Genomic DNA, 139073 nt, shown 5'->3' with positions numbered 1-139073 from the left:
ACCTGTTGTGAGGTGGGAAGCATAAGGGCCAGCTCCACCAGAGCACACAGCCACAAAACAGCCACATGGATAAACACCATGACCAAAAGCCTCAAGCAGAACGGAGGTGAAAGTGAGGACCAGCAGCTAAGTTGTCCTCTGACCTCCACATACATGCCATGATACACACAAACACACACACACACACACACACACACACACACACACACACACACACACAGAGATTTTTTTTTAAAGCACCCTGTGTCTCTGGAACTCACCATGTAGACCAGGCTATCCTGACACCTGCTGTATCTGCCACCCGAGTGCTGGAATTGAAATTGTGCACTACCACGCCCAGCACAAAAGATTTTTGTAAAAGGAGTGAAGAGACAAAATGGGAAGAGATGTTTGGAAACATCTGGTCTCTTGCACGGCAATAACGATAACTACTACAAAGAAATATCAAGGACTTGAAGAGATGGCTCAGCAGTTAAGAGCACTGACTGCTCTTCCAGAGGTCCTGAGTTCAATTCCAGCAACTACATGGTGGCTCACAACTGTCCCTAATGAAATGCGATGCCCTCTTCTGGTGTGTCTGAAGACAGCTACAGTGTACTCATATACATAAAATAAATAAATAAATCTTTTAAAAAAAAAAAAAGGAAGGAAGAAACAAAGAAAGAAACAAAGAAAAGAAACAAAGAAACAAAGAAATAGCAAATGACCCTAGCTTGCCTGGACCAGAAAGAAGGAAGAAAGGAGAAAGGAAACAGGATGTTAAAGAGTCTTGAGCACCCCTCCAGCACATCCCAAGTGAGAAGCTTTAGGTCTGTCTGTCCCTGTGTCACCTACATTCCCCACTGCAGGAGGAGGCAGGCATGTCGCAAGGAGGAGGACACCAGTGGGAGACTCTAAACTAAGAATGGGGAGTCATGACTTTGGGGTTGCAGCTTCTCTGTGGGACTGGGGCAAGGGCCAGGAGTTTTAGCACCCAGCCTTAGATGCCATCCAAGGGTCATAGGAGCCTTTTTTTTTTTTTTTTTGGACCGGGCACAGGGAAGGTGAGGCTGTTTTCTTTTGTATTACCTTGTGAGTTCCGCTCATTCAGTGCAGCAGCTGCAGGCAACAGCTTTAAAAATGTCTGCCAGGGTTCCTTCCACCGCTGCCATCAGCACAGTTAGCACTAGGTTATGAAAGCTGAGGATGGACCCCAAGGCTTCCAGCAAGCGCAGCCAATTGAGCCTCACTTGTGCTCAAGGCCCTAGATTTGAATTGCACATGCCCTGTTTGTGTTAAGGTGGACTGTCAACATCCTTACTGAGCTTGGGACCAAGGTGAGGTACTTGGCTAATACTAGCTTTCATTACTTTCTGCATGAAAATTGCAATGGATTAGGAGCTGAAGAAATGGCTCAGCAGTTAAGAGAACTGGATGGGTCTTCCAGAGGACCAGGGTTCAAGTCCCAACACCCATATGTAGGCTCATAACCATTTGTAACTACAGTTTAAGGGGTTCCCATAGGTTTTTTCTGGCCTCTGTGGACCCTAAAAACACAAATGGTTCATAGGCCCACATGCAGGCAACCCCCCCCATACGTATAAAATATTTATTTGTTTATTTGTGGCCTGTTCAATCCACTCCACGCAAGTGCAGCCACGAGACTGCTCAACCCAGAGGGAGAAAAGCCTGCCTTTTGTGATGCTGTACCTATCCAGGGTCTCCTGGCTTCTAACTCATGGGGTACAGCTCCTTATGTGCTATCTTTTTCTCCCTCCCGTTTTCAGTCATTAAAATCATAAACTCAGGGCCGGGCAGTGGTGGCGCACGCCTTTAATCCCAGCACTTGGGAGGCAGAGGCAGGTGGATTTCTGAGTTCGAGGCCAGCCTGGTCTACAGAGTGAGTTCCAGGACAGCCAGGACTATACAGAGAAACCCTGTCTCGAAAAAACAAAAACAAACAAAAAAACAAAAAAAAAAAACAAAAAAAAACACACAAAAAAACCCCCCATAAACTCTATCGATAATTGTGCTCACAGTAAGTTCCTGTTTGGTAAGTACCGAGCCTTCCCTCCAAAATGTTTTCATCTCCCCCAACAAAACCATCCCTGTTAAACACCAACTCACAGTAGCTAGCGATTGGGTGACTGGCTTTGTGTGGAAGCAACATGATTGGATTTTTATGACTGTATAATGTTCCACTGTACAGACATACCATATTTTTGTTGATCCACTCCTTTATTTGCAGACACTGGGGCTGTTTGCACATTTTGGTTACTGTAAATGATGCTGCTGTAAACACTGATGTTCAAGTATCTAAGCTCCAGCTTTCTCTCTCTCTCTCTCTCTCTCTCTCTCTCTCTCTCTCTCTCTCTGTTTCTCTTTCTCTCCCTCCCCCCTCCCCTCTCTCTTAGATCTTTAGGAAGAACTGAAGCTGCCAGGTTAACTAGCAAATCTGTATTTAGCTTTAAAGCTTACGTGTTGTTTATTAATGTCTATGTGTGTATGCTTGCATGAATTTATGTGCACTGTATATTGCTGGTGTTTATGAAGGACTGAAGACAGTGTGTGGTCCCCTGGAACTGGAGCTACAGACAGTTGTAAACTGGGTGCTGGGAACTGAACCTGGATCCTCTGCAAAAGCACAAAGTGCTCTTAAGCACATATACTTAACTTTTTAAAGCCCCCATAACTGGTCTCTACATACTATATCTACCTTATTGTCGATGCCCCATGCTCACAACCCGTCTTTTACATATCCTTGCCAACACTTGTCAGTCTCCTGTGGTGCTAGGGGTCAAACCGAACACCTTGCATGTGCTAGGTGAGCCCCCTGACACTGAGATGCATCCCTAGAGTTCAGGAGTTTAGAGCTGGGCTCAGTGGTGCACACCTGTGATTCCAGCCCTCAGTAGGCTGAGGCGGGAGGAATGCAAGTTCCAGGCTAGCCTGGACTACATAGCAAGACCCTGTTTCAAAGAAGAAAAAAAAAAACAAAAAACCAGATCTGGGTGTTTTGGGTGTGCATTTCAGTGGCAAAGTACTGCTTGGCTGCACCAAACCTTATAGTTAATTCTAACACCAAATAATAATAATAATAATAATAATAATAATAATAATACTGTGACTATACATTATATAATACCTATAATAAATAATTAAAACTATAATAAATTAAAATAAAATTATTATTATTAATAGTTTTGAGTCATGTGAAATCTAAAAGGTGAAGTTTGCCCTGCTGTCTTCCTTCCTCTCAACTCCACAGTATGGGTGTGGCCCTCAACTGTCCTAATTAAGAAGGCAAGGCTGGTCACACACCCATCCTCTGGGTAAGCAGATGCAGCACTGAAGTCCTGTCTGTCACCTTAGTCCCGCCCTCATGCCAGTCATCTCCTAGGCTCAGGCTGAAGTCGGTGGTACACAAGCCCTGGAAGTTAACTACTCAAGGAGTTCTGTCTTCTCTTTAAAATCAGCCTTTTAATTAGATCCTAGTTATAAAAAGATCCAATCTTCTTTCTTTCATTACTCTTTTGTTGTTTGAGATTGTGCCCTTGGTGCCTGAGAACAGCGGGGAGCAGAAGTCAGCAGACAAAAGCAGGTGTTGGGATACCTTACCTTTGGTAGTCCCCGGAGGCCACTCCCCACCCAATGCTGGCTGTCCCCTCTCCTAGTGACAGCCCCTTGGTTTTATTCTGTGTGGCCATGTTAAGAGTTCTACTGTTGTGTATGATGGGGTGACTAAGTTCAGTCCACCAAAGTGCAAACAAAGTGGATCAGGTGAAGGCTTTGGCTTTCGGGCAGGTTTTCCTTTTTGTTTGTTTGTTTGTTTGTTTGTCTCTTCTTGTTTGAGATGCTGACATGCCAGTCTCTCTTTTGCCTCAGGTTAAGGATGGCAGATGAGAAAGGTAGACGGGCAGCCATAAGTACCAAAGACAGTTGTAATATTGTTGACCTCTACAGTATTTTTTTTTTAATTTAAAAAGAAAAAGGCAAATGTGTGTGTGTTTATTTGGGGACCAGGAATCAGGGCCTGCACACGTGCCAATCATATATGTCTGGAGGTCGGAGGTCAACTTGCAGGAGTGGGTTCTCTCCTTTCACCATGTGAGTCCTGGGGGTGACATTGGGTGGTTATCTGCGAGCTCCTTTACCTGCTGAGCCATCTCACTGGCCCCTCTATGGTGTTTTTAAATGAAAGAGAAATGATCTAGTTTTTCTGAAAACTTCATTCATCCACCAGGGCCCTAACCCCAAGTGCCTATGCAGGTGCCCAACCTGCAGAGCAGCTTCCGGCAGGTATCTTTGTTCAAATGAGGTCCTTAGCATAAGCATCACTACTCCTGTACAAAGAGACAGAGGAACATCCACAGAGCACTTAGCAAGAAGATGCCCCTTCAGACAAGCAGAATAACCTCAGGAGGAAGCATCTGCACCAACACTCTCCTCTTGTGCTCCCAACCCCCAGAACTGTGAAACAGATAGCTTCAGCCGTCCAGCCCCGGCTGCTCTGATATAGCAGCAGACACAGGCAAACACAGGCGTGAGGTAAAAGACAATAGCACTACAGCAGCTGGCCAACCAGGAAGTGGTCATGGTACGTCTACGACTGTCATTATTGACTGCTGAGGGCCATCTCTCGGAGTAGATGGTTTCTCGTGAAGAGTCTGCACAGTGATCTACACAGGGCTCTATCCTCTGTCTACACAGGATAACATCCCATTGAGAAGCCTCTGTCTACACATGGCTCCATCCTCTGTCTACACATGGCTCCATCCTCTGTCTACACAGGACTCCATCCTCTGTCTACACAGGACTCCATTCTCTGCTTACACAGGGTACCATCCTCTGTCTACACAGGGTACCATCCTCTGCCTACACAGGGTATCATCCTCTGCCTACCATTCTCTGTCTACACAGCGTACCATCCCATTGAGAAGCCTCTGTCTACACATGGCTCCATCCTCTGTCTACACAGGGCTCCATCTTCTGTCTACACAGGACTCCATCCTCTGCCTACACAGGGTACCATCCTCTGCCTACACAGGGCTCCATCCTCTGTCTACACAGGGTACCATCCTCTTGTCTACACAGCTTACCATCCCATTGAGAAGCCTCTGTCTACACAGGGTATCATCCTACTAGAAGAGTCAGAGCCATGCATGAACCAGAGAGCCAGGAAACCGCAGACAGCAGCAGGTGCCAGGAGGCAGACTATGGCGCTGCAGAGATATGGAAAGAAGCCCCTTCGGGGAGAGGTAGAACTGTCAGCTGAGAGTGTGAAGGCTGGGTCTTGCAGCCTTTGGTCTTGCTGAGGCCTTCCTTTTATCCTAAGAGGGGGGCCTATTTTGAAAGAATGAGGGTTGCTTAGGTGGGGATTGTAGGAGCCAACATTCCCAGCCCGTGCATGAGGACACAGCAGGGGACACTTCTGTGTCCCTGTCCAACAGCTGTGACATGGAGTTGTAAGAAGCAGCTTCCTCTCACCCATGAGAATTTTGCAAGCAGTCTGAGACACAGATTTGCTGGAAATGAACAGTTTGAGCCAGCCTCATACTAAAGACGAGAAGGCTTCTTCTCCATTGATTTCCAAGTGCTGTGGGGCCCTACTTTGCTCCTAGCTGATGCTGGGGGCTCAGTAGGAATGAAACAGTTGTCCCATGACAGGGAGACAACCTGCCAGCAAAAGGCAGGTTCGCGGAACATTTTGGTGCAGATGAAGAAATGCAGGCACATGCGCAAGGAGGCACTCAAGGGCCCTGGAAGGCTGCCCTGTGATAAAAATAGCTTCCATTTGGCTACTGGGGCCTGAAGATGCACCCACCATTCCTTTTGTTGTTAAAGTGTCTTTGTTCTTCTGTTAAAAAAAAAAAAAAAACACAGACCCCCTTGGGAAGAATGTTCCCAGAAGCCTGAAACTCCCAACCTCTTAACAGTTTTAACCAGCAAGGAAATGCCAGCTACACTTTAGTTGGGTTGGAGACAAGAGAGACAGCAGCAAGGACTCTGTGGGCAGAACAGTTTTCTCCTCTGCTCTGTACATGGCATCTGCTTAATACAAACAATGAGCAAATGGGGAACCCCAAAGATGCAGGTGCAAGCTGGCCTATCTGCTCCTTGGACATGCATGATTCTGCTTGGGCATGTCAAGAGTAGTCCAGAGCGGGATATGAACACTTGGTTATGGTGGAAGGAGTCTCACCAAGCAGACGTACATTTGGCTTTGTCACCCCCAAAGCCTCAAAGCAGAGGGAGCTCTGACTGTGGTCACCAACATCAAAGTCCTAAGAGATCCTGAGGGAGAAGAAGACCTTCATCGTCTGCTGGCCACCACGATCTTGTTCCCCTTTCTGGTGACAGTCATTTTGTGTTGACGGAGGAAAGGCTGAGGCTTTCCTCAGCAGAAAGGGAAAGCCATGAACCATGTTACTTTTTCCACTACCAATCCAGACACATGGTAAGCCGCAGGCCAGGGGACGTTTTATGATTTACTGCAGAGAATCTTCCAAATCCAATGGCAATCCTGACTTCCGATGACACTGGCCCCAGGCTCCAGGATACTGAGAGTCTGCTTTATCCTCAAAAGGGACCCCCCTCCCCATTGACCCTGGAGGTGTATTTGAGAGTGACCTCCAGCCAGAACATCACCTGGCTTTAACCTAATTTTCTTTCAATGTTACAGAAAACAAAAACAAAAAACAAAACAAAAACAAAACACGGTGGCATCAGTGCCTGCCGGCACCACCTGTGCAGACAACTTGGCCATGGCTGCCTCGGACCCCTGTATGCACATCCCTCCTCTCTCGCTGCCCTAGACCCCCCTCCTTTTGTACAGTTTGTGTTCACATCAAGGTGTAAGCTGATCGAGTCATTTTTGTGGCAAAACTCAAAGATTTGGGGGCTAAGGAGAAATCTGGTATGGCTAACTACTGTCCAGAAGACTGCCCATTGCCCCTCCGTGTCTGCTTTCATTTTTATTTCAAAGTGAATGGCTGGGACTGGAGACACTGCGGTGGTGGTAGATGGCTTGCTTAGACTGTGAGAAGCCCCAGTTCCAACATCTGCATTGTAAAGGGCGAGGGGCAGAGGAGGAGGAAGATGAGGGCCGGAGGAAGAAGAGAAGGAAGAGAAAGGGAAGATAAGGAACAGAAGGGGGAAGAGACAGAGGAATAAGACGGGGAAGAAGAAGGAGGACTAGGCAGAAAAGGAGATGGTGCTTGTTGAATCTGGTTCAGAACCACCTAGCCAGAGTTTTGTTAGCACATACGGATGGGATTCTGGGTTTTGCTAATCCCAGCTGATCAAGTTCAGTGTGCAGTGACAGTTTTCCTCCATTCCCAGGCTTAGCGCGACCTTGGACACTGTGCAATGACCTATCTGTAAAACAGCCATGGCCAGTGAGGACAGCAGAGGAAGAAACCGTAAGTGAGACCAGCACAGAGCACACATCCAAAATGCCCAGTGAAAGATGCATGTCAGAGGCAGCTGAAAACCACCACCAGAAAGTTGAGTCGGGGGCATTCGCAGCTCGGGCATGGTGGAGCAGAAGTGTGGGTAAGAGCCAGATGACCTCAAGCCTGCCATTGTAACCTATGTGACCCAAACCTCGCTGTGCCTTAGTTTCCCTTAGTATGAAGATGGCAGGGACTGTGTTGTAGAAGTCAATACCAAAAGCACAAAAAAGGCCAATGTGTGGTTTCGCCAATAGGGTCACCATCACTACCCTAGTGAAGATGATAACGGGATAGGGCAGATCCATTTCACTGCCATTGTTTTGAGAGGAAAAAAAAATCATTGCAAGGTGCAGAGAAATTAATTCTGGCCAAGCAAAGAGAGGTCTAGCTAGAATCTGTGAGTGTCTCTTGGCTTGGGAAAAAGGTCTTTGCAGATATAATTAAATTAAGGACCTGGGGCTGGAGAGGCAGGAGAGATGGCTCAGTGGTTAAAAGTACTTAACGATCTTGCAGAGGAACTGGGTTCTGTTCCCAGATCCTCATTGGTGGCTCTAGTCTGCCTGTAACCCAAGATCCAGGGGGATTCTGACCTCTGGGAGTTCCTTGTGCACCTGGTGCACATGAACTCATCCAAGGATGCACACATACACATAAAAATAATATTTTGAACGAGGGAACTAGAGAAGAGATCATCTTGGATTAGGGTAGCCTTGAACCCATATTATAAAAGGAAAGCGGTGGGGCCCAGAAAGGAGAATACTACCCTGATATAGATAAGGCAGGAGGGCCCCAATGTCAGAGAGAGGCTGGGCCCACCTCAGTCTGCTCACAGCCCCTGAGGCGAGCTTCCCTGCTCACTCCTCCGTTTAGACTTCGACCCCTTGGAATGGCGGATCATACATTTGTGTTGTTGTACACCTGTATGTTTGTGGTCAATTTTAGGGAAGCCTTAGGAAACCACTGTAGGCAATGATGTGGGTTTCACCTGTGGTGGAAAGTGCTGGAAGAAAGTGCTGCTTAGACCAGCTTGTGTCTGGACTCTTTCGTCATAGCACAGATGTGTGAATCTTTCCTGCTTTCAGAGGGTTGGCATTCTTGGCTTGGGTTTGCATGTAATCAATCCTATCTTTTACTGGAGTAATCTGTGTGGCAGAGAAAGGGTGAATGTCAAGGTCATCTGAGGTCACAGCCAGATCACTCACTCACAATGGTCTGAAAACAGGAACAGCAAGAGTCTTACAGGACCAAGAACCCCAAAGCCCAGGGTCTAATTCAGGTTGCAACTCATTGGCCAAGTGACCTTGAGGGAGCCCTGGTAATTCTCAGGTCTTGGTTTTCCCACCCACCTAGGGGAAAGATTTAGCTATATACTTTCTGGGGTCTCTTCTGCTATGGCATCTCAGGGGTCTCTGCAGCTCCCCTCTCCTCAGACAAGGAAGGAGAGCTATGAGGAAGAGGAGGGTGTATCTGTCTGATTGTGGGTGATCCTGGGCTGTGTCCTCCAGCAGAGTGCATGCTGTACAAGAGCTGCAAGCTAGGAAGGAGGGCAAGGGTGCCCATCGGCCGTGGTGCACTGCAGTAGCATGGCTGAATCCCAGGCAGGACGCAAACTGCAGGCTGCAGAGGCGCCCCTCCTGGTCTCTTCCCTCTGTACTGAAGCAGACTCAGAGTTGGTGCAAAGGTTTCTACTGAGCAGGCTTTTAAAAGGGGGGGGGGGAGTTTTACTTTTCCTCCCCAAATGTATGCATGTGTGCACATGCATGTATGCAGACATCCACACATAAGCACTTTCTCCTTCCCTGTCCTTTCTCATACTCTTGAGTGTATAATAAATTTAAAACTTGAGAATACCTACTTCCCCCTCACCCTCTGCCATCTCTCCGTGTGTCTGTTCTGAGCATTCCCCTGGGGATTATACCAGAATGAGCTATTTAACCATATCTGCATTTAAAGTGCATTCTCTCCTGGAACTTTCTCAATTAAATCCCCACCTCAATCTTAGATGATATTGACTCACTCGGAGGCAGGAGCACAAACTTCAGGAGCCAAAGACACCTCAGGGTAAAAGTGGCGCTTAGTGGCCCTCCTTCTACATCTCCTGTGCACACGAGGTTTGAAATGTTTCTTTTTAGTGAGAATGCAAAAGCAGGTGTTTCCCCCCCCCCCCCCCCCGAACTGTTGGGAATTTGCTGGTGGGCAGAGAGGAGCCTGCTTCTTTCCCCTCGGGAAGGGCCACCTGTCCCTGTCACCTTTGCCTCAGCTCTGAACACGAAGCTTCAGGATTCCAGAGTCTTCCACCCTCCCTCCTCTTCATCTTCATCGTCTCCAGGTGAGCAGAACAAAACCCCAGTGGCTCTGGAGACGTGCCACCAGGAGTGGGCATCCTGCAGTATCAGGGGTTTAAATTAAACTGGGGAGGGATGAGGGGGATGGGGAGAGACCAGCTCCGCCTGCAGCACTTTGTTCCCTGCACCCAGCTGACACTTTGATTTTGGGTCCTGCCTCTCCAGCAGCAGTCTGCACCTTGCCAGGCATCCCAACGGTTCAGTCGCTGAGCAGGAGAGAGAGGTAACTTTCGGGCATGGGTGTGCTGTTGCTGGGTGCTAGTGACGCGTCCTGCTTAGGTAGTTACCTCTCTTTCGGTTTTCAAAAAAGCCTTCTTCCCCGAGGAGCTGAGAGTCCTCTCTCCCTGCACTTTGCAGAAACTCTGATTTCAATGAACTCCATCTAGGCTCTTCCCTGCATGGCTTGCCAGCCTAGCAGCATAGCGAGAGCTGAGTCAGTTGCTTGCGGGAGTCAATTTAAAAATAATTTAAAATGCTATTTAAATTCTTTGGGGTGAAAAAGCGGGGGGTGTTCTTTCTCGTGTGGGTTTCACGTGTGTGCATCTTGTGTTTTAATTAGCTGTAGAAAATTTAAGTTTGTGGAGGAAATCATGATGGGGGTTTATGATTTAAATAAAATTAAAAAAAAAAAAAAAAAAAAAAAAAAACTACTCCATTGCAGTCTCCGCTGCAGTCCCAGCAACCTGGTTTAACTGCGGAGGCTCTCGGTACAGTCTCCTCTCTCTTTACCCTTGCCAGAGTCTGGGCGTCTGATCCCCACCTGCAAGGCTGCTCCAAGCTTCCCCTCCACGGCCTTATCTCCTTGCCCACCCATCCTCTGCAGAGGACCCTGGTAAGTAAGCTATGTCAGGGACAGCTGGGGTTTGAAGGAGAATCTGGACACTGCAGCTTTAAGAATGCCAATGCCGTACTGCGAAATCTTTCTCCTTCAAGTGACTGCAGAACCTCGGCAGTGGATGCAGAGGGAGGAGGTGGCTGGAGGTGGGGTGGAGGGAGAAAAGGGGTATCCACTCCCGGGTGGGTCAGCTCGTCGGGTACCTTGACCTGGGATGCACTCAGCCCTAGCCGAACCCGAAACACAATTGGGGCGCACTTTCTCCGCTAGTTTCTTTCTCACGCGCTGGGGGGCGGAGACCCTGCGGACTTCCTGATGAGTTTGGGCTCAGTCCTGCCTGTCATCTGCTGCCTCGCACATGTGGCTCCTGGCTCTTTAAGCCATGTGCATTGAAGCTGGAGAAGGCTAGTCTGAGCTGTTGTGATCTTCAGCAGGGCTTACACCCTGGGGACGCAGAGGCAGGCGTCATGGCCTTGCCCCTGGGCCATGCCCAGGGTGCAGCTTTTATTTTTCCTGGATTTACTGAGAGGAGCGCTGGAGGGAAACTCAAACAGGATGACTTGCTCTTTCTGGGGCAGAGGCTTCCGTGTGAAAGAAAGGATGAAACCCCTTTGGTCCGCAAAAAGTGCTGACTGGCCGGTGCTGGGGAGTGGGGGAGGGGACCCATGAAGAGTTCCCCTGGATGGAATCACCAGCACAGAAAATAGGTAGAAATGCACTCAGGTTACAGATTCTTTCTGGGAAAGGTTCAAGCACCCTGAGGCACCCGAGCTGTGTCTCTGGTACACAGACTTCTGTGTGCCCAGCCAGAGCGCCACCCCAAAGCTGAAGTGCCAGCTGGCAAAGTTCCAGGCTGGTACTGCTGGCGTGGCATCCCAGACGCACAGTACTTGGGTCCAGGTCTGCATTGGGGGTGATGTCACAAAGTGCCAACCGGGGTAACATCTGTCTGGCACTGGAAGGCTCGGTTCCTTGTGATTTCTCTTTCGACCAGAGGGGGGAAAATCGTAGGTCTCATAAAACTTCAGTTCAAAAGCTATGCAGCAAACCTTTCAGATATAAATTACCCGGGCAGCCTCTGAAACAGCAATCCGCGTTAACTGCTGAGCTGGTGGAGGGAGGGAAGTGACCTCCGTGGGTGCCTGCAGGGTGTTCTGGGTCCGCAGGGGGCTGCTGCCGGGCACCAAGCTCACAGCGCACACTGCGGTCTTCAGGGAAATGTGCACCTCTAGACAAATATTTTATGGGGTGTTGGACCGCATACTTATCTTGCCTGGAAAAGCACTAGGGTTTGAACGTAACTCCCTATGGGCTTTGCGCACACGCCTCTTGCAGACCATCCTAGCTCATTTTTTCAAAATGCATTCCCTGTATATCCAAAACTGTCTTTGATTAATCAATATAAACTTTTTGGGGGGGCTTTTTTTGTTTGTTTGTTTGTTTGTTTGGCTTTTTTTTTTTTTTTTTTTTTTTTTTGGTTTTTTGAGACAGGGTTTCTCTGTGTAGCCCTGGCTGTCTTGGAACTCACTCTGTAGACCAGGCTGGCCTCGAACTCAGAAATCCACCTGTCTCTGCATCCCAAGTGCTGGGATTCAAGGCCTGCACCACCACTGTCTGGCAATTAATCAACATTAATCCTTAATCAATCAACAACTTTAATTTTGGGGTGCAATTGTTTTTGAGTCAGGCCAGTGCATCTGAACATGTCATTAGAGTCCCCAACACATTTTTAAAAGATCATTGTCCCATGGTGCCTAAGATGGATCTTACTTGTATACCACTAGGCCCGATTCTAGCTTGTCCTGGCTCCACCCCATGTTGCTGGGTCATGTCTTTTGGCTCTGGACTGATCTCCTCCATCCCTGAGACAGACATCTCTGTGACCTCCCCAACCTGGGGGAGGGCAAGAGAATGAGGCAGGTGAGCCTAGGCAAACAGTTCTCCAGCCTGTGCCTCCCTGAGGCAGGGATGACAAGTGGGTACCCTTTCTGTGGGTAATTAGCCAAAGGAGAAGTCTGCAGGTATCAGCTGCAGAGCAAATGCCATCAGGGGGTCCACTGGCCTCCTAAAGGGACATCAGATGGTACAGGAGATTCTGAGTGGAAGAAAGTGACCCCAGGTCCCAGTATTCTAATACTGCTAAGGCTTGCAAAAGTAACAGTACATACCGTCAGTGTAAAATGAACAAGGGGCAGCCACCTAGCTTCTCTGAGCATCTCACTGCAAAAGATTCTTGCCTTAGACGGGCACTGTCAGGTCCAACGTGATCACACCAACCTGCTCTGAGGGGAAGGATGCAGGCTAGCTGGCACAGAGGCTTCAGAGATAGACAAGGATGAGGCCTGATGGAACTCTGCGTCCTTAGACACATTTATCTCTCTCAGTAGCAGGACAGGGAGCCACTGCTGAGAGGGGAGATGGGTTGGGAGAGCCCGTGTCTCCAAGGTGTCTCAGACAGAAAATCCAGGGCTAACCCCCACATCTCCCAGTGACCCCTAGAAGAGATAGCCGGACTTGGGGGTGGGGGTTGCCTCAGATCTCATGGCCTTGTGCTTCACCCCGTGTTCCAGGCAGAAACTTAACATGGCTGAGTAGACCTAGAAAGGACCCTCTCTTTCTCTGCATCATCTAGAGTGCTCAGAGTCGTGAATTATAGTACAGCGACGTTAATGAGGGGAAATGAGGCTAGCACAGTTTCCCTGAATCAGGTGGGGGGTGCAGCAAGACGCTGAAGCCTGTACACTCTGGTCCCAGGGCAGAGGGAGCCATCCATCCTAGGCACTGGCTCCTGGGACACCTCAACTGCACCAGCGCTGACTCAGAGTTCTTTTCTCCAGCTCTTCTACCCTAGCCTTGGCCAGCCAAGCCCTTCAAGCTAGAGTCTCCCAGGCTCCTTGCGCAGGGGCAGTTGGAGCCCAGACTGCTGCAGGCCCTCCTCCCCCCACCCCCGCCCTCCCCTCCTGGGCCAAGTCAGCAGTGCTGACGGCTGCGGGGCTGCAGCAGCGGCGGCGATGCAGAGACCCTGCACCACTGCTCAGGGCGGGCGCAGTGTTCTGCCCGCACCCGCGTCCCGACGGCCACCTCCTGGCGGCTGCGCGTAGCCCGCGCCGGGTAGACCCGACCGGACGGCGGCGCTGATTGGTGCAGCGAGTGAGTCCCTGGCTTTATTTAGCCCACCTTTTCTGGAAGACAATACTTCACTAGAGTCGAGGGCTGGGGGCAGGAGGCAACCCTCCCGGCGACGGGAGGATGATAAATGAGCAGTTCTGCGCCTGGTGGCTGTTAACTCCCCAACTCCCCGTGGCTTTGCGCATCCTCGGACCGACCATTTCCACAGCTGCTTTGAGACTGCACACTCAAGTGTGGGTCATGCTTTGAGGAAACTCCAGTGGAGAACAAGACAGACTCTCAGAAGGGTTAGGAAGGTTTGGGACCAGACCGGGGAACCTGTGTTCAGGCACCGGCTTTGGATCTTCTGCTCTGAGACTCCCCAGCTTGGAAGACAAGGCTGCCTTCTTATTCAAGGGGGTAAGCATGGGGTTACCAACTTAGGCATCTGATAGGTGAGGAGAATGGGACCTACTGGGATCCTATTCTTGAGTGTTTTCCTTTGGCATTTCTGGGACAGTTTGTGGTAAGAAAGGCTTGGAAATGGTGGGGAGAGGTTTTCGCGCCCCACGGCATGTAGTCCATTGGCAGAAGGTTGAAGTTGGATGTGAAGTCCATCTTCCTCTGCAGAGGTAAAACAATCCAGTGAATGTGGGTGGGGTCCAAAGTGCTGGCCCTCTTGGGGGAGGAAATGGGCTTTAGTGGCAGGAAGCAAGGCCTGTAAACAGAGAGGGAAGCCTCAGGGGTCCAGGAAGCATCTACCCAGTAGATGGTGAGAAAAAGTCTTCATTCAGGCAAATAGCTTAAAATTGTCACCCAGGAGCCCATTCCTGGTCTCCCAGGCAAAGTGGGAAGTGACAGCATGCTGCACACCCTCGAGCTGACTGTGGGGTTGCTCACGGTTGTGAGACACTTCAGAGGCTGGGGCCTCTCACGGTTCTGTACTCTGACCTTCATGCTGGAAGACACATTGACCCGTGGCTGCATTTACCTGCTTTGGGTTGAGGGTCTCCTCCTCCCAGCTTGCCCTTGAGGCCTGCATTGTGCTGGGGGGCAGGGAGGAGGAAAGTTGGGAGAAGGTACTAAGATAGCCAAAGTAGTAGGGCCAGCAGACCCTGGTGTTTCTGTGCTGATGTAGGGACTGCTTAGGCCTGTGGCTGTCCCAGAACGGACACCAGGAACCCTCTTGTTCAGCCCAGGATAGGACAGCATTGCGGTTGTATCTCCCTGCCAAGGACGCAGGGTGAGATGGCTCTTCAGAGGAGCTTCAGGCAGAACCAAGTGGTCACTTCAGGGACTGGGGTATAAGAGAGTTGACAGCTACGAGAGGTTGGCTTCCACCTGGTAATGCTATGCTGGTGGAGACTACCCTGTGAAGAGGCAGGGCCCAGACTCTGGGAGTCAGGCCGAGGCAGGGGTCACAGGGAAAGATACTAAGTTGCTTATGGGATCCAAGGCCTGCAGCTTGGTCGGCAGCTTCCCCACTGTCTGTGTTCTGCAGATCTGACAAAGGATCAAGCTTTGTCATTCCTTTTACGGACGGTAAACTTTAACCCTGAGGCCCAAAGCACAGTAACTGCAGACACTCTAGACTAAGCCAGGTCTCTGAAAATTAGCCACCCAAACCCTGAGCTGAGCTTGGAGCTGAAGAGTGTGAGATCCAGAGAAGAGCTGACTTTCCCAAGGACACGGAAGGCTCAGGGCTGACCTGGGATCCCCTAGGACAGGTTTCAGCCTGGCATATGGAGTAAAGATGAGATCACCAGCGCTGGACCCACCAGGTGCCCTGATGGTGATATAGGACAAGGTAAAGAAACTGGGGATCTGAAGGGGACACAGGCCTGGGATCCGAGGGACCATGAGCAAAGCCGGGTGAATACGAGACAATTCTGCTTCACTCCCTTTAAGCGCCTCTGCAGCGCCCCTGGTTTACAACTGTCACTGGGCAATGTGCCAAGGGGAGAAGCCATTCTGCTGCTTTTATAGTTCCTCCTCTGCAATTCTGGAAAATCAGGGCCACTTGGGTCTGGCGGCTCGCTGTCTGGTTATTGGTGCTGTAATTCAGACTTTGTCCAGCAGGTGGCTCCCAAGGACACGGTAAGGAAATGGAGCCAGCTCTCAGCCTGGCAAGCAGGTTTCCAAGAAAGGGGTTTTCAGTTTTCCATGGTCCAGTGGATTGAGGCAGACAATAGTTTTCAATTCTTTTTTCTTTCAACTAATAACAAAAAGTTTGCTTGGAGGTGTCTGGAGCAGTTTGGTATCTGTGTCACCTCCTGAACCCACCCTCATTTTATTTTTCGGATGCAGTGTGGTGTATTTGTGGGAATTTCAGTGCAGTTGTCATTTCTTAGAGCCAATCTGACATGTCATTTGCACATCAGCAATTACTGGAAATTTAGCAATATTCCCAAGAAAGGTCTATCATTCTATAGGGTTGCCAAAGCAAGCAGGTCCTGAACTCAGCCTGCGCTGATCCCCCTCCAGGGACTCTGTCCACCTCTTGCTTGCAGAGTATCACCAAAAGACAAATACAGACACAGACAGAAATCATCCATGGCTTTGGTGCCATTCTTAAACTGTCAACCTCTCCCTCAAGGACTGAAAGATATTTCCATCTGTGGCAGCATCTGTTGGGAATCTCAGCTCACTTTTGTATCCAGAGAGGTCCCTGGTTCTTCTCAAATGGCTCCCTGTCAATGTGCTGAACGACCTTCAGCTGTACAGAGGTGAATCACTGCCATCCTCTAGAAACCAGCCCATTTGCTTAAATCAGATTGTCTTGCTTCTCTGTGATAAAACACTCTTTATAGACTCCAGTGTCTGTGTTGGATGGTCATGTCTTGGTCACTTCCAGTTTAGGTCAAAGTGGGAGTCGGTATTCTAGCAGCCTGAGTGTACTGCAGATCGGGAGAGCTGCCAGACCCCTGCTGAGATCCAGGTGACCTTGACAGGGTTACAGAGAAGTAACCAAGAAACTTGGTGAGAGCCACCTTAAATGCGACCAATAAGCAAACCAGTTTTTTTTTTATTTTGACTTGCTTTAAAAATTATTTTCATTCATTGAGTGATGTGTGTGTGTGTGTGTGTGTGTGTGTGTGTGTGTGTGTATGTGTGTGTCTGGTTCAGAAACCAGAAGGTGAATGGCAGGAGTCAGTTCTGATTTTCTATCCAGTGGGTTCTGGGAATTAAACTCAAGTCTTTAGGTTTGGTGGCACACACTTTAGGCCAGCTCCCTGGCCCTGTTTGACTCACTAATGGTGCAAAATCATTACGTCTTCCACAGAGAAGAACTCCCCCCCCCCCATATCATGCCCCCCAAACCCATTCCTTTGAGACAGGGTTTCATACTATAACACCGGCTGCCTGGCTTTGAACTCAAAGCAATCCTGATGATTTAGAAGGCATGCCTCCTGTGTGCTGGGATTACAGGTTTGAGCCACTAACACTCAGCTGTACCCTCTTAACAACTCAGTTTAACACAAAGAATTTCTTGGGAGCTGAGGCTACATTTCTGCAGTAGAACACTTACTTGCCCAGCATGTACAAGGCCTTGGGTTCAATCCCTAGGACTAAATAACTAAGGGAACAAAAAAAGAGTAACTGATTGAATATCCACTGTTGAGAGATTCATGGGAGGCAGTATGGAAAGCAAGGTCTCCATGCCTTTAGAAGTCAACAGGAAGAGCGTCTGAGTCTCTGTAGGCAAAGATGCTTGCCACCAAGCCTGATGACCTGTGTTTAATCCTCAAGATCCACAGAGTGGAAGGGAATGCATTCCCACAAACTGTCCTCTCACCCCAACACTCACAGCATAAGTGCCCCACACTCGCACTAAATAAATTACCAGTAAATAAATGTCTGAAAATACTTAAGTCAACGTAGGCGGAAGGACAGATATGTAGCTCAGTCGATACAATGTTTCTCTGGTAGGCACAAGCTCCCAGGTCAACCCAGGTGTACAGAGGATGGTGAGCCGGTTCCCGTGGTCCTAACATTTGAGAGACAGATACAGGGGGATGATGGAAGGTCTTTTCTTACCTCCACACACTAGGCTGAGCAGCTGGGATTACAGGCCTGAACTATCATGCCTGGCGGGAGTCTGAGACCAACCTGATCTTATAGAGAAGTTCAAGGCCATCATGAGCTGCATAGTGAGACTCTTGCAAAAGAGAAACAGGTCAAAAGCGAGCACCTTGGACTACTGCTTGCCTAGCTAGCACAAGGCGGGGGGGGGGGGGGGGCGATCCAGCTCAAGGAGGGAAGAATCCATAGTGTTGCCCTTCCTGGCAAGAGAGGAGCAAAAGACCAGGTCACAGGAGTCTCTCTTGGTCCTAGGTAGGAAGAGTTACCGGCCGACAGCAATTCCAAGGCTCAGCTTCTCCTTTGCACATTTCCTGTGCCCATCTCTGTGGTTTGTGTTCTTGGCATCTTGCTATGGGGCTGCCTGCTATGGATGGAGTGGTTCTCCTGGGCTTGGGGTGTTTATAGAACTCTGAGTAAATAGCCCAATTACACCACGCTTCGGCAGTGTGTGAGAAAAGCATTCCATTTCAATGTTTAAATCATGAATTTTTTTCCTAACACTGTTTTGACATTTCTTTGTAGCTAGCATCTCAAGTCCCCTAAGATGTGACTGCAGCCTCAATGCCTCATGTCATCTGAAATATGGTCCCCACCCCCACCCCCAATCTCCTGTTTGTGATCCAAAGGTCAGCTCGTCCTGCAATCCAAATCTTGTAAATAGCCCATTCAAAGTCTCTGGAGAGTCTACACTGCCCCTGTATGATAGGATGTTTGTTTGTTTGTTTGTTTGTTTAAGACAGGGTCACAGTATTCAGCCCTGTCTGACCTGGAACTCACTGTGTAGACCAGGCTGGTCTTGCACTCACAGAGATCTGCCTGCCTCTACCTCCGAAGTCCTGAGATTAAAGGTGTGTAATACCATGCCAGGCAAATCTGGTTATTTCACATCAACAACTGGAGTAAGCAGCTTCTCCTAAACATACAAACTTGGCTTTTCTTCCAAAGAGGAGTCAGATGGGCTAACTCATGATAAAATTATATAACGGAGCTGGGTGTGGTAGACTTTTGCCTGTGATTCTAGCTACTCAGGAGGCTGAAGCAGGAGGACCAAAAGTTCAAGGTCACCTGGGCAACTTAGTGAGTTCCTATCTCAAATTAATAAAAAAAAAAAAAAAAAAAAAAAAAAAAAAAAAAAAACTTTAAAGGGCTAGAGCTGTGACTCAGTCCAGAGAGTGTTTGGCTCCCATGTGGGAGACCTGGGTTTAATCTGCAGGAAAAAAAAAAATGTGAAAAGCATGGCCCTTGTCTGTGACGCTTTTGCTGTCCTTGACCCACCAGCCACCCGGGCTAGCCCAACTGGTTCACAAGGAACCCCGGCTGATCTTCTTGAGCACCTCTGCTCAGCCTACTGTCCCTAAAGCCACACCTGCGTCACCTCTAAACCAACTCTGGATTCTTCTGAAAAGCTAACACTTCTGTTGGAGACACCAGTCTGTATTCATATGTCATTGCTAAAGGTGCAGGGTCTTTCGGTGACCCAGGACTGCAACCCCTTAACAGAAAGGAGGGGCGGGCTTCCCTACTGGGAAAGGAAGTGGAGATGTATGTCCTTAGGAGCCCTGACAGTCACCACAGTGTGTGCACCTGGCGTTGGAACTGCTTTAACCTTCCTAACTGCATTGCCTCTTTGCTTCTTTAGGTTCCAGTGACCCAAAGTGGCTTCTGTCCCAACACATCCCTTTATAGCGAGAGAGACTCAGCTTCAGCCGGAAGCCCGGTAAGTGTTCCTATCTCTTCTGGTCAGGGATCCGATGTTTTCAAAGTGCAGTTTTCTGACAGCATATTAAGCGGTCTTTGTACTTGAAAAGGAGGCGGGGCTAAGCCTGCAGCTCCCTGCACCCTGGGAACTCCTCAGCAGCTGACTGTCCACGGACAGGGTAGTAGAGTCAGGACAGAAGGACCTTGGTGGTTGCAAGAGTCTTCCTGCCTGTCTCTTGTTGGAAGTATCTCCATCTTGGGATCTTGCACAGTTACCCTGGCTCATTCTTTGGGCCTCAACAGCACGTGATCCGGCTTCTATTTCCTGAGTAATGGGTGGACTCCTGTGGGTATATACATGAGAAATCAGGTGTCTGCCCTGATGTTTATTTTTTTTTTCCCTGATGTTTAAATTAGAAAAGAATCATTTCCCTGCTATGTCCCTTTGGTGCATTTAAATGAGTACTTTGTGGGGGAAGGGCGTGGGATACAGCCTGACTGACAGAGCCCTCTTCTGAGCACCAGGTTCCACCCGCAGCGCTGAATAAACCTGCACAGCGGCCCTCAGGAAGTCAGGAGGATCAGATAGTTTAAGGACAATCTCAATTACACAGTGAACTCAAGGACAGCCTGGACCACGTGAGATTACGTCTCAAAAAGAAAAGGAAGGCTAAGCGTGGTGGCACAGGCCTTTAGTCCCAGTACTTGGGAGGCAGAGGCAGGAGGATCTCACTGAGTTCAGGACAGTCTGGTCTACTTTCAATCTTCGGGACAGTCAGAACTAAAGGGAGAAAATCTTGTCTCAAAAAACAAAACGTAACAAAACAAAACAACACGTAACAAAACAAAATGTAACAAAATGGAAAGGGAAGGGAAACCTGAGACCAGCAAGATGATTCAGGGGGTGAGAGTGCTTGTCACCAAGCATGATGGCCCAAGTTCAGTCCCCAGAAACCACATGGCCAAGGGACAAAACTGACTTCTGCAAGTCCTCTGACCTCCACATGTGGGCTTTACAAATAAGCATGTGTGTGGGTGGCTGTGCTGCCCTGACTGTCACTCCTCAATGCAGAGACCCTGGAGGGAGGAAGGATCTGCACCCAGGGTTAACCTTGTGGTGCCAGCAAGGTGTGCTGCCCATTCAGGGAAGGCTAGACATTGTGGAATGAAAGGCCGAGGTATTCCACTGCTCACATTACAAAGGAGAAAACTGGGGTTCAGGAAAGTTAAATAATTCTTTCAAAGGACACCATGAAGCAGCTCAGTGGGTAGGAGAGAAACTGACTCCCAAACGTTGTTCTCTGACTGCCACACACTTCCAAGTTGTCCTCTGACATGCACACACAAGTGCACCCCACATAAAATTAATTAATTATGCGTAAAAGGAGAGGAAGAGAGGAAGGAAGGAAAATGGGTATGCCAGTGCCTGTCTGGAATCACAGCTCTTGTGAGGCAGAGGCAGAAGGATCAAGAGTTCAAGGCCAGCCTCAACTTCGTAGTCAATCTGAATCCACCTGAGATTTGAAACCATGTCTCCAAAAGTATTTGTTTTCTGTTTTTAAGAAAAGAAAGAAAGAAAGAAAGAGAGAGAGAGAGAGAGAGAGAGAGAGAGAGAGAGAGAGAGAGAGAAAGGAAGGAAGGAAGAAAGAAAGAAAGCAGGCTTAGAGTTAGTTGGGGGAAAGTTCATTTGGGCTTTGACGCTTGGTGAGACAAGGCCTTGTAGGAAGGTTTTTCATAGAGGAACGGTGTGGGCTGCCCTCCTGTATAAATCACTCCTGACGCTGTGCTGCTTGCTCATAGACTCTGATGAGCAAGGGTCAAGTGACACCAGGTAGGTCACCGGGTGGTCACAGGAGCAACAGCAGTAGAGTGACTTGGAGATTAGAAACAATGTGTATGTCGGGGAAGGTGGAGGAGTCCTGAGGGTGGTGTGCTTTGCGTGGGGGGCAGCAGGCTGTGCCCGTGGTACGTGTCTGGAGCTCTTCTGGCAGAAGGAAGTTGGTATCTTGGGAGCTGGGGTGACCCCAGAAGGTGCAGTGGCTATAAGTGGGGTGCAGATGGGATCTTAGCTTTGTGTGTGACATTTCTCTACACATCCTGTGACTTTGCACTGATAATTGTTAGAGTCAGAGGATAGGGCATGATTTCAGGTGTCTGTGGTCAAATGTTACTGAGAGTCCTGAGGGGGCAGGATTGTTAGGGAAGAGAATAATGGTGTAAGGGCTAAGCCTTGGCGCCCTTCAACTGCAAGAGGGGAGAGCAGAGAAGGAGTCCACAGAAGAGACCAGTGAGTGACAGGAGGTACTGCTGAGGACCCTGAAAGTGGTAGCTGCAACACCAGGGACTTCAAACCAATCAAACCCAGAGCTCACCAGTAGGTCAATCTAGTCACCCAGATTACTCTGGAGATCTCTTGTCTCTGCCTTCCAAGGCTTGAACTTCAGGTGGGCCAACATGCCCACCCAGCCTTCAGATGGGTTGGGTTCCGGGGATCTGAACTCTGGATCCCATATTTGGATAGCAAATGCTTAATCACCTAGCTGTCTCCCAGCCTATGGCCTGTGGTGGTGGTATCTATTTATTGGTGGCGGTGATCTTTCTTTATTTATTTAATATTTATTTATTTATTTATTTATTTATTTATTTATTTATTTTTATCTGAGACAGGGTCTTTTTATATAGCCCAGTCTGTCGTGAAACTGGCAATCCTTCTGCCTCAGAGTCTCATGTTCTGGGATCATAGGAATATTCCGCCACACCAGGATCTGGAAGCAGCTTTAATGCTACCTCCCTAAATTCACTAGACATGAAATTAAGAATAACTAAGACTTGGAGGTGGGGGGGGGGAGGGCAGAGTCAGGAGCGCAAGGTGAATGGCCACTGATCAGTGAGCTAGTCGATCTGCAGGTCCCGTTGGTTGGGGATGGTGGCATGCTGGCCTCCACCATGAACTTCTTTAGAAATGACTTCTAGTCCCTGGTCTATGGACCCCCTGCTAATCCAACTGTGATTGACAGGCCTTGAGGGCTAACTGCCAGACACAAAGACGCACCAGTTCTTTAAAAAGAATCTGCCAGGGGAATTAAGAACGGTTCCGTGGCTAAAAGTACTTGGCACATAAATGTAAGGACCTGAATTCAAATCCCAGAACCCACGGGAAAGCAAGGCATGTAGCAGAGTGTCTGCAATCCCTGAGCTCCTGTGGGGAGATGGAAAATAGATACAGGAGAGTTTCAGAAGCTTGGGGACTGTGTTGCCTGGCAGACACGGCGGCAAACAAGAGACCTTAACTCAAACAAGGTGGTAGGCTATGGCTGATACTGAAGGTTGTCCTCTACTTGCTTGCGATGGCCCAGATTCACATTCAAGAATGGATACATATGTACACACACACACACACACACACACACACCCATACACATACATTAAATTTTATAAAAATAATAATCTACTAGAGCTGAGAACATAGCTTGGTTGGTAGAATGCTTGCCTAGCGTGCACAAAGTCTTGGGTTCAATCCTAGGCACTGCAAAAACAGGGCGTGACGGGGTGCAGAGGTTGCTCAGTGGTTAGAGCGCCGGCTGTGCTTACAGAGGACCTGGGTTTGGTTCCCAGCACCCACATGGTGGCTCATAACAATCATAACAATCTGTAACTCCAGTCTCAGGGGACATGATACCCTCTTCTGATGTCTACAAGCATTGTACAAATATGGTACGCACGTATAACAAAGAGACAAAAATACATACACACAAAGTAAAGTAAAATAAAATAAAATGATAAAGCAGATGCGGTGGCCCACACCTACAGTCTGAAAACTCAGCCAGTAGAGGCTGGAGGATCAGAACTTCAAGGTCATCCATACACGGGAGTTCAGGCACAGCCTGGGCTAAATGTGACTCTATCGCAAAACCAAAACCAAAAACCAAAAACAAACAAACAAACAAAAAACAAAAAGCAGAACAACAAAAACAATTTTTTTTTAAGGAAAAGAAAAGAATCCTTCATTCCTTCCTTTATGTTAGATTTTTACTGTCTGGGTTGTAATCAAAGTGCAGTGGGTTTTTTGTTTTTGTTGTTGCTTTGTTTTCCTTCTGACTGACTCTGATGAAATCTTTATCCAAATAAGCTATCCCAAGTTACTTGAAGAAAATAGCTCTCCTTTCTCTCTCTCTCTCTCTCTCTCTCTCTCTCTCTCTCTCTCTCTCTCTCTCTGAGAGATAAGACAAAGTCTTTCTATGGCGCACAGCATAGTGAGCCTCCTGCCTGGGCCTCCCACCACGCCTGCAAGTAGCACAGGGACTCATAGGAGCACACGAAGAGGTCAAATGACAACTTAGAAAACTTGGTCCTCTCCTAGCATGTGGGATCTAGGGAACAAACTCGGTCCATCAGGCTTTGCCGCAAGCACCTCTACCCACCGAGCCATCCTGTCAGCCCACGTGTAGGGATTGCATAGAGCTGCAGAGGAAACAATTTGATACAGACTATCAGACACAGAATAGTCTTGACAATAGGCTTATTGATGAAGTAACTTTCCATCTATCTACTGACTGATAATCAATTCTGTCTTAGAACAAGATGCTCCTTGGTCCTTGATCAGAGAAAGGTTGATCTGACTGAGGAGCCCCACAGCAGCTTTAGAAGCTGGCAAATTGGCAGCATCTTAAGGTGTTCAGGTGTTCAGCAGTCAGTGCCAGGATCACAGCGAAAACCGCTTCTGTGTTCCGGCTAGTTGCTGTTATAATCCGGTGGTGATCTGTTTGCCAAGTGAGATGGCTTTGTTATTCACAGACAAGGCCTGGAGAATTGTGCTTGATGTTGGCCAGTGCTCTTCACAGGCTTGGGAGGTTCCCTGAACCACCCGACCCCATGTACACAGGCGTGCACACATATGCATACAAATACATATATTGGCTTGTGCCACGGTCCAGTTTGGGGCAGTATCCTTAGAGTTCCCAGGGAAGAGACAGGCTGCCTAGGCCTCTTGACTCAGAGCTCCAGCAAGGATCAGCTGCAGCCATAGGATGCCTGATTTCCTGTCACTTACCACAGAAGGAGAGCTTCGAGGTCAGGGGAGTGAGTGGACTTTCAGGGAACCAGCCAGGTTGGGAAGAAATGATGCAAAGATGACTTTGTTCCCTTTTTCCTTCTGATGCCAGAAAAAGAACACAGGGCTCCTGGTGCTGGGCAATATGGTACAGCTAAGGCCCCCTTTCTTCTTTTGTTTCAGTCTTTATGTGAGTGTGCATGCATATGTGCGTATGTGTGTGTGTGTGTGTGTGTGTGTGTGTGTGTGTGCACGCGTGTCTTTCTCTCTATGTGTGCCTGTCTGTCTATCTGTGTGTGTGTCACTGTGTGTGCACACCACAGCACAAGTGTTGAGGTCAGATGACACCCTCAGGTTCCCAATTTCCACCTTGTTTGAGACAACGTCTCTTGTTTTTGCTACTGGCTCAAGAACTTGCAGGGGTTCTCCTGTCTCTGCCATCTCTCCCACCTTGAATTGCAACACAGGGATTCCAGATGTATGCAGCTGTGCTGGCTTTTCCCTGGCTCTGTGGGCTCCCGCTCAGGCCCTCATGCCTGCACACAAGGGCCTTTCTCCACTGAGCCATCTCCTCAGGCCCCCTTCACTCCTGAGATCAACTTACCGTAACATCAACAGTTACACTGTGCGAGGATAGTCACAAAACCAAATGCCTTAGTTTAGTTTTGTGTTGCTGTAATAAAACACCACGTCCAAGGCAACCTATAGAAGGAAGGGCTGATGGTTCCAGGGGGATAGGAGTCTATTACTGTCACAGCAGCTGGGAGTGTGGCAGTAGGCAGGCGTGGCAACAGGAACAGTCAAGAGCTGATGTCTCAAACCGCAAGCAGGAAGCAGAGGAAGGGAACTTGAAGCGGCATAAAGTTCTAAACTCTCAAAGCCCATCTCTAACACAGTACTCCAACAAGGCCACACCTCCTAAACCTTCCCAAACAGTGCCACCAACTGCCAACCGAGCATTCAAATGCCCCAGACTATGAAGAATATCACCTACAAATTATCACGTCATGCAAACATCACTGGTCTTTAATTCTAGAACATTTTCAACCTCCTTTGAAAAATCCTCCTCTTCATACAAGAGATCTTCATAGGAGATCCCTACTCCCTGAATTTCTGGCTGGGCATTCGGGATGACTCAGATGTAGAAACATCTGGAACACTTTATAGATCAGGTTAGAGAGAAAAGCAAGCAGGAGCCTAAGCACCTCTGGGAGTCAGTGGCCATGTAGGAGATGCTGCTATGTCCTGGAATACTGATAGCAGCTGTGTCTAGGAGCGTGGGCTGGTGCTGCTGGGGCCTCAGCTGACATTGTTCCTGTTTCTCTGATATTCCCACTCTCCAGAGACCTCCTGCATAGCCTGGAGGCCAGGGAGCCCCTAGTGTGGCCTGATTGTGCGATGTTCCAAACCAAAAACTACAAACCAAAAACTAAGGAGAGGTAGGACCAAGCTTGTCGAACAGAGAGGCTTTCCAAAAGCAGTCCTTAGCCAAGGTCATCCCTGTCATGGCAGCTTGCAGGGAGCCGAGGCAGGAGGAGCATTAAGACTAGCTTGTGCTACCTAGCCTCAAAAACAAAACAACAAGAAAATAAATAAACAAAGCGGAGAGCTGGGGGTATGCTTGTTAGCAGTGACAAAGCCCTGGGTTTGTTTTCCACCATAGGGGAGAAATGTATATAAAGAAGAAAAAGAAGCCTCAAGGATGGAGAAGTGGGCGAGAATCGGGCTTTCTTTTTTAGTTTTCTGGTTGGTGGGATCTATTGTCTATACAGTGTATCTATCTCATGTTACCTGTCCACATCAAGGCGTTTGCCGATTCTCAGAGAAAAATAGGATACAGGAAAGCCAGTGGAGATGGAGCACCCAGATTCCAATGTTCCCATGGGTCTGTCCCTATGGAGCAGAGAATGAAGGTCCTTCAAGCTTGTGACATAGCCAGTGCTCCCCAGAGGCTCAGATGAACAGGTGGTGTGTGGGAATGTCACGGTGGGCTGGTACTCAACTGCAGTCCTTGGGACACCCTGCCCTCCCAGGGCAGAGCACGTATGTCCATTCATTTTTCTTCCCACCATGACAAGGGCCAGGTTTCACTTTTCTGGTTGTCACCTGTAAATAAGAGAGAACCAGGAGTTATCTCAAATAGATCTTTGAAAATCTCCAAGGGAGATTTAATATGATACCTAGTGTTACAAGAGACTGCGTGGGGAAAGAGATGTGTGTGTGTGTGTGTGTGTGTGTGTGTGTTTGAACTCATCAGTGCCCAAGGTCACACAGTGAATCTGAAGGGATCCCACATTGGCTGTCCACAAAATCTTGCCCTAGCTGCGTGTGGCGGTACACCCCTTTAATCTCAGCACTCAGGAGGCAGAGGCAGGCAGCTCTCTGTGCATTTGGTATCAACCTGGTCTACATAGTGAGTTATAGGCCAGCCAGGGCTCCATAGGGAAACCCTGTCTTAAGAGAAACAAACACCTTTCTGAGGGCAGCCTCCAGAGCCCATGTGTCTTAGTTAGGGTTTTACTGCTGTGAACAGACACCATGACCAAGACAGCTCTTATAAGGACAACATTTCATTGGGGCTGGATTACAGGTTCAGAGATTCAGTTCATTATCAAGGTAGGAGCATGGCAGCATCCAGGCAGGCATGGTGCAGGCGGAGCTGAGAGTCCTACATCTTCATCTGAAGGCTGCTAGTAAAAGACTGACTTCCAGGCAGCTAGGATGAGGGTCTTAAAGCCCATGCCCACAGTGACACACCTACCCTAACAAGGCCACACCCATGCCTACAAGGCCACACCCCCAAAAGTGCCACTCCCAGAGTCAAGTACATACAAACCATCACAGCCCACCAGCCTCCCTTTATAGAGACATGAAGACCTTCAAAAGATTGGGCTTTTGCAGTGAGAACGAGGATGTGGAATTCCTACCTCCCTTGCAATGGCTGGGTCTGCCTGGTAGAGTTGCTCACCAGTGCCTGGCAATTGCCGTGTGTGTGTGTGTGTGTGTGTGTGTGTGTGTGTGTGTGTGTGTGTGTGTGTATGCTCACTCTAAGTCTCTTGAGATCTCCCAGAGAATACATAGGCTCATCCCCAGAGCATCTCCTGCAAAATGGGGAACAGTTGGTGTGGCCACTGCCCACGGGTCCTTGCATGCTGGGGCAGTGTTTGCCTCTCTCTTCCTCAGAAGAACCCCTTTCCCTTCCATCTAAGAGGAATGGGGTCTTTCCCTCTCGCTTCAGAGAACTTTGCTCTGGTGACCAGGGACAGCTTCAGTCTCAGGACTGTGTTTTACACTCACGCTCACGGGGGGCCCTGCTGAAGTGTGAATTCGTTGCGTAGAGGGCTGGAGATGACACATATGGGTGTGCGTCTGTAGCTGCTGAAGGGATTCCTGACATATAACCAACCACCCAGGGCAGAGATTTTTATAACAGGAGTCTGTGAGCCTGTGGCTTAGTACCTGGGCACAGCGGACCCAAGGGCCATTTGTCTGGAGCAACCGGCTGAGCCTGAGATCCATACTGGCTGGGGACAGGATGATAGGTGGAGTCCCCTTTCCCACAGGACAAGGTAGTCTTCAGGGCTGTCCACACTGAGCCACTCTACTAACCTACAAGGGGGTCCTGTGCCATATGCGCTGGCTAGAGAAGAAGGCGTGAGAAATGGGAGGCGCGTGCCTGGCTCGTTGCCCAGACTCCTCCCTGCAGCTCTCAGCTCTGTACTTCTGAGTTAGTACAAAAGCCCTGCCCCACTCGTGCTCTCCTGCCCTGCGCTCCCAGCTCAAGAGCGCCATGCGTCCAGCACGCCTCCCTCACTCCTGGGACCAACTCACAGAGTTTTAAGACCTACGGAGCTGGGTCTCCACAAAATCCCGCCGCGCCACAACTTGGGGACACGGTGAGTGGGGACAGGACACAGGGCCACGGCGGGGTGCTTGTTCCTGGGGTGAAAACCTGGGGCTACGAGGGACACCCGAAACACTCTGAGCCGGCAATGTCTCAGAGAAGACGCTTCCATATTTAAGTGACCTGGACATGGGACTTTTCTGACCTCTTTCTAGGGTGCTACCCAACGGCCTGAGTATTGTCGAGAGTGTCCCCATGGTTTCAGTTTGCTTGTTACAGGCCCACACGGGTTTCGGTCTTATCGCGGAGGGGCGAGAGGGTACCCGGAAGGATCGCGATGGCCCGGGGTGCATGCGACATCAGCCTTAGGGTGGTGCGCTCTGGAACTGGGCTGTGAGCGAGGCAAGGGGCGCTGCGTAAACTCTGAGCTCTCTCTGCGGGAAGAGCCGATCCGGGCAGAGCAGAGGCGGAGGTGCGGGACCCAGTGTCTGCAATCTTTGTGGTAGGACCCCAGACCGGCTGCCTGGTTCCCTTGCGGTGTCTGGCCACCTACCCCCTACCCCCACCCCCGGCCTGGCCAACACATAGACCAGCGTGACCCGGGCCCCCGCAGTGCTCGCTGGCACCGCCCTCGCGCGCCCGGCCTTTCGCCCACCTTGACCCACTTTTTCTTTCCAGGTGACAGAGATGTGGCCACACCGACCATTTAAAGTGATCTCAACTCTGGTGAAGCCTGGCTGGAAAGACGCAGCTTCCACCCCGGGAGCCTGGAGGAGGATCAAGCAGGGGCTATGCCTGGGCTTGCCTGGGCTTGTTCAGAGCAGGGCTGCTCCCCTCCGTGACTGCACAGATTGGGGGCTTTGGGAGACGTTGCCAAAATCTGGAAGCCAAGGCCGGGGGGGCTACAGGGGCCCCGGGTCTGCGCACCTGCTCGCCGTGGAGCTCAGGTAAACAGTAAGCCGGTGTTCTTGTCTGTGGGAAAGTGTGCAAAGGAATCAGGAACTAGGCCGAATACTTGAGTGATAATTACAGTAAACTGCTGGGTTGTGCAGCCCTAGGAAGGCGAAGAATTTCCAAGAAGTAACAAAATGTCCTTTGATAGCATCATCTCTGCAGAGAAAAGATTCCTTTGGGGGAGTTTTGGTTGGGCCGATTTTTTTTTTCTTCTTTGATCTTTGTTGAGCGTGAAGAAGGCTCTGACGCCCTTGGGCTGTGCTGGCCAATCTGGGAGTTGAGCTAAAGCTGACGACTCTCAGGTTCTCTTTCCCACCCATGAATGGGGGCGCTGACCCTGCCGCCCAGAGTTGTACTGAGAAATTTACTAGGCAGGAAAGTGCTTGGGTCACTAAAGCTGTACTGTTTGAAAGTGTGTGTGTGTGTGTGTGTGTGTGTGTGTGTGTGTGTGTGTGTGTGTGTGTGACAATGTACTGTGTAGCCTAAGATAGCCTTGAGCTCAAGGGATTTTCCCGCCTCAGCCTCCTGCACGTAGATTCATATTCTAATGTCGAAGCTGAGGGGATTCGGCCTCCATCCCAAGTTCCCCTCGGTGGGTGAGAGTCCCCCTGCTGGCAGGAGCTCTGCCTAGCCTGAAAGAGCTTTATTGTTTAGTGCTCCCGGCTGCTTCCCAGAGCAGCAGGGGCCAAGTCCCAGGTGCCCCCCACCTCCCAGGCTAGTGTGAAAGGTTTCTCTTTGGGGTTCTTCACGTCGTTAATAGGAGAATTTAATGAACAGAAGGCAGCTCAAGGACAAGTCTATTAGGATATGCGAGAAAACAATGTGGCCGGCAAACTGTATGTGCTGCCCGGAGGAGGAGATGGGAGAGAAGAAGGGAAAGCCATTGCCTTTTGCAATGGAGGTGGGCAAGCTGCTGCATGGCAGAGGGTAGAAGATCAGAGAAAGATCGAAAGAAAGCCCAGGGTACCAGAGAACGCTGGCTTGGGCCTTAGCCAGTATCCAAAAGAAAAGGTCCCCGAGAAGGAGGAGGTCTGAGTTAGGACTCAGACCCTGCAGTGCCCTGCTCAGAAGCCTTGTGAGGCAGAAGCACCCCTAGTGGCTGCTGGGAGGGAGTCCCTTCCAGGAAGGACAAGGGCATCATTTCATCAAGGGGATAATTATTTCTCCGGTCTTCTTGGCCTGACTTCAGGAGAATCGGGTTTCCTGGACGTGGGAGGGGTATGGGTAGACTTCTGGCCGGATGATTGACAGGCCCCATAGCATTAAGGCTTAAAAGGAAGAGACAATAGTATGTGGTGTTTGGGGGTTGCTTAGGATGTTGGAGGTGGAACCTATATTCTACTCTTTCGACCAGAAGGGATTAGCTTTCCCTTAATGAGCCTCAACAAATGCAAGATTTCCCTCACTCTTTTATATGGAATTAAAAAAATTTTTTTTTGTATTTTAAATCTTTTTTTTTTTTTGGTTGTTTTTTTTTTGTTTTGTTTTTTGTTTTTTGTTTTGTTTGTTTTGTTTTGTTTTTTTAGAGACAGGGTTTCTCTGTGTAGTCCTGGCTGTCCTGGAACTCACTCTGTAGACCAGGCTGTCCTCAAACTCAGAAATCCACCTGCCTCTGCCTCCCAAGTGATGGGATTAAAGGTGTGTGCCACCACTGCCCGGCTGTATTTTAAATCTTAAGGAGGAAATTTGAACGTTTTCATTTGTTTAGCATTACCAGGGAAACAGGAAAAGGGGGTTCATCCTGAGTGGCCTCTAAGCCCCCTGATATTTAGCTACTAGCTAGCATTTGGTGAGCATCTAGCAGTGTCTACGGGTCTGCCATACCCCTCCACCCCATCCCCACCTCCATGTCTGGCAGGACTGTACAGAAACCTGGGACCCGTGGCCTCTTGACAGTCTATGCTTGGGCTCATGCATCTAGACATGACTGGGCCTCTTGTATAAAATGTCACATCCAGGGACAAAGTGGCACAGTGTTATGTGTGACCAGTCCTGCTGCTGTCTGCAGTTCTGAGAGCACTCAGGGATAAATGGCTGTTCTTTGAGCGACAATTCTATGCAGTAATGGCCAGCGTGGCTATGCTAGGGGAGGAGGGAAGTCTGTGCCTTTGAATATTAACCTTGAAGGTTCATCTAGGCTGTTTGGGATAGGATCGACCAGTACCCCAGGACCCACTGACATCAGATGCCGAGTATGTTAGTCATCAGGCCATTCCCCTGAGCAACCCCAGCCTTCAGACCAGTGGGCTCTCCCTTGCTCTGCCAATCTGGCTCTCTTCTAAGTCTCAAGGATCCTTGACTAACAGGCTTGGCAGCCACAAGGACATTTTTGCTTCTCACCCCGAATCCTTGGTACACATCACCAGCTAATAATGTTAAACCTAGACAGGCCCCTGGATGGTCTGCTCAGAGCATCCAGGACCAGCCTCCCAGGAACATGGTACCCTGCTGTTGTTATTCTGTACTACTCTTGTGACTGGCAATTGGCCTAGATGACACAGCAGGATGCCAGGGCAAAAAGAGGCCCCTGTGGTTATAGGACACACGACCTCTGACCTCAAGAGATCAGGGAGATGGACAAGTAAAAAGGCGGGCAGGGCCCACTTACTCCACCGATTGCCATGTGCAGAGAGTCACTGAGGATGAGTCAGAGAGAGGAAGGGGGACACTCTGTGGACAGAAGGGCTAGCCCGTGCAAACACCTGCATTTGATGTATCGGAGAATTATCAAGGAAGCTGAGAGGCTGTAAGGGGTTTTTCAGGACACTCTGTAACAAGTATCAGAAGGAAAGATGAAAGAGATTAGATTGCAACCTTGTAGCCTACTGTGGCCAGAAGACCCACTCTTCTTGGCACAGCTCAGCCCTGTAGGTTCAAGGGTTCTGCAGATCCTGCCTCCCCCATGCATAGCAGGAGGTGTTGCCATGCCGGCACCTATGCACCCGGTACAGCTCATTTTTCTCCTCCCACTGGGAATCTCAGGATCCCTTCGGAGGAGCCTCAGCATTCAGGTCTAGACATAGCTTTAGGCTGAAGGACCTGCTGTGTCTTAGCCAGCTCTGTCAATAGCTTTGTGAATCTGGAAGTAGAAATTGACCTTCTTGGCTTTCCTTCCTTAGTCATGAAATTGGGTTTATGGACTGGGTAGAGTAGGACACACCCATAATCCCAGCACCTGGGAGGCTAAGACTGGAGGATTAGAGTCAGAAGCCAGACTGGGCTACAGAATAAGACTCTGAATCAGAGGTAGAGGGAGAGGAGAGAGGAGAGGGAAGGTACATGGGGTTTATGTTAGGATGTACTGTGTACTGAGCGGTGGTATAAAATAACTAGTCATCAAAGGCCAGGCTGTGATGGCATACACCTTTAATCTTAGCATTCGGGAGACAGAGGCAGGCTGATCTCTGTGAGTTCAAGGCCAGCCTGGTCTATAAGGCATGTTCCAGAACAAGTCAGAAATACAAGCTGAGAAACCCTCTCTTGGAAAAAAAACAAACAAAGCAAAACTAGTCATCAAGCAAGATGCCATGCAGGTGTGGGCAGAGGATCAGCGGCAAGCTCTTGCCTGTGTCCCTGTTCCACACATGCGCTAAGACAGTGGATTCTGTCTTCACTGATAGAATCCAGTGGGTTTGGGTGGTTTTGTTTGATTGATTTTTTTTTAAATTTTGCATTGCAAATGTTTTTCTCTTCCCCTTCTTAAAAGTTACTGCTTTTTTTTTTTTTTTTTTTGACCTAGTACTGCAGATATTTAAACTAAGTAAAATGCCCCTAGGTGGCATAAAAAAAAATACAAAGAAGGGCATCTGCAGATGCCGTATGTGTGTGTGTGTGTTCATGTGTATGCGCATTCATGTGTATGTGGTATGTGTGTAGTATAAGTGTATTCATGTATTCATGTGTGTGTGTGTATGTTTGTATTCATGTGTGTGGATGGATGTGTGTGTGTGTGTGTGTGTGTGTGTGTGTGTGTGTGGTGTTAGGAGTCCAGTGTTAGTTGACTGATTGACCCATGTTCATCCCTGGTCTTCGCTTTGTTTTTGGTTTTTTAAGTTAATTGGCTTTGATTTCCTTTCTTTCTTTCTTTCTTTCTTTCTTTCTTTCTTTCTTTCTTTCTCCATGAGACCCGGGGAGAGTCACCCGGGAGAGGGAGAGACAGCGGGATTCGAACTCAGAGAGAAAGGCGCAGCCACCCTCTGGCGGCGGGCGCCCAAGCTGTGCAACATCGCTCGCTTTTGATTTTATTTCTTGTGGGTATATGTGTGTCATGTATTTGCACATGTGTGGACACATGCCTGGGTGGACTTATAGTAGCTAGAGAGGGTCCTTAAGTGACCTCTCCATCCTCTCTTATCCCTCTCCCTTGAGCCTGGAGCTGCCTATCAGCCAGCAAAACCCAGGGAGCTTTCCATCTCCGTCCCCAACAAGGCTGAGATTGTTTTGGTGTTTTGTGACATGGTTTTCCTGTGTAGCCCTGGCTGTCCTAGAAATAGACCAGGCTGGCCTAGAACTCATTGAGATCTGTCTGCCTCTCTGCCTCTGCCTCTGCCTTCCAAGTGCTGGGACTAAAGGCATGCACCACCTCAGGCTTGATCCTTAAACCTAGTGTTAAGCTTCCTCAGATAATCACCTCAACTTGTGATATTATTAATTATTAAGATGAACTAGGAATGACAGTGGGTAAGACAGCCACGCCCATTCTACTGTGAAGACATCTGCGCACACTGCCATCCTATCAATGCAACCAGTGAGGGAAGTTTAAGGTCCTGGATCCTGAGGCCCCCCCAGGTCCCCACAGTCATAGTGCAGGGCTGCAGAAGCTTCTACCCCAACCTCAAGTGAACAAATCCCTTAGCTCCCATCCCAGGAGTCAGGCCTCACACATGCTGGGCAATCACCCCATCGCCAAATGCTCACTTATTTTTCTATATGCATGCATGCGTATGTAGTTACATGTTTGCATGTGTATGAGCACAGGTATGCTGGGGTGTCTGTGCATGTGGAAGCCATCCTCAATGGCTCTTCCATCTTACTCAGTGGGCAGGCTTTCTCAATCAACCTCAGAGCTAACTGATAACGTACAGTTAGTCTTGAGAGCCAGCTTTCTCTGGGTTGAGATTCCCTGTCTCTGCTTTCTGAGCTGGAATTGCACTATGTCTATCTGACATTTATGTGGGTTCTAAATCCCAGTCCCCAAGCTTGCTCTGCAGATGCTCTAACCACTGAGTCAGGGTCTCCCTAAGTCATCTCTCCTCTGGCCTCTGAGTCCCGCCGAGGAGCTAGGATTGCAGACAGGTTCGTACTATTTTCCTGGCCAGAGGATCGGTTCTTGAGAACTTGCTGAAAGATAGCAGCTCAGGATGTGCTGAGGGTCCAGTTGGGTGCCTTCTGGTGCTCTCTCTGCTCTGGGACAGAAGGCCCTGCAGAGCTAGAACCCAGATGCAGTAACCATTTGAGGATCAGGCTCCTCTGTGTTTGGACCTGTTTGTTTTGATTTCAGGTGTGAACCCAGCTATCCTGTGGGACAAGTAGCTGTGCAGGAGTCCCCACTTTGGCATCTGCTAAGGACTTTGCTATGCCCTCAAAAACCATTTAGGGCCCGGGGATGTAATCCCATGGGTAAAGCACTTGCCTGGCATGCACAGAGCCTTGGCCTCAATTGATCCCTACCATTGAATAAATTGGCACATTTCTATAATCCCACAATTCAGAAGGTGGAAGCAGAAAGGACAGGAGTTCAAAGTCATTCTTTTTTTCTTTCCTGATGATGATGATGGTGGTGGTGGTGGTGGTGGTGGTGGTGGTGGTGGTGGTGATGCTGATGTCTTGCTCTGTAGCCCTGGCTGGCCTAGAACTCTCAATGTAGACAAGGTTGACACCCACCTTTTCTCCCATTCTCTCTCTTTCTCTCTCCACCCCCTTTCTTTCTGTCTCTCAGATAGCATTCACTACTAATTATTTTCAATCATGTGACTTGTTTTCTCATAAGCCTAATTATTGTACAGGGGCAAACCCTCCTACTTTTCCTCAAATATGCATCAAATTAACGTGTGTCTGTGGGACAATCTAAAAAGCACATAGTCTGGGTGTGGGTTAGCCCCCCACGGGCTCCTCAGTTCCTGAATCCTGGGTCCAGGCTTCAGCATCTCGAGACAGCTTGACTGGTCTTGCCATGAATCATTCCCTTCTGGTCTCCCCCAGAATGGCTAGGAGGTTCCGATGAGGAGGGTTACTCATTCCCAAACACCCCATCCACCCATATCCAGGGCTTTGTGCTCTGGGCTCACGAAAGGCAAGGGGTGTGTGTGTGTGTCTGTGTGTCTGTGTGTTCCCTCACAAGCTTTAGAGTGTGGCCAGGCTGACAGAGTAAAATAATACACGAAGAACAAGCATTACCGAGCTCCTTGACAGTCGCCATCAAGCATGGCAGCCATTGCCTTATCTGATGCTGTAGTGATGGTGTCAAGTCCCTGATGTGCCCCTGTTTTGAGTCGTATCATCAGGAATAAGTGCGGTCACAGCAGAGCCGGCTTGGCTTCCCATCTCGTGACTCAGTGTGGCTCTGTGAAGGAACCAAAGTGTCTGCAAAGGTACCTAGAAGCTCAGGCCACAAGACTGGTGGGATCCATGTCAGCGTCGCTGTTCTCCTCGTGGTGGGGTGTGGAGGTTTTCCATTGCTGTGTATCAGATCAGCACAAACTCACTGGTTTTAAAAACATTCCTGTCAACTCTCTCCTGGGCCAGGAGTCCTAGCACCACTTCCTTGGGTCCTGTTCAGGGCTGTCATCGAGGTCTTATCTAGCGTCACCTGGGGACAGGTGACGGTCGGTCAGTTGCTTTGCGAATTCCTATGTTCAGCTGTACCGAAGCCACTGGCCTCCCTCCCAGTGCTGACTAGGGCTTTCCCTCTGCTCCTGGGGGTGTCTGATCCCACGAGGCTCCTTCTCTGGCTGATTTCTGTAAAGTGAGCAGGAGAAGGTCTTTAGCACCCATCTTCCAACAAGGGAGGGAACTGTTTTGAGATAAGAGCTTGCTAAGCTCAGATTCAACCTGGCTGCTTCAGACTCTTGATTCCTGAGTGCTGAAACCACAGGCAGCTGCCACCGTGCCCAGCAAGAGGCTGCCACTGTTTTGTCTCAGCGTGCTGAGGCTCAGTCAAACCTTGGAGACACTGAAGAGTCACTCTACCACAGGGCTGCATTTCTAGCCCCAAAGAGAGTCATCGATGCTGTGGCAATGTGGGGTAGGACCTACCTTCTACGCCATGTTCTGTGGGCTAGAAGGAACTCAAACATCTACTGTATAATGATGTTTTTTTGTGTGTTGTGTCAGTGTTGTGCTGGGGGCTCACACAACATGGCTACATCTCCACTGCATCCAGAGCAGAGTCAACAGGGGAGAAGATGGAGTACCCCTGCCAAAACATGGTGGGTGGCTTTACTCCTTGTGGGGAACACCCTGGAGTATACATCAGGGACAGGCAGGCAAAGGGAACAATATTCACAAACACCGAGGGCTCTGTAATGCCGTGGGTAGGGAGAGCACGAAGTGTTCACTGTTATTGAAACTTCCCTTGTGTCTCAAAACAGACTAAGTGTTTGGGTGTGGGGGCCCATGCTAATAATCTGAGCAGTTGGTTGGTTTAAACAGAATTGCTGCAAGTTCGAGGCTAGCCTAGAGTACATGATGAGTTCAGGCTAGTCTGGGCTGCAGAATATAAAGACTGTCTCCAAAAAGGAGGTAAGGGGTGGAGATGGGGGTATAGCTAAGTTTGTAGCAGGCTTGCCCAGCATGCACAAGCCCTCGGTTTGATACTCCCCACCCCTCACCACATAAACCAGATGTGGAGGTACACACTTGTAAACCCAGGATGAGGGGAGGGAAATGGGAAGATCGGAATTCAAGGTCATCCTTAGCTAGATTGAGTTTGAGGCCAACCTGGGCTCTGTGAGACCCTGTCTCCAAAAAACCAAACAGGCAAAAATTCTACCAGGCTAAACACAAAATCACCTCTTCTCCCTGAGGCAGGCTGAGCATGAGTCAGCAGACTCTGGTCCTGAAGGCCCCGCCTTGGGCCACAGAGCTTTTTACACATGCGCACGTGTGTTCTGAAGTATGTCCATTGCTTCCACTGATTCCGTGTGAATGTGATTTCAGCAGACCTCCTTTTGTCTTCCCTTTTTTTGTGGCCGCCTGAGTCACTGAGGGCCAACGCTTCTGTCCCCCTTTGGGTTGGTACTGAGTGTGAAGTACAGTCTGATACAGTGGAGTTCACCTTCAGGGTCAGGGTAAGAGGTGTGGCCAGCAGACAGCGAGGCCTGCTTTCACTCCTCGGGCGTGTTAATGTGATTGTAGTATTAACTCATGCTGAATTTCAGCTGACTGCAGAGCCAGGAAAGTGGAGTGTGTGTTTGTCTAAGAAGGGGACTGAAAGAGCACCAACATAGCAGCCAGCCAGAGACTCTCCCTCTGCCTCACACTCCACTCTCTTTTTGGTTTCAGGAGTGTGTCCAGACAAATAACCACTAACTTGACGGATGAAAGCAAGAGAAATGTATTCTCTCGAAGTTCTGGAAGCCAAAAGTCTGAAACACAGCAGAGTCCACCCATCTGTTGTCTCTGTGAAAGGATCTTGCCTCAGCTTCCGAACACTGCATCCCTGGGTTCGTAGATGCATGCCTTCCAACCTATACTGTGTGCCTGCCTTACATCTATCTCACTCTGCCTGTCTGCCAGGATGCTTGTTACTGAGTAGGCTCCTATTGATCCAAGATGGCCATCTCAAGAGCCTTAAAGATTCACCTACACAGACCCTAGGGTCTTTGGGGATGATTCTTGTTGTTGTTGTTGTTGGGTTTGTTTATTGTGTATGTTTCTGGATGTTTTACCTGTGTGTGTGGCTGTGTACCATGTGTGTGGAGTTCCTGTGAGAGCCAGCAGAGGGCGTCAGATCTCCTGGGGCTAACATTACAGATGGTTGTGAGCTGCCATGCGGTGCTGGGAATCAAACCCAGGGCCTCTGCTCTTGCAGCCATGAGCTTAACTGTGCTCCATCTCTCCGGCCTCCTATACTATATCATCTGGATATGACAGTTTTATGCCCTTTTCATTGCATTTCTTGTTCTATCATTGGTATTAGGAGGAATAAGGAAGAGGGAGACCTGACCTCCCCTGGTGTGTCTCCCTGAAGCAGCAGCAGGATTGAAAAGTATGAGGCTCTGAAACTTGGGTAAAGAGGGCAGATGTTGGGTTTGGAACATGACAGCAAGTCCGACCCTTGTCAACAGGGTAGGTCAGGAACGCCATCATCCTGTGCAGTGAGAGCAGACTGGGTGTGACGAGGTGCCAAGCTCATGAGGGCCTGGTGGGTAAAGCACGTTAGGTAGTAGCGTGTCACACTCCTTGTCACCAACTTTGGAGGCAAGCAGAGGATCTAGACAGATCTCAGAAGCTTTTTCTGTGTGCTGGTAGCTGGACATTTAAGCCCCTGGGAAGTGGCTAATTACATTTCTGAGTCCTAACTCATGCCTGCCTGCCTGGAGGACTATAGCCTCTTGGATTTGCCTGCACCTCAAAAGGGAACTTCGGGCTCTGCTGCCAGGGCTTAGTGGAGAGTGGGCTTTCCCCACTCCTCCTGCTGGAAGTTCTTGATTTGAGGGTCAGGCAGAGGTGGCAGCCACTTGGTGGCAAGGAGGCAGAGATGCTGAGTAGCTAGCTCCCACTCCCAGATGTCCTTCTGTGGAGTGTAGGCATATACTCCTGTAGTCAGGCCTGAGCTTAGCTAGAGATGAGAGGCTCTGCTCGAGGCATTGCCTCTCCCTTGTGTCCACTGGTCCTCCCGAAGTCCCATTTAGGGGCCGTTTTCTGAGATCCATGTTTTCTCAGCCAAAACATCTGTGGGGATTTTCCTAAGCAAGTGGAGCCCTATTCCCAGGACGACAGGAAGAGCTACCACCGATCGCCTGCTCTTCTTGTTATTCTATTTAATTTTAATGTGCGAGGGTGTGGGCGTTTTGCCTACATGTGTGTCTGTGCACCTATCGGCATGCAGTATCCATGGAGTCCAGAGAAGGCATCAGAACTGCTGGATCTAGAGTTACAGGCAGTTGTGAGTCACTGAATGCTGGAAGACAACCCCGGGACCTCTGGGAGAGCATCCAGTGCTCTTAACCACTGAGCCATCTCTCTAGCCTCTCCTCATTGGTTGTCTCTGCCACTCTCTGATGGCTTGTTATAGAATTATAACATAATTATAATGTAATTTAATATAATAATAATAATAAAATTTATAGAATAAATAACATTACTAGTTAAAAAAAAAAATCAGCAGAGGCTGGGGGATGTAGTTTAGTTGCCAGAGTGTTTGCCTGTCATGCACAGATCCCAAGCTTGACTCCCAGCACTTCAGAACACTGGGCATGATGGTGTATACTTGTAATCCCGGAGGGTGGAGGCAGGAGGATGAGAAGTTCAAGGTCATTCTCAGCTATACAGTAAATTAGAGTTCAAGGCCAGTCTGGGCTACATGAGACAGCAAAGCAAAAGCCAAATAATTCAGTTGTAAATGAAGGTCTTGGGCTATCCTGGCTGGCTGTCCTTCCTAGCCGTAGCTCAAGTTTCCGTGTAGCTTTGCTGAACCTTTGACAGCCCAGGTCGACCTCCAGGGAGCAGGATATAGTCCCTAAGTCCATGCTGGGTCCCTAAGCCTCAGTCTCAGTGGGAACCAGCTGAGGTCACTAGTGTGATGGTGGTGGGAACCAGCTGAGGTCACTAGTGTGATGGTGGTGGGAACCAGCTGAGGTCACTAGTGTGATGGTGGTGGGAACCAGCTGAGGTCACTAGTGTGATGGTGGTGGGAACCAGCTGAGGTCACTAGTGTGATGGTGGTGGGAACCGTGGGATCCTTGGAGCTCGGCAGCAGGAGGAAAGTTGGCCTGGCAGGTCACTGCAGGCTGCCGTCACTATCGGTGAATTCCACAGAAGGAAAGGGGCTTTCAGAGCCTGGGGGCAGCTTCTCCTTGTTTGTGGGGGACTGTCCCGTGAGCTAGGATGCCGAACATCTCCAGCCCCCGTCCAGGGCAGCAAACACATATGTTTTCAGACATTGCCAAGGCCCCTTGGGAGGCAAACCATACTGTGCAGCACAGCTCTGGTCCGAGACTTCAGCGGAGAGCTTTCTGGAACCCACTGCTCGGTGCCTGAAGCGGCCACTGACTCCTTTGTTCCTCCCAAGAAGCTGACCTCACTGGCTTGGTGGGGTGTTTTAATTACTCACCAGCTGTAACCTCAAGCTGCCTTCCTACCCGGGGAGATCCCAGATGACTTATCATGGGACTTGGTATGTAAATACATAATTCTTCTTTTTTTTTTTCTAAATTGAAGCTAGTAAACACCCCCACCCCCTTAGACACACACAGACACACAGACACACACACACAGACACACACACACACACACACACACACACACACACTTCTTCAGCCTAGTGTGTTAAATGCTTCCTTAGCCCATTAAGAACACCCTGCACTCACTGCACCTTGCCTTGAGGTTTTCTGCAGCCAGCAAGCGTTTTTTGCTCTTACGGGTTTGGGCTCTAGCCCCAGGGTCTGGGTGGATGATGTAAGAGCCAGGGAAGTCTGAAGTTGGTTGTGATTGTGGGTTTTTTAGGCCTTCGATTCAGGGTCTGGTGTGGGAGGAAGGCAGAAGCCTGACTATGAGAACAGAGGTCTGAATCCTAGGTGGACTGCTGAAACCTGCCCAAGGTATTGACCCAGTGTGGAGGACCAGCTCCTGGACGAGGCCTGGTATGTCTGTCTGGCCTCTTGGGGTAGCTGAGCAAAGGTGTTGGCTTTGAGTTGAGGCTTCATAAAGAGCCCCTTGGAGACAGGCACACCCTGAGTGAGGCCTGAGACCTGCTGGGCCACTCCCAGCCGAGGGCAGCTGCCTCCTGTCGCTGTGTGAATTCTGTCAGGGCGTCTCTGCTCCTTTCTCTGTCTCTGTGCTACCTTAGGAAAAGTGGGTCTGCTTTTCCGGTTTGAGTCTTACAGTTGGGAACCCACCCTGTATCTATTGGGAAACGCTCTGTGTCTCCAGCTTCCCCATTGGGCTCCTGCTCATTGTCTTCTGCTGTGACTCTCCAAGACTCCCCTTCTTTGGACAGCTCAGAAGCACATGGTCAGAATCCCAGTGTCAGATGTCCATCTGGCCTCATTGCAAACACTATGTCTGTGACCTTCTACCCAGACAGGGCTGTGTGTGTGGTTGCTCCCCCTGTGCCAGGCACAGGGTGAAAGGGAAGAGAAGCGAAATCTGCCTGCTCAGGCCTCTTGATCCTGGGTAACAAGGAAATTACCAATGATGCTCCCAGACCAGTGCCCTGCCCCCCACCCCAGCTATGCCAATCAGCACCTTGGTGAAGCCATCAAACCAAGCCTCTCCCCTAACAAACCAAAAGCACCCAAGAACTCAGGGGTTTTTTGTTTGTTTGTTTGTTTTGTTTTGTTTTGGGGGGGGGAGTCTAGGAGAAAGAGGGACAGATGGACCCTGTGTGCTCACACCAGAGTTTAGGGAAGCTGAAGGTGACCTCTGTGCTCCTGGAGGCAGCTGCCCGTGTCTTTCCATGTCATGGACAGCTCCAGGTCCTATGGATTCCAGTGTCTGAGGTAGATGGAGCTAGCCCACAGATGGGCAGTGGGACTCCTTCCTCCAAATAGCTGCCCACAGAGATAGAATAGCCCTGAGATCTGGCCATGGCCAGGCATGACTCCAGGCCCCACCCAGCCTCACCTCCATGGCCGACTGGATAGGCCAGCATGCTCAAGTGTGGAGACTGGGGATTTTCCTCCCTTTTCCCCCTTCTCTCCTCTTTGTTCTCTCTTCTCCACTAGCTTTTGGGTTAGCATCCAGATGACTCAAGGGAGGCAGTCCAGTGCCTGCTTCCCTGGGCAAAAAAGCAGTGGTGGGGAGGGACAAGGGACAGGTGAGTGCACACCTCTGGAGGGCCCCCAGGTAGGTGCTGGCAGCTAACCCAGCTCCCAGCAGCTGTTCTATGCCTGAGGGGGCAGTGAGCCGAGCAGGTCAGACAGGTGGAGCCAGCCGGCCCGGCTGGGCTGCTGTCCCCAGCCACACAGGGCCTCTCTTGGTTTACTGAACAGGGAACCACCCTCTTCTTTCTCCCACTGCCTTAGTTGCCTGGCGCCTTCAGGGACCATTTCCAGCATCTGAAGAGGACACTGGGAGTGGAGAATGGATTGCCAATTTGCTTGGAGAGACACTGGTTGACTTCAAGTGTGAAACATGGTCTTGGCTTTGGAGACTCACTTGTGGTTTTCAGGCCCTTGGTCCTGTAGGCGGATCTCACAAGGAGCCCAAATGTTTAGTGAGGGGAGCTCTGTCACTGGAAGAGAAACTTTATTGGGTAATGTGAGCTCTTCCTTCCTCGGGGGTGGGGGGCAGGGGGCGGGCTGCCTCTGCTCAGTGACAGCACCTGGCTTTATTGGGGTGATCCTCTTTGGTTTCTGTGGGGGGAAGGGCTAGACTTCCTCAAACACAGCCATAAATTACAGACACTTATTGGGAGTGGGTTCTCCTCTCCTCACTGAAGGTGGAGCCTCAGCCAACCTGTTTCTACAGACAGTCTGAGGAGGGAGGGCGGGGGGGGGGGACGTTGTTTCAGCAGAGGGCTAGCTCATGGTGCCTCCCCTGAAACCAGATGGCTGTGTCTACCTGGACACACTGGGGCTGTGTTTACTGTCCCCTCTTAGTGGGTCACACCCTCTTTGCTGGTCTCTTGGAACATCCCCACCCACAGGCCAAGTCGTGAGAGCCTCTTGGTGATGCCAACATTGAGGGCAGAGGTTGGTTTGTTGTTTGAGGAGTTTGGGTTTTCTTGTTCGTTTGTTTGTCTTGTTGAGGACAGGGTCCTACTTTGTAGCTCAGGCTGGTTCGTATCTTACCTGGTAGCTTAGGCTAGCCTCGAACTTGTGACAGCCTTCCTGCCTCAGTCTCCCAGGAGCTGGAATTACAGGTGTGCACAACACGCCAGGCAGAGCAGAGATGATCAAAACATACCTCGCACGGTCCTGCTGCAGTCAGGGACAGTCGTAATTTTATTTATTTATTTTCTTTGTTAAATGAGGACTTTGTGACAAAGCTTTGCTGTAGGTGGTCTGTTTTGTTTGGTTTTGATTTTTTGAGGTTGGATTTAAGCTGGTTGATTCTCCTGCCGTAGCCTCCAAAATAACTGCGTGGCCAGTAGGCAGGTAGACAGACAGACAGACAGACACTACTGTGCTTGGCTTAAACTAATCTCTTTCTCTCTCTCTGTCCCTACTCCACCAAACCTAAGGCCTCAGCCATGCTAGCAAAACCACTGACCCTACACTCTTAGGCCTATGCATTAAATTCATAAAACAAGAAGTCCAGAAACAGGGTAACTTTATGATGACTTCTTAAGACTTCATCTCCTGCTCTCTCTTTCTGCTCTCTCTATACATTGGTGGAAATCTTTCCCCAAAGTCTTTTCCACACATCTCATTGGGTAGAATTATATGTCACGCTTAGCCCAGAGCCTGTCAGTGTGGAGAGACAGTGTCACCAAAGTTTTTGTGACTAGTGTGAGCTCAGGTACCATGACCAGGAGAGGTTGTCCCCCGTTACAGGTGGCTGTGAACAGATTGGCGTCAGAGCTCGGGACGGAACTTGGGTCCTCTATAAGAGGAGCAAATGCTCTTAACCTCTGGGTCCTCCTGGTTTGGCTTTTCAGTTTTTTGGTTAGCATACAAGGTGATGTCTCCTCTTTGCATCTTCATACCCATGTGTTTCCTTTGTTCTCATTTCTCCCCTCCCCCTCCTTTTCCTCCCCCACGACGTTTCTTGGTTTTCTGTCCTCCCCCAATCAGTCTCCTTCTGCTTTCCTATATCATGAACTCCATGACTACCTCTTTCTCCCTTAAGATCCTCCCCTCTTATGATCTTATGGTTCTAGTAGCTTCATGGACCCTGCCCCTCCATAGAGACATGCATTTGAAATACAGGTTTTGAGTCTGACATGAGGTTTGTCTGAGTCTGGCTGATTTTCTTGACATCATGACTTCCATTTTCTGCCATTGTCCTGAGTTCTTTTTTTTTTTTTTTTTTTGATGGCTATATAAAATTTCATCCTTACCAAGTGAACCAAATAATAATAATAATAATAATAATAATAATAATAATAATAATAATAAAAAAATAAAATTTCATCCTGTCAAACCAAATAATCTCAGCACTTGGGAGGCAGGCAGGAGGATCTCTGTGAGTTCAAGACCAGCCTGGCCTACATAGTGAGTTCCAGGACACACACACACACACACACACACACACACACACACATATATAATGTATACATACCACATTTTCTTTATTCATTTATTCCCCTATCCAGGAGCATCTATGCTGGTTCCACTGTCTGGGTTTTGCAAATAGGACCATGGATGTGCAAAGGTCTCCATAACAGGGTAGAAAGCTCTTTGGGTAATACCCTTGGGGTATATATCTGCGTTATATGGTGCCTCTATTTTTAGTTTTTTTGAGGAACCTTCAAACTTATTTCCATAGTGTCAGCTCCCGTTTCATAAGATACTTTTAACGCAAAGGCAACCACAAACAGCATGAGTCTTAGTCCTTCACTGCCCAGAGAGAGCATTCCTTCCCGTTAGTGGTTAGTGCCTTCTCCCTCTCCCTCTCCCTTTCCCCCTCCCTCCTTTCGTCTGCTTCTGTTTTTCCTTTGATTAACCATCCTCTGTTGGCTGCCTGATAGCCCATCTGTAAGACCCAGTGAAGGCTGAGGCTGGAGAAATGGCTCAGTCTTAAGAGCACTTGTTGCTCTTGCAGAGGACTTGGGTTTGATTCCCAGCATGCAGATAGTTCTGTTCCAGCCTCCAGAGAGAAATGCACATATGCTCACGCAGGCAAAACATTCAATATACAGAATGTTTTTAAGAAACCCAGTAAAGGATAACATGAACTAAATACTAGGGAGGTTGGCAGCTGAGTCCTCATCGCCACCAGAGCAGAGGCCACAGGCTACTGGCTAGCAGCCCCAGAAGCCAGGAAGTTATCAGCCATTTACCAGGGCTTGCCTTGGTACAGTGACAGACCTTCACTATCTTGCTCCTTTCTTCTGGAAAGCACACACAGCCCCTGAAGTGCCTGGGGCTGGCAGCAGGAAACGGTGGTGCCTCCTCGGAAGAGCTTGTTCCAGAAAGCAAAGCGGAGGGTCTTTCATTGTTTCTAGATGAGGCTCCTAGCTTGCCTGGAACTCCCTATATAGCCCAAGGTGGCCTTGAACTTGTCTTGATCTTCCTGCCTCTGCCTTCTGAGTCCCAGTATCATAGGCAGACACTGTCACACTCTGATCTTACCCTGACTTTTTTTCTTTTTTTAGATTTTTACAAATTTAATATGTGACTTTCCTGCATGCATGTCTTTGTCCCCCCACACAAACCTGGTACCTGTGGAAGTCAGATGAAGGCATTGAATCCCCCTGGAACAGAAGTTAAAGATGGTGAGGAGCCGCCACTGGGGTTGCTAGGAACTGAACTCGGGTCCTCTACAAGAATGACAAATGTTCTTAACCACTGAGCCATCTCTCCCACAGCACTAATGTTTGAGGTTTGAAACATCCAAGTCAGTCCTCTTGACCCACCTCGGATACCACCGCTCCTGAGTCGAGCTTCTCTCTGTTGTTTCTGGCAGGGCGGGAAAAGGTCAGCCACAGCGGTAGACCTAGGACTCAGTGCCCTGAGCCACAGTCCCTGTCCCACTCCCCAGCCAGCCTTTCTAGGAACACCTAGGCAAGGACAGAGCAATTCCTTGGAGCTCAGTCATGGCAAAACCCAAGAGGATCTGTGGGGTGTGGTCAGAGCCACAGTGATCAACCGTTCTCAGCGCTGTCCGCCGGTCAAGCTGGGGGCTTCGAGCTCTTGTCCTTATGGTTCCCAGAGGACAAATAAAAGAACATTGCTTCTTAGAGAAGACCACGGCCGGGCCTTTTGTGAATGTGGTTTCTCTTCTTGAGGCCACCTCTGTGACCCCACCTTGGCCAGGCCTCATTAGAGGACCTGGATGTGGCCTCTGCATTCCCGCACACGGGTTTATGGGGTTTTGGTTTCTCACACAGATTGTGCCAACAGGGCTGTCTTGCTGGGGCCAGGTGATTGCCACGGGGCTCCTCCCACTCGTAAAGTTTTTGTTTTGCTTTGTCATTTTGATTTTTCTTTTTTAAAGGCAGTCTCAGGTAACCCAGGCTGTCCTCTGTGTCTCCCAAGCAAGGGGCGACCACTATGAGATACCACAGCTCCTTTCTAAAAGCTTTACATTCATTCATTGACTCATGTGTGTGCACATGTGTGCGGAGGCATGCGTGTAGATCAGAGGACAGCTTCTGGGAATCGGTTCTTTCTGTTTATCATGCAGATTCCAGGGGTTGTCAGGTTTGGCACCAGATTCCCTTACTGCAGTAGCTGCTGAGATGCTTCTGCTGTGTACTCCCCCACCCCTGCCCCCTCCCACCACCCTCCTCCCACCGCCTACCCATTCCCCCCCTCCCAAGATAAAGTCCTGGTATAAAGGTTGGGCTGGCCTCAGACTTGGGCTTCTGTTGCCTCCACTGGATTCCTGGGGTGTCATGTACTGTGTCCGTCATGTTACATCAAGCGCTGTTGGAGAGGTGGAAATGACCCCACATCTTCCCAGCCTGATCCTCCCTTGTTGGGGGGTACTAAGGGGGTGAGCATAAAGGAGAACTGGGGACAGCACAGGCATAGGGAGCAGCATGAGGAGGTACTAAGTGGGGCTGGGGAAGGCAGAGCCACCGCAAGCCAGTCGAGCAGGCTGGGCCCAAGCTGCTAGGGACCTCTCTCACAATCCCCTCCTGTCTCTGCGTGTCCGTGCGCTATCTATTAAAGTCCTCTGAGATCAGTTAGTGCTGTCTAATATATGCCTGGGTGTAGGATCATCCCCTGAAGGGAATCCCTCCGGGACTGCTTCCCTGAATACCCACCCCCACCCCTAGCAGCCACCAATTGCCAATCGCTCCTCAGCTAGGGGCGGGACTTTGTGAGCCCCTCCCCAGTTCATGCGGGGTTTTTTGGCTGACTGGACCTTGTGCGGGTCTTATGAATACAGTCACAGCCACTGGGTTCCTGTTGCCCTGTCGTGTGTGGCAAATACTGCTTCCCCAGAAAACATTTGCTACCTCCAACTCTTCTGTCCCCACCCCCTTCCTAGATGACCGCTGAGCCCCGGAGGAGTGTGATAGGTGTCATATTTAGGGTTGGATACCCCACAGTCTTGTTCTCTGTACACAGACGACTTGTGGGTCTCTGTTAACCGCTGTCTACCACAAAAAGCGGCTTCTCTGATGGTCGAGAGATGCACTAATCTTGGATCCTGTTTGTTTACAGTGCTGGGGATGAAGCCCAAGGTCAGGCACCTGCCAAGCAAGGCTCCATCAACTGAACAAGTGAACTGCCCCAGCCCGGTCACCACATCCACCCAAACACTGGCCTAGGTGTTGGTGTGGACGGCTCCAGCTTCCTGAGTCACTGCCCTGAAGTACAGAGTATCCTCTACCCTCTGACAGTATGGGCTTCATCCAACCAGTTGAGGGACTCTACGAGGTTTTCCTGACTAAGAAACACTTCTCAGCTCTGCAGGCCTGACCAGCCCCGCTGGTTACTGGGGTTTGGTTGAGGGAAGGTCATTGTTTTACATCTCTTTGTTGATTGTTGATTGGGGTTGGGGGTGCATGTCATACATTGTGTGTGTGTGTGTGTGTGTGTGTGTGTGTGTGTGTGTGTGTGTGTGTGTGAGAGTGTGTGAGTGTGTGAGTATGTGTGTGTGTGAGAGTGTGTGAGTGTGTGAGAGTGTGTGAGAGAGTGTGTGTGAGTGTGTGAGAGAGTATGTGTGTGTGTGAGAGAGAGTGTGTGAGAGTGTGTGAGTGTGTGAGTATGTGTGTGTGAGAGTGTGTGTGTGTGAGTGTGTGTGAGTGTGTGTGTGTGTGAGAGAGAGAGTGTGTGTGTGTGAGTGTGTGAGAGTGTGTGTGTGTGTGTGAGAGTGTGTGAGTGTGTGTGAGTGTGTGAGTATGTGTGTGTGTGAGTGTGTGAGAGTGTATGTGTGTGAGTGTGTGTGTGTTGTGTGTGTTGTGTGTGTGTGTGTGGCCATAGGACAGCTTGCAGGAGTCAGTTCTCTCGTCCCGCCATGCAGGTTCTGGGATCTAACTCAGGTTACCTTGCTTAGTAGCAAGTGCCTTTCCTGCTGCCCACTGTCCTCACTGGCTCATTTTGATTTTTAAAGATTTGCCTCGTGTGTATACACTATGTGTGTGCTTGGTGCCCCCGGAGGCCAGAAGAGGGTGTCAGAGTCCTTGTACCTGGAGTTTGTAAGTCACCATGTGGGTGCTCAGAACTGAACCTGGGTCCTCTGCAAGTGCAGCCAGAGCTCTTAACTGCTGAGCCATCTCTTCAGCGTCCTGTTTTTACTTCAGTCTGACCATATTGCCCAGACTGGTCTTAAACTCCTGAACTCAAAGGAACCTCCTGACTCAGTCTCCTTGTGGAAGCCAGAAGGCACTCCTGAAACCATCCCGGTGGCGGTGTCCCTCCAGCCAGCCCCTGACTAGTGTGCCCTTTGTGGGTGCTGGGATGGGGAGGCACTGATGTACCCTGCCGCTTCCCTCCTGTGCTAGTACGCTGGCTTCCAAGTGCTGGAGCCATCTGTCATGCCTTGGGAGGGTCCGCTACACATCTTTCTCCTGCATCCTTTCCATCCTCCTGCAACTGCAGGCGTCGCAGCCTGGGCTGGCCAGCTGTGAGTAATTCTTTGGCAGTGTCTTAGCTGGTTGTTGTGAGTATTAGCTAAGGAAGCAATCAGCAAGTATACTGCCCAAGAAATGCTGCACTCTGTTGGGCCGAGAAGAAAAGGGTGAGCGATGCCCAGACCTCCGAGAGGCGCCAGGACTTCCAAGCTGCTCTACCATGCTGGTGAGTTAGGGTTGCTGGGGGAGGCTGGCTTTCTGAGGAGGAGCATGTTTAGGGATACTGAGTGTCAGGGGGAGGCACAGGGACTGGGGTGTGAGCCACTTCTGGCTGAGAGAAGTTTGCATGTAGGGGTAATAATTACTGCATGTATGAAGAGTGTATCTTGTATGTATATCCTCCTGGCCAAGCAGCTGCCATCTTGGGGCATTCAGCAGTGCCCCCTTGCAAAAGGACTACTCCAGCTGGGCTTGTTGACTGTTTTGCACTTCCTCATAGAGGGCTGGGGAGGGTCACAAGACCCCCACCTGAGTATCCAGCTGCCCCTTCCACCTGCTCCATGCAACTCAGCCTGAAATACACATGGCCTCAGGGAGGTCTCAGCTGTATCATCTGGGAAAGCCCAGGAAGACGGCTGCTGCTGGGTAAAGGCTTTCTGCATCGTGCCTGCTGGGGAGGCAAGAATAAACATGAAGGGTCTGCTGTGACCTGCTTCTTACAGAAGACACACAGGTTCAAACTGAAAGGGAGCTAAAGGCATAGGTCATAGCGAGGGTTGGAGTGCAGAATTCCCCAGCTGCTGTCCCTGGAGACGGGCACAGGTCTGTAGTCTGCCTTGCCATTGAACCCATGACGCCTCCTCTCATGAAGCAGGTTTCAAATGCACCTCAGAAAACCTGGATGAGTCAGGTGTGATGGCTTAGGCCTGCAATCCCAGCATTCAAGAGGATAACTAGTTGGTAGCCAGAGCTCATAAGTGAGTTTGGGGCCAGCCTGAGCTACAGTGTGAAACCCTCGTGTGTGTGTGTGTGTGTGTGTGTGTGTGTGTGTGTGTGTGTGTGTTTCTTTTCAGTCAAAGCCAGGCCCAGGATGGTGATGACCTTGAGGGGGTAACCTCTGCCATTTGAGGTCTAACCTTAGACGTTCTTCTCTCTCATATTTTTTTTTCAGTTATTTTATTTCTTATGTGTGCATGGGGGAGGTGCACCAAGTGTCATGGCTCACGTGTGGAGGTCAGAGGTCAGAGGTCAGCTATATGAAAGTTTTCTCCTTTCACCTTTATGTGGGTTCCAAACCAGGTGCTCAGGCTGGTCAGGCTTGTGTGACAAGTACTTTTACCCACTGAACCATCCCGATGGCTCTCTGGTGTCTAGAGACAACTGTGTGGCCCTGGATAGCCTGCAGCTTGTCATGCAGACCAGGCTGGCGTCACACTTGAAGCAATCCTTCTGTCTCAGCATCCCAAGTACTGGGGTTGCAGGCACATGTCACCACACCCAGCCACCTTCCTTTCTCCTAACGTGGAGGGTGTGTGTGTGTGTGCAAACCACTCTTCAGCAAGCTCCTTCCTGCAGGAATATCTCTCTCCCAAAATAGGCCTGTGCACCGAGGGCTGCCTTTCGAGAGGCCCCTTTGTAATGGGGCCTGGTGGATGGACCATGCCCCGTGCCCACTCAACCACACACTCCGTCTGCTCCACAGCCCTGGGGAGCCAGTGTGGGCTGAGTGTGGCAGCTGCAATGTCAGGAATGCTGAGCACTGACGGAGGGTTCACAGTCCTCCAGGAGGATTTTCTGCAGCCGCACACGAGGGCCTGCGAGTACAGGCTTCACGTTTTTTGTTTTCCCACAGAAGTCAAGAATGCCTGACCCTCCTCCCCACTGGCCCTGGGCTGTAAATTAAAGGGGCCATACTCTGGATTCTCATGGGTATTAGCTTGAATTCAAGGGAAGTATATATATATATATGCATATATAATTTTATTTTATGTTTATGGATGTTTTGCCTACGTGTATGTCTGTGTGAGGATGTCAGAAGTGCTGAAACTGGAGTTGCAGACAGTTTGTGAGTTCAGTTTATGCTGGGAATTGAACCCAGGTCCTCTTGAAGAGTATCCAGTGCTCTTATCTGCTGAGACATCTCTACAGCTCCAACTGAAGTCATTTTCTTTTCTTTTCTTTTCTTTTTTTTTTTTTTAAGATTTATTCATTTATTTTATGTATGTAAGTACACTGTTGCTCTCTTCAGACACACCAGAAGAGGGTATCAGATCCTATTATAGATGGTTGTGAGCTACCATGTGGTTGCTGGGAATTGAACTCAGGACCTCTGGAAGAGCAGTCATTGCTCTTAACCGCTGAGCCATCTCTCCAGCCCCCTGAAGTCATTTTCAAAAAACTTCTGTTCCAGCCCAGGTTGGCTTTTATTTGTGCCAGGAGAAGAACAAAAAAAAATCATCCTTTTAAGAGAGAATTCACCTGTAAAAATGGCTGCATTGTTGGGTGTGGTAGCACTAACATTTAATCAAAGGCTCTGAGGGCAGAAACGGGCGGATCTCTCCAAGTTCAAGGCCCGCCTGAATAGAGAGCTGTATCGAGGTCATCAAACCTGCCAAAGCTACACTGTGAGGCCTTGTCTAAATAAGAAAGAAAAATAGTTAGATGTCTAGATAAGAATTCAGAAATGGCAGCTGGGTGGGTGGCTCATCCCTGTAATTACTTGAGGGGTAGAGGCGTGAGGATCAGTCCAAAGCTAACTGGGGTTACACAGGATCCTACCGCAAAAGCAGAAAAGTGGGGCTGGAGAGGTGGCTCAGTGGTTACTGCTTTTCCAAAGGACCTGGGTTCACCACTCAGCACCTAAGTGGTAGCTCAGCCATCTGTAACTGCAGTTCCCGGGGATCTGATGCCCCCTGCTGGCCTCTCTGGACACTGCATGTATGTGGTGCACACATACAGAAAAAACAGCTAGGCGTATAAAATCGTAAGGTAATCGTTACAAAGTTTTTTTAAAAAATAACAGAGAGGTATCATGATAATGTTAGTTTACTTAGTGCTGGGGTACGGCCAGAGCCCGAGTTGTGTTAAGTAGCTCTGCACCCCAGGACTCCACTACTAGCTTCTGTGTTAATTAATTCCTTTGTAGGTGCTGGTGTATGAAGGTGACACCAGAGGATGACCGGTGTCAGACAGGTGTGTGGAAGTTCTATACTGTCCTTATTCCATCTGATAAGATTTTTCCAAAATAAAACATTTATTACAAACAAAAAATGAGTTTCAGTGCATTTGTATACTGGGACCCTTAACGAATGTCCTGTCCTCAGACCTGAGTTTGAAGCCAGCCTGGTCTATATAGGGCGTTCCAGGCCAGCCAGAGCTACAAGATCCTGTCTCAAACAAACAAGAAGAGCATCCTTTGGTGCTGGAGCAATGGCTCAGGGGTTAAAAGCATTGACTGCTCTTCCAGAGGACCAAGGTTCAATTCCCAGCACCTATATGGCAGCTCACACCTGTCTATAAGTAGTTTCAAGAGATCTGACACCCTCACACAGACATATATGCACGCAAAACACCAATGCACATAAAATAAATCATTTTTTAAAAATTTACTTGTTTAAAAAGAAATGTCCTTTAAACAAATTAATCTTTTTTTTTAAAAAGGCAAAACCCACACAGGATATCAGTTAAATGGGGGCCTGCACCCATGACCTCATTTTAATCTAATCACCTGAAAAACTGTGTCTCCAAACTGTCACCTTGTGAGACAGGAGCCAACATCTCAGCAACTGAATTAGAGAGTGGCCCATGTACACGGGATCTTTCCGGATACTTCATAATCCAGTTGTAATAACGCCACGGTATGCTTGTGGTCTGAGACAGATACCAATCCAGGGCTTGTCTCCATTCCCTGTCCCCAGGAAGAGGCCTTAGTGAGCCTGTGACACAGACAGTGGTAGTTACAAAGGGTTGCCGAATTCATCCTGGGTTTCAGATGCCACCGGGAATCTGGAGAGTACCAGTCAGCTGCTCCCTAATTCCTAAGGGGCAGAGCCAGAGGAAGTATTCCCTGGAGGGTTCCGGTCAGACATGGCAGTGTGCAGGCTTGAAAGTAGAGGGAGACTTTGGGATCCTACTGGGTCCCTTTCCTGGAGGTCTGGGAGGCAGGGCCGGGCTTAGGGTGGGAGGAGCCAAAGGGATCCTGATGAACTTGAGGACGTGCCGGAGTGCTCCACAGTCAGGGTGAGGTTGGTTCTTGGCTCCCTGGGGCTCATAGGCTTTGTGTGTGCTTGAAATGTCCACAGCAGACATATTTTTACAAAATAAAAAAAGAAATGGTCCAGGAGCCCAGCTCTCCTGCCCAGGACAAAGGAGCGAGGAAGGAAGTCCCAAACCTCTTGTCCGGCTGGGCGAGTGATTGGTGTCCTCTGACATAGGGGCAAGCGTCGCCACCTGCTGGCAAGGAGAGGTCATTGCCAGCACAGAAGAGTGAACTAGAGTTGGCACCCAATTCTAACTGGTTACTAGCGCCACGCTGCATCCTAGCGCTGCGTGGAGGGAAGGAAAGCCAGCCATTCACAGCAGTCTCTTCTTTCTTTTTTTTCTTTTCTCCCTCTTTCCCTCCCTGCCTCTCTTTCCCCCTCCCCCTCTCTTAGACAAGGTCTCACTATGAAACTTTAGCTGGCCTAGAACTCTCTGTATAGACCAGGCTGGCCTTGAACTCATAGAGATCCACATGCTTCTGCCTTCCAAGTGCTACTGATCCCTCCTCCTCCTCCTTCACTTCCTCCTCTTTCACTTCTTTCTCCTCCTCCTCTTCTTCCTCCTCCTCTTCCTCCTTTTTTGTTACAGGTTCTCACTATGTAACCCATACTGGCCTCAATATCATTATCCTCCTGCCTCAGTTCCTGAATACTGGGATTACAAGTGCCCACTACCATGCCAAACTTTGGAATAGTATTCATATTATAATCTCAAACTTTGGGATTGAAGGCCTTTGTCACCACACATCATAAGAGTTGGCCAGAGCTTAACCTGGGTTTTACCTAATACCCCTCTGCTGGTCCAGCAGAGCCTCTGGACCCTTGAAACAAGAGTTGTCAAGCACAGAGGAAGCCAGGTGTGGTGCTGCAGTCCTGTGGGAGGCTGAGGCCACAGGACTGCATTTAGGGCCAGCCCAAGCTATTTAGTAAGACCCTATTTCAAAATATAAAAGTATGTCAGAGAGCCTGGGAGGTGGTTCTGTGTGGGTAGAGATTGTGATGAGGCCATGACCCAGGTTTGGTGCCCAGAATCCATGTGTTGACTGACAAAACAGACTCCCCCTAATCACACACACACACACACACACATACACAGATGTGTTATAAATTCACAGTGGCACACGCCTTTGATCCCAGCACTCAAAAGGCAAAATTCTAGGCTGGCAAGAGTGAGCCCTTGTCTCAGAAACAAAGTAACAAAGAAGTATATCGCATGCCTTGGCCTATTGGCTAAGACCAGCTGTAGAATAAAAGGCTGAAAGGTGTAGCTGGGTGCTGGGTTCTTCTTTCACCCAGGTGAGGCTCTGGATTGAATCCCTAGAACAAAAGGAAGATGCATGGATTACACGATCCCAGTGAACATGAGTATTCATACGTGATGACGGAAACCGGTGTAAAGTAGCCTGTGCGCTCCTTATTCACACACTGAGTGCCAGAGCACAGCCTGTCTAATAAAATAGGGACGAGGCAGGCGTGGTCACTCTTGGCAGTGGAAGGACAAGAGGATCAGGAATCTGGGCCATCCTCCACTCCATAGTGAGTTCCAGACCAGCCCGGACTACATGAGACCATGATTGAAACTACATCACCCCAACGCTCAGGAGGCAGAGGCAGGCAGATCTCTGTGAATTTGAGGCCAACCTGTTGTATGTAGGAAGTTTCAGGACAGCCAGGGCTACACAGACTGTTTCAAAAATTAATTAACATATGTTTATTATATATTAATTATAAATTTTTACATGACTTGATGACATAAGAATTTGAAACAATATTAAACATATGTATCTATTGTTTTTTTGTTTTGTTTTTAAAGAAAATATCTCCCTGAATTCCCTCAGCTAATCCCAACCCCACCCATAGGTCAAGCTAGCCTCCTGCCTCAGCCTCTCCAGGAGCTGGGACTACGGCATGGACCATTATACCCAGCCTAGGGAATCTGTTGCTAACACAACTGTAAGTATTGCTAAAATAAAAAGGGAAAATGTACTGATAAGGACAGGAAATGCTCTGTGGTGTGAGCCTTGAAGAAAACAAAAGAGTACGGAGTCCTCCAGATTGCTGGACAGAGGGCAGACCCTGAGAATAGCAACCAGGCAAGCCCAACTTTCCCACTGTCAGGCTCCCCACATTGGCTGTAGACCAGCTAGGTCCCTGCCCCTACCAATCACTCAGTACAGGCGATACACAGAAACCCATAAAACAGGTTCTACAAGCTGAACAAGCTGAAGAAGATCCTACTGAACCTATTATGTGCTTCGTATCAGCGTTTGGGGAATGATTAACTGTGTGTGGTTCTCCTGTCTGAGGTTTTCTTTCAATCTCATTTGCTTTAAAGCTAGGAATATGGACCTAGTTTAGCCCATGTTGGTGTCTTTTATAATAAGGCACGTGTGTGCATACATGTGTGTGTACATGCACACACGCACATGCACCTCACATTCTTCGGAATTCTCTGAAGGGCTTCAGGAACTGGATAATCACAGGTTTATCTTTCTCCCCCAACCCATATTAAAGAGCTAGGCTGGGTGTAGTGACCTGGAATCTAGCATTCTAGCATGTGGGAGGGAGAGGCAAGAGGAACAGGAGTTGAAAGCCAGCCTGGGCTACAAGAGATTCAACCTCCAGAAGCAGTGGGGGCGGAGCACTTATTCACAGGAGTATTGTTCACCATGCCAAGACGTAAAACAACTTGAGAGTCTATCGGTGCGTGGAAGGATGGAGAGTATGTGGTCTCCCTGTGCAGTGGCACATCCTGGAATCTCAGCTGCCCAGGAGATGATGCAGGAACAGCCTGGGCAATGTAGTTTAGACTCAGGCTGTTAGACTAAACAAACATACATTCCCACACGCAAACATGATCTTGTCATACGAAATAATATTGTTTGGCCACAAAGAGACCTGAGATCCTGACAACATGCCACAGCGGGGGTGAACCTGAAAGACACGGTGCAATGAAGTAAGCCAGTTGCCAAGAGGCAAATGTTGCAGAGACAGAAAGTGGAGCAGGGGGAGGGGCAGTGCAGGCCTATTGCTTAAGGCATGTGAAGCTTCTGTTGGGACTGATGAAAGAAAGCATCCTGGAAATAGACGGTGGTGACCATTGTGCAACACTGCCCGCCTGCCTCTGCACAGGATGCTGCTGCATTGTGTGCCTCAGAATTGTTAAAATAAAAGACTGGGTGGGGGTGATGGTGTACACAGGTGATCCCAGTGTTTGGAAAACGGAGACAGGAGGGTCAAGGCCATTGTCACCTATAGAGCCAGAGTGAGGGTTACTGCCTGGGATAGATGAGACCCTGTCTAAAAATAACAGTAGAAGTGATGAGAGTAAGTGGTGTCAAACAGCAGGTTATATGTGCTCTTTAATTTCTATCTATAGATTTATTTATTTTATGTACATGAGAATTTTTACATTTATGTATGTATACCACCAGTATACCTCATACCCACAAAGGTCAGAAGAGGGCTTTGATCTCCTAGCCCTGGAGTTACAGATGGTTGTGGATTGCCATGTGGGTGCTGGGAACCGAACTCGGGTCCTCTGCAAGAGCAAGTGCTCTTAACCACTGAGCCATAGCTCCAGACCCTTGATGCTGGCTGTCCACCGCCAAAGTTCTAGCTGATAGAGGGCACTGCCCCTGCAGGGCTCCAGGCTTGCCCCCTTGGCTTTGCTACTAGAAATCTAACGTTCCTGACATGACAAGACGTGACTGCTTCCTGTGAAACCTGCTGTCTTGAACTGGGCATGATTACACATCCGTAATTCTAGCACTGTGATCCCAGAAGTCTAGAACCTTCTCCCTTCACACATCTTTTTCTTATACTCACAAATGACCCTTAAAAGTCTTATCAGTCTCCCACGTGTGTATTTGACTAAACAATCAGAGGGTTACAAGCTTGACTTGGTGGAGCAGGGTGACTCTAAAATCCTGCCCACAAATGTGGACAGGACAGAGGGACTAAGCTAGACCTAGAGTCTTCCTCTATACCCTTAAATGTCTCTTCTGCTACTACGTCTCAAGGTGATCTTACCTGTGAAAGAGAATCTGGCCAGCCCTCCTTCACCCACACACTGAAGAACATCGAGGCAGTGAACACAGCAAGAGAGCTACCTCGATGGGTAGGCTTAGCAGGACCAGGGTCTTTGTACAGGTAAGTGGGCAGGTGTTCAGGTATTCAGTGAGGATCAACAGCCTTAACTTAAGGGTGGAGATAAAGATAGCAAGTGTGGACAGGGAAAACACCCTGACCATCAGCCACTGGTTGGCTGTTCCTTGAAGACCAGGGTCCCTAATTCCAGGTCACAGTCTCCTCTGAAGATCCCGGAGCCTGGGAAGAGAATGGGGGGAAGGGACTCTGTAAGTCCTGAAGGTCTTGCTTCCTCTTCCCAATCAAGGCAGGGCCTGTGTCCTGTTCACCTTAAATGGGGAAGTGGGACAGGTGGCCACGGTACCTTCCCCCAGGAGCACAAGGAAAGTCCCTCTTTGTTCTAGTTTCAAGAACAACATATGTGGCCTGTTACTTATGTCAAAATCAACCTCAGAAAAACACTCAGTGATCATATCTCCTGATATGGCAACTCTGCACACAGACACATCCGACTTGCAAGAGCACACACGCACGCGCACGCACACGCACACGCATACGCATACGCACACATACACCCCACTGCACTAGAGGGAGAGACTATTAAGCTTCTTCTTGCAGTGAGATTTGTGAGAAAGTGCAAAGGGAAACTGACCTCCCCTTCTGGGCCAGCAAGTCTGAACTATGGGGCTTTTCTGGGTCTGGGTCTCCAGCTCTCAAGCCAGACAATTGAGATGCACAGACCTGGGGACAATCTAGGAGGCACTGGTCACAGCCCCTGAGGACTCTGGATGTAGAAAAGTCTTGACAGCTGTCAGCTAGCTCAGCACAGCCACTAGTGAAACACCTCAGGGTCAACTCCTCTGACTGCCGACTAGAAGAGGGTGGTGACTGATAGACCAACCAGAGTGAGCCCCCAACACAGGGAGAGGGTGCCAGCACACTGAGGATTGGGACTTTGGAGGCAACTGCAAGCTTCTGTCTTCCCTTAGCTTGCTATTCTTGTTCAACCCCTGCATAGGGGAAGCAGAACCTCTGAGGCCTGGGTCCTTAGCTCCCTGATCTCTTGGGTGGAGCCCACATACATGGCTTAGCATCACTCAGTAAGCTGAGAGCCAGCATCCTTCCCTGATGCAAGCAACAGTGAGCCTCCAAGGTGGAGATTTGGCTTCAAGCTTAAATCTCAGCAAATTAAAGCCACATTTACACATCTCAGGAATTTTCTTTAAGAAGAGAGTGTTAGCTTGCTGTTTTCTCAGACAACCAAGCAACTGCCTGGTCCAAACTGCCTGCAAACAGCCAGCTGCTTCCTCAAGGTGTCAGACGAGGTACTCACACCTCCATATTGCAGGAAAGGTGCAGCTAGTATTGATCTGACAAGCTGGGCACCCCTGTGATCCCAGCATCAGGAGGCTGAACAGAAGGTTGGGAGTTCAAGACCAGCCTGGGCTATGTAGGAGACTATCTCAAACAAGCAAAGCAAACAACAGAAAAACACAGACATCTTAGGTTGTCCATGTCTCCTGTCTCCCTTTGCACACACACACACCCCACTGCACTCAACATGCCATAAGGATTAAATGACCATGATCTGAACATAAGAAACATTCCAGTCTCCTGCCCTCCCTAGTGCCCAGGCACGGAGCTAGTTGCAAAACTATTCACACCAGTAAAAAACAAACAAACAAACAAACAAACAAACAAACCAACTCTAAGGAGATTCAGTGACAACCCTTAGCCAGGGTTAAACTGTGGCATGGGACCTGGGGGGGGGGGGAGGTTAGGGGACTTTTGAACAATTCAAGTGACTGAGGAAGGACAGCAGCTGTTCTTGGGCTCTCTGCAGAGCAAGTTCCATAAATAAGTTTGCTGACATTATTAAAAATTGTTTTTAGTGACCTTTTTTTCCATTATAAAAGAATACACACTCATTCTTTCTTACTAGTAACTAAAACTTGGAAACAGCTCAATGTCCTGAGGCAACTGAATATCACTGTAAACGGTTTATACACCAGAACACCACACAGCGATGGACATGAAGAGTCACAGTCGTAAGGACTTTGGCAAACCTCACACAATAGTGTTGAATGAATAATGGAATGTAACCGGGATCCAGCTCCGTGGCACGGCATTTGCCCAGCATGCACAGGCCTGGAGGTTCAGCCTCCAATACAGCAAAGGAAAGAAATGGTCTCACGGTTAAAAATAGAATCTAGGCCGGGAGGTGGTGGCACACGCCTTTAATCTCAACATTTGGGAGGCAGAGGCAGGCGGATTTCTGAGTTCGAGGCCAGCCTGGTCTACAGAGTGAGTTCCAGGACAGCCAGGGCTACACAAAGAAACCCTGTCTCGAAAACCAAAAAAAAAAAAAAAAAAGAATCTATATAAGCCAGGTATTGTGGCACACATCCATCTGAAGTTCCAGTAGGTGGGAAACTGAGGCAAAAGAATTGAGTTTGATATTAACAAATGTGTATGTATGTGTGTATGTGTGTATGTGTGAGTATGTGTGTATATGTGTGAGTGTGTGTGAGTGTGAGTATGTATATATGTGTGTATGTGTGTATGTGAGTGTATATGTGTATCTGTGTGTGTAAGTGTGTGTGAATGTGTGTGTATGTGTATGAGTGTATGTGTATGTATGTGTGTTTGTGTTTGTGAGAATGTGGTGTGAATATATGTGTGTGTGTATGTGTGTGTGAATGTGTGTATGTATATGTATGTGTGTGTGAGTGTGTGTATATATGTGTGTATATGTGTGTGTGTGAGAGTGTGTATACAGTATGTGTTCACAAAGGGGGTAGAGATGAGAATATTAGTGAGATTTATTGGCTGCCAGACCAGCTCCAGGGAGAGACCCTACCAAGAAATTTAGGTAGAGTAGGTGTCTTAGTCAGGGTTTTACTGCTGTGAACAGACACCATGACCAAGGCAACTCTTAGAAGGACAACATTTCATTGGAGCTGGCTTACAGGTTCAGAGATTTAGTCCATTATCATCAAGGCAGGAGCATGGCAGCATCCAGGCAGACATGGTACAGGAGGAGCTGAGAGTTCTACATCTTCATCTGAAGGCTGCTAGCAGAATACTGACTTCCAGAAAGCTAGGGTGAGGGTCTTAAGCCCATACCCACAGGGACACACCCACTCCAACAAGGACACACCCACTCCAACAAGGACACACCCACTCCAACAAGGACACACCCACTCCGACAAGGACACACCCACTCCGACAAGGACACACCCACTCAGGTAAGGCCATACCTCCTGATAGTGCCACTCCCTGGGCTGAGCATATACAAACCATTTCAGCACAGAAGGGAAGGACAGGAACTTCCTCTGGCTCTGCCACATGTACTCACCACTCTCTCACACACAAACACTTAACTGTCCAGTTAGGGTTTCTATTGCAGTGATGAAACCCTGACCAAAGCAACTTGGGTAGGAAAAGGTTTATTTCTGTTTAGACTTTCAGATAAGGGTCCATCCCTGAGGGAGTCAGGGCAGGAACTCAACGGGGCAGAGCCTGGAGGCAGGAGCTGATGGAGGGGTGCTGCTTATTATGGCTTGTTCCCTATGACTGGCTCAGCTCCCTTTCTGACAGAACCCAGGACCACTTGACCAGAGGTGGCTCCCACCCACAAGGGCCTCATTAATGGGCCTACAACCCTATCTTACAGAGGCATTTTCTCAATTGAGGGTTGCTTCTCTCAGATGACTCTAGCCTGTGTCAAAATGACATAAAACTAGCCAGCACAATTGTTAACTATGAACACTTGTTAACACATGAACACTTCATTTACTAAGATATAACCTTTTCTGGTTTTGATGAATCCCTAAGATCTCAGATTAATAATATCACAAATATAAAACATATTACAAACGTAAAAGTCCCACAATTTTTACCAACTTAAACACTTTCAAAGTTCAGTCTTGGACTGGGTAGTAGTGATACATGCCTTAAATCCCAGCACTTGGGAGGCAGAGGCAGGAGGATCTCTGAGTTTGAGGGCAGGCTGGTGAATAGATCGAGTGTCAGAACAGCCAGAGCTATACAGAGAAACCCTGTCTTGAAAAGCACCCTTACCCCCGCCAAAAAAGGTTCAGTTTCCGTCCCAGTCTCTAAAAACCCAAAGTTTTTCAATTGTGGGCTCCTGTAAAATTAAAAAAAAAAAAAAAAAAAAAAAAAAAAAAAAAAAAAAAAAAGCTAAATGCTTTCTTAGTCCAAGAGAAAATAACAGAGAGTAGTCGCAATCTAAACAAACCAAAAACAAACTCCCAGAAGCATAACTGACTCAATGTCTGTTATCTGAGGGTCACTCATGATTTTCTGGGCTCCTCCAAAAGGCTGGGGTTGCTTCTCCAGGTCTGCCCTCCGTAACACACGGCTTGTCTCCTAGCCTCCAGCTCGCCCCTCTCCACTGCTGCTGCTGTTCTTGGTGATCATCCCACGGTACTGGCATCTCCAAAACACTGGGTCTCCTGCTATACCTGGGCTGTGCCTTCATCAGTGCCTCCTCACAGTGCCAAGCCTCAGCTGCTCTCCATGATCCCGTTCATGCCCTCAAAACCAGTACAATCTGGGTGGCTCTTACACCACCAAGTTTGATTGCCAGCTCAAGTTACAACCTGGGCCACCTCTAGAACAGTTTCTATGAGTTGACTTGAGGAAACACGTCCCAGAAGATTACACCTCAGTGATACTGATCTCTTCTCAATCACCACTAATTTCTTAGCTCCAGCTGTCCAGCGTCAATCGTCCCAGTAAAGCAAAGGTTTCACTTCAGTGTTTCTGCTTCCCTGTTAATCACGCTGACTCTTCAGCCCTAGCTGACCAGAACCACAGATCCTTCACACAAATAGCCCCATGGAGTCTCTGCTTCCCTCTGTAACTCACAAGCCAGGCCTCCATCTTCTCCACTGTGCTCAACTTTTTATTTCCCAAACTCCTACAGAGCATCTCACTGAGCTCTCAATACTCAACGGCTTTTCTAGCTCAAAGTTCCCAAGTCTTTCTGCAATCCTTCCCCAAACATGGACTGGTCGGGCACAACAGTACCCTACTACCCTGGGCCTAATTTCTGTCTTAGCTAGGACTATTAGTTTTGTAATGAAACACCATGACCAAAGCAACTGTGAGAGGAAAGGGCTTATTTCAGTTCACACTGCCACGTAAACAGTCCATCACTGAAGGAAATCAGGGCAGGAACTCACACAGGGTGGGAACCTGGAGGCAGGAGCTGATGCAGAAGCCATGGAGGGGTGCTGCTTGCCGGTTCGCTCCCCGTGGCTTGCTCAGCCTGCTTTCTTACAGAACCCAGGACCACCATCCCAAAGGGGGCTCTACCCACAATGGGCTGTGCCCTCTCCCATCAATCACTAATTAAGAAAATGCCTTATAGGCTCATCCACAGCCCAGTCTTATGGAAGGATTTTGTCATTGGGGACTCCCTTCTCTTGGATGACTCTAGCCTGTGTCAGGTTGACATAAAATTAGCCAGTATGATAGCTAAATAAATAAATAACTATGATTTTTTTTAAAGAAAGGGCTTGATGATACAAATCTGTAATCTTAGCACCTGGGAAAGGGACAAGAAACTCAAGGTCATATCATCTTCAAGGTCAGCCAGAGCTATATAAGACCCCATCCAAAAAAACGTATGTGGAGAGAAATCAAAACTGCCCCTCCTAGGCAGAAGAAGAACATGCAGACACTTTGGACCATGAATTCCTCACGGAGACACGCATACGACCCAGCAATTTCACACCCAGGCACAAGCCCAAGAGAACTGAAAACATGTGCATGTAGCATTTCTACCTGAGTTTTTATAGCGGCATGATTCATTATAGCCAGAAGGTGTTTCCATCGGCTGATGAGTGGATCCACACAATAGAATATGATCACTCAAAGGAAGAAGAGGAATACAGATACTTTACAGCAAGGGAATCTTGAAAATATGCCAAGTGAAAGAAACCAGACTTTAAAGCCTATGCACTACACAATCCCATTCATAGGAAGTATCCAGAGGAGACATCCATAGGCACATTAAGAAAATTAGTGGTTGCCAGGTTAGGGGGAGAATTTGGGGGTAACAGCTAAGGAACACATTGATATATATATATATATATACAGCTATTTGATTTGTACTTGGATTTCACATTGCAATTTCACAAGTTTTAAATGGCTATTTTGTGGTTTTCAACACTAATACAGAATCATTTCTTGGCTTCTTGGCTTTCCGAATATTTAGTACAAAATTCCAATTTTTATTGGAAATAGATTTTCTCACACACAATATCCTGATTACAGTTTTCCCTCCCTCTGTGCCTCCCTGTTCTGCTAACCTCCCCTTCTATCTGGAGCCACTCCCTTTCTGTCTCTCATTTAAAAAGAATAAGATTCACTTATTTGTGTCTTCTGTGTGTATGAGAGTACGCCTTGCATGTGAGCCTTGTGTGTAGCTCTGGGAGAGCACAGAAGAGGGCTTCCGATCCCCTGGAACTAGAGCTACAGGTAACTCAGCCCTCACGAGTGCTGGGTCCTGAACTCAAGCCCTCTGCAGGAGTGGCGACTGCTGACCCATCTTTCCAGCCCAAGTACCTGAGGGAGAGCAAATGCTGTAAATTAGATCGTTACTATGGTTGCACAAACTTGCAAATGCACTAAACCCAGTGACTTGTAGGGCTAAAAGGGAAAATGTTAAGACAATAAAAACATTTTTAAAATTATTCTTATTACTATGAATTATGCGTGTGTCCATACTGGCTAATTTGCACGTGAGCACAGTGCCCTCAGAGATGAGGGCCTTGAGATGTACTGAGGCTGGAGTCAGAAGTGGTTGTGAGCCACCGAATATGCAAACTGGGTTTTCTGCAAAATAAAATACAAAATACAACATGTTCAAACAAGAAGAAGACTCTGTAAATTGGGAACTAATGCTTCCTTATTTTTATTTTTATGTTACTATTTAAAATTACATTTTTTACTTTATGCATATGGGGGTGTGTGGGCACCACCCACAGGTGTGGAGGTCAGATGACAACTTAACCTCTTTCCACCAAGTGGGTCCTGAGAATCAAATTCCAATTACCAGTGTTGCTCCGCCAGGGCTATTACTCAAGGCGCTAATGTTTCATTCCTTAAAATCCGCACATGGCGCTAGAGAGATGGCTCAGCGGTTAAGAGTACTGGCTGCTCTTCCAGAGGGTCAGATTCGATTCCAGCCCCACATGGTACAGGGGGTTGGTGAGTCTGACGCCCTTTTCTAGCCTCTGTGGGCACTACATGCACATGGTACAGGTACATCCACGCAGACAAATATCCACGCACATAAAACAGTAAAATGTATTTTCAAAATAGCATCTAATAAGGTATGTACAATAAACAAGGAACTAGTATATGTGAGATATATATATATATCAGTAGATAAACTCTTCTTTGGGATGTATAAGGTCCTGAGTTCCACTCCCAGCTCCACAAAAACAATAGTTCAATGTAACAAAAGTTAGAAACGTCCCCCAAATCACCACAGACCTTGTGAAGACTTCCAGTACCCAGGCTTCAGGAATGTAGGTCATGCTCTGGACCTGTTTTTGCCACCATCGGAAAGAATGTCTCCAACAACTGCCCCGCCCCTCCCTAACACACATGTAAGCAAGCTGACCAGGGGAAAGTAACATTAGCCCTAAAAATGTCATTCTCCCCTCCCCCCTAGGACGGGATGTCCTAGCCATTTGCTAACCTCCTAGAGTAGCTCTGGGAAGCCGAAAGCAACGACTGGGACAGGACTGGGAGGTACTGGGTAGGAGAGAAGTGTAGAGGCGCAGAAGCGTAGGGAAATGTGGGGAAGCGCTTGAGTTTGGGGCTGAATGAGCATCAGGGCGGAGCAATGAGCAAGTGGGGGGGCTCGGGAGGAGCTTGACCGGGGTGGGGGGGGCTGGGCGGGGTTCTGGGGCTACAGGGCCGCCCGTAGAGAGCTCGGGGCGGAGCACTGGAGCTTCAGATCCCAATGTGTTAAGGCGCCGTGGCAGGGAGCAGGGGCGGGGCGCAGGGGTTCAGGGGCGGGGCGCGAGGAGAGCGCGCAGGGTTACGGAGGCGGAGCGTGGAGTGCTCAAGAAGAGGCTACGGAGCTTGGAGACCGCAGGGGCGGGGACTAAGGAGCTCAGGGGCGGGGATTGGAGAGCTCAGGGGAGGGACCTGGAGGACTCAGGGGAGGATTGTAGCGCTCAGGCTCAGGGAGTGGAGGGCGCCGCAGTGAGATCGCTGCTGTGTAGTTGATAGACTGGGCGGGGCTGGGACGCAGGCGGGACCCGTGGGGACGCGAACCCGGGCGCCTAGATGCCCAGACAGAGGCGACCGCGGGCACGTCTTGGCCACGACCTCTCGGCACCCTTGGGCCTGTGCACCCTGGCCATCTGCCCTTGGTCCCCAGCCGGCCATGCCCTCACCCGCGCCTCCCACCGAGTTGCTGCCGTGGGAGCGCGCGGTGGTGCTGCTGTCGTGTGCGCTGTCAGCTCTGGGCTCGGGCCTCCTGGTGGCCACGCACGCCCTGTGGCCTGACCTGCGTAGCCGGGCGCGGCGCCTGCTACTCTTCCTGTCGCTAGCAGACCTGCTCTCGGCTGCCTCGTACTTCTACGGAGTGCTACAGGACTTTGCGGGCACTTCGTGGGATTGTGTCCTTCAGGGCGCGCTCTCTACTTTCGCCAACACAAGCTCCTTCTTCTGGACGGTGGCCATCGCCCTCTATCTATACCTCAGCATTGTCCGAAATACGCGCGGGCCCTGCACGGACCACCTAGTCTGGGCTTTTCACCTCATCAGGTGAGTAGGAGACACTGCTTTGCCTCCAGGTCCCAGACCCAGGCTTATGGGTCCCTGGCATTGGCTACTGTGCTGTGGTGTTTGTGTGTCCTCTATCTAGGTGGCAATGTGGTCATGCCCTCATGCATCCCCGAACCATGGAAGGATGCCCGACTTGCCCAAGAAATTGGAGCCAAACCTGTCTGAGCATCTCTGAAGAGGGTGGTCTCTATATCTGCCCCAGCCAGAACTTTCCAGCAAGGTGTGGGTGGGTGCGGAGCTTGCCCATAGGGGAAGCCTGCCATTTAGAAAGGAGCTAGGGAAGATAGTTTGTGTCCTTTGCCTATTTCACCGTGATCTGGCAGTCTCTGCTGCCCATGGAGAGAAGTTCCAGTCTGCAGGCTGAGAGATGAGTTAGTTAGGAGGCTGCCCTGGCCCAAGAGCCCACAACATCCAATTCTATACCACAGTGGGTGTGGTGCATCCAGCCACTCTCAGACGATAGCGTGTCAACTATAAAAGACACAGAGATATGTTTTTTTAAGCTTTTCATGACTTTTATAAACTTTGGGCCCCCATTACTTGCATTTTTCTTATACATTTTTTTTTAAAAAAGATTTATTTTATGTGTGAATATTGACTGCATGTATGTATGTGTATCACGTGTATGTGTACTTGGTGCCCTCACAGGTCAGACGAGGGCATCGGACCCCCGAGAACTGGAGTTACAGATGGTTGTGAACCATCATGTGGGTGCTGGGAATTGAACCCAGGTCCTTTACAAGAGCAAGAAGTGCTTTTAAACACCTGTCTTAATCATGCTCTCAACTGCCTCTATGTGGTCTTGGTTGTCGAGAGAGTTCAGGTCAGTGGCAGAAGCTAGTCAGGATCAGGCTCCCGGCCACCTGGAGTCCCTGAGAGCGAGGGAAGCCCAAGGCCCTGTCCTGCTCTGGTCTGTCCTGCTTTCGAGATTGTCAGCAAGAAAGCTGTGCCCAGAGGCCAGCCTTCCTCCTGTCATTTCAGAGTTTGAAATTCTCAGCGGCTGTGCAGAGTTTAAGACAGGGACCGAAGGCTTGCTTCCTGTCTCCTTGCCTGCTCAAGGCATCAGAGTCTGCACTAATTATAGATCCTTCCTATTAAAAACTTGAATGTTTTCCAAGGGCCGAGAGGGAGGGTAGTCAGCACTTTGGTGGAGACAGGTCACCTGGGTGTCACACGCAGAGGCAACAAGCTGGGAAGAGTCATTTGACCTCCTGTTCTTGTAGCTGTTGGAAGGAGACCAGCCTGTCCCAAAGAAACGAAAGAACCCTCTTCTCCACTGGTCAAGCAAACTCTTTGTACCATGTCACCATGTTACAGTGTAGGACCTACTCAAAAGGAGTTCTGGGGTTTCTCTCCCTCCAGCATGCACCAGACACCAACTGTGTCAGACACAGAAGTCCTCCTTGGCAGGGTTGAAGTGTGAACACAGGTGGTCATTGATACTTAACAAAGAGCCCAAGGTTGAACCTTTCTTTGCAAGGACCTCTCTTCTGCTGCATTCCTTTAAAAACTGATGAAGACAGTATTTTTTAAAGCAAAGCAAGAGAAGCTTCAATGTGGTCCCTACAGAAGATGAATTCCCTAACCCGTCTGAGTTGGAAGTGCCCTGCTCAATCCGCATCAGCCACCCCCTTGAGGGTTCTCTGTGATGCTTAGAGAAGTCTTCCTAGGGCAGGCTGTATTCAAGAGACTTGCTAGAACCTGCCAGCAGATTCATTTTTGACCCAGCTCCTCCCACGCGGGTTGCTAGGGACTCCCCACTGTATAGCCTTGGAGGGTTAGGTTATTGTTGCTGAAGGATCTGTTCGTGGAAGAATTCTCATTCTTGGACACAGCCTACCTGAATCCTCACTGTGTGTCTGTGTGTTTACTTATTAGACAGGGTCTTCCTGTGTAGCCTTGGCTGGCCTGGAACCTCCTGCCTCAGGCTCCCGTAGCTGTGAAGATTAAAGGCGTGAGCTACCACGCCCATCGATTATCCTGGCTCTTCAAACTGTACAGCCTTGCTTTTTAATACTTTAAAATACTAACAGCACAAATGGATATGTCTGCGAAGGATTCTTAAGAACACCAGTTGATGGTACATCCTTATAATCCCAGGGGAGAGAAAAGCAGGAGAGTCAGGAGTTCAAAGTCAACATCAGTTTGATATAAACTCAGAGGTCAGCCTGCCAGGCTGGGCTTCATGGGACCCTGTCTCCCTCTCCCCCAAAATTACTAGGAGTTGACAGAATAATGGAGTACCATTTTCTCATTGAATTCGAAGAAAAAGAATGAGAATACTAGAAAGAGTTGGCAAAGCTGAACTGCCAGCTTTGTTGGTTTTATGAATCGAAGTAATCCTTTCGAAAGCTCTGGTTCACACTTCCGGGTCCTGTAATCCTATTGACCAGAGCCTAGCCTAAGAAGATAATACAAAGTTCACACAATGCCAGGTGCTCTCAGGACTTGCCAGGGTGCTGTTACCGTAGCGAGAATTAGAACTGATTTCAATGTCCAACAATAGAGGAACAGTGAGTTAAGAGACTTCTTTCCCATCCAGAATGTCACGCATCCATCACCTGCTGGTGGCCAGTGCTCTAAATGGAGTTTTTAATGGTATAGTGGGATGTGGCACCAAAGGGAGACCTTTACTGCTTGTTTTCTGAAAGTGCTGGGGCTTGAAGCTAGAGCTACATCCCCAGCCCCGAGAAATCCCATCTCCAGAATCAATTACAGGCATGAAACTCACAATTCCAGAGGTGGTCAGTCAGGACAGTCACCCACCATTCACAGAAGACAAATATCCCAAGACCACAGAGCTGGCAAGGGAGTCTCAAGGCGGACACTGATTCTGACCCACTCCAGAGTCTGTGCACTTTGTGAGTCTACCTGGCTGGAATAGCAACTTGAACAAAACGTATCGTTAGCTTTGCAGATTGCCCAAACGTTAGCCCTTACTGTCTTCTGTTCTTTTTTTTTTTGAACAGACACAAATGGTTCTCCTCTCTAAATGCTTATGTGTGTGGCTTTCTAACAGAGATGCACAGACCTATGCATATCTACAAGAGCCAGGATGACAACTGTCACCTGATAGGTAGACTTTCTCGAGCCTCTGTCTTCTGAGGACTCTCAGAGTGTCTCTGAGGAAAGTTCCGGTTTGCACATGGACCTGGTTTTCATGTCTTCTTACTCCCTCCATTCTTCCATTTCCGAGGCCATCTTGGTTTATAACACTTACTTTATTTGTACTTAGTATTATCATACATGTGTCACAGCACCTGTGTGTGGAGGTCCGAAGACAGCTTTGTGGAGTCAATCCTCTCCTGTCTTTATGTGGGTTCCAGGGATTGAATCAGCAGGCTTGGGCAAGTACCTTTGCCCCCGAGCTGTCTTGCTAGCCCAACATTGACGATTTTGTTCATTTACTTGTGTTACTGTTTGAGTCCGGTCCTGCTTCCACTTCCAGAGTGCCATGATGACAGGTATGTGGCCACTCCGGGCTCTGTGCACCGCTGAGGGTCAGGATGAAACCCAGGCAAAAGCCCTTCCCACTGAGCTGTATCCTAAGCTCCTATTTCTCTTCTGTTCAGACAGGGCCTTAGTCTGTAGTCCAGGCTGGGCTGGAATTCCATATGTAGCTCAAGCTAGCCTCAGACTCGGGGTAAACCCTTTGGCCTGCTCCTGGGTGCTGAGACTACTGAATGGGTCACTGTACTGGATTTGTAACACTGGCATTGTGAGTTCAGCGTGGTGACTTGTAGAATGTCCCTTGGTTTTGTTTGTCTGGCGCTTCCTCAAAGGGTTTCAAGTTCTGCACGCTGGCAAATTTCAGAAGTGCTTTGGAGTTAACGTGGCAAAGTGACATCTGCCAGGCATGGTGTAGTTACTGCTCTCTCTGTCTCTCTGTCTCTCTCTCTGTCTCTCTCTCTGTCTCTCTCTCTGTGTCTCTGTCTCTGTCTCTCTGTGTCTCTCTGTGTCTCTCTCTGTGTCTCTCTGTGTCTCTCTCTGTGTCTCTCTGTCTCTCTCTCTGTGTCTCTCTGTCTCTCTCTGTGTCTCTCTGTGTCTCTCTGTGTCTCTCTCTCTGTGTGTGTCTCTCTCTGTCTCTCTCTCTGTCTCTGTCTCTCTCTCTCTCTCTTTTGTTTCTGTATGGGTGTTTTGCCAACAGACATGTATCACATGTGTGTAGTGCCCAAGGAGGCCAGAGGGTGTTGGATCCCCAGGGATTGGAGTTATAGATGGCTGTGAGCCACTATGTGGGAGCCGGGTATTGAACCCAGGTCCTCTGTAGGAGCAGCCAGTGCTCTTAGCCAGGCTACTTCTCCAGCCCCTGCTTCATCTCTGACCATTCCTGTTGTGGATCTATAAGAATGTGCTTCCGTGGTCATTGGTTACAATGCCCACCTGTGGTCAGGGCTGGAATTGCCTGGGGGGGGTTGGTCTTGAACTCACTCTTCCTTTATGGCAATGGAGATAACTGTGAAGCTGTCTTCACCCTCCCCTTGGCAAGGGCTCCAGAGTCAACACGAGTTGGCTAGCCACCCCTCCCCCTCCCCCTATTCTGCCAGATCAGGTCTAGAGTCCTGTGGGTGGGGGTGGGATGTTGGTGTGATCTCCAAGGGTCAGAGGTAAGGTCCTGACTGAGCTGGCCTCTAGCGTCTGTGAGTGAATGTGTCTACAACTGTATTGCCTGCTCCCACTCACCTGCCTCTGGCGCCCCCTTGGGTGGTGGAGAAGAAAGTCTTGTGTCTCAATTTGACCACAGAAACTTTTTGTGGGGAATTGAAAGTTCCAACATAATGAAAAGGTAGGGTCCACCAAGCATTGTAGTGCATGCCTGTAATCCCAGCATTTAGGAGGCTGAAGCAGGGGGATTGCTACAAACTCAAGGGCAGGGCTGGATTTGGGGCTTCTTCCTGTTGTGTCCCGGTGTCCTCTCTAAGACGTGTGCTAGAGATGGGGTGGGATGGATAGGGAGAGAGAATCTGGTTTCTTTATGTTTTCTGGGACTGGTTCTCAGCTACGCCTGGCCTCAAACTTGGTGTGTAGCCCCATGAGGGGTCAAACTCCTGATCTTCCTGCCTCTGCCTCCCAAGGATTACAGGAGTGATTCTCCACGCTCATCTTGACTTTTGTTCTAGCCCAGGTCTAGCACGGTGTAGCCCAGGCTGGCCTAGAACTCACTGTGTAGCCCAGGAGACTGGCTTTGAATTAAGTTCAGGCTTCTCTCCTTCACCTCCCAGAAGCCATTGCTGTTGTTGGGGTTTGCAGACGGGGGCTTTTAGAGCTGTTACAAGCACTGATAAGGGGGGAATAAGCTCTACGAAAGGAAAAATCTCCACATGTTCCTTTTCTCTTTTTTTAGACAGGTCTTACTACGTAGTCTTAGCAGGCCTGGAACTCCTTATTGTAGACCAACCTGCCTGCCTCTTGCCTAGGAAGTGCTGGGATGTAAGTCATGTCCCACCATGCACTGCTCATCTCTACAACAAAGATACTTTCCAGGTTTGGGGGGAGGGGATATGATAAAGTGGATTGCAGGCAAAATAACCTTTTGTACCACCAGTTCACAGGGGGCGCCAGGGAGCAGAGGGGGGCTGAGACAGGAGTTCAGATCACAATTCGTAGTACAAAAGGGAATTCCTTACTTTTTAGACTTGAGAGTGGGGAGGTCTCTGTGCTTAGAAGGGAGCAGCCTCTGTTTAGCCGTTAAGTGAAAGTGTCACTCAGGAAGCCAATCCTACGGCCCCACCCTACCTTGAGCTGCTGCCAGTAACGAGTTTAGCTGCTTAGGGAAGGTACTGGGTAGGAAGGAAGTACTGGGCATCCATTATCACCTCCACAGGGGCAACCTCGGAGCAGCAGCCTCTTGAGCAATACTCCAGGGCTTCAGTGCCCCCACTTGGAGCTGGTTTTTATCTCTTCTACCCAAGGTTATTGTTTGTTTTTTCAAGATAATATGGTAAAGTCTTAGCAGTGGGAAACCCAGAGCAAGAGCCCCAGAGGCTACCTTTGATCCTTCCAAGGGTAAAGCAGATTTTATCTTTCTTCAGGCCAGTATGGCCAGGACCTAGGTGTGCAGGGCCATCTGCTGGGAACTAGAGTATCACCAGGTGTGTTGTGCATTGCACAGGACACCCCTCCTCCCCCCCACACACACACACAGCTGAAGCCACAGAATGACCTCAAGTCAGCCAGCGTTCCTAGAGACTGACCCCATGAACCTCTCCCACGTCCTAGCTCTGCCCCGTGAGAGGGACAATGGGAGGCCATTGTCTTGGGGAAGATGCCTCTTTGCAGCTTCTACCCTGTTCAGCCCGGCTTCCCACTGGCTCCTCACCAGGGCTTTTGTGAACTGAAACATTGTTGCCTTAGAGTTTCCTCTATTTCCCCCCACCCTAATTCTTTTAACAGTTAAGGCTTTCTACAGCCACTGGACCCTTAAACCAGAAATTGTCATTTGGCGCATAGACGGAGTGAAGGAAGGCCCCCTCTTTGTTTTCTACCCAGCAGCTGCCGAACTCCAGAGATCTGGAGGAACTGAGAAATATAGGGACCTGGTTGTGGGAGGAGCTGGCAGCACAAATGACCTCTAGAGCCCACTTACAACATAGGGGAGCTGGGACCTGAGGACAGGTTTCAAGTGCTCTTTGGAAAGCAGTGGGCCGCTTCTCCACTGAACTTTGAAGAGGGAGGAGGGATGCCCTTACAGAAAAGTGCTCTACTCTGTAAGTTCCCCAGACAGGCAGAGCTGGGGTGCCCAAGGGGCCTGGTTCCAGCGAGCATCCAGCACATTGGTATTCTGAGGACAGCCACCACCTGCCTGTGGCCATCATATGAATTCCTGGTGTGAGGGTGGCTTGCCTCTTTCCTGTGCACAATTAGTTTCATGTCCCCGGAAATTTAAAACTACAATGAACAGAGAGGCCCCAGAAGGGCTTAACTGGGGAAAGCCAAGTGTCATTGTGCCCGGTTTCTCATCTCTGGGCCCTTCTAGTTCATCCCTGGGACTCAGGGCTGTGCTCCCCAGGGCTTGGGGTGGTGGCTTCTGCCAGAATTTAACAGTGTGCCAACAACAGCCTGGACAGCTTGGAGTTCTTCCCTCCTGGCTCTGGAGCTGGAAGTTCAAGGTGTGGGTGAGGAGGTTTCTCCTGGGTCCTCTCTCCTTGGCTGGTAGATGGCATTGTTTTCCTGGTTGCTTACAAGGATGTCCCTTTGTGCTTGTCAGTGTCAAATCTGTTCCTGTAGAATACAGTGTTCTTGGATGTGGGCTGGATCTGGCAGCCACATCATTTGAATTGAGTTAACTCTTGAAGAACCTTGTCCCCACATATAGTGATAGCCTCAGGTTCTGAAAGTTGGGGCTTCAAGAGAAGGATCTGGAGTGGGGCACAGTTTAGTCCGTAAAGTCTGTAACTGCCTCAGAAGGGAGGAAACCGGAGCAGAGCCGCACTTGGGTCCCAGGCACTACTGGTAGGCACGGTTGGTGCCATTCCAAGTCAGAGATCTGCTCGGGTGTGGTGTGCTAGCCCTCCTCCGGTTAGGCAGACCCTAATCCTTGAGTCCCCTGCTTCAGAATCAGAGCTTTAGAGAGGAGAGACCCCATCCAGTCTCATCAGCCTGGTCTGTATGAGCCCCGTCTCAAAAAAATTTAAGTGATGGAGATAACTTTAGTAATCTAAAGAAGGACGGCCCGAGTCCCACAAGCTGTTCTCTGTTTTCTGACCATGGCTGCTATGGATACCCAGGCTCCTCCCTCACAAATAAATAAATGTGATTTTAAAAACCACACTTATTTCTATACAAAGTGCTCCCTATGGACACACCCATACAGCCAGTGGACTTTCCAGGGATGCTTTGCTGACCCCTGCTCTCCCTGGCCAGGTACCACATCCAAGAGTGCTGTATTTTGTAGGAAAAGATTTGACACCAACAAACACACAGGGACATCCTGGTAAGGATCTGGGGAGACAATACCATCTACGAGCCAAGGAGGGAGGATCCAAGAGAAAACTTTTCACCCACACCTTGAACTTCCAGCTCCAGAGCCAGGAGGGAAGAACAGTGGGGCAGAGGCAGGATGGAGAGATAGCTCTGCGGTTAAGAGCATTTGCTGCTCCTGCAGAAGACCTGGGTTTGGTTCCTAGCATCCACATGGTGGCTTACAGCTGCCTGAACTGTAAGTGATGTCACTTCTGGGGCATCTGACATTCTCTTCTGGCCTCCACGTGGTATGCATATATACACGCAGGCAAAACACATATATCTATGAAATAAGTAAATCTTTAAAACATAAAGCTTAAAGTGTTGTTAGCCCTGAATGGAGGCAGAGATGGGCAGACAGGAAGCTGAGCATTCCACGTGGAGTTGACGGGAGGAACAGAGTAGAGAGAACGAGGAAGCCAGCGTGCAGCACAGAAACACTGGTACCTTCATCCAGCAAAGGGGTCCCTTAGTCACTGCTGGGGAGGCTACAGGCTGTGTCTTGTTCTCTGTGTTCTCAGTTGCTTCAGACAAGGTCTCACTATGTAACCCAGGCTGGCTTTAGTCTCCTGGCAATCCCCCTGCTTCAGCTTCCCCAGTGCTGGGGTTAGGGGCCTGCCTCTCACTTTCATCTTAGATGTTACAGAAAATGAAAGTTATGAGGCTGCTTTTCGTGATTGAGATCACTCTCGATTCCTAATCATGGCCGGCCGGGGAGAGCGGGGCTCAGCGAAGCGTCCCTGGGGAAAGTCCACCAGCGGTGTGGGCGTGGCCATAGGAGGTACTTGGTATAGAAATACAAGAATGTATGTGTATGTGTGGTTTTTAAAATTATATTTATTTATTTGTGAGGGAGGGCATGGATGTCCATGGCACACATGTGAAGGTCAGAGCTTGTGGGATTCAGTCCGTCCTTCTATTTTAGTATTGGCTGTCGTGACTGTCCTCTCAGCCTGTTTACAGAGGTTACCCTAGCCAGACCTGTTGACTGTTAACATTTTAACATTCCCTCACAAGGACGTAGAGGTCACAAGACCCTCATCTAAGTGTCCAGCCACTTCCAGCCACATGTTGTATGGACCTCTGCCTTACATGCACCAGGCCTTGGGGGAGGGGTAGAGTACCCATAGGCCCAGAAAGATGGGACAGGGACAGGGACAGGGATCTATTTAGGTGGCCATGGGGAAGTCCTCATTCCTACTGGCCAAAGGGAAGGCTTTACAGATGCAACCTTTAGGGGAGAAACACCCCCCCTGGCCTCAGTAACCCCACCTCCCCTATGGTCTGTAAGGAATCCCAATAAGTGTTCACTGGTTCTCAATAGTGAATTTGGCACAATCCTGTCTCAGCTGGGGACCTTGGGAGAAGGGCTAGACAGTGCTCATGTACCCAAGGATGTGAGCATCCTTCTCTCTGTGGCATGGATGATGCATGTATATATGTACACACTATGCACACCCGTTTCACACTTCTGATGAGCACCATAACATTACAACATTACAGCCGTGTAGCCCAGGTTGGCCTCCAGAGTGTCTGCCTTCCAAGTGCCGGGATTACAGGTATGCTATGCCGTGCCTTGGCTCTAATCACAGCCTTGATGGCCGCCAGTGGATGTGGGTTGCCTGGGCTTGCATGAGCTGTGTGAATACTGATTTCCTCAGACGGTGCGGTCACCATCCCCACCCTGTGGGGACGCTGGCCTGGCGTGCTGAAGCTAAGCAACTTGCCCAGGTGGCAACAAAGTGATAATTTGGACCCAACCCATTGCATCAAAGTCGACCCATGTGTCACATCCATAGGAGGTGTCCCTCTGAGAAGCTGTTTTGGAAGGAAACTGGATAGGGATTCTGGGAAGGAGACTTAGGACTTGGGCCTAATTCCAGTTGTGTTGCTGTGGGGGTGTGTCCTCCAAATGGCAAGCATCAGATCCCATTACAGAAGGTTGAGAGCCACAGTGGTTGCTGGGAATTGAACTCAGGACCTCTGGAAAAGAGGTCAGTGCTCTTAACCGCTGAGCCATCTCTCCAGCCTGGTGTTCTAGGAGGTTACTTTGACTCTTACCAGGCTACACTTCCTCCACATAAGAAAAGAGGCCTTAGGACCAAGGGGATTTACCCATAGCCTATGATTCTAGAACCTGGATTCTCCCAGATCCTGCAACCTCAAGCTCCGCTGGGTTACTGAGAAACTGACTAGAGTGTTTAAACCTGGACGATACATGCTGATGTTGGCAGACTGGGCCACACCCTTCTGGATGCCAGGAGAAAAGCTGGGCATGTAGAAGCTGGAACTGTCTGGCCACACCTTCTCTGAGGAGCACTGAAATTTTATTTTTAAATCATTTTGTGGCCAGGTGTGGTGGTGCATGCCTTTAATCCCAGCACTTGGGAGGCAGAGGCAGGTGGATTTCTGAGTTCGAGGCCAGCCTGGTCTACAGAGTGAGTTCTAGGACAGCCAGGGCTACACAGAGAAACCCTGTCTCGAAAAACCAAAAAAAAAAAAAAAAAAAAAAAAAATTTTGTTTTTCAATATGAGTGTTTTGCCTGTGTGTCTGTCTGCTGTGTGTGTGCCAGAAGAGGGCATTGGATCACCCGAAACTGGAGGTACCAGTTTATACCAGTCTGCAAATACCAGCATTTGTATGAGGTTTAAACCTTTCTTTAGTCCCCTGGTAGCCTGGAGGAGCTTGGGGTTGGAACCCAGGGTCTGGGTCGGGGATTGTAGGCCATGGGTAGGCAGTAAATCCCCTTGACCCCAGATGGTTGTGAGTTACCATGTAGTGCTTAGAATCCTGGAGCAGCCAGTAATCTCCACCACTGAGCTGTGTCATTTGGGAGGTTGTTTTGAGAGAGTCTCACTCTGTAGCCCAGGCTAGCATCTCACTGTGTAGTACAGGTTGGCCTGGATCTCACAGTGGTCTATCTGTCTCCACCTCTCAAGCACTGAGTTGCAGGCAATTACCAACATGCCCAGTTTCTGTGGTGCTAGAGATGGCCGGTGGCCCCCTCCCGACCAAGTTACATCCCCGTCCCCAAAGTCCTGGCATTCTAAATTAGAGCAGGCTTCCTCATGCCCTTCCTGCCCTCCCTTGTTTTGCAGGAGCACTGATGATGGTTTTGGGAGCACTGTCCTCTTCAGAGAGGACCCCAGTCAGTTTTGCTCATGCCGACACTGTGGGGTGTTATGGGCTAACCTTGGCACCTCTCTTTTCTCTTTACTCTTCAGCTGGGGTGTCCCGTTGGCTATCACGGTGGCAGCCGTCTCTCTAAAGAAGATAGGCTATGATGCGTCAGATGTGTCCGTGGGCTGGTGCTGGATCAACCTGGAGGCTGAGGACCGTGTCCTGTGGATGCTACTGACTGGGAAGCTGTGGGAGATGCTGGCTTATGTCTTGCTACCTCTGCTGTACCTTTTGGTCAGGAAGCACATCAACAGAGCGGTAGGTGCCACTGCACTGACCCTTGAGGAACAGGCTGTATCTCTGAAGAATTAAACTAGTACTAGGCCATAAGGATTGTGTGCCTGACTAGGCAGGCTCAGACAGATAAAAGTAGCTGGACTCCAGAGCTGCATTTCCACATGGTCCTGCACTGCCCCTATGTGGCAACCTCCGGAATTACACTAAGGAGTTAAGCTCAAAGTCAAGGATGCTTCTGAGAAGAGATAACACACCTAGTTACCCTTGACAATCAGAATTGTGGAGACCATAAATCTACAGGGCTGTCCAGAAAGGGAGGCTTGTCCTCAGAGAGATGGGAGCCAATAAACTGACCAGTAGCTAAAGCAGTGATAGCTTCCAAAGAGATATGCTGAGTTCAGACCCCAGCCAGTTGAGAAAGAACCCCATTTCCTGCCGTGTATTTATGAACTTTTTTTGGGGGGGGAGACGGGGTCTTGTTTTGTTGAGATGGGTTAACATGTAGTTTAGGCTGGCCTTAAACGCTCTGTTCCTGCTTCTACCTCCCAAGTGTTAGGATTACTGGCATGCGCTAGCGTGTTCGGCAGTGCCGGGACTGGAACCTGGGGCTTCGTGCATGCTAGTTGAGTGCTCCATCAGACTTACTATACCCTTTAGCCCTGGAGACAGGGTCTGATTCAGCTCAGACTGGCATAGGACAGCTGAGGACAACCTTAAACTCTTGATTCTCCTGCCTCTGCCTCTCAAGTAGGGAGAAACGTTAAGCTTTTAACCCTCTGAGTTTCCAAGGCAGAAACTAGAGGGTGTGTCTCATTGGGTTGTCTTTCAGTGCTTGAGATTGACCCCAGGGCCTCTGCTTGCTTAAACAGTCTATCACTGAGGCATGCCCATGGTTGTAGATTCTGCTGACCCAACAGTTCATCATTTGACTCTTCTCCCCCCGCCCCTCTTTCTTTTTAGACAATCAGGTGAACTGTTGAAAGTTACCCTGTGTAGCTCTGGCTGGCCTTAAATTCACAGAATCCACCTGCCTCTGCCTCCCAATGCTGGGATTAAAGACTATTGTGCCTGGCCCTGAGCAGCCACTTCTGACCGACAGATACTTCTTGTAGGCATCGGTGTTCTTGGAACACCTCATCCCGGCACTACATCTGTGTCTTCTGAGACCCCAGTTCTCCATTTAGTCAATCCTCACCTGTGTTATATCCTTGCTGGCTCCACTGGAGTCCTGGGTGGAGGGCAGGGCCAACAGTGGGTCCCACATAGACAAGTGGCCGAGCCTTTCTGGATGCCCCTGTCACCTTCCACTGACCCGGGAAGATGAAGGGCAGCTCCTGGAGAACAAAGCCCCGCCCCCAGCTCTACCAGGCTTCATCCTCTTGTGTGTGCCTCTGTCCTTTCTAGAGCAGGACAGGAGCCCCGTTTTCCAGGCTGGTCTCTGCATTCCCATCTCTTGCACTTGGCAAGAGTTTTCAGAAAGAAGATGAAGTGGGCAGGGAGGTGGGAACATAGATCATTTCCTGCCTAGAGATGGGAAAGGAGAACTGAAAATAAGTCAGGAGGCATGCTTAGCTCTGAGGAACATGTCTCCTGTCCTGCTCTGCCCTGTTCCTCCCCAGCTATGTGAGGCCGGCATTCAGATCTCTGGGCTGCTGTCTCAGGCCCCTAGGGGAGGAGGAAGTGGGTCCCTTAATTAGGTGAGCCATTGATTGTTGGCACTCAGGGATCCTATGCATATGGTTATCACTCCCTTTTCAGGGCTGTCTGTGTCCCAGACCAGGCTCAACTGTCTCCATCCCTTCCTCTGCCTCTCCTGTGGGCAAGCCTGCACTCTGGGGATCTTGCCTGGTGGGGGGGGGGTGGCGGGGGGGGAGAGATAAGCTGAGAAACAAGGGCAGATGACTTCAGAGGATGGAGGTCGGGAGAACCATGGGAAACAGACAGCAGCCTATGGCTAGGATGGGGTCAGGGCTATCGGCAGAATGGCTGGCTGTGAGCTTCCTTCTGGATGTGACACTGGCTAAGGACTTGAAGGTGAGGGAACTGAAGAAACTGGGGATGCTTTCTCAGATACAAGGACCAGCTGAGACCTGGGTTTGCAGGAGAGCCACCAGGCTGGAAGAGTGAGCAAGGGAGAGCATGGGACAGACGTCAGAACTGAGCCGGGCTTGCTCACCCTGTAAGGAAGGGCTGAAATGGAGCCTCCAAGGGCTTTGAGCAGGGGGCTTGCCAAGCATGCCTGACATCTGAGAACCTGCCACCTGTGTTAGGGATGGCCTGCCATGGGAAGGAGAGAGACATGGAATTAGACATGGTGATCATGCCTGGTGGTGGGTCAGAGTATCCAGATTCTGAAGATGGGACTCATAGGTGAGGTGTGACTGGGAGAGAGGACTAAAAAGTGATTCCCGAGTCACACGGGTGGCCGGAAGAAGGATGAAGTGCGATCGATGAGATGAATGTGCAGCGGGCTAAGATAGCTTGTTCACTGGGCGCAGAGGTCTACAACAATTTGAGTCACTTCTGTGGAGATGCAGAGTGGGCAGGGCATGCGATCCGGGAGCTGGCAGTTGGGGGGAGCCCTCCTGGTCTGAAAGGTTCCAATCCTCCCCATGTCCTAATGGAAAAGACGACAATGCCTTCCGTGCACGGATGATCTGGTAAGAGGCGGGTCTGGCTCACTCATGCCTTTGCTCCGTGTCCTCCACACAGCACCAGGCGCTCTCGGAATACCGGCCCATCTGTGAGGGGCGCCAGCTGCAGCGAGGGTCCTCCACCTCCACGGCCGATAAGAAGCTGATTCTCATTCCGCTCATATTCATCTGCCTCCGGGTCTGGAGCACCGTGCGCTTCGTCCTGACCCTCTGTGGCTCCCCAGCCGTGCAGACACCCATGCTGGTTGTTCTGCATGTACGTCTGTTCCCGTGGGCCCTGCTACCCCACGGTGGCACAGCCAGCTCCCTTCCCTACAGACACATCACAGGTCCCAGTGTGTTAGCCAGGATGGGAAGCAGAGTATAGCATTGTCCCTTCCCTATCCCAGAGCAGGGGTGGAGTGTCCACTCGTTCTCAGCAACCTAGGGAAGCCCTAGCGGGGTTGACTAATCTTGAGTTCCTCTCAGTGCACAATGCCTAAATGCAGGTCCTGGCTAGGAAGCCAGTTTAGACCTGTTCAGAACTCTGGTTAAAGCCACAAGTCTGAACTCATCCCAGGACAGTTTAGAGGCAGGGACAAGAGAGGTCATGGGATTCATAGCAGCCCACTGACTCCCCATGATTGCATTTCTAGGACACCCCCCCTCCCGCCCTGTGTTTATGCCTCTTCTCCACCCCCCACAGGGTATTGGAAACACCTTCCAGGGAGGGGCCAATTGCATCATGTTCGTCCTCTGCACTCAGGCCGTCCGCAAGAGGCTCTTCTCTCTTTGCTGCTGCTGTCCTTGGCCCTCCACCCAGAGCCCTCCTGGGGCTCCTACTCCCCCTAAGATGGGAGAGTCTCAGGAGTCCAGACGGACCCCAGAAGTGCCCAGCACTTGAACAGTTGGCTTTCCTCACTGTCCACGCTAGTGCTGCCTTCCTGGTTCCTGCTTCAGGATTCGGGGACCAGACACACTGAAGCCTTGCCTAGTGAAGCTCGGTGGAGGGACAGCCATCAGTGTGGACCCCTCTACCTCCTGGACTCACAGGCAGGCAGTGCATTCCTTGCACACTCATGTCCTTGTCGAGTGGGGTTTGTTTGTGTAAGCACAAAGACGGGAGACTCCGCTAACCAGGACACTGGTTCTCCGTGTCCCCGGCCACCAGCGCTGTTTACAGTTGGAGGGATCCATACCTGTGGACCCATCCCCATGACTGAATAATGGACACCATCTTGGATCCCAAACATCACAGTATGGAGTCCAGGTTTGCCGGGGTGTTGAGAATCCCTGGAGACCCTGAGGAGAATTAGCAATGCTGATCAGCCGAGGGTAATATCCTTAAACTAGCTCGAAAGTCCACCAAGGTCACAGGAGGCTGCCATCATTAATCCAAACCACCCAGGCACACACTCATGGGCACCTCACGGAGCCTCTGCGTGGGACATCACCCCTCAATGTTTCTTACATCTGAATTTCAGCACAGGCCAGAGTCCAGAGTCCCGTTCATCAGTCAATCACTTAACATTCACACCCCCTCCCAGTACCAGGACAGACAGTGGCTCAACTCCAGTCCCTATGGACAATTAGTTAGCCTGCTGTTCTCACAGAACCCTGTCCCCCGGTGACTCATACAGGGGTGAGTGGGGAGGGCGTGTGGCTCTACAGTTCGCTTAGGAAAGATGATCAGAGAGCTAGTGAAGGAATCTGATTCCACCCCGAAGGTAAATGATTTTGAGATTCAACCTTGAGCCGGCTCAGTGTAGTTTCCAGGTTAGTCCTACACGCAAAATCCTTAAACACCTTTGTGTTTTGTTTTGTAGTTATCTGGGGGAAATAGAAATAGGATTTTAAGATGATTATATTTTATTTTATTTTTTGAGATGGGTCTTATGTGGACATGCTGGCCCGGAACTTGCTCTGTAGATCAGGCTGGTCTCTAACTGAGATCTGCCTCCTGATAATTACATTTTAAAAATATGATTTTTTTTTTTTGTGCCTGTTAGGGCAGGTGCTCTGCCACTAAGTTCTAACCCATTCCCACCCACCCCTTTTTTTGAGACAGAATCTCACTAAGTTGCCTAGACTGGCCTTGAACTCTCTCTTGACCAGGCTGGTCTTGAACTTGAGATTTTCCTACCTCAACTTCCCAGGAAGCTAGAATTGTAGCCTTGGGCTGACAAGCCTGGGCAGAGAGGGGCTGAACTGAGGTCTGCACCTCTCTCTACCCAACGGTTCTTCTATCCATGCATCCCTCCTTTCAGGCAGCGGGGTGTGCTGACTCGCAGGCTCTCGGTATGGGAAGCATGCCCGCCACCTTGCAGTCAAGGTGACAGTAGCGCCCTTAGATTCTGTCAATACTCCCACAAAACGGAGAGGATGCTCAGAGCCTGGTAAAATGGCTCAAAATGAAAGCAGAGTCACTTGGGGCCGTCAGTTCCCATCGCTATCAGGAAAGGAATATTCGCTCTGAGGGCTGTGACCATGTACTCCTCTTCTGGTTTCCTGAAGCATTTCTTTAGGGAAAATCTACAAGAGGTGTGTGTGTTCCCTTCTGGGAGTCAAAGAAAGCTCCTCGGCTGTGCTTACAAAACCAGTCTGTGCAGGGCATCCCGAGATCCTTTGAAGATATCACAGCCAATGTGTGTGGCTGTCAGCGTACAGCGGTAATGATCTCCTGGCTTCTAAAATGGAACAGAAATTCTAGGAATTTGTTTCCTGTAGAGAAAATAAGCTACAACATACCACAGAGGGAATGATGGTGGAACAAACCCAGCTGGACAGGGCTCCGTGGAGCCCTGGCTATTTGGGGCCTTGCTCAGGGAAAACCTTGCAGAGGGGCATCAGAAAGCCCTGGTCCTGGAGCCTGGGGCTTACCCAAGCTTTCTGGTTGATGGTTGATGCAACTGGCCATGTTTGCTGCCCGTAAAACCCTCTACAAAGTCTACACTCGGCTCTTTCCATCTGTTTCCCATGCTGCCCTGTCACCTTGGGTGGCTGGTGGTGACCCAAGGCTTGGTGCCTGGCCTCTAGCCCTGTGAACTCAGAGACATCAAACTTAACTCAGCCAGTGACCAAGTGGGTTTTCTGGGCACCCAGGGTTCAGAACTAAAGAAGGAAAGACTCCTGGGGCCAGGAGGGGACTTGGAGCCTGTGAGGCCACCAGCCCCCCTTCGCTTTGCTCAGCCTGATGGGTTACCATCTCTGTTAGGTAGTGTCATTAATATGTGTCTGTCTGTGTCTGTCAGTCACCCAAATGTGACCTCAGCCTTAATGGGTGCTCCAGCCCTTGCCATGCACCCCTTTTCTTAAGCACTTTGTGGATCTTGTTCTGCTAATCCATTGCCAGCTGCTTCCTGCCTCTGACTTTCTGAGGCTCTCTCTCTCTCTGTGTGTGTGTGTGTGTGTGTGTGTATGTGTGTGTGTGTGTGTGTGTGTCATTATGCTCTAGCACTTAGCTAGTTTCCCATCTCTGTCCATTTTATTTTTTAAGTTTTGAAACAAAGGGTTCTCACTCGTTGTCCAGGCAGGCCTTAAGCGGTTTTACTGTTTCTGGGTTTACAGGCCTATGCCACCCCCAGTCAGCTTTTAAAAGCATTGTAGTTTATCCGAAGTTCACAGTACCAATGAGAGCATATGTCTTTGTTTTTATGTGTATGAGTGTTTTGTGTGTATAAGGGCACCTTAGTGTGTGTCCAGTGCCCTCAGAGGCCAGAGGGAGCCTGGTCCTCTGAGAGTGGAGTCACAGATAGTTGTGAGCTCTGGGTAAAGGGAACTAAACCCGGTCCTCTGCAGGACCAGCCAATGCTGGGACCTGTTGAGCTAGCTCAGGACCAGCCAATGCTGGGACCTGTTGAGCTAGCTCTGCAGCCCCTCTGCAAATGTTTGTGTGAACTCACAGTTGTGGCATAATTAAACCTAGCATGAGATTTTTTTGGAAGTGATGTTAACTCTCTGTGAAAGCCCAAACTCTTGCTGTTTTAAATTAAACGAATCTGTCATTTAACCCCCGAGTTTGCTAAATTGACTCCACACTGATATGGGGAGGGTGAGTGAGGCCAGTCAGGCTGGCACGGGGTGGGGGTGGGGCTGAGACCTGGAGAACCTTCTTTTAAGGATACAGTCACTGGCCACATGCTTAGGCTTTGCCAACAGATACTTGAGGAGGTGCAGGTACCTGATTTGATTGGCTGAGCAACCCCACCACCACCACCTTGTCTAGCTTCTCTGTCCTTATGTCCCGGGTCAGTTATAGCTCGGAGTCCTGAAGTCACACCCCTTCCCATGAGAGCCTTTCACCCTTGGCAGTTGGTTCTCAAACACTGCGTTCCCCACCCTCCCTGACCCCCGACACCCTCCCTGACCCCCAACACCCTCCTTGACCCCCAACACCCTCCCTGACCCCCGACACCCTCCCTGACCCCCCGACACCCTCCCTAGCCCTTCACAACACTCTTCTCACTGACGGCCATGTCTCTCCCTTTCCATCCATCCCTCCTGCCTGACCTAACTGCCAGCCTCACTCTGAATACCAGCTCCTGTCTTCTCCTGCAGCACCTCAACTCCATCTAGACTGTGAGTCTGAACCTCAGCTTCTCACTTCTGGGATCACCAGCCATGTAGGATCCACGTCACCAGTCCCTGGATGTGGCAAGCCAGGTCCCCCTTACCTGGGGCTTTTCCCTTTCTCCCAAGCTGTCCCTAACCTTCTCACTGCAGGAAAAGCAGCTTGCTGCTCCTTGCTGCTCCATGATGTCCCCGTGCTTGGTGGCCTCTTTCTGCCCTTACCCAGTAGACACCCTGGGCTACATGGTGTCTCAAAACACAACAAAAAGCAGCTTAGGAAAAAGTTTTGCTTTAAATTACCAATTCGGGTTACATATAGCCCATCATTTTAAGAAGCTCACAGTCGTGCAGGGCAGTGGTGGTGCACACCTTTAATCCCAGCACTTGGGAGGCAGGGGTAGGTGGATTTCTGAGTTCAAAGCCAGCCTGGTCTACAGAGTTCCAGGACAGCCAGGGCTACACAAAGAAACCCTGTCTCAAAAAACAAAAAACAAACAAAAAAAAAAAAAAAGGAAGAAAGAAAGAAAGAAAAAAACTCACAGTTGCAAAACTTCAAAGCGGCTGGTCATATCACATGCGCAGTGAAGAACAGAGTAAGGAATGCATGCACATTTAATAGTCTTAGACAACCCAGGGCCCAAACCAGAGAATGGTACTGCCCACTCTCAGGCTGGGTCTTCCTACATCTTTTAAGGCAAGAAAAACAATTTCCCACGGACATGCTGTATTAGTCAGGGTTCTTAAAGTCACAGAACTCATGTCTCTCTATAGATTAAGGGAATTTATTGGAATGACCCACAGTCTGTAGTCACAGCTGACCCAACAATAGGCAGCTGTGACTGGGAGTCCAAGGATCTAGTAGTTGCTCGGTCCATGCGGCTGGGTGTTTCAGCTGGTCTTCTGTAGAAGCAGGCTCCAACAGATGTGCTGGCAAGTAAGTGAAAGCAGGTGAGGACGAAGCCTTCCTTCTTCCATTGTCCTTATGTGGGCCTCCAGCAGAAGGGATAGCCCAGATTAAAGCTGTGTACCACCACGCCTGGACCTAAGCTGTTCTTGACTTGGAACTTGCTCTGTCCCAGGCTGGCCTTGAACTCAGATCTGCTTTCCTCTGTCTGCTGGGATTAAAGGCATGTACCACCTTGTCTGAGCCTAAGCTTTCCATGGCCACTACGCCTCACGATCCAGATCAAAAGCATGTGTCATCCCATGTCAAGATCCAGGTCAGAAGCTTGTGTCTTCCAGCCTCAAGATCTGGATTACAAGTGTGCCCTCCATTTCTGGATTGTAGTTCATTCCAGATGTGGTCAAGCTGACAACTGGAAACAGCCAGCCATCACCCATGCTGTCTCCATAGGTAGTGTTTTCTGAGTAATTATGAGGACCAGAGTTCAAGTCCTAACACCCACTGAAAAAGTAAAGCATAATGGTATGTGCCTATAGCCCCAGCACGAGGGAGGCAGAGACAAGAGGAGCCCTGGGTCTTATCGGATACCAGTCTGATCAACAAGCCCCAGGTCCTGGTGACAGACCCATTCTCGAAAGATGGCACCAAAGCAATGATACCCAATGCTGTCTCTGCCTCCACATGCACACATGTGTACACATGCACACACATGCACACATGTGCACACACATGCACACATGAAGAAAGAACTACTGGAAGGGAGAAACAGGCAAGGGTAGGAGGTGTGGCCTGGCAGAGAACCGGCCTTGAGTGCACGGTCACAGGGCCCAGGTCACTAAGCACTTCTTGCTACCACAGAGGTTCTCAGCCTTCCTCACACTGTGACTCTGTGCACAGTTCCCCATGTTGCCGTGACCTCAACCTTAAAGTTCTTTTTTTCCCTCTACTTCATAACTAATTTTGGCACCGTTGTGAATTCCAATGTAAATACCTGTGTTTTCTGCTGGCCTGAGGCAAGCACTGTGAAAGGGCCGTTCAACTCCCGAAGAGGTCACAGCTCACAGGTTGAAAACTGCTGAACTACCAGGTCTGTAAGCCACAAGGCTCTGGAGAGAGACGAGATTCCAACCTCAGCCCCTTGCATTAATAATCATATCATTGGGTGATAACGCCCACCTCCCAAGCTCAGCTCTGTGTTAGCTAGATAATCACGAGACCAAGATGACCTCAGAGTGTCACACAAAGACAACTTCCACCACTCATCAGCCTGCTTTGGGTAAAGAAGCCAATCTGAAGATCCTTGTTCCTGCCTGACCTGCATGGAAGACGTCACACTTGACGTCAGGTATAACCTTGGGTGTCAGTGGAAACTGAAAGAAAAAGACGTTGGTGGGGTTTGTTTTGTTTTGGGTTTTTGTTTGTTTGTTTTGGTGTTTGGGGAGATTTTATTGAGATAAGATCTCAATATGTAGCTCTGGCTTGTCTGGAACTCACTATGTAGACCAGGCTGGCCTTGAATTCAGATCTGCTCTTCCTGCCTCTGCCTCCTGAGTGCTGGGATTAAAGGCAGGTGCCATGACACCTGGCTACTGTAACTGTTTTATGTGTAAATATTTTGTGTGCTCGTACGTCTGTGTTTCACGTGCATGCTTAGCGCTCTTGGGGGTCAGAAGTAGGGTCGAATCCCTGGAATTGGAGTTACAGGAAGTTGTGAGCCACCATGTGTTGGATGCTCAGAACTGAGTCTGAGTCCCCTGGAAGAGCAGCCAGTGTTCTAACTGAGCCAACATCCCAGCTCCCAAAATTTTAATTTAATTAATTTTTACATGTATAGGTGTTTTGTCTACATGTATGTCTGTGTACCATTGCATACCTGGTGTCCTTATTGGCCAGAATAAGGTATCAGATCCTCAGGGACTGGAGTTGCAGATGGTTTTGAGTCACTATGTGGTTGCTGGGAATTGAACCGGGGTCCTCTGGAAGAACAGCCAGAGCTCTTAACCACTGTGCCATCTCTCCAGCCTAGCAATGACTCCAGTTGGTGCTCTATTTGTACAAGCATTCTTGGCAATTTCTTATACCCTTGCCGCCAGAGAAGGCGCTCCCACCCTCTGGTCCTCCCCTCCAGCCTTTCTTCCTGGCAGATAGCAGAACCAAGAGCTTGCCTGGGCCCCCTGTGCCAGGGTTTAGTCACGGAAGATTCCATGGTTTGCTAGAACAAACTGACAAAGATTAGTTACAAAATAGATAAACTTACTAAATCCAAAAGGTGACCAGTGAAATTGCCCACTAGGCCAGTATAAATTATCAGATGTGTATTTCTTTTTCTATAGAGAGGAAGAGGAATGTAGGCAGATTTCAGGAGTGAAATGGGTGTGGGGAGAGTGTCCCCTGGAGGCAGGAACTAATGTGTAAACATAGTACATTTGGGGCACATCCAGGACTGGTGTTAGGGATTGTCCTGTCCAGCAGGGCATTAAACAGGGGTTGGGGAGGTCACCTGAAAGAGAGCAGGGGGAAAACAGACAAAGACACAAAGAAACACGGCTTGTCTATAGGCTGATCAAACCGTAATTTTTACTTTTTCACACACGGGTTATACACACAAAAAGGCAGGATGTAGGGAAGGGGATGACGCAGGAGCGTAGGTGTTCAGGGGGAGTACAGATAGATATCTTCCAGAACAGAGTGTCAGCTGGGTGAAGGTTCAGGGGACAGGACACTATGACTCCGCCTATGATTCACTTGTTCTTATCTAAGTTGGTACTATCCCCCAAGGCTACTCAAGGTCTATGACTTCTCAGGCTTCCACCAAAGCTGCTTGTTTACAATAGCTTCTAGCCGTCTGTTCCAGTGTTTTCCCACAGAAACCCAAGACTTTGTGCTAGCTGGCTGACTTTAGGCCTATGGCTGATTTCAGGCCTTCAGTGCATAAGCAAAGCTGCCCCTGACAAGGGATGGAATCTCTGGCCTCATGTACTAGGCAAGTGTTCTCTGAGCCACACCCCAGGCCCAGGGCTATTTTGATCAATTGGCTTGGTTTTGGGTTTTGGTTATTTAACAGCTACTCAGACCTTAGTGGCCCCCAGATCTTAGAACCCCTCAGATCTTAGCACAACTGACTCCATGATGGAAGTACCGTTCAGGACATAAATCTCAGCACATAGACAGCACCGCCAGCCAAAACAAAAACAAAGACCTAATCCATCAAAGTCTATAGTTCTGGACAAGTTTCTGAATGTGCTTTGCTTTTTGGCTTCTGTAGCTCTGCTTCTGGCTAACTGTTCTTGTTAACTGAAATTTGTCAACCCAGGATGTGGTGTTTGTGCTTTAAAGCTCGTTCTGAAAATGACTTAGGGCCACCCTGAGATCCAAACGCTCAGTGTGGTCGCCAGTTGGCTAATAAAGGCCTCACTGGCTTACACCCACAGCCAAGCAGTCTTCTCTGGCAGACACCCGGCCACAGTAACTGTCCTGATTAGTTGTTTGTTTGTGTTTTGTTTTCGTTTTTTTTTTCCCACTTGAAACAAGCTAGAGTCATCTGAGAAGAGCAATCCTCAGTTGACAACTGCCTCGTCAGATTGGCCCACAGGCAAGTCTGTGGGGCATTTTGTTCATTAATGAGGTGGGGGGGGGCATCTCAATTGTGGGCGGTGCCATTCCCGGGCAGGTGGTCCTGGGTTGTAGATATAAAAAAGCCAAATAAGGGACTGAAGCAATGGCTCCGTGGTTAAGAGCACTGACTGCTCTTCCAGCAGTCAGTTCAATTCCCAGCGACCACATGGTAGCTCACAACCATCTGTAATGGGGTCTTATGACCTCTTCTGGTGTGTCTGAAGACAGCTACAGTGTACTCACATGAAGTAAGTAAATCTGCTTTTTTTGTTGTTGTTGTTTTTTGTTTTGTTTTGGTCTTTTTTGTTTTGTTTTTGGGTTTTTGTTTGTTTGTTTGTTTGTTTTGTTTTTCAAGACAGGGTTTCTCTGTGTAGTCCTGGCTGTCCTGGAACTCACTCTGTAGACCAGGCTGGCCTCGAACTCAGAAATCCGCCTGCCTCTGCCTCCCAAGTGCTGGGATTAAAGGCGTGTGCCACCACCTCCCAGCCATTTTTGTTTTTTTAAAGAAAGCCAAACAAACGGGTAAGTAAGCACTGTGATCTCTGCATTAGCTCCCCACGCTGGGTTCCTGCCCTGGGTCCCTGCCCTAATGTCCTGATGTCCCACGTGATGGACTGTAAGCTCGAAGATAAAATAACCCTTTCTACCCCAGGGTGCTTTTGGTCAGTGTTTTAACACGGCAATAAAAAGCAAACTAAGACAGGGTTATTGAGACAGATTCTCATGTAGCCCAGGCTGGCCTCTAACTCACTACATAGCTAAGGTTAGCATTGATCTCATGATTCCTCCGCCTCTACCTCCTCAGAGCTGATATTACAGGTATGCAGCACTACACCAGACGACTTCTTTTTTTTTCCATTGTGTTGCTTTGGCTTTAATCAAGCTCCAGAATCAAGTACCCTCCTGCCCCTGTTGCTGTGGTTACAGGCATGTATGGACCATGGCACCCTGGCCTCTGGCAATCTTTCTTTGAGTAGATCATTAGAGTACAGCGTAGAGATACTAGGCGGTTATGTTTTCTTGTTCAGGTCTGCCTTTATGCAGATAAGATACCAGAGAGAGCCACTCACTGGCCTAGGGGAACAACCCTGCCTCTTCCCTTCATCACCCCCTTGGCCACCATCCCAGAAGGGAGCACAGACAGGCAAGAGAGTCCTCGCATGATCTGCTGGGGAGGCAACAAGGGAAGTCTTGGGGGGTGAGTGAGTCGGCCTTGCTCTGGGCACAAATCTGGGAGAAACTGTTTTGGGGTTTGGGTCTTGTCCTGTGTAGTTCATGGGGGTCCGGGAACTCCTGTTCACCCCCCTGTCTGGGCTCCTAGTGTTGGAATTATCAACTTGCACTGCCATGAGCAATTCGGAATTACTGGCAGTGGCATCCAGGAAAAGCAGAGTGCGATGCTGTCAGGTGCTTGCATTGGTCTTAAGTGACAGAGATCTCTGGAATGCAGACATCGTGGGTCTGTGTATCTCGTAATTGGGATTTACAGTATCAGAGGATCAAACCTAGGTTTGTAAACCGTGACCCCACCCCATGGCCCCCACCTCATGGCCTTACTGTATAATCAAGGCTAGCCTCAAATTCACTTCAGCTTTCCTAGAGCTGGGCTTAGAGGAGTATTTGCAGTATTGGGGAGCAAATCTAGTCTCACATGTGCGAGGCCAGTGCCCTATGCTGAGCCTTCTTTTAACGGTTTGAGGTGGGGTGTAGAAAGTCAACTAAAGATTTTTAGTTCCGTTTGGACTGCAATTCTTGTGGTTATTGTGAAGTGTGCTTGGGTGTCTACATCCAGGCCTACTGTAAACACGTGGTGGGCTCATGCAAGAAACTCTAAGAAGTCATCAGATATCATTGCTCAAACCTGAGACAGGGTCTCACTAAGTTACCCAGGCTTGCCCAGAATTCATTCTATAGCCCACCCAACCAGCCAAGACCTGAATTTTCTTGCTCCTCCTGCCCCAGCCTCCCAAAGGATAAAGGTGTGTATCACTGTGCTCATCCCCAAGACTGCCTTTCAACAAAAGACTGCCTTTTATCCCTGGTGGTAAGGTCCACGGACTGGTCGCCTGGAGAAATTTCCACCTCCGGGAGCCCTCAGGGTGTGGGCTGCTGCTCATAGTTTTGGGTGGGTGGGGGAGGGAGCTGTGCGGCCCCCATGATGCGGCTGGCACATTCCTCGGGCTGTGAAGGCAGAAAATGGAAGGTAGATTATCTGAACTGGGTTCTTTCCTGTGCTGCGGAATGATTGACAGTACAGCCAGGAGGTGGAGTCATACTGCTCGTTGATCTGCGTGCTGATCTGATGATTTCAAATGTTCACTGCCTGTTCTGCCTTCTAGTGGCCTTGAAGCGCACAGCACCACAAGCGGTTACATAACACTCTGAGTATTCCTTCCCTGAGGAGATGGATCCTCCTCTTCCTAAGGCCCCAAGTTTCTGTTTAAATGAAATCCTGTGAGGTCTTCTGTGTGGGGTTTTTTTTCCACTTAGCATTATGCTTTTTTGAAATATGTTTTATTGAAATAGCATTATGTTACTTCCCCCCCCCCAGTCCCTCCCTAATACTCTCCCTCCAATAGCAAATTGATTTGTTTGCTTTGCAATGCTGGGGATTGAACCCCAGCAGCACGCACAGAGATGCTGTCCCATCCCTGAAACACACCTGTTGAATTCCCCGCATGTGACAGCTCACGGTCTGTAACTTTAGTTCCAGAGGAGCTGGTCCCTTCTTATGGCTTCTTTAGGTACATCGCATACATAAAGGCAAAACATCCTCACACCAAAAAATTTGTATAAAGTGTTTAAGATGGCTGAGGTGGTACACACCTGTAATTCCAATATTGAAGAAGCTGAGGCAGGAAGGTTATATGAGTTCCAGACCAGGCTGGGGTATATCCTGAGTCTCTGCCTCAGAAAACCAAGAACAGCAGCTATATCTATGTCTAAGGCCGTCCTGGGTTCTAGCCCCCAAAATAACCATTAAAAGGTTAAAGGGCTAGAGAGATCACTCAGTCATTAAGTACTTGTCTTGAGCATGAGTCCTGGGTTCGATCCCCCACAGCAGCTGTTAACACTGAGACAGAGACAGGGGACTGCTGGAGCAGCCAATCTAGCCCAAGTTGTGAGCGCCACGCCAATGAGACGCTTTATCTCAAGGGATGTAAGTCGGTGTTTCTGAGATTGTCTTCTGGCCTCCGAAAGTGTGTGTTCACACGTACACATGCACCACCCACAGATACTTGAATTTTTAAAAGGTAAATAAAATAAGATCTAGCCCTTATGTATTTTTTTTAACCCCAAACTAAAAAGTAATGACGTTGTGAGGTGGGGAGGCAGCTAGAGAGATGGCTCCATGCTTAAAGTATTTCCTGCCCTTTTGGAGGACTAAGCTGGGTTCCTAACTCCATGTCAGGCACCTCTTGGAACTCCAGCCCCAGGGGATGTGGCATGGCTTTCAAGGGCACCTGCATACACACGACATAGGTACACAAACACATAAATAAAACTAAAAACAATACATCCTTTAAAAAATAAAAAGAATTTTTTTAAACAAAAAGGCCATGCTTAATTATCAGAAGCCATGCAAAGTTGCTGAGAACTGTAACTATCTCATGCAGCTGGCCCGTGACTCCGAGGAACGCACCCTGCTTGCCCACTGTACCCTGTGATAGACAAGGTCAAACTCTGTTCTTGGTAAAGGAAAAGCACCGAGCAAGCTGGTCATGCCTCTGGAACGTCCATACCGGGTGCAGATGGTAGGTTCCCTGCTTCGGAGACAGTGGTTAGCAACGTGGACAGCTGCTGAAATGATGACCAGGCACAAACTCCTGCTCTTGCCTCTTCCTCTCATTCATTACTCATTGTTTTGAACTTGGGTTCTCCCAGCCAGAGGACACACTGCCCAGCAGTATAGCTAGGAACAGGGCACAGGTGACAGAAGAAACGTTGAGTGAGCATTGGACTTTAGACATCCTGTGTCAACCTCCCTCTCAAGACAAGGTGCAAAGCAGCGGCATGGGTGAAGAATGGGTGTGCCTGGACCTTGGTACGACCCTTTCCTTATCAAAGTCCAGAATAGAAATGGCGGCTGCCAGATCCTACCTGAAAACAACCTCCCTTACACGCCTGCCTCACGCTGTGCCCTCAGAGGGCATCAGGGCTTTCCACTATGCCGTGTGTACATGTTGCTGAACAACCTCAGATGCTGCCCTGTGGCACAGAAAGATAACGGCGAGGCCAGTCGGTGCTGGCTAGCGGAATGCTATGTAATTTGAATGCAAACAGAAGCGGTTGCAGTCATGGTAAGACAGAACCTGGAAACCCTCTCCCCCCCCCCCCCCCGCATCCAGCGGCACACCAGGGTCCTCTCACTGCCAGGAGAATAGTTTCCTTGGCTTTATGATCTGAAGGGGGCAGTGTGGCTCAGTGGTAAAGAATGTGAGACATGCAGTCTAAGCACACGGAGGTTCAGGAGTTTAAGGTCATCTTCACTACGTTTGGAGTTTGGATCAACCTGGTTACATGAGACAACCACCAAGGGACTGGAGATATGTATGGCTCAGGGTTACATGAACTCTTGTTTTAAGGGGTCTGATGTTCTCTTCTCAGCTTCCTCAGGTACTGGGCATGCACAGCGTTCACATACATACATGCAGGCAAACACTCATAGACAATATAAATTAAAATTGATATAAAAATTTCACAAAAATCATATGTTGTATAATTTTATCGATTTTTTTAATTCTCCATTTACAGTGTAGTAAATGTACCCAGTACTAATGTAGTAAATGAACCCAGGGCCTGTTCATACTCAGCATCTGAACCATATATTTCTAGTTCCTCTCCCAAACATTTTCCTTTGAGCCAAAGTCTCAGTATAGAGTCCAGACTGGCGGCTACTCAAAATCTTCCCCCCTCAGCTTTCCTGGTGTTGGAATGATGGGTATGTACCTCCATGCCCAGTGTGATGTCAACTTGTGACAACCTAGAATCATCTGAGACAAGATCCTCTGCTGAAGAAATACCCAGATCAGGCCAGTGGACCTGTCTTTAGGGGATTGTCTTGATAGTTGATTAACATGGAAAGTCCCAGCCCACGGTGGGCAGCACATTCCCTAGGCAGGAGATCCTGCGTGATTCAGAACAAGTAAAAGCTACAGGCAGCTTGGGGTATATTTGTTTCTCTCTGCTCTTGACTGTGACTATGATATGACTGACTACTAACTGAATTCCTGCCTTGATTCCCCCTCATTGAACCAGGACACCTGGCTTGTCCCAAATTCTAAATACCTTCTCTTGTGTGTCTCCCCCCCCCCCCCCCGCCCACCCCAAAAATGCTCCTGAACTCAGGGGGCAGAGACAGGCAGATCTCTGTGAATTTAAGGCCAGCTTCATCTACATAGTAAGGTTCTGGATAGCTAGGGCTATCCAGATACTTAAAGAGACACTGTCTTAAAAACAATAAAAACAAAAAGAAAGAGAGAAAGACAGACAGACAGACAGACAGACAGACAGAAAGAAAGAGAGAAAGAAAGAAAGGCTCCACGCACTGACAGTCGTCTGTCTGTCCCTCTTGCCAGACTCCTTTCAATGCCCCACCCCCTTCCTTTACGCTGCTCTTCAGAGCTTTCTCCCCCCACCAGAGCACTCACCCCCCCATCCCCCCATTTCCTGCTTACAACCACACCAACTCCCCTAGCCTGCCAAGAGCCTTCAATCATCCTGAGGTGCTCAATGTGTTCATTTGACTAACTTTGTCAATTGAGAAAACGCTTTCATCCGATTGGCTTGTGGGCAAGTCGGTGGGGTGTTCTTCTTGAATAATGGTTGACTTGGGAGGCCCAGTCCATTATGTATGGATGTTACAACCTTTGGGCAGGAGATCCTGGGATGTATCAAAAAGCAAGCCATGGAGACAAGTCAGCAAACAGTGTTCCTCCAGTCTCCGCTTTAGTTCCTAGTCTAGCTTGGGTTTCTGTGTGGCTTCTCTGGAGGATGTCCTAAGATCAGCAGCTGGAAGCTGAAGCAAAGCCTTGCCTTCCTGAGCTGCTTTTGGGTGTGGTCTTTCTTGACCTCAGCAATGGGAAGCAAACTAGGACATCCTGCTTCCCCAACGAGAGTCTGAGCCCCAAGTGCCAAGGCTATTTTTGTATCCATTTTCTCTCTCCTCTATACAGCAAAAGGCCCAGTAAATAAGAACACAAACTAACAGGAAAAATCATACATAAACCCACATCCTGGAAAAACGCAGCTTCTAAACTTTTAAGTTTTCCTCCCCGCCTCTTTCCCCAACTCTTTCCTTTCTTACTATTTTTTTTTTTTAAGATATAGTTTCGGATAGCCCAGGCTGTCTCTCCAAATATGGCCTGGATCTTCTGATAGCCTGCCCCCACCTCCCAAGTGCTGGGATTGTAGGCTGTGCCACCACACTGGGCAAGACTCTTATTCTGAAACTGTGTGCTGGCAAAGTTTCTGTGTTGTGTTACTTATCGTGATTTTGGAATTGAGATCTGAGACTTAAACCTTCATCCCAGAATTTTTGGCAAAGTTATTTCCCCGCTTAGAGGCACCTTAAGGGCTGGAGAGATGACTCAGCAGTTAAGAGCACTTGTTCTTGCGGAGGACCCAGGTTCGGCTCCCAGCACCCACATGGCAGCTCAGAACCACAAGTAAGTCCAGTTCAAGGAGATCTGTCTCCCTCTTCTGACCAAAGCAGGCACCAGTTACCACGTGGGGTACACACATACATGAAGGCAAAACACGCACATAAAATGACATAAATAGATATTTTAAAATGTTTTAGAAGCGATTTAACGTAAAAGGTCTAAGAGGATGCTTGGTGGGCCCTGCGTGTCTCATACCCTGCCCCACAGTGGATCAAAAGGCTTCCTGAGAAGAAGGGTATCACAAAAGGCCCTCTAGAGTCCAGCTCCAAGAATTGCACCTGACCACTCCCTTTTCTCTTAAGGCAATCCCTTGGCTCTTATCAGAGATGGCTTCGAAACCCAGGTCAAATTCCTGGAAATATTAGTAACTGGTCATATGTGTTCCTTCGACCCGCCCCATTCTGTGTTCTGTAACTCACCAAAATGTCCGTGGGTTCATTGGTGCTTATTAAAGGCCTTTTTAAACGACCCGTTGAGCCAGAGGCTCAGACTTGTAACTAACATTTGGGAAGTCGAGTCAGGGCCATCTCAGGTTCAAGGTCAACCTGGAGTATACGGTGGATTCCAGAACAGCCTGGACTACAGAATGGAACCCAGTCTCAAAACACAAACAAACAAACAAACAAACACAAGCATAAAAATGAACCCCAAAGCTACGATACAGTGCCGGATTTCCTTCCGCACCCAGAAGCCACAGAAGCAAAGGCAGGATGGCCAGGGAAGGCTCAGCGGGCGAAATCCATCTGGGCTATCTGAAAACCATGAAGATCCATTCACACACTTCCAAACCAGAAGCACCCAGGGTACTGTGTGCCCAAGAATGCCAACCGTCTAGCCCTAGAGCCTTTGGCCATGGCTTGGCTGAACTGGGTACAGGTTCTTCAGGGGACACAGAAGACGCGTCTATAGAATAACCTCCAAGAGAGGCCTGGGGGTGTCCTTGGGGCAAGGTCCTGGGATTCCTGTGAGCAGGCTGCCTGCCCAAAGGACCACTCATGATGAAGAGGAACAGACAGAATCACCTGCTCCCTCCAGGGGACACAGTGTCCCATTCGGCTACGTCCCTGCCCCTCCCCCGCCCCCGCCCCCGCCCCCCTCCCCGGCTCAGCTCAACCGCAAGTGCTCTTGGGACTGAGGATGAGCGTTGGTCACGCTGAACTGCGACTGCGCAGGAACCAGATCCCACTGTCTGGATACTTCTCTCAGGGTCTGACCACAGACTTGCACCCACCCGCCCTGTTGAGAAAGCTGAGGTGGGGATTGAACCTTCAGCTTTCAGATCTCATTTTACCGCAAAACAGGCAGAGAGAAGATTAATAGTTGGGGGCCAAGAACTGGTCTCTGTTCTCTTACACTCCCAAGATTGCAAACTCAGCTTGTTATTTCTGTACCCCACCTCTCATTCCCGCCCCCAAAGTAAGTTACACCACCCTCAATTTACGAGCATTTTCTTTGGAGTTTTTTTGTTTTTCTTCAAACTATTTGAAGTATATGAAAAGCTCTGGTCCTGTCACACCTTAGTTGGAGACCCGCGTGTTGGAGTGAGAAGAAAACAAGGAAGTTTTCCTGGAAGGGGACGCCCCCATTGTCCGCTGCCACCCAAGCAGATCTACATTTCTGGGCTCAAAAGTGGGCTCCTGATAAGCGGCTGAAGGATGAAGGAGAGGAAAAAAGGCATCGCTGACTGAACTGGAGCTACATACAGCTAATAAATCAAAGAAGCATGTCTAACAAGGATGAAAATCTGCGGGCCTGGTGGGACTTTGCTCTGGATTTGGCCTCCTGGTGTGGTCAGTCCAGTAGCAGCTGAACACGTGCTGAGCGCCAGAGCCCGTGGTGACCAGCTTGTGGGCAGATTGCTGGACCCGGACAAGCCTCTGGCGACTTACCCTGCCCTTCAAAGAAAGAGTACGAGGTATTTACTACTTTCCCAATACTGAAAAGTGTATCTCTCCGGGCCGCGGCCGCTCGGGGTTCCTTAAAAAGACAAGATTAAGTTTTCTCCTCAAACAGCGTTACTTAAGGCCAGGGAACAGCTCGGCACTAGAGCACACACATCCGTACTCAGTCTCCAGCACCAATAATAATAGTAATCGGAACGATACTAATAGTTTCGGCATGGTTGCTTTGGGCAGGAACTGACTCTCCACTAGGGACACTTGGCTATAGATGCGGTGGTGGGTGCCACTAGGCTAAGCCTTTACCGTCCCATCTCTCGGCCCATTATCTCATGTGGCATAGGGCCAGTGACAGCTGTTGGTGTCCATGTGTTCCAGACAGAAATACCCTTTCTAGTTGTTCTTCAGGGATGTGACTGGTGAAGCCTTGAGCAGTGGGGACTGTTTCCCCTGGGTACCTCGCTGAGCCTGGATAGTTTCAGGGGACCCACTGGCTTAGTCAAACTCTAGATATTTAACTTAAAAGCAGAAGTGAAAGGAAGAGCAAATGCTGGTGCCCGAAGGGTTATTCTGATTTAGACTGGCAATAAAAATGCAATTGGCTGAGAGTTGGCACGGCCAAAGTGCAGCCTAAATATCTTCCCTCCCCGGACAGCACAGCTGGCACTTTGAGGAGGTGAGCTGCAGGCTACCCTTGCAGAACAACAATGGAGAAAGAGGATCAAGAGAGGACAGGGGTGAGTGTGTGACTGGCAGCAGCCAGACCCGGGGGTGAGGGTGGGGGGCTGTTCAGCTTCCTGCGGGACTCCCCAGAACTCTGTTATTGCAGAGCCTGCCCTCGGCTGGATGCTCTGTCTGGAAGAGGGCGGCTTGCTCAGAAGTCCAGCAAGCAGCGGGGTTTTATAGGAGTCAGTGCGATGTTTGTAGACAGATGCGGGTTAGGAATCCTGCCACGGGACCAGCTGTTGGAAAACTGCCTGGAGCTGGACTGGGGAGTATGGCTCAGCTCATAGAGGACTTGCCAAGGGTCCAGAAAGTCCAAGGTGAAGCAGGTATGGCTCACACTAGTGTCTTAGCACTTGGGAGGTGGAGGTAGGAGATATGGAGTTTGAGGTCAATCTCAGCTCCAAAGAGAATTCAGAGCCAGCCTAGAATAAAGACCCTGTGTCTCAAAAAAGAATTTTTTTTTCTTTTCTGTTCCAAACTCATAGTGTAACTGAAGATTAGGTGTAGATTTTCTTATTTATTTATTTAAAAACAGTTTTTTGTTTTGTTTTTTGTTTTGTTTTTTGTTTTGTTTTGTTTTTTGAGACAGGGTTTCTCTGTGTAGCCCTGGCTGTCCTGGAACTCACTCTGTAGATCAGGCTGGCCTCGAACTCAGAAATCCGCCTGCCTCTGCCTCCCAAGTGCTGGGATTAAAGGTGTGCGCCATAACCGCCCGGCATAGATTTTCTTGATTGAGAAAAATTTCCCGTTTCTTGAAACACATTCAAGAAATTTACATTTTAACCCTTCCCACGGCATTTGCCCGTACGTGGGTGGGGAGAGGCAGGCATCTGTGCAAAATATTTTTATCAGGGTCCATAACACATGGACTGGAAGCGTGAACTACGGCATACAGAATGGGCGTGGCTTGGGAGAGAGACGCACCTGTGATTGGTTCCAGCTCCTCCTCGTTTTAGCTGCGGCTAAGACCTTGCCAAGATACTTTATTTCAATAATTTAGTTATCGAGACAGTTTGTGCATCTGAGGCTGGCCTCAATCTCCTGATCCTCCTGCCTCTAACTCCCAAGTGCTAGGGTTGTGTGTGCCGTCACACCTAGGTGCCTTCCCATCTGTCTGATAACCACGCCCTCCCCTGGGTGCTGGAACACTTGACAATGCACAGGACGTGTCTGGCCACGACTGGGTCCTCTTGCCAATACTTCTGCTTGGTTGGTACTGTGGAGCAGATGACCTCACTATTGACATTGGGCATGGGATATCTCTGGAACTGTCTAGAATGATGAGGAATGTCCCAGCCTCTACCCACTTTACTTCTGGTAGGACAAATAAATATCCCATAGGGAGCAGAATCCGTCTCTCCCTGAAACCCAGAATTAGAGTTAACCTGGGAACTGTTTTATTCTGGTTTTGCTGTTTGTTGATTTTCCGGTGCTGGGGACTGAAGCCAGAGCCTCCTGCACGCCAGGCAAATGCTCCGCCCCTGAACCATCCATCCCCACAGCCATTTTCTCCCTTTCAGTTTAAAATGGGGGCTCTCTAAATTGTGTAAACTGGCTTGGAACTTGTGATCCTCCTCCCTCAGCCGCCCAGGTGGCTGAGATTCCAGGCCTGTGCTGCCACCACCCAACCTGTCTGAGATTGTCATCCTGCCTGAGAAATCGTTTTGACAGGTGAAGTGTTATCACCTGTATTTGATAGGAAGGCATCCGGGGCTAAGGGTCTTGTGACCCTTGAATGCTCAGGGTCACAAGAGTTCCCATGCCTGCTGCTCAAACAAGAAATAAAAAGAACAGAGAAGTCCCCACAGGGTACACTCTGCTGACGAGCACCTTGGAAGGAAACAGCCCAGACACCACTAGCATGGGGCGTGGGCTGACCTCGGCTGCCTGTCCCTCAGCTGTCTTGGCACGAAGCCTGGGGGTTAGGAGAAGCCAGGGAGGCCGAGGCTGCACAGTCTACTGAGAAGACGCCAGACAGCAGTTGGGCCCAGCTGTCCCTCAGTAGCCGTGCAGCTCAGGTCTCAAAGCTACCTAAGAACTGTTGAATGAAATACCTATCCCTTTTTTTCCTACAAAGCAGTGCTTTGGACAATGAACACATGTTGTGTGAAATGTCTCTGCCACAGCTGCTTCAGTGTCCTGGAGAGAATCACCTCCCCTCTGTCCTCCCTAGGTCCTCAGGGTTGTTTTGTATTGACTGACTAATTAGCCCACCTATGTGTGACACTATATAGACCTGATGGGGTTGGGAGGCCTCCTTCCCTGCACCCCTAAATCACATCTGACACACGGTCAAGCCTCTACTGAAGCCTCAAGATGTTTCCCCAGTAATTTGGGGGAGAGTGGGGTGCTGAGGATGGAATCCAGGACAACCAGGGCCTTGTCCATGCTTGCCAAGTGCTCTGTCACTGAGCCACGCCCTATTCCCCAATTCATCTCCTCCCTCTCCTTTGAAGAATGGAAGGGGTGAGGAAGAAAAAGAGAAAGAAAGAAGGCTGACGTGAGACTGTAACTCACGTGCCATACGATTCAACCACATAAAGATACAGTTCATGGCTCCCAGAAGATGGAGGGAGGCCCAAGGCTTCATAGCCTCAATGGTTTTGGAAGCAGATGGTCAGACTAGGTGGCAGAAGTCAGGCACAGAAGGACACGGGTTGCATTATAAGACTGGGGTGCGGACTAGAAGAGCGGTTGCCAGGGGCCTGGGGAAGAAGATCATAGACAGTGCTGGTCAGAGTCCACCGGTTCTGTTACGTGGGGCGAGCAAGCCCTGGTACTTCACATCAGGGCCTGGTGTTGCAGTTAGTGATGCATCGATGTGCAGTGCTGTGAACATACTGTCTGTAGCTACGCCTGCCGGAGGTGCTTGGAGTTCACCAAGTGTATTTATCTGCGTTCACCACTGTGCATGGTGGGGAATGCACTGATGGGCTAACCTGTGCTAATCATTTCACAAATACATATGTGTTAGAACACCACATTACACACCATGAAGAAAACCCAGGCCTACCTACTATTTTGAAGTCTGGAACACAGGAACACAAACTCACTGGAAGCCTAAGCTACAGAGAGTTCAAGGTCAGCCCAGGCAACTTAATAACACCCCCAGAAAATGAAAGGTTAATTTGTAAAAACTTCCCCCCAATTCTGTTTTTGACCTAGAATTAAAAGCCTTTTTCCATTGCTAGTTGGTGCCAAGTCTTGTTGGTCCTATAGTTCCAGGAGGGCAAAGGGGAAAGGACCCAGCTTGGGGGCAAAATGGTCAGTTTGGGTACCACAGGCAGGATGTGGCCTCAGGAAGTACACTCCCTTCAGAAAATAAAACAGCTGCCAAGGGGCTGGAGGAACAGCTCAGCATCAGGAGCGCTGGCTCCCTTCCAGAGGCCCCAGGTCCAATCCCCATCACCTACACTGGGCAGCTTACAACTGTGTAACTCCAGTTCCAGGGGATCTGACATTTCTGCCCTCTCTGGGTACCGACATTCACGTACGTATGCCCACGTACAGACCCACATGCATATACATAGTCACAATAAATCTAAGGCTTCAAAGTTGTTAGCAGCGAAAGGACGCTCATGGGGTTGATACACTGGCAGTTTCTTTTGGGTAAGGGTATCCATTGTACAACGGTTATCTAAGAAAGCAGGGACCGCTAGGGACCTACTTCTGAGGAAGTGAGAGGTGCCTCTTGTGAGGGCCCCCAGCCCAGCTAGCTCACTTCTTGAGAGAAATCTCTAGAGCTGGAGACAGAGATTTGAAAGCCTAGGACTCCCCTAAGAGCTTTTCCATCACAACCTGTTCTTGAAAATCTGGCACAGGCTAGGTGTGGTGGCACACAGCTTTAAAACCACGGGCAGGGGCAGAGAGAGAGAGAGAGAGAGAGAGAGAGAGAGAGAGAGAGAGAGGGAGAGAGAGGCAGAGAGGCGGAGAGGCAGAGAGGCAGATCTCTGTGAGTTTGAAGCTTGGTCTACATAGCAAGTTTCAGGACAGCTAAACCTATATAGAGACTCTGTCTCAAAAAGAGACAAAGTCTTCTCAAAAAGAAGAGGCCGGGCAGTGGTGGTGCACGCCTTTAATCCCAGCACTTGGGAGGCAGAGGCAGGCGGATTTCTGAGTTCGAGGCCAGCCTGGTCTACAGAGTGAGCTCCAGGACAGCCAGGGCTACACAGAGAAACCCTGTCTCGAAAAACCAAAAACCAAAAACAAAAAACAAACAAACAAACAAAAAAAAAAAAAAAAAAAAAAGAAAAGAAAAACCAAAACCAAAAACAAAGCTAATAAGGGTCTAAGCTGTCTAGATAAATGAAGGCACCTAGCAGGTAAACCTTCTGGCCTAAACTTGATGCCTGGAAGCCACGAGAAGGTGAAACAAGGGAACTATCTTCTCAAAAGCTGTCCACATGCCCTGGCACACACATGCCTTTGGAGAACCCCCCTCTCCTCCCCCCCGCCCCCCCCTCCCCCGCCGCCACAGGATCCTGGTATGTGAGGAACTCTTGGGAAAGCAGCTGCAGTGAGGTGGCTGCACAGGCACTTGCTGAAAGTCCCAGGTACCCTGGCTGTTTAGGCAGGAGGATTGAGCCGAGGCAGAGAACAGTCACACGGGGGTTGCCTGCTCTAACCTCTGCGGATCAGTCTTTGGATATAGAATAGACTAGAATGACTGTGTGCACACTGGAAGTTCAGCAGGGGACCTCCCTTGGTCCCTCACTGGCATCTACCCTACCTCCCACAGAAGCTGACATTGGTCCTTTCCCTGGCAACGCTGATTGCCGCCTTTGGCTCATCCTTCCAATATGGTTACAACGTGGCTGCCGTCAACTCACCCTCAGAGGTAGGTCACTGTGGTGAGTGACCCATGGCTGCTTGTGGAGGGACTTGTGGTCCCTAAGGTGCAAACACAGCCTGCCCCTTAAGGGATAGGAGAGGGAAGTCCCTTCAGGACCCAGGCCATGTGAACGACCAAGTCCTCAGACCTCAGATTCTCATGGACATATCTTTCTGTGGCCTGACTGTGTGTGGAGTCATCTGGAGGGCAGTGGTCACAGCATCCATAAGGCTACAACCATTCCAGAGTGTGAGAAACACCCCGGGGGTGGGGTGGGGTGGGGCTGGCCTGCCAGAGTTCTTCCCAGAGTGTCACAAACAGCACACTACCCAAGCAACTCTGTCCCTATTTCTGGCAGGGCTGTCCCACCCAGCAGCTAAACGCCTATCAATTCTTTGTGCGAAACAAACTGGTTCTGTCGGTCTGTGCCCTCTGTCCCCCAGTTTATGCAGCAGTTTTACAACGACACCTACTATGTCAGAAACGAGGAAAAGATTGAGTCCTTCACCTTGACGCTGCTGTGGTCCCTCACGGTGTCCATGTTCCCCTTCGGAGGCTTTATAGGGTCTCTCATGGTTGGAGCCTTGGTGAATAAATTGGGCAGGTAAGAGATGGGTAGGTGTGTGTGTGTGCACTTCCTGGTGTTGGTATGTGAATATAAGCATGCTAGTGCAAGTGTTTATGTGTGCACGTAGGAGCCGGGGTAAACGTTAAATGTCTTTCCTATGTTGCTTTTCATTTTTTAATTTCTTCTTATTATTTTGCGCATAAGAATGTTCTGCCTCCACTTAAGTGGGTGCTCTGCCTGTGTGCCCAGTGCCTGATGAGGTCAGAAGAGGGCGCTAGATTCCCTGGGATTGGGATTCAGGATTGTTGTAACCTGCCACATGAGCACTGGGAGCTGAGCCCAGGTCCTCTGAAAGAACAGCAAGGATTCCTAACCACTAGGCCATCTCTCCATCCCTTTCTTTATCAGCTTTTTTCCAACATATTTTTTACTGAATCTTAGGGAACTTCACAGTGCCCAGTCTTAGCAGGACCACCAACCCATTCACTCCTGGCCCTCAGCGGCAGCACTGTCCATGGGCCTCAACATGGTCTCAGGTGGTCATCACATCACATCAGCGTGGCCTTCTGAGGCAGCAAAGCCCCACCGGCTGGGCTGACTGGTCAGTGTGTTTCAGAAGCCTGCCAGGCTTCATGCCTCCCCTTCCCCGCTGTCCCCACCGCCTTTCTCTCTCTTGTTGGGACTCCAGTCACTCACACCACTGTGCCTAGCTTTTAAGATGTATTGTGGGGATCAGAACTCAGGTCCCCAAGCTTGCATGCACAACAGGCACTTTTCTGGCTGTTTTTCCCAGCCTCTGTTCCTATTTCCGAAACAGTGTCTCATGTAGCCCAGGTTGGCCTCATGCTCACTTCTTGGCTTCTTCCTTCCAATTGATGGGATTGCAGTCACGTGTTTCCTTTCCCCTGAGGGACCAGAAATAGAAAAAAGTACGTCCATAGCTAAGCAGGGGCACAGTCCTATGATCCCAGCTCGTCAGAGGCAGCAGAGTCTAAAATTTTAGGCCATCATACATGGCATAGTGAGATTGTGTTTTTCAAACACACACACACACACACACACACACACACACACACACACACCCTGACAGGAGTTTTAGTTGGCTTTGCTTACTTGCTTTTATTTTTTATTTTTTATTTTATTTTATTATTTATTTTTATTATTTATTATTTTTTATTATTATTTTATCTATTATTTATATTATTTATTTTTATTATTTATTATTTATTATTTTATTTTTTTATTATTTATTATTTATTTTATTTTATTTTTTATTTTATATTATTTTATTTTTTATTTTTTGTTTACTTGCTTTTATTTTGTCTGAGGCTGTGGTCGTGGAATTCCAGCCCTTGTGCGTCACTGATAGAATGGATGTGTCTATGTGTCTTGAAGCCATGTTGAAACCTCTGTGGATAAGGTGGTTCTATCTTCCTTTGTTTGGTCTTGGGTTTTGGGGGTGTTGTTTGTTTGTTTGTTTGTTTGTTTTTGTTTTGCTATTGTTTTGACTTTTTAAACAGTAATATATATATATATATATATATATATATATATATATATATATATAAATATATATATATGAGTTTTGTCTGCATGTATATATGTATATATACTGTGTGAAAGCCTGTTTGCCTACAGAGTTACAGACTGTTGTGAGCCATCAGGTAGGTGCCAGGAGTCGAACCCGAGTCCACAGAAGAGCAACCAGTGCAACCAGTGTTTTTAATCCCTGAGCCAACTCTTTAGCCATCTTTGCTTTTTTTTTTTTTTTTTCTCTCCCCAAGACAGGATTTCTCTGTGCCCTGGAACTCCCTCTGTCTCTAGCTCTGGGGTGCTGTGAGCCACCACTGCCCAGAGTGGCTTGTTTCTCTTTGAGGCAGGGTTTTAGAAGGTAATCCTCCTGCCTCAGTATCCTATGAGTTTAGGACATGAGCCACTATGCCCGGCTCTTTTCGCCTCTTTCTAATAGCCCTGTGTCTGTGATATTTTTTACTTTTTCATCAGTTTATATTTTGGTGTTTCTCAAGGCTATTGTTGGGCCTTGATAGCAGACCGTATTAGCTTTTGTTGTTTTAATTCCTATGTTTTCCAACTTTTCCCCCTTCATTTTAACATCATTTCTTCTCTCATGAATTATACTTTGGCATTGTATCTAAGAATGCATCTCAAAGCCACCTGGAGTTTATACTTCTAGAATCTTCTAGTTTTACATTTTTGTCTATTATCTTATTAAATTACTATCTGTGAAGGGTGCAAAATCTGTGTCTAGACTCATTTTTGATTGTTATTTGGTTTGGTTTTTTTCTTTTCTTTTTTTTTTTTGTTGTTGTTGTTTTATTTTTGTTTTGTTTTGGTTTGGTTTTTGTTTTTCGAGACAGGGTTTCTTTGTGTAGCCCTGGCTGTCCTGGAACTCACTCTGTAGACTAGGCTGGCCTCGAACTCAGAAATCCACCTGCCTCTGCCTCCCAAGTGCTGGGATTAAAGGCGTGCGCCACCACTGCCCAGCTATTTGGGTTTTTAAAAACGTTTTTATCCTTCATTTTATTTTATGTGTATGGGCGTCTTGCCTGCATGTGTGTCTGATGCCTAGGAAACCAGAAGAGGTTATCAGTTCCCCTAGAACTGCAGTCACAGATGGCTGTGAGCTGCCATGTGGGTATTGGGACTTGAACCCAGGTCCTCTGCAAGAGCCGAGTGGTCTTGACAGCGGTCTGTAGTCTACATTCTTATGGTTTTCTGTCTGTCTGTTTGTTTGTCTTGTTTTTGGTTGTTGTACTGGAACTGAATCGAGGCCTCGGCACATGCTAGGCAACTACCCTACCCTCAAGTGGCATAGCCAAGGCTGTCCTTGAGACAATCTCCACCCTAGGCTGCCAGGTTTGGCCTGAGCTGCTGGATCCAGCAGTACTTAGGCCCACATACCTCAGCATTCTGAGCGCTAGGACTATGGCTCAGGGAGAAGCCCAGGCCTTGTATCTCAGTCCATGTTCCTCTGTCCCCGTCACCCGTGCCCTCTGACCTTTACCCCCACAGCAGGATATGCACCTGACCTCTGTTAGTTCCAGGGCCCAGCGAGGCTCACTGCTGTAACTAGGGAACGCTGCTGCCGGCAGACATCAAGGAGTGTTTGCTGACTGAATGTCTTGCTGCTGAATGAACAGTGAAACAGATGCATGAATGGGTCCTTAAGCTAACCCGACTTTTACCCTCCACAGAAAGGGGGCCTTACTGTTCAACAACATATTCTCCATCCTGCCGGCCATCTTAATGGGGTGCAGCCAACTTGCCCAATCATTTGAGCTAATCATTGTGTCCAGACTTCTGGTTGGAATATGTGCAGGTAAGGAACCCTTCCTGCTGGCTCCCAGGGATCTGATGAGGCCTGAGGCCTCTGAGGCCCAGAGACTAAAGCTGACTCTACACAGGTGCTTGAGTTTGTTCCTCACCCTCGTGGGTGGGCAGCGGGCAGGCCTTCACAAGGATGCTTTCTTTTGCTTTGTTTTTCCAAACCTGGGATTGAACCCAGAATCCCACAAGAGCTAAATAATCACGTTATCACTAAGCCACAGTTCGTAGCCCAGGAAAGTTGTTCTTCCTATGAGTAAACTATAAACCCTGAGTTCTGAAGGATTCTTCCAGCCTGGTCTTTTTCTCAGTATCTCAGCATTGACTAAGATAATGGCCCGTTGGGGGGGTAATGTCATTTAGTGAGCAGTGCCTTTGTTTGATAGACTGTCCTACGTCATGAGAACGAAAAGTTCTCATGAAAATCTGTTTCAGTTGTTCATCTGTGCACTTGTAAGAAAACCAAGTCGAACCACAGATTTCTGGGATGTTGTGGGTTATTTTTAAGATTTTTTTATTTTTGTGTGCATTGATGCTTTGCCTGCATGTATGTCTGTGTGAGGGTGTCAGATCCTCTGGAACTGCAGTTAGAGACGGTTGTGAACTGCCATGTGGATGCTGGGAATTGAACCCAGGTCCTTTGTAAGAGCAGCCAGTGCTCACACACTGGTGAGCCATCTCTCCAGCCCAATTTCTGTATTTTTTTTTAAACTGTGATTTGTGGTCTTAGAAAGGTTGAGGAGCTGGTTTGTAAACCCACAGCTTTTTCCACCTAGGCTTCAGGGAAGAGCCGCGGTAACTTTAGAAAGATCTTCCCTAATTGTTTAGAAAAGGAGGAACATTTAAAGCTGCCTCGGGGCTTCCCCACAGTCAGCCTTTCCCAGTGCCAGCCCAGAGCTGCCTTCCAGTTCTCAGGGCCCATCAGAAGCAGAGTGGGCACCTCCTCAATGCTGTCCTCCTGCATCTCCTAGTTGATGCCAGAGAGACCTTCTGTCCTTCCAAATGTGGGATAGGGTGGAGGGATGACTTTGGCTGGGGGTAAGCAAATCCCCCAAGTCCATTCCCAGGCAGAGAAGTTTGCCAGAGGTGGTGCACACCTTTGGTCCAGCACTCAGGAAGTAGAGATGGATCTCTGTGAGTTTGAGGACAGCCTGATCTATAATAGTTAGCTCAGGCCAGCCAAAGTGTAGAAGTATAGGATGGGAGTGTGTGTGTGTGTGGGGGGGGGTAAATGTATTGGGGGGAAACCTATAGCCCTTGGGCAAACTTCACTCAGTACTGAGTCATGCTCCCCACCCCCACCCCGCCCCTGAGAACGCCTGGGCAGTCATAGGTCATGGCTTCATCTGGCTTGTCTTTGCCTTTGTTTTTCCCTGCAAAAGCTTTTTAAGAAATAGAAATAGAAAACTTCCAGAAGTTGTCAGCTGTGAGCTGGTACGGTTTCTTTTCCATTGATCATGAGGATAGGTTAATAATAATAATAATAATAATAATAATAATAATAATAATAATTTAATGCAGTTTATTATTTATTTAATTTAATTTATTATTATTATTATTATTATTATTATTATTATTATTATTATTATTAAACAACTCTGGTCAATAAATCACAGCTAAAATTCCACAATTAGGGCTGGTAAAATGGTTCATCAAGTAAAAGTACTTGCTGTTACATTTTATAAAAAGAGAGAGAAACCAGGAATATGTTTGGTGGAGGCATGGTAAGGTATGGGGGAAGGGGGTGCCTCGGTGGGCCCATGCTGAGGCTTCCCTTCCCCCTGAGGGACCAGCCATAGAACAGAGAAAATAAATGTAATTTAAAAATCTTGACAGATGCTGGTCCTGGTGGCATACACCTATGGTATCAGCTACTTGATAAGCAAAGGCAAGAGGATTGGAAGTTCAAGGTTGGCTTGGACTCTCCGTTGGCTTGGGCGAACCCTGTCTCAAAGCAAAACAAAAGGGCGGGGAACAGAGCTCGGTGGCAGGACACTTACTCTTCCAGATCAAGGCCCTGGCTTCATTCACAACACACACAGAGAAATAAATCCTAACCTGTGGCTATGGGGGCTCTAATACTTGCCATGCTGAGGCAGGAGGATTATCAGTTTAAGACTAGCCTGACATGTTTATATGTAGCAAGACCTTGATTGTTTTGTTTTTATTTGCTTGTGTTTGCTTTTGAGACATTCTGTAGCGCACACTGACCTCAAACTTCTAGCAATCCTCCTGCATTAGCCTCACAAGTGGTAGGATTACAGGTTCATTAGCTCACCCGGCTATGACATTTATGGGGTTGGGGGGTATGTGTGGAAATTCCAACCTTTATATTTCATACACACACACACACACACACACACACACACACACAATTTTCATGAAAGATAATCAGCCAGAAAACAAAACAATACAGCTGCCAGGTGTGCTAAGTTCAAGACTTCAAGCCGGGCAGTGGTGGTGCACGCCTTTAATTCCAGCACTTGGGAGGCAGAGGCAGGTGGATTTCTGAGTTTGAGGCCAGCCTGGTCTACAGAGTGAGTTCCAGGACAGCCAGGGCTACACAGAGAAACTCTGTCTCGAAAAAAAAAAAGTTCAAGACTTCAAGACCAGGCTGCTCTACCTACAATGCTGCCTCTTGTAAAAAACAAACAAGCAAAAAAGTAGACTTTTAACAAAAGTTTCATAAGAAGGGTGACATTATTCCACATCTTTGCAAATCACTTTAATGTCTGTCTTAACAGCAGACATTTGGATTTTTTGTTGTTGTTTTCATGAGACAAATGATAGATTATAGTTATACTGTAAATAAGTATAAACAGACAAAAAAATTACAAAACTGCCCACCAGCCCCGGGACTGAGAACCATCTGGGTGACCTCCTCTAGGGGTGTTTCCCAGGAAGGGCACGGTGGCACGTGTGCATCACACATGGCCATCACACGAGGCAGCAGCCAGTGGCTCCATTATCAGCACTGCAGGCAGCAGGTGCGTATGCTGCCTGGCACGCGGGAGGGAGGAACCCAGTGGCTACTGGGGTGAGGTCCAGTCAGAGGGCTCTGGTAATCTGCTGCAGAATCACTGCCCAGCCGGCTGGATTTTCAGAGTTGCCCCTGTTCAGTTAGCCGTGGCAGTAGATGACAAGCAGCTTCTGGAAAGCGCCTTAGACCACCTGTACCAGCCACATAGCTCACCCGAGAACGAAGTAAACAGCCCAGCCGTGACTGGGGAGCAAAGGTAACTGAGCTTGCTTTCTGGAGGCTCACAGTTCATGGGTTTGTTGTTGATCAACTCCTTGGCAAGAGGGCTGAAGGCTTTCCCGGGCCAGAAGGAATGCAGACCTTACAACTGCTTCGCCACCCCACCTCCACGCCACGCCCTTCCCTCCACGCCACGCCCCTCCCCATGCCCCGCCCCCCCATCCAACTCTATAGGGTCTTCCCACTTTGCTCTGCAAGCTGCATCCCTGTAATTTTAGTCCTGGGGGCCTGAGACAGGAGGACTTCCAGTTTGAGGTTAGCATGGGCTACATTACAAGACCCCCCCCCAACAAAAATATACAAATTAGAGATTGCTTCTGGACACGTAAATGTACTTAATCCAGACACACCTACCAGACTTTTGTACTTGTTCTCATTTTGTCGTCATTGTTACTTTTTACGTTTATTTATTGAGTGTGTTTGTGTAAGTGAGGGGCACACGTATGCCACTCCCTGCTTTGGAGGTCAGAGGATAACTGGCAGGAGTCAGCTCTCTCCTCCCACCGTGTGTGTGGGTCCCGGGGATGAAAGCCAGGTTGTTGGGTTTTGCATCAAGAGCCTTTACTTGGTGGACCATCTTGCCTGGGCCTCTTTTTTTTCCTTTTCTTTTTAAGTTAAATCGCAAGCTTCCTTACCTTCTTACTTTTGTACTCGGGACGGAACCCAAAGCCCTGTGCACACTAGAGGCTCACTCTACTCATCTCCCCGCCCCCCCCCCCACCCATACTTTTTTTTTTTTTAATATTTATTTTATTGTTGAACTGGGGAAGGGAGCAGGTTGGAGGAGGTGTGAGCACATGAGTGCTGGAGCCTGCAGAGGCCAGAAAAGAGTCGGATCCAGTGGAGCTGGAGTTACTGGTGCTTGTGAGCCGCCTGTGAGGCTGCTGGGAACTGAACTCCGGACCTCTGCAAGGGCAGCCAGTTCTCTTAACTGCTGAGCCACCTCTCTGGCTCTTGTGTTTTTGTTTCTCGGTTTTTTTATATTTAGTTGTTTATTTTGTAAGGGGAAGCGAGCATTTGCCTCTCTCCTTCCACCATGCATATCCTGCAAATTGAACTCAGATCACGAAGGTTGGCAGCTGGTGCCTCTACCCACTGAGCCATCCCACCAGCCCCTAGCATCGTCTATTCCTAAAAGAGTCATATTTTGACATGATGAGAAATTTTACAAGATTACGTAGCAGGTGGGGGGCGCTGGAGAGATGGCTCAGTTCAGTTTCTAGTACCCAGGTTGGGGAGCTCACGACCACCTACCTATAACTCCAGCTCTCAGGGGGATCTGACATGTCTGTCACACCCACAAAACACACATGCCAAATCACATTACTAAATAAATAAATAAACCTTTTAAAACAGATTACATAGTGGGGTTCAGAGTATCCTCAGCCTACATAAATCTCAGAAATGCAGATTTTCCAATATATATATACTGAAATTTGTTGGTTTTTTACATTTTAAGCTTTTCTTCTGAGCTAACTTGCCACTCAAAGCTTTTCTAAGGCATGGCGCCTCTGTGTATCCCAGGCTGGCCTGAAACTAACCTTCTGCCTGCTATGTGTGTTAGCTGCCTAAGGCAGGGATTTATTGTCAAGTGCTGTCCCTAGAAAGTAAGCCAGTGGGCAGGGCTGTGGTGACTGATTCTTTTCTCCCTGAGGCAAAGGAGAGGGATGTGTCTAATCCTCTTCAGGGACCAGTCAGGAGCAGGGCTACGGGGTCTGGCTGAGCTGCACCCCAGGTAACACAGTCAAGAGCTGAATATTCCTGTCAGGAGCTTCGTCCGTGTGATTTTTTTCCTTGATGTTTAAGAGAGTAAAAATTAGAAGAGGTGTTTGCAAGGGCCATTCATTCATTCACTGTGTTATGGGAGGATGTGTGTGAGAGGCAGGGTGTGCTAGAGGCCCACCTCTGGGAGACTCGCCATATTTTTGAGACAGGGTCTCTCACTGAACCTGGAGCTCGTTGGTCAGACCAGGCTGCTGGCCTTCAAGCTCCCAGACCCCCTGAGTGGGGATTACCAGTATGTACTCTCACACCCAGCTTTATGTGGGTTCCGGGAATTGAACTCAGGTCCCCTTACCTGCACAGCAAGCACATACCAACTGAATTGTCCCCGTTTTAAGGGGCAGGGCAGACTAGATAGCTCACCTGGCAAGGTACATTGAGTTTTTGAAGACACAGTTGGTTTCTACCAGACATTTTCCTGGTTGTGTGTGTGGTTTTTCTTTTCTTTTTCTTTTTTCTTTCTTTCTTTTTTTTTTTTTGTTTGTTTGTTTTTTGAGACAGGGTTTCTCTGTGTAGCCCTGGCTGTCCTGGAACTCACTCTGTAGACCAGGCTGGCCTCGAACTCAGAAATCCGCCTGTCTCTGCCTCCTGAGTGCTGGGATTACAGGTGTGCGCCACCACCGCCCAGCTTGGTTTTTCTTTTCTTTTCTTTTCTTTTTTTTTAAGATTTATTTATTATACTTACCTGGCAGGGGAGATACCATGATCACGAAGGTGGTTTTCCCAGGACAAGGCTTATCCATTGCACTCCGGATGTGCTGACCCCTGCGATTTCCCTAAATTCGGGAAACTCGACTGCATAATTTGTGGTAGTGGGGGACTGCGTTCGCGCTCTCCCCTGTTTTTTTTAAAAAAAAATTATTTATTATGCATAGTGTCCTGCCTGCATGTATGCCTGTACACCAGAAGAGGGCACCAGATCTCACTATAGATAGCTGTGAGCCACCACTGGCCCTTGGAAGAGCAACCAGTGCTCTTAACTGCTGAGCCATCTCTCCAGCCTTCCTGGTTGTATTCTTGACTCCACTCTCCTTCCAGGTATATCTTCCAACGTGGTCCCTATGTACTTAGGGGAGCTGGCCCCTAAAAACCTGCGAGGGGCTCTTGGAGTGGTTCCCCAGCTCTTCATCACTGTGGGCATCCTTGTGGCCCAGCTGTTCGGCCTTCGGAGTCTCTTGGCAAATGAGGATGGTGAGAAGAGGCCCCGCCCCCGCCCCTTTTTCCCAAAGCCCCTACCTACCTAGCACCATTACTGGAAGCTTCTGCCGGCTGACTTCCCTATTCTGTCCAATGGAGACTGTTCTTCGTCCACGAACTGCTCACTATACAGTTTTACCTGAACAAACATGTGGTGACAAGTTCCTTCTAGAAGACAGCAAGGCGTCCCCACTCTCAGAAGGCACACTTCTACAGATAAGCAGCATTGTTACCTCCTCTTTCTCTGTCTCGAGTCTTGAGACACTTTTTGCGTTGTTGAGACAAGGTCTCATGTAAGCCAGGCTGGCCTCAAACTCACATGGTAGTCAGAATGACCTTGAACTCCTGGTCCTCCTGCCTCCACCCAATAAGTCCTGAGATTACAGGTGGACAAGACCACAACTGTTTTTTGCAGTGCTGGAGACCAAAGCCAGAGATCTGTGCAGATGCTAGGCAAACACTCTACCAACTGGGCCCAGCCCTATGCCCCTCTCTTCTCTTTTTTTCCCCTTCCTTCCTGTCTTTCTTTTTGAACCTTAAGCTTCTGGGAGGGAGACCAGTCGCAATGCTCACGCCAGCTGGGGCCTGAGAGACGCGTCTTCTCTAATAGATTATCAGTTCCTCCCAGCGGCCCCAGGAGATCATGTACTTTAAACACACCCATTTTACAGATACAGAACCTGAAACTTGGCAAATTGGAAACATGTGCAAAGTCCTGTTAAGATTCAGACCCTGTAGCCTGAGCCTGGCTCTGTGTTGCTTTGCCATGCTCTCCTGTCTTCCTGCATGTGTCCAGGACACCTTCATCAAGATGCCATGTTATCCCTATGAGCCAGAACCTAAAATGAATGGACTAGGCTTGAGTCTCAGGGAGCCCCAGGCAACAGGAGCAGAGTCTGTGCTGCATTGCACTGCACAGGAGGGAAGGGACCGTTCTGTCCAGAAGAGAACATTCTAGGCCTGGGCAGAGGAGACAAGAATGTCGAAATCCTTTGTGCTTTTAGTTTTATGGAACTGAAAAAAGGGTGACATGTTAGACCTCCACCCTGTCTGTGACTTTCCTGCCGTGCAAGGCTGGGATTTAACCTGACCCCTGGCTTAGGACAGCTGCGCTGCTATAACATGACTGCCAGTAGGTGGCGCAATAGGAAGAAGCACAGGAAGAGGGCACCCGTGGTTAAAGCTGCACAGTGGTCAGGGTTGAGATGTGGGATCTGGGTCAGTGTCTGGCAATCCTTGGTGCCTTGGTCAGGAGGGTTGCAATGTAGGAGACTGGGAGGAGGGGCCCAGGGGCTGGTGACCATGGCTCACAAGGGAGATGAGACCATAGCACTTGTCACAGACAGGGCAGGGGGAGAAAGGCATAGGGTCCCATGATGATCTGAAGCCCAGTTCTGATCAAGGGGCAGCAGGAGGTGGGAGGACATTGCTCCAGCCTAGAAAGTGGTGGTTCAGCCAGAAGCCGAACTTGATGTTGGGTGACACTCATATTCTAGGTGAAATCAGCCAATTTCTTGGCCAGGAGCAACGGACTATGAGATGGGGAGAAGGTTCAGAGGCTCGCGTGTGTCTTGAGGAAGAGCACAGTTAAACGAGGGTATTCCTGGCTGTCTCTCTTTTACGGAATCAACTACAAAAGACCAGGGGAGTTAGTTAGACAGAGTGGTGCATGGCTGTGACCCTGGGGCTCAGAAGGTAAAGAAAAGAGTCTGACGGACTTAAAGTCAGCCTGAGACACACAGTAGGTTTGAGGCCAGCCTGAGTTACGTTCTATTTTCTTAGAGAGAGAGAAAGAGAGAGAGGGAGAGAGAGAGATATGGTTCAGGATGTAGAGGCACTTGTTGCCCGATTGGATCCACGTTGTGCAGAGGGAAGTGATGTCACAGTTGTCTCTGATAGGTGTATGATCTCTGTGGTATTTTTTCCCTCCCTCCTCCTCTCTCTCCCTCCCTCCTCCTTTCTCTCCCTCTTCTCCACACACATAAATCATAAAATAAAGAAGTAAATGTAATAAACATGTAAAAACTCAAAACCCAAAGTGCACGTACACTGGGCATCATGGTGCATGTACGTCTCTAATCCCAGCCCTCAGGAGGCTGAGACAGGAAGACAAGAGTTCCGGGCCAGTCTGGACTACATGAGACCCATATCAAAAGGAAACACATGATTGGCTATTCGCCAGCTGTCAGGTGATTATGACCTCCTCAGATTGGATGAGCAGAATCAGCCATGTAATCACAAGCAGCCAGATTCAGCCTGTGTGCATACAGCTCTGCTCCCAGAGAACTAAGTGCTCTCAGCAAAGGCCCCAGACTCTGCTCTGCATGTAAAATGGGGCCAAACTGGTTCCCACCTGCTAAGGGGGCCGTAAGGAGGGTGTGAGCTACTTTGTGACTGACTGGTGGCTGGCACACACATGCCTATGACATCACTGTCCCAGAGCACAGGAGAAAAGGCAAGAGAGCCAGCGATGACTCTAGCGGGGGCAGGACTGCTCATTTGTCTTGGTAGCCACTTATTCTATTTTATGCAAATGGTGTTTTGCCTACATGATGTCCGTCTGTGCACCATGTGCATGCCTGGTGCCCTTGGAGACCAGAAGAGGTCATGAGATCCCCTTACAGGTGGCTGTGAGCTACTGTCTGTCTGGGTGCTAGAAACTGAATCCAGATCCGCTGCAATACCAAATGCTCTCAGCCGGAGCCATCCGCCCATCCTGTCATATAGCTATTTTCATTGTGAGCACATCATGCATGATTCTCAGTAAACATAAAGACAAAGAAACCAGATGCCCTGAGGCCGCCCCCCAAGTCAAGAGAGAGCTCAAGAGAGAGCTGCTCTGCATCTCAAGGCTGCTGTGAGCCCCTCAGCAGCAATCACTGAGGAAATCACTGGGCTGACCTAAACCCTCGTCGTCATCTTCTTGCCTTGGGTCCAGGCTCATCACCTTTGGAGATGGTAGGGTGGGTTTTCACCTGCTTCTGAACGTGATGTAAGGACATTCACTAGACACTGAGTGTTTACGCCCCATACCACACTGGACAGATCCCTTCAGGCCATCATTGTTTTCCTCAGAATCCAGCTACTTCCTAGGATCACGGGATGGCTACTGTGACCACTCTGTGGAGTATAATGGGCGTTTGCATCGCTGTCGCTCTTGTTTCTGAGTTTATCAGCATGGAGCTGACCACTCCAGTTCAGGTGACCTTGTGTCCCACACAAGCGTCTCTGGACATACCTGGGGTGGGATGGTGGGATGGGTCTCAGTTCGCTCCAGCCAGCTGGTCTCTAAAGGACAACGCAGGTCTGTTTAATGGCACATGGAGGCTTGCCTTTTGCCCACATCTGTTTTTGTTTGCCCAGCTCCTCCATGTGCTGTGGTTAGTCATGCCTCAGCCACTGTATTAATAGCCACCAGACATCCACTGAAAAAGTCAAACTTAGTCCCTAAAGAGCCCTTGTCCTCCCTCAGGGCGATGCCACAGGGTACCTGGCACAGTTCAGAGTAGAGAAAAAGGTCTCCACGTCTTCAGTGCTTTTGTGACCGTAGACCCTTGCTTGCAGGCTGGCCAATTCTCCTGGGCCTAACTGGAGTCCCTGCGGGCCTTCAGCTCCTCCTCCTCCCCTTCTTTCCCGAGAGCCCCCGCTACCTGCTGATTCAGAAGAAAAATGAATTAGCTGCTAAGAAAGGTGAGGTCTCTAGTGGTTTTCTCTTGACCCTGGGTCCCCGGGCTCTTCGGCTCTGAGTTCATGCTCTCTGCTCATCTCTCCCTCAGCCCTGCAGACCCTCCGAGGCTGGAAAGACGTGAGCCTAGAGATGGAGGAGATCCGGAAGGAGGATGAGGCCGAGAAAGCGGAGGGCTTCGTCTCTGTGTGGAAGCTGTTCACTATGCAGTCCCTCAGATGGCAACTCATCTCCACGATTGTCCTCATGGCTGGCCAGCAGCTGTCAGGCGTGAACGCGGTAGGGGCATCCCTGGCAGCCCGTGAGCTTGGGGAGGCAGAAAGCGGCATGAGACTGACCGGGTGCTGACGATGATTCTTCCATGTGTCTTTGAAGGGTTGGGGTATAGTGGGCCATTGGCCGTCCTACACTCAGGGCCCTCTGCCAAACCCCATGGTTTCTCCTCCAGATCTACTACTATGCTGACCAGATCTACCTCAGCGCAGGTGTGAAAAGCAATGACGTCCAGTACGTGACGGTTGGAACAGGGGCCGTCAATGTGTTCATGACCATCCTCACGGTGAGTGTCTGTGAGGTGACGGTCTCTTAAGACACTAAGGTGGAGGAATATCTGAGGAGTGTAAAAGCTCCCAGCCTTGAATGGAGCTGGGCCTTTGGACTGTAACATGCCCCCTGGGCTCTGACACCTCAGCCTCAAAGCTGTGCTGTAAGCATACCCCTGACTCTAGTGTGGGGGGGCAGCCATGGACCCCTAACACAGAGTTCCCACAGTGTGCCCTGACCTCTTCTATCTGGGTCTGCTGACCATGGCAGAAGTTTAGGGTCTTTGCACAGGCCTTGCAGGGAGCTCGTGACAAGCTGCTTAGGTTCCTGCGTGAGACCTGGCTCCCGTGCAGAGGAGCCAACCCGGCCCCCATGCGGACAGAATCTCTCAAGTTTACTCCAGTGCCTGGCTTCTTCTTTGCAGGAGGCCAGAAGCTTCAAACCCCAGGACTGAGGCTCCTGATGTGAGCTCTCATTTAAGAGTGAGCATCTGGGGCCTAGTAACCCAGCTGGACCTCCACACTGGCCACCTACCGATGCATGCTTCTGGGCATGCGTGTAACTCATTTACACACCAGTGGCTGGGCACACACTCCTCCTGGCCCCTCAAAAGTTGGCTGAGGGATAGTCAGGGCTATTCCTGTGATAGCCGCCTGCCTTTAGTAGGGGTGCTCTGTCCCATGAGGACACCTAGAAGCTCACAGTCTTCCTCCCCACACGCCCAGATCTTTGTGGTAGAGCTTTGGGGACGGCGGTTCCTACTCCTCATCGGATTCTCCACCTGCCTCACGGCCTGCGTGGTGCTGACGGTCGCGCTGGCACTGCAGGTAAGGAGCGCCGTGCTGATCCTCCACTTAGGGAACCCCAGGGAAGGTGGTGTCACATCGAGAAAAGAGAGGGGGGAGATCCTCTCAGGGCTCTTTAAACCAAGAATGAGGCCATGTTGGAGTTCTCTTTCTCTCACCTGTGTCCCCCACCTGTCTGTAGTTCACGGCCTGTGACCTGTGTTGTGTGTGTTGTGTGTGTTTCAGATGCCTGTCTCTTATTTTGAGACAAGGTCTCTCTATGTGGTCCTGGCTGTCCTGGAACTCACTATGTAGACCAGGCTGGCCTCAAGCTATTTTTACAGAAAATTGTAATAGAGTTTTACAAGGGAAAGACATTATACATTGGCCCCAACTGGACTAGAATATTATCCAAAACCACACAGAGAAGCTATCAACCTATATCCACATGTTACTTCCAACACATGTAGGATATTTGTTGTTCAAGTTTGCTTTTAGCCCATTGGCTACTTTCAGCAAATGAATACCACAATACACACAGGCGCGCACGTGCGCGCACACACACACTCGTACACACACTCACACACTTGCACACATGCACAAACACATATGCACACACACATACCCCCATGTACAAGTGCGAGATTAAAGCTACACATTTGGCTTAGGTTTTAAGAGCTGATTGCATAGGGAATCAATGCATAGTCAGGTCGGTCCTTAGGTTGCTGCCTTAATGGGAGAATATAATTATCCAGGCTGAGCACATAGTAGGAGGGACGGTTGAGTACAAACTTGTCCATGATCTCAAAGCATGTTAGTAACTTAGCTACAAGGTCCAGCAAAAGTCCCGCCCCTCTGAAGGCCAGAGGAAGAGATTAACACAGCAGATGCCAGCTGAACTGGTGACTCTGCTCAGAAGTGACATGTACGTTGTCACCAGCCTATGTTTTTACCATAGTAAAGGGACTAGGCACCAGCATGAGCGTGTTCTAGCGAGTATAGTCATTGTCAGATGTCAAGGGACCATGTTTCCTTCCCCCAGCGAATCCAGCTCCCCCTCAGGTGACTTCTAAGATCTCATCAAGTTGTGTGGCAGAGTCAGCAGAGTCGCTGCTGGAGCTCCTTCCACATTCTGGCGCCATCTCTGCCCTGAGGTCCCCGAGGTTCCCGCCCCAGCTGGACTTTGCATTGCTACATACTAACTACCTGTCTCTCCACCTCTACAGAACACCATCACCTGGATGCCCTATATCAGCATTGTCTGTGTCATTGTCTACGTCATAGGACATGCCCTGGGGCCCAGTATGTATCCCTTGGCTAGTTTTCCGGTTTCAGTGACCCACATCCTGATCCTTAATGATACTCTCTGAGAATCCCCAGGGAAGGTGGATGTGACCCCCCAAGTGGCATCTCCTTCCTCCTTTTAGCACAGGGTGGGAGGGGCTCCTTTTAGCACAGGATGGGTTGACAGTGCTGCCATGTTTGATTGGCAGAGTGAGCTCCACAGGCAGCTTCGCCATCCATCTGTCACAGCCTCTGCTATCCATCCATCATGTCTGACATCCTTATGAACTGCATCTGCATCCTCACTTAGCTACCTCACAGAGTCTTGTGTCTTGCAGATACTCACTGCCCCCATGGCCAGGTAGCTAGGGCGCCAAAACACCCATGGGTTCAAGGACCCTGGGAAAGTGTCTTCCCCTAACCTACCTTTCCTCCCATCTTCTTCTCTGTACCCCTTCCCTCTCACGCCTCTCCCTCATCCCTCTGCCCTCCCTCTCTCAGGTCCCATTCCTGCCCTGTTCATCACTGAGATCTTCCTGCAGTCCTCCCGGCCAGCCGCCTACATGATCGGAGGCAGTGTCCACTGGCTCTCTAATTTCACGGTCGGGCTCATCTTCCCATTCATTCAAGTGAGTGGGACCCGAGGCCCCAGCATCACCCACATCCCCAAGCTGCCAAGCCAGAACCTTGTAGCACACCTAACCATGCCGGTCCCTCTCCCCACAGGTGGGCCTTGGTCCCTACAGCTTCATCATCTTTGCAACCATATGTCTCCTCACCACCATCTACATCTTCATGATCGTCCCAGAGACCAAGGGCAGGACATTCGTTGAGATCAACCAGATTTTTGCCAAGAAGAACAAGGTGTCGGACATACATCTGGGGAAGGAGGCAGAGCTTAACAACCTCCCACCTGCTACCTCGGAACCTTAGCAGAGCCAGGCCACCAGCCAGTGTGGCCAGTCTGCATGGACCTCCTGTCTAGACTTTGGTTCTGGATTCTCGTCTGTGACACTGGAAGGGAGATGAGCCTGGTGAGGAATGTCAGCTCTGTCACCAGCCTCCACTCAGTGCAAACATCTGACTGGCTTTTGTGCATTTCTTCTGTCATAGGCTCTTGATCACATGCAAAGCCACCCTTCGCCTTTGCTGGGTTGACTTTGGTGAGGGTCTCGTAACATCGCTTTTCAACAAAAAGAGTTACTGCAAGACCAGATGTGACGATCATATTTTACGAGCAAAACTGACTCTTGTGTGGCCCCCATGGACTTGGAGAGGCCACTGGCGTCTGCTCGGGATTGATGTCATCCTCTTCCCTGACCCAGTCATGTCACAAAGCTGGGGCACAGACCGTTGGGGAAACAGACACACTGAGTGTGAATTATTAACTGTAAACGATACTATTCTGTGTAGCCAATAAAACAGATCTGATCACTTCTCACCAAGACAGACCAGTTCTCTGTGAGCAGAGGAAGGCCGTAGGGGTGACCCTGCTGCCGAGGGTGGCTGGTCTCCCCAGAGCAGGATCTGGCATGGGGGGGGGGATGCAAAGAGACTTCCTGCTGAAGGAAGGGCTGGGAGAGAGCTGCAAAGATGTGAAGTGATGTGTGTTAGTCGGGGAAGACTCTGCATGTCTGCAGTTGCATGGCAAACACCAAGGGGGCCTGAAGATGGGGGTACAGGAAGGAAAGTGGAAGGGATGGGATATTCTTACATCAACATAGAACTGAAGTCTGAGAAAGAGGGGAGGGGAGGAGAGGGGGAGGGTACAAAAGTATAGAGAAAGCCTTGAAGTGTTTGAGAAAAGAGGTCCTAAGCGGGCTACGGGATGTGGTGTCTTCTTTGGTTAGAACGGCAGCAGACAGGATAACAGGGAAAGCTATGGGAATCTGGAGTGGTTGTTATTGCTATATAATAAAGATTCTTCCACATCGAGTTATGCACCTGACAAGAGCAGTCTGACACACGGGAGGCACATGCTGTGACTGAGCCATCCTTTGCCACATGAGGGGCAGAGAACACGGAAGGGCGGACTCTCTGAATGCTGAGGAGTGGTGCTGTCAGAATGGGGAGCTAGGGACTGCGGTACCACTGTGGATTCTGCTCACAGGAACAGTAGCACCAGGAGCCAGGAGAGTCTCGAATCTGAAGGGATGATTCGGGTGCTAAGGTCCTGTTCCCCAGTTGGTTCTTGATCCACCAATAAAGATACTAGTGGCCAATGAGCCTGGGCAGAATAGGTGAGACTTCCGGTTTCTACCCCCCACCCCACCCACACCTACCTGCCCCCAGAAGGAAAACTAGCAGACGAAGAAAAGAGGAAAAATGTTTTCAGCAAGCGTGAGAGGGAGAAAGCCAACCAGCCATGTGAGATCTCGGGTGGACCGGCCATAGGTCACTTTTCCAGGCTGGAATCTGGGGTGTTGAGCTGGAACTGAAGGTGGCTGAGCAACTCAAGTTGACAGCAGATAGAACGTTGAGCTTGGAGTACTGGGAAGGGCACGCTAGCCATGGTAGACTGGAGGCGCCCAAAAGGCAGGTTGAAATTGAACAGCGTGTGTGTGTGTGTGTGTGTGTGTGTGTGTGTGTGTGTGTGTGTGTGTTTCATCCATGAATCCAATATTCTCTGGGATCTGGTAGCTTGGCCTGTTCCCAGAGCATTAAGGCAGGGTAACAAAAGCTACACTCGACATGAATCAACTCCCTGGTTCAAATCTTGACTCTGCCATTAACTATGCAAAATGCCAAGTCACTTAGCTTTTCTGTACTTCAACTAAAAGTGGGACAGACAGAACACATCCCATGTGGCTGCTGCAGGGCCAAATGACTTCATATGCTCGTAGTGTCTAGCTCAGTGATGCAAGTGTTTGGTACTCTGCTGATGTTGACGTGCTTGGGAATAAGTGCTCCTCTCAAGACTGTGCAAACCCACAAGTCAAACACAGAGGAGAGAACACTTACATGAGTGGACGGCAGACTGTGGGAGAGTGCCGATGGTATGGATCCTGGAATATTCCATGTAGCAATCTAGTAGAGTTGGAGACCTTGGCATGAACTCACATATAATTTAAGACTCGGATCTAGAAAGAAACCCAGGAAGTTGCAGGGCTATAAGTCTTTGGTGCATGGGGAATGTGGATACAGGGCCTCATTAGGAATCCCTGGCTGGCCTGGATGGCATTGAACTCAGATCTGCCTGCCTTTGCCTCCTGAGTGTTGGGATTAAATAGGAGCTCTACCATACTCAGTGACCCTTTAAGTTTTGAGCACCACACCGAGTCTGAACTTGGTTATTATGGTAGTCCTGGAGTCTGAGTGTAGCTCAGTGGCAGAGCCTGGCAGATACAAGGCCCTGGGTTCCATCCCCAGCCTTGAAAAAACAATCACGATAACCCTGGTGTTAGAATACCAAGTCCCTAGCAGTTCTGGGCGAGACTGAAGAAGGGAGAGACCAGCTGGTAAACACGGGGCTCCAGGAAAGAGGTGAATGAGAAAGCCAGAAAGGGAGACAAGGAAGTGATGCCGTGGAACACTGAGGCCGCAGGAAGGATCTGAGTGTGATGGGCAGCCCATGGGCAGAGCAGAGGCCCGGGTCTTGTCACACATACAGTCTAAAGAATCACCCCATCCGTCCCACAGAAGAGTTGGGGAGCCCTGGAGGAAGGTAGGCCCCAGAGCTCTTTTGAGATTGGATTCAGACTTCATTTGTGTGAGAGTGAGTTGGGTATTTACAGAAGCTAGGGGTTGCACAGGAACCACAAGGAAAGGGCCAGAGGAAGATGCTCAGTGGATCCACTGACCCCCAAGGGTCACAGTTTGTTGGGGACAAGGGCAGAAGGTAGGCACGTAAGCTAAGGACCACTCCAGAGACAGGAATGATCAGAGTTCTCGATCCCTGCCCTTCAGTCTGAGTGCGTTCTCATCTGCATGAATGACACCTGTGTGGTCAGAGTTAATGACAAATACCCAGAATCCCCAGGTTTGAAGTCAAGATGTTCTGAGGGCTAAGCCAGGCGTGGCTGCACAGCCCTGGAACCCTAGCTTGGAAGGTGAAGGAAGGAGATTAGGAGTTCAGGGTCATCCTTGGCTACATACTGGATTAGCCTGGGACACTTAAGAATCTATCTCCAAAATCCAAAACCAGTCTCCTCCCCTAGAAATGCTACTAGGGTAAATCCAAATGGAACAGGACAGGACTGTGCAAGGGTTCGTCTAGCCCAGTGGTCAGACACATTCAGAGCCGGAATCAGGCCCAGAGTCTCACACACACAGCACTCACACACACAGCACTCACACACACAGCACTCACACACACAGCACTCACACACACAGCACTCACACACACAACACACACACACAGCACACTCACACACACACAGCACACACACACACACACAGCACTCACACAGCACTCACACACACAGCACTCACACACACACAGCACACACACAGCACACACACACACAGCACTCACACACACAGCACTCACACACACACACACACAGCACACACACACAGCACTCACACACACACACACAGCACTCACACACACAGCACTCACACACACACACACACAGCACTCACACACACACACACACAGCACACACACACAGCACTCACACACACACACACACACACACAGCACTCACACACACAGCACTCACACACACAGCACTCACACACACACACACACACACAGCACTCACACACACACACACACACACAGCACACACACACACACACACAGCACTCACACACACAGCACTCACACACACAGCACTCACACATACAGCACTCACACACACACAGCACACACACACACACAGCACTCACACACACAGCACTCACACACACAGCACTCACACACACACACACACACACAGCACTCACACACACAGCACTCACACACACATACCCCTCACTTGCCTTCTACACTTGGTTTTCCTATAAAAAGCCTGACCTAAAAACAAACCAACATCACAGTCTGGCTCCTGAGTCCTCTCTATGACCTTAATCATTCAGCCTGAATCAGGCATTTCCATCATGTCTGAGATTGGTGTCCAAGTGTCTTCTGTGGTGATTTCTGAACCCCAGCAATATGAGCCTCTACACTGACCTCTCTGCTCACTGCACAAAAAGCTTCTCCAACTAAGATTGAAAGCAGCACTAATATATAGGCGTACACACACACACACACACACACACACACACACACACACACACACACACACACGAACTTTAGAAGGCAGTTTGACAATACCACCTTTGAGCAAAACAATAGATTTCCCCCTAGGCCTAAGACCTCTGTGGTAGTTTGAATAAGAATGGCCCCATAGACCCATATATTTGAATGCTCAGTCACCAGGACTGTTTGAAAGGATTAGAAGGATTAGGAAATATAGCCTTGTTGGAGGAAGTGAGTCACTGGGAGTGGGCTTTGAGGTTTTAAAAACCCAAGCCAGGCCCACTATTTCTCTCTGCCCACAGATCAGGATGTAGCTCTCAGCTACTTCTCCAGTGCCTGCCTGAGTGCAGCCATGCTTCCTGCCATGATGATAATGAACTAAACCTCTGCAACTGTAGTCAGCCCCAGTTAAATGTCTTCTCTTATAAGAGTTGCCTTGATCATGGTGTCTCTTTCCAGTAATAGAGCAGCGACTAAGACAACCTCCCTAGCCGTAAGCTTTTGGGCTGGTATACAGAACCAATTCCTTCACTCCGTTTCCTCCCTCCCTTCCGCTCATCCTTTTTCCCACTCTTCTTTCCTCTCCTCCTTCCTTCCTTTCTTTCCTAAAGGATAATTCTGACATGATTATCATTCTGTCTTTCAATATTTTATTGACTTATTAAACACTTGTGTTGTCAGTAGTTATTCTCTTCCTGACAAAGGGGATCAGTCTCTCTCTCTCTCTCTCTCTCTCTCTCTCTCTCTCTCTCTCTCTCTCTCTGAAGCATGGTAAATCTTCTTTCCTCATCTCTGTCTCCTAGCCTTCCTGCAGGAACCTGGAAGTCCCACCTCTTCTTCCTAGCCATTGGATGCTAGCATCTTTATTGATTGATCAAGAACCAATTGGGGAACAGGACCTTCAGCATTCAACTGCAGATTCCCAATCAAAGCAACAGGACCACCCCCTACAATCATATATAAAGACAGGAGGCAGAGACAGGAGAATCCCCAGAAGCTAGCTGCCCCTAATGTAGTACATGCAGCATTAAATAGTAATAGAACAGGTTTCAAACAAGGTAAAAGCCAATAACAGATACCTGAAGTTGTCCTGTGACCTCTTTGTGCATGTTCACAGTCTCTCTCTCTCTCTCTCTCTCTCTCTCTCTCTCTCTCTCTCTCTCTTACACACACACACACATACACACACACACTATGGTGTTTCAAATGACAAGTGTCCCCATGGCTCTGGTATTTGAACACTTGACTCCCAGTTGGTGAAGTAGTTTGGGGAGGTCTGGGTGGTGCAGCTGTCACTGTGCGTGGGCTGTAGCATCATATATCCTTACCCTACCTCTGATTTGCTCCCTCTGCTCCGCGCTTGCCGTTAAGTATGTGAGCTCTCGGCTTCCTGCCCCGGCTGCCTGCCACTTGCTGCCTCCCAGCACTGATAGACTCTTATCTCTCTGAAACCATAACCAAAATAAATTCTCTCTTCTTTAAAGTTGCCTCTGGTCATCGTGTTTTATCACAGCAACAGGAAAAGAACTAATGCACATGGAGAGATAACAAAACACAGAAGGCCCATGAGATGGCTCAGCTGGTAAAGATGCTTGCTATACCAGTCCTGACAATCTGAGTTCAATCCCAGTGACTCACACTGTAGAAGGAGAGAACTGACTCCTGCAAGCTGTCCTCTGACCTCCAGATGTACACTGTGACACGTGCCCACCCCCGCCCAAACACAGCAATAATAATGCTATAATAAATAATAATAATTAATTATAAATATAAAATTATTAAGGTTGCCTTTTTGTCTTGTTTTACAATACCAAGAATGGAATCTAGAATCTTCTACATACTAAGCAGCTGATTGCCACAGAGCCCCCTCCTCAGCCCTTAGTTTGGTTTTTGGTTTTGTTGTTTTGTTTTATATGAAGTCTTACTGTGTCTTCTGAACTAATTTCAAACCCATTGTCCTTCTGTCCCTGACCCCCAAGTGCTGAGACTATAGGTGTTTGCCCCCATGGCCAGAAAAGTCGCACTAAAAAGCAACTGGGTTGCTTTCTCCCACACAGTGAAAGCCTTGTTTCTCAGAACTCATTTGAGGGGACCAACCAGTGCCCTTTCCCCTCCTTGTGGCAACAGGGAGACTGCTGGTTGGGGGTTGTAGGACGCAAAGAGGTATCCACTCTGAGCATGGATGCCACTGGCAAAGCATCAACACATATCTTATCAGCTGCCAAGAAGAATGGTCTCGTGCAGAAAGCCATCAAGGTCCAGAGGGCAAGAGGATCACATGGGAGGCCAGTCTCGGGGAACCAGCAGACCCAGCAGGGCAGCCGGCAGAGCAGGACCTTGTAGCATCTGAGAGGCACAGCACACCGGTACACCTACCTGAATAAGAACAGAGAACAAGGAGACAGGGACACCTCTGTCCTCGCCACACATGGAAGCGGTAAGTGCCAATTCTGGAAACTGTCTCTCTGCCAGTTTCCAAAGCTGGAGACCTTTGTTTGCAGATGAGGGCCCTGGAATCAATCTATCAAGGAGGGCTTGGGGGAGCACCTACCCGGATGGTCTCAGAGGGACTGCCACACCCAAGCCCCATGGCTCAGACATAAGCATGCTCCGGTGGTGAAACCTGGGGAAGCCGGATAGTACCACTTCCCAGCCCTACCTGTTCCTACACCTTCAAGGTCAAAGGCAGAAAAAATGTGTACCTAGAAACAAGACAACACCTGCTTGGGTCACCTTCCCAGACAGCCCCCTCCTCCTCCTTCTAGGATTATATCCTGCCCCCAGCCAGACCTCCCTCTCTGCCTAAGGAGGAAGTGGAGGCCTGGCCACCCTTACCCCACCCCAATCCTAGAAGTGATAAGAGCCAACCCTACAGAGTCTCTGACCTTGCAACTCTCTGGTCCAGCGCCTCCAGCCCACACTGGTCCTGACTACCCTAAGTGCCTCCTTCGGCTCAGTCTTCCAATATGGCTACAACATTGCCGTGATCAACACACCTCACAAGGTGGGCACAAGGTGGGTCTCAGCGGGTAGAAGTTAGCAGCTGTCCTGCTTCTGGAAGCTTCCACTTTCTTCTAGGAGTCCCCTAGATGCCCACTTCTGAGGACCAGGGGCAGCTAGAGCCATTTTCTCCAGCAATGTCACCTTTTCTAGGGACACGGGGCTGGGGGCTAGATTCTCTGCCTGGGCACCTTGCCTTGCTCACCTGGGAGGGCCTATTATGGATGACGACACTGGGGAGGGCCATTTGTGGATGACAGACACATCCAGAATGAACTCTGTTAGCATTTAGGAATTGTGTTTGGGTCAAGGAGAAGCAAGGGAGATAAAGGTTGGCTGGAGCAAGTTCAAGGGGAGACAGGTGGTGTGCAGCAGGAGCCTGGGCATAGGTGTGCGTTATCAATACATAGATTCCTTACTCAGTACCATTGATGAAGCACCTTTGATCTTATGAAAGTTTTCGTGGTGGTATATTTTGCAATACTAAGACTCAAACCCAGAGCCTCATGCATGCCAGAAAAGTGTTCTTTCACAAAACAACATCCTCAGCCCAGGTGATTTTTCAAAAAGAGATTTTATCACACCAGACATAGTGGTACATACTTTTAATCTCAGCACTGGGGAGGCAGAGGCAGGAGGATCTCTTATGAGTTCAAGGCCAACCTGCTCTACATAGCAAGCTCCAGAACAGCCAGGACTACATAGAGAGCCCCTGTCTCAAAAGACAAAGAAGAAAAAAATATACTTGTATTATTGTAGTTATGTATTTGTAGTTATTCAGTCTTGAGCGTGTCTGTGTATGTGTGGGATGTGGACTTGCCACAGTGAGTGTTTTGTCAGAAGACAGCGTACAGGACTTTTCTTCTGCTTCTACCTTGGGGATCTGACTCAGGTCATCAGCCTTGGCAGTGAACATCTTCACCCGCTGAGCCATCTTACCTCTCCCAGTCCTAGGTTTATTGAGACATTATATACATCAAGCTGGTGAGCTGCCCCTGAACCATCCTCCTGCCTCAGCCTCTCTAGGGTTGAAATTTTGTGGTATCAAGAATTAAATCCAAGGCATGGAATGATAGCCAAGGGCTCCACCATTGAGCTATTCCCTCAGTTTGCATCTCTCTCTCTCTCTCTCTCTCTCTCTCTCTCTCTCTCTCTCTCTCTCTGTCTCCCTCTCTCTCTTTCTGCATGTGTGTTTGTGTATGTGTCCCAATAGTGACCAGAAGAGCCTCTGAAGCTGGTGGTTGTGAGCCATCTGATATGGATGTGGGACCAAACTCTAGTCTTCTGCAGGAGCATTAAGTGGCCTTAACTGCCGAGCCATCTCTCCAGCCTCCCTACCCCACCGCACACTTTAAAGGCAGAATCTCATGTAGCTGTACCTGACCTCAAATTTTATATATATAGCTGAAGCATGCCTTGAATTCTGATCTTCCCACCTCTACCACCCCCCAAGTGCTAAGGTTACAGGTGTAGAGCTACAGATCTTATTCATGGCTGGGGATGGAACCAGGGCTTCATGTATATAAGGCAAGCTCTCTGCCGTCTAAACTGAATGAACATCCCTGGGTCATCTCTTCTAAGTATGTAAGTATGACACAGGCACTGTGCTATGTCACTATTATAATTAATGCACTGGCTAGTTTTATGTTGACTTGACACAAGCTAGCGTTGTTTTGGAGGGGGGAGCTTAAATCGAGAAAATACTCCCACTAGACCGGCCTATGGGTGAGAAAATGGTGCATTTTCTTGATTGATGGTTTGTTCTGAGAGAATGCTGCTTACTGTGGGGTGGTACCATCTGGGGCAAGTGGTTCTGAGTTATAAGAAAGCAGGCTGAGCAACCCACGAGGAGCAAGGCAGTAAGCAGCACTCCTCCAAGGCCTCTGCCTCAGCTCCTGCCTCCAGGTCCCCGTTGAGTGCTTGCCCTGACTTTTCTCAGTGATGGCGGGTGACCTGAGACTTGTAAGCTGAAGTGAAATCTTTCCCTTCCCAGGTGTCTTTAGGTGTTTTATCACAGAAGTAGATGCTTTCTACAGCTGGCGAGAAAATAAGCCTATGAAGGTTGACCCTGTGCCCAGCACCCCACTGTCCGGTGTCCCCAGGCTAGTGCAGATCTTTCCTGCATTTCCTCTGGCAGGATAAGGCTACAGAAGTGAATTTTTAACATCTTTCCTTCTGGCTGGTTTTCTATCTCTTCTCCTCAGAAGATTATTTTGTTCCCCAGATACCAACAGAAAACCCCTAGGCAATTGTGTCCAGTGGGTACTGGCAGGAATGTGTGATCTCTGTGAGATGGATGACAGGGACAGCTGAGAACTTACATCGCCATTTCTGTGAGTTACACAGTATCCTGAGCAGCAGATGGGGCCCTGTCTTTCAGGTCCTGAAGTCCTTTTACAATGACACGTACTTTGAGCGACACGGAACGTACATGGATGAGAATACCCTGCTGCTCCTGTGGTCTTGCACGGTCTCCATGTTCCCTCTGGGAGGGTTGTTGGGGTCCTTGGTGGTGGGCCTGATGGTCAATAAGTGGGGCAGGTAAATGGAAGATGGCATTCCCAAACTTGAGGTTCATCTTAACCACGGGCTCTCTAAATGATTGAGTTGCTGGTGGGTAGCTGAGATCTCCCCAAAAATCAGATCTAAAACCAGGCTTCCATGTTGCCACAGACCCTTTGGAATCTCTTTCCCCTGACAGCTGTGTAGGAACAACTGATGGTGCCCAGCTCAGTGCCTCGTAAGCACTGCAGAGGGATCCAGAAATGTCACTCGAGGGGTTCATTCCGGGGTCAGGTGGCTTTGGGTTCCAGCAGCACCCCACACATGGGCTCGGCAGCATGCTGTCCCGAAGCTGGGAACTGAGCTGAGTCACCACACGTGCCTTGGTCTCATATCTGCATTGGAGGTGAAGCCCAGCTTCGTGCACTTTGCTTGGCTACTCAGAGGCCCACGTTGCAGAAGCATGGCTGAAGATAAGGAGGTTTGTGCGGTTCAAGGTCCCCAGGAAGATGAAGGCTGAGCTAAAGTCACAGGGTAGGGCACAGCTGCATTCTGCATGGGCAGGCTCACTCTTGATCTGAGTTGTCAGGCCAAGTTAGGCCGGGTAAGGATGGGGACTGGAGAACCCCCTCGGGACAAATAACTCCCAAAACACAGCAGCCAGGCTCCGTTTCGAGCATTAAAGAAAAATATTATCAGTTGGAAGCTGTCTATTTATGAAAGCTGGACCCAGAAGCCTCCTTGTAAATATTTGTTCTCTCTTGTGCACTTGAGTGAAGAAAGAATTTGATAGATCCTAATTTTGCTGTAGGTCAGGCTATACACAGTTGTCACCTGTAAACATCGATTAGACTGTTCTAAAGATCCAGGCTGTATGTCCTTCTTCTGTAGATATTTATTTATTTATTTATTTATTATTTTTATTTAGAGATATTGTCTCACTATGTAGATCAGGATGGCCTGTCATTCACAGAGATCCTTCTGCCTCTGCCTCCCAAATGCCAGGATTAAAGGTGTGGAACTTCACTGGCCTCTCAAAGAAAATCTTTCCCTAGTCTCATATTACAAATGAAGACCAGTGGGTGAGGTAGAGGCAGCCTGCCCAGTGGGGACCCACCAGCCTGAGCCTCTGTGAGGCCAGCAGGCTTCTTGGGGACCAGGAAGAGGAAGAGGGTATCAGGAGTATAGGATTGCCATGTGCTATTTATCCTCCTGGGTCTTCTGGGCTCACATCTGTGGATCTTGGCACATCCTGGGGTGTTGACTGGCAGAGTCTATTTTTTTATAAGGACCCCATGGGCCCTTCTTTACCTGTAACAGTCAGGGGCTGGGTCCTCTGCAACTGACACCTCCAGATATGAAGAGAGAGCAATTAGCAGCCCTTGGATTGAGAACACAGCTGTAACCTAGCACTCAGTGGGTAGAGGCAGGAGGCCTGGCTACAGAGCAAATCTAAGGCCAGCCTGGGATACATGAGGCCCCCCCAAAAAAAAACAAAACAAGCTCAGTGCTGTTTCTCAGCCCTGCCCTCCACAGACCATTGGGTTTCAGTCTTGTGGGTCATAGAGGTCATAGCCCCATTCTGAACCCTATCTGTTATGAGGATCTGTCTGGTCAGCATCCCTGACCAACATCAGGTCTGGGCTAGACATCACCACTGGGGCTTAACTGCCCACCAGTCACAGGAAGCTCCCACTGCAGTGTTTGGAACACACCTCCCCTCCCCCACTCCTGCTAGCCCCACAGCTTCCTATTGGAACCTTAACACACTTCCAGCTTCCCTACAGCTTTCCCATTCTTGGTCAGCATGTGCCTTCTCGTGGAGAGAGCGTTATGTATTGTATTATAAGAGCTTAGTCCATCATGAGAAGACCTAATCACTCACACTGAGGGGCAGGGATGCTGCATATGCATGAATGGGGACACTCCAGGTCATGGTCCCATCTTCCAGTCCTTCCCAGGCACGGTCTAGCACCTCTGTAGGAAACAGCCTGGAAACTGGGTTTGGGGTGTCAAAGCACCTACTGGGCGCCCCTGCCCTCTGGTCCCTGCTGTCTTGCAGAAAGGGAACACTGCTGATCAACAATGTCTTCGCCATAACCTCTGCCATCCTGATGGGAGTCAGCAAAGTGGCCCGGGCTTTTGAGCTGATCATCTTGTCTCGCGTGCTGGTGGGAATCTGCGCAGGTACCTCAGGGTGGCCACCGAAGACCCAGGGTGTTCTGATGGGCACCGGTCAGGGGACAGCTCTGAGACATGGGTGCCCAGCACCAGGAGCTAACACTGGACACAGCGGGTCAGGCTATCTGCTTTTTCCTCCCTAGATTTCCTCCAGTTTCCAGTCCGAGGCCTTAGCAGGCCCTGTGCTCTCTGGCTCCTCCCCGTTGTGGAATGAAGTCTTCCACCTTGCCCATAGCCCCAGCACTCAGAAGGCAGAGCAAACTGAACTGCTGTAGATTCAAGTCTAAGTCAGTTTACCTAGTGAGCTGCAGACCAGCCAGGGCTGTAAATAAATAAATAGGAGGACATGACTGCTCCTAGGTCTGTGCAGGAGAAGGCTGACTGGAAATATGAGGGGCAGCATAGTCAGAGGCATCTGGAAGGGTCCAGAGTGACCATGACCCTGAGCTGGGCCATGTGATGAGAGGGAAGAGAAGAGAGGAGAGAGCCAGGAGAACAGGAGAACAGGAGGGTGACAGTAGAAGACCCGCATAACCAAAACGGATTATATAGGTAAGGTCCACTGGGAAGGGCAAGCTCATTCCCTAGGCTGGAGAAGTTTGGGAGAAGGGAGAGGGTTTGCCAGCCAGGAGGACTCTGTAACAGAGGGACAGAAGGATGCTAGGAGAACCTAACAGTCTCCCTGCTTTGATATGTTAAATAGGCACCCTCCCATTTGTCCCTGGTTTGAGACCTAACAACCCTGAGACTTTAGAAAGGAAGGAATAGAGAGGGGAGGAGAGAAGAGGACAGATTGGGGGGCTGGGGGGGGGCTTCCCTGCTATGAAGAACACATAACCAAACCAGCTCTGCATGTAACTTGCAAGGTCTTAGGGTTTCTATTGCTGTGCAAAGACAACATGAACACAACAACTCTTACAAAGGAAGCATTTCTTTGGGGCTGGGTCACAGTACAGGGGTTCAGTCCATTATTGTCATGGTGGGAGGCATGGTGACATGCAGGCATATACAGTTCTGGAGAGGTACTGAGAGTTCTATATCCAGAGCCACAGGCAGCAGGAAGAGACAGTGAGCTACTGGACCTGGCTTGAGTTTCTAAAACTTCAAAGCCCATCCCCTAGTGACACACTTCCTCCAACAAGGCCACACCTCCAATGATGGCACTTCCTATGAGTCTATGGGGGCATGTTCATTCAGACTGCCACAGATAGCTGTCTGTGTTAAAGACAAACAGTTTGAATTGAGAATACAGAATCCAGAGTCTCTGCCTCAGGCAGCAGTCAGGCTTCTTCACTATTGTGGTTTCTTTTCTTTTTATTTTTTAAAGTGAGAGATCTAGGGCTGGGAATATGGCTGACTGCTGGAGTTCTTACCTTGTATACACAAAGTTCCAGGTTCCATCCCCAGAACCGCCCCCCCCCACACACACACACACCAAATAATAAAAGGGCTAAGCCCCGCTCGGTAGTACTTACCTAGCATGTATGAGTGCCACATCAAAACACAACCCAAAAGGCTATGTAAGTGATGTATGCTTAAGAAATAACAGAAGACCACAAGGAGGTGGTGGCACACATTTTTTTTTTTTTTTTTTTTTTTTTTGGTTTGGTTTTTGGTTTTTGGTTGTTTTTTTTTTTGAGACACAGTTTCTCTGTGTAGCCCTGGCTGTCCTGGAAGTCACTCTGTAGACCAGGCTGGCCTCAAACTCAGAAATCTGCCTGCCTCTGCCTCCCAAGTGCTGGGATTAAAGGCGTGCGCCACCACCACCCGGCAACAGTATCATTTTTTGAATGAAATGGCCATAGTAAAGAAACCTAAACAGTTGTTCTGTGGATGAAAAAAGAGAAGTTTATTTTAAACCTCTGTGTCTCTGGAAAGCAGAGAGAAGGGACAGGAGCTGGGGGTGACATATGTGTGGTGGTGCTGAGATATTTCTAGGGTTTTAAGGGAACAGTTGACCGGGAAGGAGGGAACCTGTGAGCTGGGGCAGAGGGCTTTGAAGTGTCTAACAGGCACTTGTAAATAAGAACTGATGGAGCCTACATGGCAGCAAAGAACTTGATGGGCTAACAGATGCCATAGGCATATATTAATGGGAGAGCCAGGCATCCCTTTTGCCAGAAATAAGAATGACTCCTTTTCCAGGTAGGGACTGCTTTCTCCAGTCCCCGAGGCAATACTAGTTTTTGTCTAAACGCTGGACTTTGGGAAAAGGAATTTCTCCAGCTGAATGGGCGGGTTGGGGGAGTTGTGGTTGCAGGTTTAAACTAAACAATAAGGGGCAGGCTCTTCCCGTCCCCGTAGTATCTTCCCTGCAAGAGATTCAAGGTTTAAGAGATGGAGTTGAAACAACCTTACTCACTGGGTTCTGAGAGGCTGGTCCTTAGTGGTCCTGATTCACGTTTCCTCTGAACCAGGCATTGCGTACAGTACTCTTCCCATGTACCTGGGAGAACTGGCTCCCCAGAACCTCAGGGGTACATTAGGGACAATGACAGAGGTATTCGTCATCATTGGAATCCTCTTGGCTCAGATCTTCAGCCTGCAGGCCATCCTAGGCAATGCCACAGGTAACCAGCAACGTGTGGGGGTGAAGCGTGGAGAGCTAATAAATAAGCCGTGGTCATATGTGGTGCAGCCCCTGGCTCAGCTGAGCCCGAAGGTATCCATAGTCTAAACAGGAAAGTGTTTTGGTGACCTTTAGGTCAGTCAGCTTGTGGATATAGAGGACCTTGCCCCGGGCAGGGTTGCTGACTCTTGGCGGTGAGAGAAGAAATAAGCTTGCCTAGGCTGGCCAGCCAATGAGCTAGCTCCCTGTATCTGCTCCCCCCCACCCCGACCCTCCCCAACCCGCCCACCCGGGGGTCACAGGCATGCACAAACAGCTTTTTAGGTAGGTCCTTGAGAGTCAGCTGAAGCCCTCATGCAAGTGTCCTTACCCACCAGGTCCTTTCCTCTGTTTTTAACACCGATGTTCTTTGTGAGCAGCGACATCTTGGCAAGGACTAGGTGGCCACCACCCTCGCTGATCACCTGGTTGGGCGGGGGTGAGAGGGCGCTGGAGGAAAAGCACCTGTGCCTCTGTAGGTTCCCCTCAGCAGATTCGAGTCTCAGGCCGCCATTTGTGTTCCGTCCAGGCTGGCCAATCCTCTTGGCTCTCACAGGAGTCCCTGCACTGATTCAGCTCCTCTCTCTGCCCTTCTTCCCTGAGAGCCCACGCTACACTCTGATTGAGAAAGGAGATGAGGAGACAGCAAGACAAGGTACAGGGACTCAGGCTGCTCACCCAGGCTCCCAGTGCACAAAGGGGCATGGGATGGGCAGGTACCATCTGGTGAGTTTGTGATCCGGGTCAGGGTCACAGTGGACAGAGATTGAGAGCAGAGAGCTTGTGTGGGGTGAGCAATGGTGACTAGGGACGGTGAGGCTTGAGAAGGACCTGACTGAGGTACGATAGGGCAGAAGGTGAGTGTGGTGTGCTGCCTCTCTGCTCTGCAGCTCTAAGGAGGCTTCGAGGTCACAACTACAATGTGGAGGCCGAGATGGAAGAAATGCGTATAGAGGAGCGAACTGAGCGAGCCGAGGGTCGCCTGTCCGTGCTCAACCTCTTCACCTTTCGGCCCCTGCGCTGGCAGTTGATCTCCATCATCGTGCTCATGGCGGGCCAGCAACTGTCCGGGATCAATGCGGTGCGTGGTGGCACCTCGCCCCAAATTTTTGGTCCCCTTGGGTCTTAAGAAGTAGTAGCATTTTACATTTTGACTCCTGTATAGCTCAGTCCGGCCCCCAGGGGGGAGGAGCGGTGCTGGGAGGAGAACTCTGGGGGAGCAGTGCATTTTATCACTCTGGGTGTTTCCTTCTCAACAAACAGAACCTCCCGCTGGTTCAGTATTAAGATGTGCTTGCGCCAAGCCTGAGTGTGAGCCCTGGGACCCACACCTGGAATAAGAGATCTAACTCTTCAGACTTCCACTCAAGTGTCATAGACTGTCACAGAGAATAAATACATTCAATAATAATAATAATAATAATAATAATAATAATAATAAGCCAGGCAGTGGTGGTGCATGCCTTTAATCCCAGCACTTGGGAGGCAGAGGCAGGCGGATTTCTGAGTTCGAGGCCAGCCTGGTCTACAGAGTGAGTTCCAGGACAGCCAGGGCTACACAGAGAAACCTGTCTCGGAAAACCAAAAATAATAATAATGATGATGAATAAATAGATAAATGTAGGTAGCTCATCAGAGAGAGAAGGAGAGAGAGAGAGGAAGAAAAAGATAGATGGATGGGTGGATGGATGGATGGAGATAGCTCATCAGTTAAGACCACTGTTACTCCTGCCTGGGATTCAGGTTCCTTTCCCAGCACTCAAATGATCCCTCACGACCTTCTATAACTCTTTCGGCCTCCGTGGGTACCACCTCTCCCTGCCCTTTACTCTTCTCCTGCTAGGTGCATGTTTTTCTTTGCTTCTTAGTCCCCAAAGAAAATCTCCTGCCTGTAGTTTTTTACCATCTCCGTAAGAGACCATCCAAGAAGTGCCTGACCTCTGGTCTCAATCATGGGCTCCAGACAGAGAAGGGCCATTGCTTGATCCATCCTGGGTCAGGGGGCCCTGATAAACTCATTGGCCATTGAAATATGTCATGTTCTCTGGTGGCTACTTCATTCTATTTGTGGATGGGCAAATAGGAACTCTCAAATGCCCATTCTGGAGCCATTGGAGAGAGGACAGGTGACCTTATTGATGTCTAAGAGAAGAAACAGGAAGAGGTGACATCTGTCTTCAAGAGTTGAACTGTTTAGCAAAATGATCTTGGGAGCCACCCAATGGAAGCCAGCTTATGTGGCTTTCTGTGACTATCCTGGGACTGGGCCAGAGCTGTCCCCAGACAATCAAGAGCCTGGGTGTGCAGCATAGTAAAGTCATGCAAGGAAAACTACCTAGTGGCACTGTGGCCTGACTCCCATTTTATAAGCACAGGAGCCAGGACTCAGAGATACCAGGGCAGAGTCAGATCTACCAGATCACCACTCCCTGCTAGCTTCATCCTATCCAGGGTCCCCAACCCAGACTCCCAAAACTGTCCATTGCTCACAGTGAGAAAGGGAATCCAGTGACAAGTTACAGGGCCTCTGCTAACATCCCTGTTTACACTATAGGTCAACTACTACGCTGATATCATCTACACCTCGGCTGGTGTGGACCCCACCCAGTCTCAGTATGTGACCCTGGGCTCTGGTGTCATCAACTTGGTGATGACTATCGTCTCGGTGAGTTACTGGGTGTGGAGGGTGGCCTCTCATGGCAGGGTCCCCAGCTGGAAGACAAAAGCCCCTCAGGCCAGAGAGTGTGGGTGACCCTAGTCTGAGAGGCACAATAGTAACCTTGGTCAAGGTTTAGGGCATAGTTCAGTTGGTAGAGCGCTTGCCTAAGCATGCACAAGCTCCTGGGTTCAGTCCCCAGTATCGATATCATACTACACATGATGGCAACACACTTATAATCTCAGCACTTCCGATGTGAAAGCAGGAGGGTCAGAAGTTCAAAGTCATCCTTGATAACATAGAGAATTCCAGACCAGCCTGGGCAACAAGAGACTTAAGAACAAGTAAGCACTGCAAACCCAACTGTGATGTAATTCTTCATTGTCAACTTGACCACATCTGGAATCAACTAAAACCCAAGCAGCTGGCACACATGTAGGGGACTTGGGGGCAGGGGGGTTGAACTCAAAGAGATCCACCTGCCTCTGCCTCCCAAGTGCTGGGGTTAAAGGCATGCGCCACCACTGCCCGGCATGGAAGAGCCACTTTTAATCCAGATCATCTGAGGTTGAAAGAGCCATCTCTAATTCGGGCCACACCTTCTGTGACAGCCTATATAAAGCACGTGGAATAAGGAAGTTTCCCTCTTGCCTGCTGTTTTCCATCTCACTAGCAAGTCTATTTCTTCACTGCCATTAGAGACTTCTTCCGAATTCCAGTGTATACTGAAGGCCACCAGAGACATGGAGACCTGTGGACTGGGAAACCCCTGGCTTCCTGCACCTTCTGTTGGGAGACAACCATTGCTGGACCTGTAGATTCTGTTCCTCTAGAGAACACTGGCTAAAATATAGATTTAACTCTAGGATCATGAGGTGTTGCTGTGACAGACCTGACACAAATGTCATTTTTGGAGGACTGTGGAAGGACTTTGGGAC

At 49.3% G+C, this 139073-nt stretch overlaps 3 protein-coding genes, 2 long non-coding RNA genes and 1 other non-coding gene across 10 annotated transcripts in view; 5 read left to right on the top strand and 1 right to left on the bottom strand.

Moving 5' to 3' along the window:
* Positions 1-28330: 28330 nt before the first annotated feature.
* LOC143442186 (uncharacterized) lies at positions 28331-38223 on the top strand. The gene is made up of 3 exons (XR_013110195.1): positions 28331-28448; positions 29075-29343; positions 37853-38223. It is a non-coding gene; the product is annotated as an uncharacterized LOC143442186 (long non-coding RNA).
* Positions 38224-52582: 14359 nt separating this feature from the next.
* LOC143442276 (uncharacterized) lies at positions 52583-65326 on the bottom strand. Its single transcript, XR_013110311.1, has 3 exons — positions 65024-65326; positions 57437-57733; positions 52583-54721 (listed from the first exon to the last, which is right to left on the bottom strand). It is a non-coding gene; the product is annotated as an uncharacterized LOC143442276 (long non-coding RNA).
* A 350-nt stretch (positions 65327-65676) lies between these two features.
* On the top strand, positions 65677-84353 carry Gpr157 (G protein-coupled receptor 157). The gene is made up of 4 exons (XM_034501757.2): positions 65677-66310; positions 77519-77732; positions 80424-80621; positions 81051-84353. The coding sequence occupies exons 1-4, from the start codon at positions 65928-65930 to the stop codon at positions 81246-81248; spliced, it is 993 nt and encodes a 330-aa protein (XP_034357648.1). The 5' UTR covers positions 65677-65927; the 3' UTR covers positions 81249-84353.
* Positions 84354-97230: 12877 nt separating this feature from the next.
* Positions 97231-121441, top strand: Slc2a5 (solute carrier family 2 member 5). Its single transcript, XM_034502876.3, has 13 exons — positions 97231-98012; positions 98651-98732; positions 103460-103558; positions 103996-104156; positions 107336-107460; positions 113545-113697; positions 117268-117393; positions 117480-117667; positions 117837-117947; positions 118657-118758; positions 119943-120018; positions 120502-120629; positions 120727-121441. The coding sequence occupies exons 2-13, from the start codon at positions 98703-98705 to the stop codon at positions 120931-120933; spliced, it is 1506 nt and encodes a 501-aa protein (XP_034358767.1). The 5' UTR covers positions 97231-98012; positions 98651-98702; the 3' UTR covers positions 120934-121441.
* LOC117709659 (U1 spliceosomal RNA) lies at positions 113184-113347 on the top strand. The gene has a single exon (XR_004606907.1). It is a non-coding gene; the product is annotated as a U1 spliceosomal RNA (small nuclear RNA).
* A 6038-nt stretch (positions 121442-127479) lies between the features above and the next one.
* Slc2a7 (solute carrier family 2 member 7) overlaps positions 127480-139073 on the top strand; it is a 22156-nt gene continuing 10562 nt past the window's right edge. The window contains exons 1-8 of one of the 5 annotated variants that reach the window (XM_034503455.2): positions 127480-127622; positions 128091-128189; positions 130566-130726; positions 132750-132874; positions 135286-135438; positions 136006-136131; positions 136367-136557; positions 138031-138141. In XM_034503455.2, the coding sequence (XP_034359346.1) occupies positions 127614-127622; positions 128091-128189; positions 130566-130726; positions 132750-132874; positions 135286-135438; positions 136006-136131; positions 136367-136557; positions 138031-138141 (975 nt within the window). In that variant the 5' untranslated portion in view covers positions 127480-127613. Of the gene's footprint in view, positions 127623-128090; positions 128201-130565; positions 130727-132749; positions 132875-135285; positions 135439-136005; positions 136132-136366; positions 136558-138030; positions 138142-139073 lie in introns of those variants that run through there. The other 4 variants (XM_076933709.1, XM_076933706.1, XM_076933707.1 and 1 more) reach the window with 4 other exon arrangements.

The sequence above is a fragment of the Arvicanthis niloticus genome, chromosome 5 (assembly GCF_011762505.2).
Source record: "Arvicanthis niloticus isolate mArvNil1 chromosome 5, mArvNil1.pat.X, whole genome shotgun sequence".
Classification (NCBI taxonomy): Eukaryota; Metazoa; Chordata; class Mammalia; order Rodentia; family Muridae; genus Arvicanthis; species Arvicanthis niloticus.
Note: the sequence above shows the minus strand (reverse complement) of the source record. Positions and strands in the feature narration are given on the sequence as shown.

Excerpts from the sequence above, each read along its gene's own strand:
- Slc2a5 (XM_034502876.3), top strand. The coding sequence starts at position 98,703 with ATGGAGAAAGAGGATCAAGAGAGGACAGGG. Across the intron at positions 113,698-117,267 it reads TCTCTTGGCAAATGAGGATG|GCTGGCCAATTCTCCTGGGC; the intron begins GTGAGAAGAGGC and ends CCTTGCTTGCAG. Across the intron at positions 120,019-120,501 it reads AGGACATGCCCTGGGGCCCA|GTCCCATTCCTGCCCTGTTC; the intron begins GTATGTATCCCT and ends TCCCTCTCTCAG.
- Gpr157 (XM_034501757.2), top strand. The coding sequence starts at position 65,928 with ATGCCCTCACCCGCGCCTCCCACCGAGTTGCTGCCGTGGGAGCGCGCG. Across the intron at positions 66,311-77,518 it reads TGGGCTTTTCACCTCATCAG|CTGGGGTGTCCCGTTGGCTA; the intron begins GTGAGTAGGAGA and ends TTTACTCTTCAG. Across the intron at positions 77,733-80,423 it reads GGAAGCACATCAACAGAGCG|CACCAGGCGCTCTCGGAATA; the intron begins GTAGGTGCCACT and ends TCCTCCACACAG.